The sequence below is a fragment of the Peromyscus californicus genome, unplaced genomic scaffold (assembly GCF_007827085.1).
Source record: "Peromyscus californicus insignis strain IS unplaced genomic scaffold, ASM782708v3 Scaffold_3__1_contigs__length_106647218, whole genome shotgun sequence".
In the NCBI taxonomy this organism is placed as follows: Eukaryota; Metazoa; Chordata; class Mammalia; order Rodentia; family Cricetidae; genus Peromyscus; species Peromyscus californicus.
In genome coordinates this window covers 65,805,230-65,949,408 of record NW_026294551.1, presented here as the reverse complement: position 1 = coordinate 65,949,408, position 144,179 = coordinate 65,805,230, and the positions used below count along the sequence as shown (strand labels likewise).

General features: G+C 45.8%; 2 protein-coding genes across 5 annotated transcripts; one reads left to right on the top strand and one right to left on the bottom strand.

Annotated features, from left to right (window-relative positions):
• Positions 1 to 89,060: 89,060 nt before the first annotated feature.
• On the bottom strand, positions 89,061 to 125,126 carry Fam114a2 (family with sequence similarity 114 member A2). Of its 4 annotated transcripts, none has more exons than XM_052757588.1 (14): positions 125,020 to 125,126; positions 120,584 to 120,822; positions 120,136 to 120,235; positions 119,743 to 119,835; positions 116,063 to 116,151; positions 114,560 to 114,694; positions 113,930 to 114,088; positions 112,495 to 112,618; positions 106,090 to 106,169; positions 100,264 to 100,383; positions 98,917 to 99,056; positions 96,458 to 96,530; positions 92,380 to 92,433; positions 89,061 to 90,227 (listed from the first exon to the last, which is right to left on the bottom strand). In XM_052757588.1, the coding sequence occupies exons 2-14, from the start codon at positions 120,803 to 120,805 to the stop codon at positions 90,093 to 90,095; spliced, it is 1,524 nt and encodes a 507-aa protein (XP_052613548.1). In that variant the 5' UTR covers positions 120,806 to 120,822; positions 125,020 to 125,126; the 3' UTR covers positions 89,061 to 90,092. The 4 variants fall into 4 exon arrangements, with proteins under 4 accessions (XP_052613548.1, XP_052613549.1, XP_052613547.1 ...); XM_052757589.1 differs by having other exon boundaries at positions 120,584 to 120,819; positions 125,020 to 125,125; XM_052757587.1 differs by lacking the exon at positions 125,020 to 125,126 and adding an exon at positions 124,575 to 124,933.
• Positions 125,096 to 143,452, top strand: Mfap3 (microfibril associated protein 3). The gene is made up of 3 exons (XM_052757591.1): positions 125,096 to 125,190; positions 136,111 to 136,551; positions 139,238 to 143,452. Exons 2-3 carry the CDS (start codon positions 136,278 to 136,280, stop codon positions 140,005 to 140,007), a joined length of 1,044 nt encoding a protein of 347 aa, XP_052613551.1. The 5' UTR covers positions 125,096 to 125,190; positions 136,111 to 136,277; the 3' UTR covers positions 140,008 to 143,452.
• The last annotated feature ends 727 nt before the right edge of the window (positions 143,453 to 144,179 follow it).

Below are 144,179 nucleotides of genomic sequence, written 5' to 3'. Positions count from 1 at the left end.
CAACAGGTTTTCCTTGTCATTTCTCCCACATGTTGTAAACACCTGGCTTACGGTATTTTATTATCTGTCTGCTGCTCTTATCTATCTGCTGCTTGGTGTTTGTTCCTCTATTTTTTCTTGTTATATACTTACCAAATTCACCCATTCTAAGCCAAAGCACAGCTGTCATGGTTCATTTCCCATACAGAACATACTGGGGAAACAGCCATGATTAATAAACAATAATTTCCAGAAGATGGAGAGATGACTCAGTGGTTAAAAGCACTGACTGCTCTTCCAGAGGACCCAGGTCCAGTTCCCAGCATCCACATGTGTAGCACAAATCTTAAAAGTTCTTATTAATAAAAACAAACCTGGAGCCAGGTATTGGGGTGAATGCTGGAAGATCAGAGAAGCAGAATAAGCCACAGTTTCCTCACCTTACCAGTTCCTCAGCTGATTCTGTTTCCTCAGACTGGAAGCTTCCATTCATCCAGAATGAATCTCAGTTGAACTGCTAAAAGCCAAAAAGCTTAACCAAGCTAGTTCCTGGTTTTCACGCCTTTTATACCTTTCTGCTTCCTGCCATCACTTCCTGGGATTAAAGGCTCCTGTTACCATGCCTGGCTGATTCCAGTGTGACCTTGAACTCACAGAGATCCAGACAGATCTCTGCCTCTGGAATGCTAGGATTAAAGGCGTGTGTGCCACCATTTTCTGGCCTCTATATCTAGTGGCTGTTCTGTTCTCTGACCCCAGATAAGTTTATTAGGGTGCACAATATTTTGGGAAACACAATATCACCACACACATGTGGCTCACATCTGTAACTTCAGTTCCAGGGGATCTGATACCCTCTTCTGGCTTTTTTGGATACTGCATGCATATGATGCACATACAGGCAAACACTCTTACATATGAACCAAAACAATAAAATAGTTATAATTTTTTTTAAAAAGTTTCCATGTGCAGCCTCAGTTTCTTTTCCCGTTTCTCTGTGAACATACCCTGACAAAAGCTACTTGAATGGGAAAGGTTCTGTTTTGTCTCACAATTACAGGTTAGAGGGCATTGTGATAGGGAAGCCTCCACGACAGCTGCTTGAGGCAGCTGGACACATTACATCCATATCAGAAACAGAGAGCAATGCATTCTAGTGCTCAGCTCATTTTCTTCACTTATACAGTGCAAGATGCCCTGTCCAGGGAATGGTCTCACCCACAGCAAAGATGGCTCTTCCCACACGAATCAATGTAATCAAGGTAATCCTCCCCAGACACACCTGGTGGCTGTCAGAGATTCTAGATTCTGTCAAGTTTCAACTAATGCACCACCACACATCCTGATTAAAGAATGAGCCTATTACTTGGTGGGTGCCAATGAGGTGTAAAGCAAAGATTGCTGAAGTCTACTAGCAAAGGTATTCCATGGTTCACAGTTTATGTGGAAAGAGATACTCTATCTGGTCCTGTGTGTGTGTGTGTGAGAGAGAGAGAGAAAGAGAGAGAGAGAGAGAGAGAGAGAGAGAGAGAGAGAGAGAGAGAGAGAATATGGCACCTGTTGTCCCTTGAGTCATATTTCTTTATCAATTGAACACGAGACAAAACTTGGATGGAGGTGACCCTAAAATTCTGTAGTTGGTGATGTGCATTAATCTATCTCTTCATTTCAACTCTGGGTTTGATTTGGTTATTTTATTACTCACTGCTAACTCTCTCTTCCAATACAATAGGATCCTGAGTATAAGAGACATATTTAGCTCAGAGAAAAATACTGGAAGATAATATATTTAACAAGAAAAGCCTTGTTTCATTTTGATGGAAGGCTTATTTTCCCCAGTAGTTTTCCTAATTGTTATAACACAACCTTTGTAATCAGAAATGTATATTTAAAAAATAATAGAGGGAGTTATTTTTAAGCATCTCATTTTAAGAGAGAATTGAGAACCAGTAAAACCACAGATAATAACACAGTGGTATGGGACCCTGGACAGATGGTAAACCAAGGAAGCAGGAACACAGAGTGCTCAGAATCGGTAGCAATGAGGTGTTAAGCAGACAATTAACACTTAGGTTCTAAATAGCAGCTGAATATAAATGAGAGCAGATGGGGCTCAATAGCTATGAAAAGACCTAGGGCAGGACAGAGATGAAAGAAAGATAAACAAGCAAACGTTTAGAGAACTGAGACTTACCCCCTGGGAGCACTGGTTCAGCTGACAGCTTTTATTTCCTGTGACCCTTGTCCCAACTTATTTATTCCAGGATGCAAAGGTGCTCCATTCATTCCTGGGATGGGACACTTTGTTAATACCCAACACATACTACATGATTCCTGTGCATCAAACACTGAATGCATATTTACACATACAGTATGTCTATTTTAAAATTTATTTGATTTTTATTTTATATGTATGTCTGTGTGTTTACAGAAGTGTGCATGTGCGTGCAGTACCCACAGAGGCCAGAAGAGGGTGTCAGATCCCCTAGAGCTGAAGTTACAGGCTGTTTTAAGCAGCCTGATATGAGTGCTAAGAACTGAACTCAGGTCCTCTGAAAGAGCAGCAAACTCTCTCATCCGCTGAGCCATCTCTCCAGCTCCTGAACGTATTTTTAAATTGTATTTACCTATGTACATGTGTGGGTGTTGATGTATGTACAGGTGCACCTATGTGTGCAAATGCACGTGCATATGTATGTGTATCCAGGTGGAGACCAGAGCTCAACTTTGAGGTCATTCCTCATGAATCATGAACATTTTTTTGTTTGTTTGCTTGCTTGCTTGTTCGCTTGCTTGTTTGGGGGGACAGTCTCTCACTGTAACCTGAGACTCACCCCACTAGTCTAGGCTCGCTGTCCACCAAGCCCCATGTCTCCACCTCTGAGCTCTGGGATTATACTCAGGTTGTAAGCATGCACTATCACGTCAGCTTTTTTTTTTTTTTTTTTCCTTAATGCCTGAGTTCTGGGGATTGAACTCAGGCCTTCATTTTTGTAAGGCAAACACTTCCCCAACTCAGCTATGCCCCAGCCCATCCAATGCTAACTTTTTCTTCCTTCAGTTAATTTCCTGCAGTGCAGGTTCCATGACTACCCTGATTACATGGATTAGATGGTAAGAATCTAAGACTTATACCTGACTCCAATTTATGTAAGTGGGAAATGGAGAAACTGTAAGTTGAATGCTTCTCACCGCGGAACCTGCCAGCCTTCCTCTAGACACCACAGCAGCCGATCATGTTTGTAGAATTTATAAAATTGTCATCTTGCACACTGCCCAAGTTTCTGTGTTGCTGTCAAAATAAAGATTTCAGAACCTTCTCCTTCTTTGTTGTCCATGAAGTCTGAGCACTCTTGATCAGAGATAAATGCAATTGTTGAACAAGCCTCCCTGATGAAAGGCAATTCAGAGCCTCTCAGAGGATGAGGGAGAATAAGAAAACCTGGGGCTCAGAGCTCTGGGTGGATAATCAGTTTGATAAATATGTTCTCAGGGCTCAGAGTCAGTGTGCACTAGGAGGGATTGCCCATCACTTAGTGGACATGATGAAAATTGGCCAGACGGGACTTAAAGAAGCCCAGCCTGCACCTCCAGTCCTGATTACTGATGGGAATGACTTAATGATGAAATTGAACCAGACCAAATGGCGCTGGGGAAAACCAGCATGAGACAACCAGGAGGGCGGAGTCACAAGAAACAGAAAGGACCAATGAGGTAGACATACCACAGACTTATTCTGGGCATAGTGGGCTACTCCTGGACTCTGGCACTCAAGAAGCCGAGGCAGGAGGATCACTGCATGGCAAGACCCTGCTAAAACTTAAATTAAATTAAAATGAAACTATCCTCTCAGTTGCTCCCACCAGTTGTCCCTTTCCAAGGGGAAAAGTTTTGAATGTGTTAGGAAGGGGCACAAACCCTCTAGAGAAAGCCACAGTGAAGCATCATGGTGACCATGTGTTCTGACTAGTTTTATGTGAACTTGACACAGGCTAGAGTCATTTTGGAAGAGGGAATCTCAGTTGGAAAAAAAAATGCATCCACAAGATTGTCCCATGATGAATTTTCTTGGTTGATGATTGATGTGGGAGGGCCCAGCTCCCTGTGGGTGATGCTACTCGTGAGCTGGTTATCCTGGGTTCTATATGAAAGCAGACTGAGCAAGTCATAAAGAGCAAGCCAGTAAGCAGCACTCCTCTGTGGCCTCTGCATCAGCTCCTGCCTCCAGGTTCCTGCCTCAACTTCCCACCCTGACTTGACTCCCTGGAAGATTGACTTACAACACTCTCCTCCCCACATTGCTTTTGGTCCTGATGTTTTATCACAGCCATAGAAACCCTCACTAAGACACCACCCCAAGCCTGGAAGGATCTGAGGCATCCGACACCACTTCTTTGTTTCTAATGAGATTGGGCTGTTCCATTCAAACGGATGCCAACCTGGAAAACAGTACCAGGGCAGCAAGCCTGGCCAGACACAATCAGATGAGTCCCGGCACCACCAGGTCCCTGCTCCAGACAGGTGGGAACGGGGCACCCCATCTGCTGTCATTGCGGCTGAAAGCTACTTGTAGACAGAGCCTGCTGTTGGCTGAGCTCTGCTGAGAAGGAGCTGTGCCGAGAAGAACTGCATTGGGAAGTGAAGAAGTGGATAAGGACTGGGTGCCAGCTGGCTTTTACACAATTGAGCTCACTTGGGTAAACAAAAGTTATAACTTAGTGTGCCTCCTACCAGCATAGTCCTAGCTGGGGTTCTGACTTTCCATTTCGCGCTCCATTTGGCTCCTAGGAGCCTTAACATCTGATGACATCTTGCACCATTAGGAGGTCTGATGACCAAGAACTCTCTAGAGGGGCTAGGTAAGATGGCTCAATGCATAAGGTGTTGGATTTACAAGCACAAGGGCCTGAATTCAAGCCCTAGGGCCACTAAAGAATCTAGGAGGGTAGTATGTGTTTGTAATCTTAGCATGGTTGGGGGACAGAGATAGCTGGACCCCTGGGGCTCACTGGCTAGCCACCTAACCTAGTTGTCAAGTCTCAGGTCCCAGCAAGAGACCCTGTCTTTAAAAAATTAAAAGTTCAATGGATTCTGAGGTAAAGCATACAAGATTGTCCTCTGGCCCCCACATGTATACACAAACAAGCATGCACACCTGCAAACACTTACACATACACACACACAAAGGCCCTTCTAGAATTACAAAAGAAGAAATGGATAATATCTTCTACCCTACTTGATTATAAACTCAAATGTACAGACACTGGGTGTCTTCATCAGGGGCCTGATAGGGCGCTCCTCAGTGATGAACAAACAAACCCGTAACTTCTAGAAATGAATTAAAATCTCAGGTAAAACAGAACCTGAGGAATTGCCTTCCCAATGCACCCTATGCCAACCAGACATTAGAATAGACAAAACATTGCAGTCTATCTCCATGCTTCTGCCTTGCTTTGACCCCAGACCCAGAATTCCCTGCTCCATTGTTAACATTTGTCATGGCTCCAACTTCCCCAGCTATCCAATTCCCAACATTCTTCAGTCCAACATGTGGCCTAAGGAATAATGGTCTCCAAGTGTTACCAACCATGTAGAATGGAGCAGGAATAAAACTGATCCCTGCTGGATAGTCCAGTGACATGACTTCAGCCCCAAACCAGACATGCACTTAATCAGCCACAGGGACTCATAGCAAGCATCTGTGGATTATTCACTAAACTCTGAAGCATCAGATCTTCTTGAGCAAACACTAACTGGGTGACTGCTGCAAACAGACACCATTCTGGGTGGTGACTGCAGAGATGTGAATAGACAATGGGAAGTCATTGGAGGGGGTTAATACGAGCTGAAGAAGGAGCATAAGCCAGGCACGACAGCTCAACTGAAATTTTGACACTCGGGAGGCAGAGACAGGAGAATGAAAATGATTCAAAGTCAGGCAAGGATACAAAGTAAGATCCTGTCTCAACACACCTTCCCCAGAAAAAAAGAAAGAATAAGAATGGGGTGGCACGTGCCTGTAATCCCAGAACTTGGGACTGTGAAACAGGTAACGCATGATTTCTCCAGTCATCTGCACACTGTTGAGAGGTTTTGAACTCTTAGGAGGTGGGGCCTAGTGAAGGAAGCTGGATCATTAAGAGAATGCCACTAGAGGGCTATTGGAACTTGGAAATGCTTCATATTGTCAACTTGACAGGAACTAGAATCACCATGGAGACAAACCTCTAAATGTGTCTATGAGGAAGTTTCTAGGTTAGTTATGGAGGTAGGAAGACGTACCCGTAAATGTGGGTAGTACCATCCCATAGACTGATGCTACCCATCAGCATTCATCTCCCTCTGCTTCTGGGTAGCAGACACAGTGTGACTTCCCCAAGCTCCCGCCACCATGCCTTCCCCTCCAATATGAACCGTAAACACTCAAACTGTGAAGCCCTTCCTGCATCAAACGACTTTTGTCCCGTATCCTGTTACGGTAATGGGAAAAATCACCTGATAGAAAACTTTAGCCCTTAGTCTTTCGTTTCTTGTCCACATGACATGAATTGGACTTCTCTACCACGGGGTTCCCTGTTCTTTGTATCTATCTGCTTGAGAGGGCGAGACTAAACAAGACTGCTGAAATGTAGTCTATGTCTGTCTGGGGCAAGAGAGGCCCAGCAGAGCAGCAACAGACCATCTAGAGTGGGGGATGACAGGAGCCGTGTCCTTCCAGGTGCTGTTTCTGAAAGGCTGGGCTTTCCAGGCTTTGGAGAAGGCCATGATCAGAAAAACAGTCCTCTTCACCTTGCAATGATTGGTTGGGGGGCTGGGAACAATTATAACAAATGTTTCGTTCCTTTGAAGTTTGATTTTGATGTAGTCTTGTTTCTGGAAGAGGTGTTCACCAGTTTGGGCACTGAGGGTGGAAATCTTCAACCTCTACCAGAAAGGAGGGGCACGCATGAGACTTCAAGGCACCATCAGGCATTGACAACAAGAGCATCAGGTTGTCAAAAACAGATAGGGTGTGATGGTTCATGCATGAGCTCCAGGAGGCAGGGGCAGGGGGATGACTGCAAGTTCCAGGTGAAGCTAGTCTGTATGGTGAGTCCGGAGCTGGCCAGGACTACCTCGATAGACTAGTTTCAAAATGACAAAACGAAACAAGCAGAAAACAACGGCCGCTCTGTGCAGACTTCTCTACACCTTCACACTCAATTATTCAATGAACAAGCCCTGTTAAAATCCCATTACACAGGCTAGGTGAGTGAGACCCTATTTAAGTGATTTACCCAGGGTCATGAAGCTGGTAAGGGAAGGAGGACCAGTCCTTGTCTACCTCTGAATGGGGCCTCTCACTGACCTGTGCCCACAGACCTCTCATACCATCTGACAACGCATTTAAATGCACAGGCCTGGGTGGAGCTGAGCATCCTCCAGTTCTAAGATGTTCTGAGATGGCAGCCGAGAGAATCCTGGAGCCTGCGATGATGAAAGGAAGGATGACGACACCAACCACTAAGACACATGATCTTAGAGAAAAGATGGAGTCCTCTGCCATGGAGACCCGAGATCTTAAAGGCAGTAACCTCCTGCATACCTTAGCCCTGAGAGGCTCTGTGACCTTGTTCTCCAACCCTGACACATTTCTTCTTAGAAGAGACCAGAAGTTGGCAATACATAAGGAAAAAAAAAACCACACAATTAAGCCCCAAAGAAAAACCTCCATAGCGGTCCATTACAATTGGAATCCACAGCTGTTGGAAATGGGCAAATGTGGAGCCTTGATACTGAGGAAGCACCAGTTCTCAACTGTGATAGAAGGCTTCATTTAGCAGGGTGCAAAGCAAGCATGAACTTAACTGAGCAAGAGAGAGCAATCACCTCCCAAGCAGCGAGGAATAATCAAACAGCACCAAGTAACACAATGCCTGGGATGGTGAGAAATTGGCCCTGGGCTGCAAAGACCCTCCTTTGACCTGTAGATACCCCAGCACCAGAGGAGGGAGAGGGGAGGTCACCAGGTTCCAGCCCCTGTGGGGATCCACTTTGGACCGGGGCTCTCAGAATCAAGAAGCGCAATGCAGTTAGTGAGAACTTTTACATCAATGGCATACATACCACATATAAATATAAGTGTACACAGCTCAAATATTGATTTCAAGCCTCACTAATGGTCTCTGACCCACGCTACTCTAGTGTACCTGGATCAAATAACCAACCAGGCTCTTGTCCTAATAGATTGGAGAGACGAATATTAGACAAGGATACTTGGTGTTCTAGACACGGGTGGATGAGGAAGAGGAAAAGCGAGGTTCTGATGAGCAGTTGTGATGAGGCAAGGCCTGGGATGAGTCAAAGCCCCTCTGGAAGGGACTTTGGATATTGGACCAAAGGTTCTACAGTGGGAAGCTACACAAAGAGTAGCTGCAACCTTATGCTGGAGAGGCCACATGGGAACAGAGCCCCTGCCCAAACCAGAGTCATCAAGTTTCACCACCTGTCAGACTCCAAGTGCTCCACAGTGCTGCTAGAGCTGATGGGACTTGAAGACCTAGTTTGAAGCCCAAATCTACTTCTTATGAGCTGTGTTATGTGGGGCAGGTTGGTTCAATGTTTCTTATCAGTAGCGAACGGATTGTTCGGGGTGCCTGCTTCATCTAGTTGTGCTAGGATTAAATGAGGGTGGAGGGACCTAGAGCAAGTAAACATAAATTCAAATTAAATAACCGAAGAAAAGGACCGGGGTCAACATCTTCAGCATGTTTCACCCAAGCGCCTCCTACCCAAGGGCTGCCTGAGCAGAACCCACCTGTGCCCCATGACTAAGCTGACATCCAAAATGACTTGCTATGTTTGTTCATTGTGGTAACCTAACCGGAGCAGAGCAGGACCAAGAGCATACGCTCTCCACTCTGCAAACAAAGGAAACCAAGAGGGAGACAGGGAAGTGTCCCCTCCCTGGCCCTAGCTGCCATCTCAGCACGCATTTGCTCCCATCCTGATAAATTTTCCAGTTCAGATCCAAGGATACAGTAGGCTTCCTCAGGCAATGCTAACTATGGGGTTATATTGTGTGGATGCAGAAGCCCTTGGGTGGGCACTATGAGCAGCCTAATGAGATTAAAAAGTGTTCCAGCTTTCAAGGGGCATCAACAAATCCAACACCAGGTTCAAGACAGATTGAGAATTAATAGTAAATTATTGTGTTGGGCTGAAAGTCATCTCCAGTATGACATTTTTACAAGGTGGTTCTCTAAAGATGACCTTGATTGACTCTGGGAAGGCATCTATCATAAACCCACAGAATCAGAGATAGAAAAGCAATTATACACTGAGCCTAATTCCCCAGTGTAGTAGAGACAGGGGACCTTGGCCGGGCATTCAAAAACATCTGCTGCTAAGAAGAAATGTTAAAGGTGGACAGGCCTGAGAGCAGAGGGTTACCACCACAGCTATCTTCTCAGATGGTCCTCTCAGTGGTTCTGCAAGGTGAGCAAGATCACCAGCCCCATTGTATGGATTAGGAAACTGAGGCTTAGAGGACTGTGGTGGCTAGAATCAAAAAACTGTACCTAGAAGGGATGAATACTCATAAATCAGGGAAAGAGCGGGAAAGCCGGAGTAAGTGGGGGACAGGATAACAGCATGCCTGCCAGAGCAGCAGAAATACAGGGTGGCACTGAAGAGCACAGCTCTTGGTCTTGGTCTTAGACGCTTCTTGTTCCAGAGGGTAGAGGTTAATACAGAGACTCCCAGAACAAGTAAGTTGCATGCTAAGCCATGGATGGGACATCTACACCGACCTGCTCCATTTTCACCAAGGAACATGGTAGAAATGGAAGCAGAAAAAAAAATGTAAGAACCAGAGGATGGGGAGGGGAGCTGTGAACTGCTGTCTTCTGCACATGACACACATGTGAAGCCACAGTGTCTGTGGCAATCTGTACAAGACCTATATAACATACATATATTATAGATATGTATTATCTATATTGCTGTGGGAGGTTCTCTATACTATGAACGTGATTGGTTAATAAATAAAGTGCTGATTGGCCAGTAGCCAGGCAGGAAGTATAGGCAAGACAAAGAGAGAGGAGAATTCTGGGAACAGGAAGGCTGAGTCAGGAGATGCTGCCAGTTGCTGCCATGAGTACCAACATGTAAGATACTGGTAAGCCACAAGCCATGTGGCAAGGTATAGATTAATAGATATGGGTTAATTTAAGATAGAAGAACTAGATAGCAAGAAGCCTGAGCCATTAGGCCAAACAGTTTAAATAATGTAAGAGTCTGTGTGTTTATTTTATAAGTGGGCTGCAGGACTGCCAGGGCTTGGCTGGAGCTGGAGAGAAACTCTCTAGCTACACTATATATTCTGCCAGTCAAAAATTCTAACGAGTGGGAGATGGATTACTAAGGCCCACTCTTAACTGAGGCACTGTTAGCCATTGGTGGCTTCTAGAGGAGGGAGACTCTCTTTTCTTTGGAGGTGAGGCCACCAGTGGGTTGCCCATGATCCTGTAGACAGCCCCATGCCCATGTGCTATATGGGGAGTACTAACTGGACACAGAAAAAGACATGAAGTTGGAAGGGGTGCATGTTGGAGAGATGGCTGGGGAGTGGGGATGTATGATCAAGATACATTAAATCATGGATAAAAGTTTCAAAGGATAAATTTAAATATTTTTAATAAGATGTGTTTGTGACCACTCTTAACAAGTCCCTAGAAAAGAAGCTGTTGTTGGAACTATACTCACTCCTGTCTACCCCTAGAAGATGCTCAGGATGCTGTTACACTGTTGCCCTGAAAATGCCATCAGCCAACAGTTTACTGTGGGCTGGGGACTTGTCCACACACTTTCTTTTTTTTTTTTTTTTTTTTTTTTTTTTTTTTGGTTTTTTGAGACAGGGTTTCTCTGTGTAGCTTTGCGCCTTTCCTGGAACTCACTTGGTAGCCCAGGCTGGCCTCGAACTCACAGAGATCCGCCTGGCTCTGCCTCCCGAGTGCTGGGATTAAAGGCGTGCGCCACCACCGCCCGGCGACCACACACTTTCTAGAAATAGAAATCTTAACATTTCATCCTTGCAGCCACCTCGGAGGATGGGAGCTGCAGCTTCACAGCCGAGAAACCCTCATCCAGAGAGCTAGGATGGTGCAGACACTCACATGGCTAGCAAGTCTGGGTCTGCTTGTCACACCAACCCCCTCACACTGCAGTATGACAACTCCACAGCTACCCTGTGGGAAGGGGTGAGCATCCATCGGATCAAACCATGGTGTCTTGGCTTCATTTCTGCTGCCAAGAGCTCAAGATAGTTATATCACATCCACAGTCAAGAGCAGAGAGAGACGAAAGCATGCATACTCACTTGCCCCATTTCTCCACTCTTAGGCATTTCAGGAGCCCCTGACTTGGGAATGGTGCTACCCACAATGAGCTCAGTCTTCCTACATCAATGAATAAAGAAAATCCCCACAAACATTCCGACTGGCCAAAAAATGTAAACAATCCCTCATTGTGACTCTATTGTGTTGAGTTGGCTTTTAAAACTATTACATAGAAGAGCTTAGAGAATTCATGTCAACCAGGGATTAAACCTTGCCTAGCAGGCCATCTTATCTAGGGCCCATCCGTGGGCCTACAGCTCCTCTACCCACTTGAAAATTCACTGAGCACCAGCTCTGTGTCAGCTGCCATGCCGGCCCTGGGACTGTAGTAACATTCCTCACGCTGCTGAAAGTTTCCATCAGTGCACATAAAAAATGAAACAGAACAAGTAACGTAAATGTTATAGCGGCTGGCAGTCAGTGTTAGGAGAATAAAACGAGCAGGGAAGGGAACCGTGGTTTAATGAACGGTCAGGGAAGAGCTGGAGCCGAAAGGTGACCTGTGAGTGACATCCTGAAGCAGGTGCTGCTTCAAGCCAAAGAGACACCTAGGGAGTAAACCCTCAGGTAAGAGTGGCTGCACGGGCCCTGTTGGGGGGAACAATTAATTGAGGGGGGCATGGATGGGATGGAGAAGGTAGGAGATTGTATCAGAGGCCACAGAGCCTGGTGACAGGGGCCCTGTCAGCCGTTAGCAGCAAATGTGGGATTCAAGTGTGAAGGAAACCACTGGGAATTCAGCAAAGTGACAACACCTGATGGGATTCGGTGACAGGACATCTTGTCTGCAGTTTAGACAACTGACTCGTGGGCAGGGGAGAAGCAGGAGGCCGGCTGGGTGGTGAGAGACTGTTCCACCCTGAGATTCTTCACTCTGTGCCTGTGCCTGCCCTCACATGTTCTCAATTAATCTCAACTGAGAGAAAGAAATCGAGGAAATGGCTCAATGGATAAAGTGCCTGTTGCTTCCTAAGCTTGAGGACTTGAGTTTGGATCCCCAGCACTCACATTAAAAAGCAGATGTGGTATCACACACCTCTAACCCCAGAACTGGAGGGAGGGTACAGACAGATCCCTAGATCTCACTGGTCGGTGAGCTCCAGGCTGTTTCATTTTTTTAAATGATTTAGAGTGATTTAGAAAGACATCTTGATATCAGCCTCTGGCCTCCTCACTCACCTGCATGGGTGAGTGCGCACACATACACATACCCATATATACACACACATGCACATACACATGAATCTCAGGATATATAACCTACCACAGGGGCTTGCCATGTAATTTGCTTCAAATCTCCCAATGAGTCAGGTACTAAATTTCATCTTGAGTCTAATGTGCTTTCATTTCACACCCAGCAATCAAATAAGTTCTCCTGGCCTCCACATCTGCCCAGTTGCTTTCCTCTGGTGGCTGCAGGCTCAGATAAACAGCCTCTGGGCCACCACAGTGGCAGGCTTGGATATAAATACCCTTGTGTGTCGGTTCCCAGCAGACAGATGGCACATCCCACACACCATGGGGAAGAGCATCAGAAAGAAAAAGTCCTGGAGCTTGGTCCTCACAGGACTCTAAGCCTCTGGAACCATGCATCATGGGAAGAGAAGGCAGAGGTCTCAGAATAGAATTAATTATTTATCCAGCTCTTCTTGATGCCCAGCACAATATCAAATGCCATTTTGGAAAAAGGAAGAAATAAAAGTTACTGTTGTCAAGAAGATCAGAGCCCAGGGGGAAAGATACTCACCTGTGGGTAGAAAAGACAACAAGCAATCAGAAGGTGAGGTAGTCCCACACAGGCAATGTCAGGGGTTCAGAGCTCAGGTAACTCAGAAAAGGATGAGAAGATTAAAGATGTCTTCAGGGAAGGAAAGGAGGAGATCAAGAAAGGAACTCGGATGCTTTCTAAGAGTGGTCACCAAATTCCCCGATTGTCTATGCATTTGTACCTGTGATGATTTGAATGAGAGGCGCCCACCATAGACACACGAGTCTGAACACTTGGTCCCCAGTTAGTAGCACTGTTTGAGGAGATTATGGAACATTTAGGATATGGAATCTTGCTGGAGGAAGTGTGTCATTGGGGGCGGGCTTTGAGGATTTATAACCTGGACTTCCTGTCCCCCTTCTCTGCTTCCTGTGTGTGGATGAAAATGTGACCAGCCAGATTCTGGTTTCTGTCGCTGTGCCATGCCTTCCCCACTGCGATAGAGTCCATCACTCTGGAACCATGAGCCGAAGTACAATTTTTCTCCGTGAGTTCCTTTGGTCGTGGTATTGTACCCCAGCCACAGAAAAGTAGCAACGCAGTACCTGTCTCAGCAAACCCAGCACTGCCGGTACCCTGTTGGTGTGCCACAGCCCCCGTTACTTTTCCGTGATTGTCTGTCTCTTTCTCCCCACATTTCATACTAGAGGGGTATTTTTGCCCTCAAGACTAAGAAATCCAAGTAAGGCTCCTGCTCAGCTTCTTCTGTTGTGATTAAACACTTTGACCAAAAGCACCTTAGGGGAGGAAAGGGTTTATTTCAGCTTATGCTTCCAGTTCATCATTGAGGGAAGTCAGGGAAGGAACCTGAGGGCAGGCCTGCTTGCTATTATTTCAGGTAGCGTTACCTCTAACCAGGGAACTCGATCCCAGCCCAGAAGGACAGCAAGAACCATGGAAAGACACATCTTGATGGCTCATTCTTGAGCTCATGCTCAGCTACCTGTCTTATACAGCCCAGGACCACCTGCCTAGGGAATGGTGCTGCCCACAGTAGGAATAGACCTCTTACGTCAATTAACAATCAAAGACAATCTCCCACAGACATACCCGTAGGACAGTCTGTGCTAGGCAATTTCTCAGTGGAGGCTTTTTCTCTCATAAGACTCTTAAGTTACGTTAAGTGGGCAATTCAGGCTAGCCAGGACAGGTCTTTAAGAGAGTTAAGCTGTGTAAGTGATGAACCTTCCAAACCAGGGATATGTGTGTTGTAGCCCCCAAGTCAGGCTCTTGGGGGTTTTTTGCAAATAAAATTTTGATGACATATAACTGTGCCCTTGTAGCAACTATGATTCTTTCATGCTACTACAATAGACTTGAGGCTTCACAGCTGAGACTATCATTCTTTACTGAGCCCCAAAGCATTTACTCTCTGGCCCTTTAGACCACATTTGCTGATACCTGTTCAAGTCCAATTTCTTCATTCTAGAGATGGGGAAACAGGCCAGGGCACTGAGGAAATCAGGCAAGGTTTTCAGAGAAATTTGGGTAGAACTTCTGGAGTCTGAAACAGAGAGGTCATGGGAAAGGGTTCACTCTTCAGTCTGAAGGAAGCTCACTCTTCACAAGCCTCACTCCACGTGTATGAGTCTGTCACCACTATCTACTGGGCCTCGGGTAAGAATAGTAAAGCTGTGATAGACATGAAACTCCTACCTTCGGAGACAGAGGGGAATCTGAGACATGCTCTTCCTGAGGATCCAGTTCAATTCCCAGCACCTACATGGTGGCTCATAACCATCTGTAACTCCAATTCCAGGTGATCAGATGCCCTCTTCTGGCTTCTTCAAGTATCAGACAATGCACAAAGATGTAATCAAAACACTTTTATAAAATAATATTTTTTTATTTTAAAGTGGAGAGGACCTAGAAAGATTGCTCTGTAGTTAAGAGCGTTTGCTGATAGTTCAGAGGACCTGAGTTCTCTCCCCACATCTCACAACTGAGCTCCAAGGGATCTGACACCCTCATCTGGTCTCAGAGGATGCAGAGAGTGCACATGCACACACACATACACATACACACATACACACACACACACATACACACACACATACACACACACACACACACACACACACACACACACAAACACAGAGAGAGTTGAAAACAGTAAAAACAAATCTTTTTATAAAACCACAAGTGAAGAAACATGTAGGGTGTAGCAGCATGGCCTGGAGTCCCAGCACTCAGGAGGCTGAGGCAGGAGGATCCCAGAAAGAACACTACTTCTGCATTCAGAAACCTGTGATGAGTGCTGGTGCTTCAACTCACTTTCTCCTTTACATTCAGTCCATGGTTTAAAGAAGGGAAAAAAGTGAGGGCCATTGAGATACCCCAGCAGCTAAAGGCACTTGCCGCCAAGTTTAATGACCTGAGTTTGATCCCCAGGATGCACATGGTGAAAGGAGAGAACCATTGCCAGAAAGTTGTCCTCTGACTGCCACATGACAGCCATGACACCTGAGTGCACAAGCATGTGCACACACACAAATAAATAAACAAGTGTAATTTAAATTTTAAAAGAAGCTTATCTCTGTAGGGTTCCTGGCATGTGCCCAATCGTCTAGAGGATCTTACTGGTGGAAAACAGGAAGACAGAGCTTAAGGCATGGATGGTCCCGTGTGCCAAGGACATAGTCAGTGCTCTGGAGCTGTCCAATGTCTAGATAGAGAAACTGAATTTCAGAGAAGTCCAGTGGCCAATGTCACCCAACAATCAAAGAGAATATAACCACAGAGGTGAGACCTTCAGCACCCATGCAGCCTCAGCTCCACTTTGACCCTTCACCTCCAAGTGTGTGTCAGAACACTTCAGAACAGGGGAGCAGGGGGCAGGCCACGGGTGGGGAATGAAAGGAGATCTTTGAACATCCCTGCAGAGTTCATGTCAGAGGAGTCCCTAGGAAGCACCTTGATTGGAAAAAAAAAAAAAAAAAAAAAAGCGGTCCCTGCTGTGTCCTGAAAGGGTTAACAGGGATCCTGGAACAGATGCAAATCCTGGACCAGCTTGACTAGAGAGATGGGAGGCTGCAAAAGAACTGCTCAGGATGTTGAGGAAGGCACCAGAGAAAAAGTGTAACCAGGGTTGACTCTTGAAAGGAAGTGGGAAATCAGAGGAGTTTGGCCTAGCTGAACTAATAAGGCCAGAGACAAACTGAAAGACAGGAAAAGTGGATTCAGCTCCTAGAGGGTCCCAGACCCCTGAGCCGAGGAGTTTGAACTTGAGGTGATCAAAGACAGCAATGAAAAAGGGAGTGACCTGATCCAGAAACAGAACGGCCAACTCCGCGCCGGCACACCAAGTCCAGGCAAGGAACAGCAGAGGCCCATCTTTAGCGGTCTTTTTGTTATTGTTGTTACTATAACAAGATACTTGAGGCTGGGCTGTTTATTTTAGAAAGATTGTTTTACCTCACCCCCTCTGTTGGAACAAGGACTCAGCTGAAAAGGCTGAGACAGAAGCCGAAGAGCAGTCTGGTTTTGTCAACATAAAAACACAGCTCTTACCCAGACAGGAATAAGGGATAGTTTATTCCGGAGACAAATGGGAGTGACTATGCTCAGGGAACACAGACTCGGTTGCCCCAAATGCCATGTTCTAGCATGGTGACAGTTTAATGACGGTTTTACGGTAACGGAACAAAGAAAGTCATAAATCAAGACACTTTTCGGATGCACTGGAGGGAATCATCGGGTGGGTGGGTTACAGCAAAGCAGAGAAGTCTCAGCTACAGCTGATGGCATCCTTAGCCTTTTGTTGGTGGGAGCTAGCGATCTGTTAGGAGATCCCAAAGGATTTCCCTAGAGGCCACAAAGTTGTTAGCTTACACACAGAGGTCAGCAAAAAGTAGCTATTTGGGGGCGAGGGGGCACCCTAAGATAATTTGACTATGGACTTGCAGCATTCCAACCTCTACACATCATTGAAGGCTCTAGTCAGCTACTCATCATGCTGGGTTTCCGCCGGGACAGCTGCCCACACACAACCAGCCAGAGCCTGGCCTGCGTCACCATTCCTCCCCCAACCCACAGCCTTTCTACTTCCCTGTACTGGACTATTCTAAGCAGCCTCTGAGGTCCCGCAGGACTGAACCCAGTGTTATCTCCTACACACAGTGGCTGCCTTGTTAAAAAGCAATCAGAGAAGCTGACGTTAATAAATGTTAACACCCTCGATGTGGAGTCAGGCAATTAAAATCCCTCCTCAGGACCTCTGAGACAGGCGTATGGAAAACCCACCCGCTGCCTTAATAAGCTCAGGTCATCACAGGACACACAGGAAAGAGGGAGAAGGAGCAGACGTTAAAACTATGAACCAGGAGGGAGGCAACCAGGAAAGACTTGTTTCTTCCCCGCCTGCCCCCACACACACACACATGTCATTCCTTCTCTGAGGATCCCACCCAACCAAGAAGCAAGGTTGCCAGGCCAGACTGCGGGACCTGAGAAGTCCTCCCGAGCTGTGGTGTTCAGTGCAGGGTCAGGGACACTCGGGGAGGGCTGGCTGTGGGCTCCACCCCCAGGTGTCTCTACTCAGTGGTCTGGAGTGGGCCTAGGAGCGTGGGTGGTCGGCAAGTATGCAGAAGCTGCAGAGGCCTCTGGGAGTTCATCACGCTGCCTCAGTCACACCTTCCCTTCAGCTTTCCTTCTGTACATTTACTGATCCGGTGCATGTGCACACACGCCACGGTATACGTGTGGAGGTCAGAAGGAAATTTCCAAAGGCAGTTCTCTCCTTCCACCCACCATGTGGGCTCTGGGCATTGAACTCGGGCCATCAGGCTTGGTGGCAAGTAACTGAAGCCACTAAGCCGTCTTGATGACCCCTTTTCTTTCTTCCTTCCTTCCTATTTTTTTTTTCTGGTAAAATACTATGTAACCCAGACTAGCCTCAACCTAGCTATCCTCCTGCCTCAATTTTCATTGTCCTGACGGCCGTAGTAGAGGCAGAACCCTTAAATATCACCTACTCTAATCCTTCCACAGAGACTCAAGGAAGGCCACGAGGTCTGCCCAGTGTCACAGAGCCAGCCCAGTGGCAGAGGACTGACTTGCTTGTCAGTGAATACAGGGTCCCACCACACAGGCCCTGTCTCCTGAACCTAAGTGAGGCCAGCTGCTGGGGACCCAGCATTCAGACCACCCTCGGTGGTACTTCCTTGCCACACACATGACATAAATAGATAAATGCATGTAAAAAAAATTGATTCATCTTTCTGGTCACGACAGAAGCTGGGGTCCAGCCTCCAATGCCACCTCTTAACTGCTGTGGTATCTTCAAATTGCAAGGAGGCTTGGCTAGCGACTATGCTCACCTTTCAGGGCGCTGGCGGTCACGTTACAAGGCTTGATGCCAGGATGCCGGAAGAACCCTGGGACACTGCCTTACATATAGTGAGCCCCATGACCACACGGTGTGAGGGCTCCTGTGGCATGGACTGGACTATCGCAAAAGTCAAGAGGACGTCCTTGTCACCTTCCCTGTCAGTTCTGGGGAAAACCAAGAGGTCATTTCTCCACAGTATAACTCAGCTGGAAGCATCAGGTTCACCAGGGAAGCCTGTTAATGAGGTGGCCCCCATCTATCCACATACACACACACACACACACACACACACACACACACACACACACACACACCCCTTCTGAGGCAGAGCATCAGGAGAAAGTACTGCATCTGCCTTCCCCGCTGACTGTAAGTGACTTTGATGTGTAATTAATAAGGACACCAATGAGAATTAGACAATCCTCTGATTCGAAGGCAAAGAAACTGACAGCTGAAGACAGGAAAGGATTCAACTTGAAACTGCACAGGAAGAATTACCTGGCATGTTAGATTCTGCTGCTCTGTAACAAATTGCCACCAGCCAGCTAACCGGCCCACAACACAGACGTTAATTCCGACCTAATTCTGTCGGGCAGAAGTCTGGGTGTACGTGGGCTCTCCGATCAGGGTGTCACGGGCAGAACCCTGTGTTGTCTTAGCCCCCTTACAAGCTCGAGTGCTTAGCAGAATCTGGTTCCTTCCACTTGGAGGACTCTGTTTTTCTTGTCGTTGTGAGGAAATACCAGACCAAGGCAGCTTAAGCGGGGAAAGGTCTCCTTGGGCTTAGAGGTGAAAGGCCACGTCTCTCACGGAGGGGTGGGAACATACGGTAGCGAGAGCACGAGGCAGCTATCACATTGTGTCCATGGTCAGGAAGCAGAGAGATAACAAGGCTGGTGCCCAGCTCCCCTTCTCATTTTCATTCACCCCAGGACTCCAGTCCATGGGATGCCTCCACCCACATTTAAGAGAGGTCTCCCTAACTCAGTTAAACCTTTCTGGAAATGCCCTCACAGACATGGCCAGAGATGTATCTCCTAGGTGGTTCTGAATCCAACCAACTTGACCACGCAGATTAAGCGCCACAGGGGCAGCGAACACTGAGGCCACTTTGAAAAGTAAAATATGGAAACTTAACTATTGTAGAAGCTTCCTAAAGTACATACATACACATATCTGAAAATACTTCAAATGGAGTTGTCTTATATCTGAAGGACATGCTCCAACTGGACACCAAATAGCAAATAAAATCTCTTCAGTTCCAGGAATGGGTTACCCCTTTTTCAGTTGTTTGCTGGTGAGGTCCCACAGACCCCCCCCCAGACATAATAGATTACTCTTCAAAACTTGATGTAAGATCCTATTGTTGAAGACACCCCACACTTGACTTATACTTGAGGCTCAGGGGTATTCTTGGAAGAGGGAACAGAAAGATTGTAAGAATCAGATCCCTCAGCTCCTAATTCTACTCTGTCCCTCAAATCCAAATAAAATAAGAAAATCCTTTGTGTGTATTGTAGCTTAGATGATGAGGTCTAAGCATGCCAGCTGTAAATTCCTTGATCAGACACTCTGTGTGGAAAAACTGACCATCTAGCTCACAGGCAGCCCTGGTTTACCAGCAAATATTCTTTATCCGTGACTTTTCTTCTTACTGTGGAAAAAAAAAAAAACCTGACCAAAGCAACTTATGGAAACGTTTATTTCAGCTCACAGTTTGAAGGGACACAGTCCATCACAAGAGGGATGTACCTCAGGGGGAATGTGTGGCAACTGGCCACCCTGCACACACACTCAGAAAGCAGACACACACACACACACACACACACACACACACACACACACACACACACACAGACTGGTGTTCAGCTTTCTCTTTTTCCTTTTTGTCCAGCCCACAAGAGCCATCCCATAGTAGGGTGGTGGTCTTTCCTTTTCAGTTAACTCTCTCTGGAAATGCCTTCATAGACACCCCCAGAAACATATCTCCTAAATCCAGTCTACAATGAAGAGTAAACATCATAACATCACACAAACAGGCAATAGATTTTTTTTTTTTTTTTTTTTTTTTTTTTTGGTTTTTCGAGACAGGGTTTCTCTGTGTAGTTTTGGTGCCTTTCTTGGAACTCACTCTGTAGCCCAGGCTGGCCTTGAAATCACAGAGATTTGCCTGCCTCTGCCTCCTGAGTGCTGGGATTAAAGGTGTGCACCACCACCTCCTGGCATATGCAGTATATCTTAAACTGACCATTTGATACAACAATTCACAAAGCCAAATACCCCAACAGGTTTAGGCGGGAGGAGAAGCCTCTCTCAGAACCACCAAGCTCCTGCCCCAGGCTGTCTGTGGACATTATTCCACTTACAAAGCAAAACCACCACATGCAATAGTAGGCATTATTCTCACTTTATAGAAAAAGAATTTGGATTCTGTAATTTGATTTGCTTTTTTTATTTTTATTTTTTAATGACCAGTAGCTCAGGGCAGCTCCAGGCATCAAACATAGGTCGATCTAATTCCAAACCACGTGTTCTGTTCATAGACCTAATGCCAATCAATGGGAGCGATTTTCTCTGTGGCTCTAGAACCTTAGAATAAAACACTGGGCCAACGAGAGGATGCAGTGGGCAAAGGCTCTTGGTCCCATGCCTGACACCCTGAGTTCGGTTCTCAGAACCTACAAGGTGGAAGGAGAGAACCAACTTCTTTGAGTTGTCTTACTCCCACACCCTAGCTGTGTGACACGCCTGAGTGTGTGCACAGGGTGGGACAAGGGAGTAGAGTGGGAGGGAAAGAGAAAGGGGAACGCAGAAGAAAAGGGAAAAGAAAACAAAACTAAGCAGGGCATTGTCCCCTGTGCACTCTTAAAAAATAACAAGTACTGCATTTTGTTCTTGCCCTAAGTAGAATTAAATCTCTCCAACAGTGTCAGATGGATTGCTAATTACACAATTGCATCATGTGGCCATGCTGGTAATAAAATTCTTGGAGTGCTTTCAGCAAACCCAAGTTTGGAGAAAATAACGGCTTGCTTTAAAATTATTTACTAAATTAGGCGATTCTTTACTCAACATTGTTTTTAATAATTCAAGTACAGGATGTTTTATTATGAACATTTTTAAAAACAAGTTTAAAAAAAAAAAAACCTCCCATTCTTGCTGGTATGTACATAGTGCTCCTGGAAGGCTTTAAATAGAATAAAAACACTTAATATTCCTCCATGCTGGATAGTGGAGGGGTTCTCAACCACTTTGTGAGGCTTCCTGCTGATGTCCCTCTCCCCTTGGTCAAGGCTGGGGAGAGAAGACCTCAGTTCCATTTACCTCCTACAAATCACCACAAACAATTTCAAACCTCCGGGAGGAACGACATAAAAGATGCCCCATGGGAAGTGCCTCCCCTCCCCACAAACAACTAGAATATATTTCATCCTCATGCTCCTTGGCCATGTGATGCTGTCTCTTCTCTCCTCCTGAAGCATCAAGAAGTGGTGTCTACTTGATGTCCTGTGGGTCAAGGTCAAGGTCCATAGACTGTAACAGATGAGAAGCTCTGGTCCGTGCTCAGCCCTCCACTGGTCCAGCAGCTTCTGCTTCCTTCTTATTGGTTGGGTCAGTCTCTCTTGAGATGCTCTATGCAAGAACTTAGTCAGCATGCTGTAAAGCAAATGTAGCAACAATATGAATCGAGCAACCATTGGCAAGCATGCTGGTCTGCCATCCTTCACTGCAAGGTTCCGGCAACTGCCATCTTGGATGCTCACCCATCGAGGCTTCAGATGCCTGCAGCCTGGTCACCATCTAACTACAACCCTGGGAGGGGTCCCCAGTGAGAGCCACCTAGCCGAATTGTCTCCCTAGGGAACCATGACAAGTGATAAATTGTTGTCATTGAGTCCCTGAGTTTTGGAGAAGTTTGTTAAACACCAGTAACCAGATAGCCCTCTTCTGATTAGTCATCTCTGAGAACTGAGGCCACCAAATAAGTCTGTGTGTCTATGAAGGAGCCAGCCAGAGTATCCTGTTCTTTAGGGGTCTCCATTTCCCATGTGTGAGACACAGTCATCAGGCTAGATAAGGGTCTCAACCTAGAGACCAGACCAGCATGGGAAAGAAGTCACAACTCAGAGACAGTATATATCTGTTGATATTTGTGTATATGTGTGTGTATGTGTGTGTGTGTACATAATATATATATATATATCATGAAGCCCAGGCTGGCACTAATTTAAACCGGCCTTAAACTTACTGTGTAGTCGAGGGTTTAAATTCCTGATTCCACCCCACCCCCATCACTGGCATTATAGGCGTGCACATGTCCAACTCAGATATAGTATTTCTAAACCCCTGATGGAAGGTTTGAGGTGAAGCCACCCTCCTACTTTGCTAAAAGAAAAATGTCCTTGTTTGGAGCTGGAATTCCATCACCTTAGAGCATCAACCTGTTCCCTTCTGCCAGTCAAGCTGTTTGATTGACAGGCACATATGGCCTTGACAGCTCACAACAAAATAAAGAACTAAATGTTGCTTAATTCATGAGGCTTGCTGAGCACAGGAAAAAAAATTTAAATGTGAGCACAGCTGAAAAAAAAGAGTCCTCAGAATAAAAGTGGAAACATGGCCTGTAATAATGTCACAAGATGGCCCATGCTGACCACTTTCTGTGGACCAGGATAGTCACTGCACCAAGTGTGTTCTGAGCGTTTGCTCATCTGATGTTTCAAACAATCCAAGAATTCTCCACTTGACAGAGGAAAAGCTGAAAGACAGAGAAGCAGCTGCCCTGCTGGAAGCCACTCAAACGGTGCACAGCAGAAAGAAGACTCCAATCCTCCAGGTGTAGCACGAATCCTAATTGGTCTTAATAATAAAAACCCAGAGCCAGACATCGAGTAAATACTGAAAGATTAGTAAAGGAGCCAGCCACTAGAGAGTTCTTACCTCTCAGACTCCTCAGCCTGAAAGGGACTGAGTTCTTGTCTCCTCCCACCTTATATTCCTCTCTCCACCCAGCCATATCACTTCCTGTCTCCACCTCCCTAGTGCTGGGATTAAAGGCATGAGATCCCAAGATCTGAGATCAAAGGCGTGTGCCACCACTGCCTGGCTCTGTTTCTCTTTTAGACTGGATCAATCTTGTTTAGCCCAGGGTGGCCTTGAACTCACAGAGATCCGTCTGTTTCTGCCTCTGGAGTGCTGGGATTAAAGGTGTGTGCCACCACTGCCTGGCCTCTATGGCTAACTAGTGGTTTAGCTCCTCACTCTGATCTTCATGCAAGGTTCATTTGTTAGATCACAAACAAAATATCACCACATTCTGGTCACAATGTCTGCACGGTATTGGCACCAAAATCTATAACTGTACGAAAGTCAGATGTCCCCGGACATTTCCATTCACCTCTCCTTCTCTTAGTGTGGGCTAGGAAGACTCGGGGTGTCTAATCAGAAACTCAGGACCGGTGTAGCATGAAGAAGTAGAACTGAGTGACCCACAGGAATGGACCAGCATCACACAGGAATGAGCTATTAATGGGAACAAATGCTTGTCAACCTTCAGAAGACAGATCTCGGAATTTGGTAACAATGCAGATGTGACCATGCCGACTCCATTCCTGGGCCTATGTCTGTGTCCTGGGTGAGCACTAAGCGCCATGTGTGACAAGGATGCCTTTACAGCATGGGGCCTTAATCAGGGTGTATTACTTAGGGTAAAAACTCAAGCAGAGCCGGGCGGTGGTGGCGCACGCCTTTAATCCCAGCACTTGGGAGGCAGAGACAGGCGGATCTCTGTGAGTTCGAGGCCAGCCTGGTCTCCAAAGCGAGTTCCAGGAAAGGTGCAAAGCTACACAGAGAAACCCTGTCTCGAAAAAAACCAACAACAACAACAAAAAAAAACTCAAGCAGAGGGAAAGAAAAGGAAAACAGGGGAAGAAAACTGGGGGGAGTGACGATGTGCATTAAAGGAATTAGCGTCGGTTGGCTTGTTTTTGTGGAACTGGAGACCTGAGCTAGGACTGGTTCTCATGCTCAGCAAGTGTCAGCCACTGAGCTGTGTCCTCACCCCAGTGAAGGGGTTTCAGCTAGAATTCAAGCTGGATAAACAACAGAAACAAAAGGGAAGGTAGAAAGGAGGCAGACACTGGAGAGATGGCTCAGCGGCAAAGACGGCTTGCTGCTCCTGCAGAGGACCCACGTGTGGTTTCCAGCACCCACATGGGGTAGCCCACAACTGCCTGCAACTCCAACCCCAAGAGATCCAACTCTCTTCCGCTGTTACCTGTAGTCGTGTACGCACATACATGCCCTGCAGCCTGCAAATAAAAAAGAAAACACATCTTTAAATAAAGGAAGAAGTCCAGTTGGAAATAATGATTGCATTTCTATGAACTACACTAAAGATGCATTCTGCACATGGCTTATGCTTAAACGTGTATTAGGAGATACAAAGCGCTATGGGAATATTAGGAGTTAAATCACGATGATCATTCGCTCAGAAAATGGGGGGAAATGAGGAAAGGCCACACACAGAAGGGGCTTCTTTTAAAAAAAACATATCGCTTATCTGTGTGTGTCAGATGTGTGTCTGTGTGTGGGTGTGCACATGCTACCTTGCCCTTGACGAGGTCAGAGGACAACTTAGGTGAGCAGTTTTCTCCTACCATGTGGGTCCGAGGAGTCAACAGGACATCAGTCCTGGTGGCAGGCACCTTTATCTGCTGAGCCATCCCCCGGCCACAAGGCTTGTATTTCATCTTCACTACTTTATTGCCCAAACTTGATGGCAAATCCATGAGCATTCATTGTAGTATCAATTCTTTGTTGTTTGTGGGTTTAGGGTTTTTGTTTTTGTTTTTGTTGTGTTTGTTTAGTTTTTTGAGATAGAACCTTGTTCTGTCGCCCAGGCTGTCCAGGAACTCACTATGTAGCCCAGACTGGCCTAATACTTACAGTGGTCCTCCTGCCTTGGTCTCCCAAATGCTGGAATTACAGACCTGAGCTGCCATGCCTGGTTTCCATCAACTTAGTTTTTTTTTTTTTTTTTTTTTTTTCCGTTTTTTTTTCGAGACAGGGTTTCTCTGTGTAGCTTTGCGCCTTTCCTGGGACTCACTTGGTAGCCCAGGCTGGCCTCGAACTCACAGAGATCCACCTGGCTCTGCCTCCCGAGTGCTGGGATTAAAGGCGTGCACCACCACCGCCCGGCATCAACTTAGTTTTGATTCACAGGAGAGTTCATCCATTTCTAATTGCTCAAAGACCCAACCTGCATGCCATTCCCCCCCCCCCCCCGTTTCCAGCCTTGATAGTCCTCTGTGGCCTGTCCCTACTCCCTTCTCCCTCTCTACAGACTTCCTTCCCTCAAACTTGTCATTCTTCCCTAGAAAAACCTGTCATTTACTCAGTGCTGAGACTGCAAAGAGCCCTGGGATCATTAGCATTTGAAAAGAGGATCCTGGTGGAAAGGACTCTCAAGGCCTAAAGAAGTGAAGCTCTCCTAGTGGGAAGATTCTCACATGGTCTGGCAGGCACCCAGGCTTCTAGTACTGCTGATTAGTCGCTGGGATGGTTGGACCTGTCTACTGGACAAGGTTTAGAATCACCTAAGAGACAAAGCAGTGGATGTGTCTACAAGGTTGGGCATTTTAACTGGGGAAGGCAGATCCACTCTAAATGTGGGCAGACCATCCAACGGTCTGGGGTCCCACACTAAATTTAAAACAGAGAAAATGAGCTCAGCAGCAGCATTCTTATCTTCCTGCCTCTGACTGTGGATGAGACGTGACCAGCTGCCTGCTTCTGCAGCCACGATGGATGGGGAGCCAACTACATCCTTGCTTCCTTCCATTGCCCTGGTCAGGGGCAATCGTCACAGCCCTGAGACATATAACTAATGCACCTACTAAGTGTTCGGGGTTCTGGGGTGTCAGCCCTAGCTGTGCCTTGCAGGCCTGAGCCCTAAGTTCTGTTCACAGGGGTGATCACTCCCAACGGAACAGGGAACAGTTAAGACAGATGATGTGCCCTGCTGTCTAGTGGGGGAACATAATGTTAGAACTCAGTCTTGGCTCAGACCACAGTATCTGCAGCAGCCCCCGCTCACAGACACCCTGCTGAGGCACTCTGAGTCCTTCGCTTCACAGACATCCTGGGGACAGAAGCTCCCAGCTGGAAAGTAAGTTAGCATCCGGAGAGGGAGCTTTGGTGACCACACACCCTGCTGCCCAGCGGTCAAGCCTCCTACTTAGGATTCAGAAACCCTGGCTGCGGCTTTGAGTTATCAAACCTTCTCCACCCCTGTGGGCGACCTTGCTTGGAAAGTACCAAATCAGTGAGCATCTCAAGAAAAAAGTTGATGACATCTGGGATAGCCAGTTTTCATGGTCAGCTTGACGCAACCTAGAGTCAAGAGAGTCTTGGTGAAAGACCGTCCGCACAGGGTTGCCTGTGGGCATGTCTGGAGCCATGGGTTGTCTTAATTCACTGGTGTAGGAGGATCCAGTCCATTGCACCATTCCTTAGGCAGGGCGTCCTGAGCTGTGTAAAGGTAGAGTAATTGAGCTGAGCACAAGCAAGCAAAGAGCATGCGAACACTCATTCTCTCTGCTTTTGACCATGGAAGTCATGTGACCAGCAGTTTGAAGTTCCTGCCTTGACCTCCTCTGGCAGTGATGGGCTATAATCTGAAACTCAGATAAACCCTTCTCTTCCCTAAGAAATGAAACTAGAACAGCCTCTGAGGAAGGGCAACCAAGGTTGACCTCTGACCTCCACACACACCTGTGCCTGTGACACACACACACACACACACACACACACACACACACACACACACACACACGGGAACATGCACACACATGTACACACAGAAGATGGCAGGCCCTCGGTGTCTCTCTCATCTCGGAGAACAAGCTTCTGCAACAGTGGAGCTGAGAGAAATCAAGCAGGTCCCACAGCATCTGGCCAGCTCTAGCCTCAGCCCATCCCTGGACTCCCAATGTGTGTCTTTGTTATTTGGACGTTTCCAGAGTCCTGAATGAGGCCCTGAACCTGTGTGAAAAGTCACCGAACACCTTCAGGAACAGGAATGACTCTGCCTCTGGTATTTCTCCCAAGCTTAGTGTGTCCTTGCCTCTCTGCGCCCCTGCAAGGGAGGGAGGCACCAAGGGGCCTTCGCAAGCGAGAAGGGAGGCGATGTGACAGATGTGGAGAGTGGGGCCGTCCACAGCTTCGGGGCCAGCTGCGGTTTATGGGAAGCGTTAAATCACTGAAGTCTTCCGGGTTCTTTAATAGGAGATATTGATTTGCTTGCGCTTCCCTGAGGGAAGCGGGATTTGACTAACAGCCAATGCTCCCCTGAGAACAAGCGCCAGAGGGTCTGACTAAACACAGACGAGTGAGAAGCTGAGAGGGAAAAAAAAAAAAGAAAAAGGGAAGAATGATGGCCTGTGAAATTGGAAAATAATATGTACTTCACAGGGGCTGACATGGCCCAGAACAAGCAGGCAAAGGAAGGAAAATTAATCTACCGTCTCTCTGCACTTCTGAAAGTGTCTGTAACCCTTCCCTGCTTTGCCGCTTCTCTCCCCCAGGGGGCGCCATCCTGGCACCTCTAGTCAGAGCCCTTCCAAGAGCTACTCATAGATTCAGCCCTTAGGCAATAGCCACGTTCTTGCTCATCTGTCTGAGAAGGGCAGGTTAGCTGTGTGTCCTCTGTCAGGATAAGCTTTGTTCCAGTGCTGTTTTGTTGTGTAGGACAGAATTTGAAATTATAATTAAGTTTGTAATTATAATTTAAACTGCTAACCCTTAGGGTTTCTGTGAATATCATGTCTTTGGTCCTCACAGACTCCACACGTGATGATGGCATGAGAGACTGTTCTTTAGGACACTGGAGAGAACCAAGATGTCCACAGGGTCCCAGTGCATAGCCCAGGGGCCAGCAAGGAGCATGTACTCCGGTCTGAATTTGCTTTTTCCAAGACAGGGTTTCTCTGTGTAGTTTTGGTGCCTGTCCTGGATCTCATTCTGTAGTGCAGGCTGGCCTTGAACTCACAGATATCTGCCTGGCTCTGCCTCCTGAGTGCTGGGATTAAAGGCCTGCACCACCACCGCCCAGCCCGGTCTGATCAAATCAGCTCTATGAGCGTGCTTGTCACAGTGTGGGCAATGGTCTGGAGCAGAAGGAAGCTGTCTCAGGGATTGGAACGCTTGTTCCTCAGTACGCCTCCCCTGCCCCCACTACACTCTACACACCACCGGCCAGGTGCCAGCACTGTTGCCTGCCCATCTTCAGCAACAGAGTCTAAACATGTCCAACCCAGCCAAGCCCAGGCTCCCAGCCCCTCTGTCCTCCCATCCAGGCTGGAAGCAGCATGGCCTTTGGGAGACAAGCATCAGCATTTATGCCAAAACTGCCTGCTGTGAACAATGTGGCAAAGAGTTAACATGGGGGGGCGGAGGGGGGGGTATGATGAGAACTTGCTGCTGGACCCCTGAGCACCTTGGACCTCCAGATCTGATTTTCCAAATGGCGCTGTCCCTGGAGCCGTAACAAGTCAGGTTCAGCCACCTGTCCTCAGTAGGCCAACTAAATAAGTAGTAGTACAAAGCAAGGAACAGAGATTTATTAAATGTGGCCACACAGGAAGAAGAACAAAGAGGTTCAGTGACCCCTCCAAGTCCATCTTTGATGCCTTGACATGAAGTTTGGGTTTAAGTAGAAAGCAAGGAGTGCTCATAGCTAAGCAGTCCTGGTCAAGGAGTGCTCCCCATCCATCATCATCTTCTCAGCTCCCATCTCCCATGCAAGGTGGTCTGTTAAGCTGTCAGAACTGTGAGAAATTTCTTCCTGGAAGACAGTTCCCCCCTGTGGCTGACACCAGACTTGGGCCTTTTCCTTCTCCCGACATGAGACTCCTGAGGACATCCTAATTCCTTGACCGATGTCTCAACAGTCGATACCTACATAGCAAGTCCAAGGCCAGCCTGAGCTACACAAGGCCCTGTCTCAAGAAAACCAAAGAAGCTGGGACTGTGTCTTAATAGTGGAGTGTGAGTGTTGCCTGCCATGTGCAAGACTCTGAGCTCAATTTCCTGTACAGAAGGAGGAGGGAGGGGAGGAGAGGAGGAGGGAGAGAAGAGGAGGAGGGAATTTGCTATAAGATGGATGTAATGAGTCATGCCTGTAGTAACTGCCCTTGGGAGGGAGAGGCAGAAGAATCAGGAATTCGAAGTCAACCTCAGCTACATAGTGAGTTCAAAGCCAGCCCAGGCTACAAGAGACCCTGTCCTTTCTAAAAATAAACAAATAAAATCTAGTAGCTCTTTTGTTGAGAGTCCACAGTATCAGGAATTTAACTAGGTGTTCATATGTTGATCTATGAACCTGAGAGAGAGAGAGAGAGAGAGAGAGGAGGGAGGGAGGGAGGGAGGGAGGAAGGAAGGAAGGAAGGAAGGAAGGAAGGAAGGAAGGAAGGAAACCTGGAAGCCAGAGTTCAGGTTATCCACAGAGGAAGAAACTGAAGCAGAGCAATTAAGTGGCCTTTTCAATGTCATAATGGCAATGTCCAAAACCTTCACAGCCCAGCTTGGTTCCAAACATCCTCTCTCAGAGATGTTGCTCGTGTCCCACCAACAGCAGAAAGGTCTTTAAAAGCCTCAGTTCACTAGCTCTGCTTACGAAGTTTGCAAGCAGATGACACCTTTGTTAGGACCATGAGCTCCCAGGAGGTTCAGCTTAGTCCTAACAAGAGGGAAAAGGAGTGTGTGTGTGTGTGTGTGTGTGTGTGTGTGTGTGTGTGTGCGTGTGCGTGTGTGTGTGTGTGCGCGCGCGTGTGTGTGTGTGCGTGTGCATGCTGATATTGATCAGTGGAGGGTGCTGTTTTTAATTCCACCTCCTGTGTGATGTCACTGCCCTAGTCTGTCAGCCGTCCGACAGTGGGTGGCTCCCCCTCTCTCAGGATGACCACTGGTAGACCTCAAAGTCCCAGTGCAGGGCAGGAATGGAGACAGGCCCTGAAGGTGGTAGCTGCTGCGGCAGAGCCATGGTGAGACAGATGCTGTGCAGACACGCAGCTCTGGAAGGGCAAGGGAAAAGTTTACTTTAAGCTGTGGGGGCAATCCCAGCACTCCAGAGGCTGAAGAGGAGGAGGGTGAATCCACAGCAAGACAGTTGTGTGAGACAGTTCTCACACAATAATCCTACTTCAAAGATAAGTTCCCCAGGCTCTCCTGACTTTGAAATCTTCATGAACACAGTCCTCTCTCTCTCTCTCTCTCTCTCTCTCTCTCTCTCTCTCTCTCTCTCTCTCTCTCTCTCTCTCTCTCTCTCTCCCCTCTCTCTCTCTCTGTTTACACAGCTTCTCTCAAGTCCAGATAACTCCAGTCCCTACTATAAAACCCTTCCTGTCTGGGCATGGTGGCACATGTCTGTAATCTCAGCTCTGGAGATATGGAGGCTTAAGGATCGGGAGTTTGAGGTTGGCCTTGGCTACACAGTAAAGTTGAGGATAGCCTGGGCTACATGAGATCCTGTTTTTAAATGAATAAAAATAAATAAGTAAGGCCTTCCAGAATCTTCCAATTTCCACAGGTTGGCTCTTAATTCATTCTGGTTCTCCTGTGGGACAGTATCCCACAAAATGCTTGGTTCTGGCCAGCCCAGCCATTGCAGAGTTCCTGGCTGACCTCCCGTTCTGCATCCACGGCACTGGCTGGATAGAACACAATCAGTTCTACCTCATGAGACTTTTCCGTTTGTTGGGTAGTGACTGTCAGGAAGGCATGATGCTGAAAAGGATTAGGAAACCAACCCTAAAACCAGAATGCAGGGCTGTTGAGACTGGCCGGTGACATATGCCACGGGCATCAGAGGGATGAGACAGATAGGAGCGTCTGCTCTCTGTCCCCCCCCCCTCGTGGCACACTCAGCCAAGGTGGACCCAAACTCCTCCACCAGAGCAATGGTGCAGTGGAGGAGCATTAACTCTCACGCCCCAAGAGTCGGAGGGAACGGAAGGTGGAGGAGAGCAGAGTGGAGTGGGAGGAGGCTCTGGGATTCCCAGCTCAGTCCCTAGGAAACCAGCTGGCACCCCTTTCCTTCTTTCACCCCCACCCTGTGGCAGTCCACCGGACTCCTTACAACTAAGATGGGGCCACCTGCTCACGCCTGCGACCAGATTTACTCTATTCTTCCCAGGAGCCTTTGACGGGCACCACTCACCGCAGACTCTCGGGTCCCAGACATTCGATAAAGGACCAAACTTAATTTCATTTGGTCCCCACAATGACCCTGTGAGGCAGGCATCCTTGCTCCCACACCACATGTGGGGAAACTGAGTTTCCACAAGGTTATGTCCTGTGCTCAAGCTCACTGGTACCAGGACCAGACATCACTACAAACCCTGTGTCCCCTTAACTCAACATTCACAGCACAGCTTCCAAATTACATCCCAATTCACTTTGATCTTTTGAATGATTATTTGAGTATTTATTTTGTGTGTGAGAGTACAGGTGGATGAACACCTGCCATGAGTGTGGAGGACAGCTCAGTTGCGTTCTTCCACCTTGCTGAGGTAGGGGCTCTCTTGTTCTGCCGCTGTGCAGCTTGCTCGGGGACTAGCTGGCCCATGAGCTTCTCCGATGGTTGTCTGTGTCTACCTCCCATCTCACCACAGGAGTGCTGTGATTGCAGATGCGTGACACCACAACTGGTTTTTTATGTGTGTTCTGGGGATTGAACTTGGATCTCCAGACTTGCCGGGCTAATGCCCTTACCAACTGAGCCGTCTTCCTGGCTCTCATTTGAATCTTCGAAGGAGATGGGGCATCTGAGACAAGCTATTGCCACAGGGTATGTGTGGTATCCTGTGACCTCAGATGCCTCCCAAGCGCAGCCCCAAAGCCTCAAAGGAAGTGCTTTGCCAATTTGAGAAGCAGAAAGTCCACTACTTCTTGAAAAGACAGGGGAAGTTATCCTGCCATCTCCCAGGAAGCATTTTGTAGTACGTTCCAAAACTGACAGCTCCCTATGTCTCTGGCCTTTGACAGCCACTTGGCCTCAGTGGCCTGCGCCTGACTGTACCCACTGTGGAAGCCACCTCCTAGCTGGCATCCTCTTTTCAAACTCTCCCCCTCCAAAACGCTTTCATCATGTGGAAACGTGGCAATCAAATGTGTCCTGTGAGCTTCGGGGAGATTTAGTACTGTTCGTACTTAATCTCTTGCCCAATTTTTAAATCAAAGCTGATTTTAAAACACTAGGTTGGCCAGCTGGGCAAAAATAACATTCCTGAAAGTAAAGAGGTGGTTCACCATCGACAGGAGGCTTTAAATTAATCTGGAGCCACGGGGTGGCAGGGAGGGGTCAAGATCATGATGGGAAAACCTACAGAAACAGCTGACTGACCGGACCGAGTGGGAGCTCACGGACTCTGAATGAACCTGCAGGGGACCAAACCAGGCCCTCTGAATGTGGGTGACTGTTGTGTGGCTTGGTCTGCTCATGGGGCTCCTGGCAGTGGGACTTGGATATATCCCTGGTGCTTGCTTTTTGGAGCCCACTCCCTATGGTGGGATGCCTTGCTCAGCCTTGATGCAGGGGCGGGGGCTTGGGCCTGCCTCAACTTAATGTGCCAGAGTTACTTTGTTGGCCGCCCCCCCCCATGAGAGGCTTTACCCTCTCTGAGGAGCAGATGGGGGGGGTGGGATAGGAACTAGGTGGGGGGGAGGGAAGGAAAGGGGAACTATGGGTGGTATGTAAAATGAAAATTTTTTAAATAAAATAATATATATAAAAAAATTAACCTGGAGCTATTTCCAACACAGACCCTACCTCCTAACACACTTATCGATTTTTGGACTCATGCACCTGGCTGTGAAAGAGATTCATACTTGTAAATTCTAAGCTCTCACAGACTGGTATTTCAAATTATTTGAACAAGAGAAGGAAGAGAAGGAGGAGGAGGCCCATAGGTCTTTAATTGGCCTGAAATTTGCCAATTAGACTAGACTGGCTGGTCACCAAGCCACAGGGATCCATGGGTCTCTGCCTCCCCAGAGCCAGGGTTACAAAAACACCACCTGGTTGGATATGGCACCTTTAATCCCAGCACTCAGGAAGGAGGCAAGGACAAAAGGATTCTCTGGGTTCTAGGCCAGCCTGGTCTACATAGCGAGTTCCACCAGGACTACACAGTGAGACTCTGTCTCAGGAAGGAAGGAAGGGAGGGGAAAGGAAGAGAGAGGAAAGGAAGGGAGGGAGGGAGGGAGGGAGGGAGGGAGGGAGGGAGGGGGAAGGGGGAGCATGCCACTGTGCCTGGACTATTTTACATAGGACTAGAACTTGGGCCCTCCTCTCACAAGGCAAGCACTTTACTGACTGAGACATCTTCCCGGTCCCCTAAAGAGATACTTTAATGGTTATTTTTAAATTAACCCTTCAAGGTAAAAGTAAATTTTTTAACTATTTTAATTATTTAATTAGTGGATTTTTCAAAAGATAAAAAAAAATAATTCTACAGAGAGAGCATTTTGGAAACAGCCATTAGAAGTATTTTCTCATTGCATAATGCCTAAGCCAGGTCCTGAATAAAAACTCCATCCCAGTCATACATTAGAAAATCTTCCGACTGAAGCATTCCAGTGGGTTTAACCTAGTTTTAAATTAAAAGGAAAAAAAAAAAAGCACAAGTTGGCAACCAGTGAGAAAGAAATTCACTTGCTAAATCTTAACCAAAATCCTTACAGAAAGAGTCAGGGGCATTTAAAGTGATCACTATAATTTACACAGCCCACCTGGTTAGGCTTGCTTCCTCTTCAGAGGGATCAGTGTGTCCTGGTTTATGTATGTTTCTGATGTTGGCAGTCATTAAAAAGGAAGTATCAAAATAAACTGAGCCTGGATAAGAATTCATAAATCTCAAAGTCTTAAGATTTCAAAACAAACAATGGGGTCTGGAGAGATTGCCCAGCAGTTGGCTAGCAGCCGGCTCCTGCTGCCCTCGTGGATGACCTGATATCAGGCAGCTCCCCAGAACGTGTAACTCCAGCTCCCGAGGACCCAACACCTTCTTCTGGCGTCAGTGAGAACTGCACGCAAAGGCACAAACCCACAGAGGGACACACATAAACACATAACTGAAAATTAAACTCTTTTGAAAAATAAAAAGCAGCAAGCTACAGTTTAATCCCACTGGCATCCTATGACATTTTAAATGCTTTTATCTTAAAATATCTAATTTTGGTTCTTTGCTTTTATATTTTCTAGCTGCCCTGTGTTTTTAATGTACCAAATTTCAAGTCGAGCAGAACGCAAACATAATTTTAAAATGTGTAAAATTTGAGATGCATGCTCAAATATATCGACTGAGAGGGGATCTGGTCAAGGAAGCTTAGTGGCCTGTGGTCTGAAGGCTCACAGCAGGGGTACTAGAAACCACTCCCAGCCTGCCAGACTTGGAACAGCTCAGCCTCAGATGCCAAGTTCTGGTCATGGTAGCAGGCAGATAAGAACCACTAAGCTGTGTGTTTTCCCTGAGGGTCACCCTGAAGCCGTATCTCCAGCCAAGCAGGCCACCAGTTCATTGAAAGCTTCACAGAGTTTGGAACTGTGTGCCAACCTGGAACCAACTTTCTCCTCTCTCCTCACATGAGGCTTTATTTTAATCGTTTGCGCAAACGGACCCCCCTACACTCTCTCCTCTCTCCCTCTCTCCTCCCTCTCCTCCCTCTCCTCCCTCTCCTCCCTCTCTCCTCCCTCTCTCCTCCCTCTCTCCTCCCTCTCTCCCTCTCTCCCTCTCTCCCTCTCTCCTCTTAAAAAGAGAGAAGAGGGCCGGGCGGTGGTGGCGCACGCCTTTAATCCCAGCACTTGGGAGGCAGAGCCAGGCGGATCTCTGTGAGTTCGAGGCCAGCCTGGACTACCAAGTGAGTTCCAGGAAAGGCGCAAAGCTACACAGAGAAACCCTGTCTCGAAAAACCAAAAAAAAAAAAAAGAGAGAGAGAGAGAAGAGGAGGAGGCTGGGAGACAGAACCAGGTGGATCTTTGTGAGTTCGAGGCCAGCCTGGTCTACAGAGCGAGATCCAGGAAAGGCGCAAAGCTACACAGAAAAACCCTGTCTCGAAAAAAAAATCACACCTGCAAGGTCATTTGCTGCTGTGTTCTCCCTGAGTCAGAAAGCAGCCACTTTAACTCTCTTCCCTGCTTAATAAAGGATCTCTCTGAAAACAGTGTTTGAGTGCTGTTTATGCCTAATCCAGTTTGGGGAGCCCCCTCTGTGCAGAGGGTTTTCTTCTGTATATATGAGAGCTTCACTCCTTGGGAGGTGCCAACTTTATGATTTCTGGTCTTCAGTTATAAAATCAAACTACATAAAACCTGTAACAGACAGGAAGTAGAAGCTCAGTATAAACCTACTGGATAAATGGACAAAAGGGTAAAGAAGAGACTGAGACTTGGAATCTATACAGCTGTACCTCTAAGCATAGAGTGGAGTGTGCCAGGAGCCACTGATAAAATTCACTGGTTTCTTTGGAGTCTTTTTCTCAGATACCCAAGTGAGGTAGGGATGCTGCAGCAGCCCAGTTCCTGGAGACAAGTGCTGCCATAGCCCTGCTGAGCTTTCTTGAACACTACAGTGGTCGACAATTTTCCCACCAAGCCTTCCTCCCCTCTCCCATTCACCAGGAGCCGGATTTACAGTCTAATAGCTCTCCCACTCCAATTTTTCTTTCTCTCTTCCTCTAATACAAAGCTTTACATTTATTTCTTGGAGCATCCAGACTAATACAGAAGACGCTGAGCTAGCAAAGCCTCTTGCCACGACGGCTTTACGTACTTCTTCCCAATGCAAGCATTAAGCCACATGGAAGCCAGAGGACAGACACAATAGCTGCTACTAAAGCAAAGGGCATGTGAAGGAGAAATTGAGGGAAGATCCTGGAAAAGCCTTTCCTAGTTCTTCCTATTTCTTACCATATAGGACCATCTCATAGCCCTAGTTTAAAGCCCCTGGATATCTATTTTGGTGCCTCTAGAAGTTGGGTTTTTCATAGCTATCATTTCCATAATTTAGTCTTTGGTCATGCAGCAATTCCTCATATCCTCTGAGCTAGAATTGTATGGAAGAGGAAATAGTGCTATGGATTGTAAAATATTTCTGCAGTGAGTGCACCCAAATGTACACACACACACACACAAACACACACACACACACACACACACACACACACACACACACACACAAATATGTAAATTAGAAAGGGTTTTGTGCATCCCAGGCTGGCCTGGAACTCTTTGTGTAACTGAGAATTGCTGTGGGAAGGTCTGTATGGCAAATGTGTTGCTGATTGGTCAATAAATAAAACACTGATTAGCCATTGGCTAGGCAGGAAGTATAGGCGGGACAAGGAGGAGAATAAAGCTGGGAAGTGGAAGGCTGAGTCAGAGAGACACTGCCAGCCGCCACGATGACAAACAGCATGTGAAGATGCCGGTAAGCCACGAGCCATGTGGCAAGGTATAGATTTATAAAAATGGATTAATTTAAGATATAAGAACAGTTAACAAGAAGCCTGCCATGGCCATACAGTTTGTAACCAATATAAGTCTCTGTGTTTACTTGGTCGGGTCTGAGCAGCTGTGGGACTGGCAGGTGAGAGAGATTTGCCCTGACCGTGGGCCAGGCAGGAAAACTCTAGCTATAAATGGCGTCCAACGTGGTGGCAAGAGTTTCCACCTAAAAACTAAGAAAAAAAGATTCTAAAACGGAGCTAAAAACAGTTCCTAATTGTCTCTCTCAAATGAGCGGTAGCTGCCGGTTTGAGCTACTGGTGGGTTCCTAGCGTGCGTGCTCCACCTGCCGCCGTATGGCGGGAATGAGGCCCCTGCAAGTGACACATTAAGCTGCGTGGTGGATTTGGCCTTTGCTAGTACAAAATAAAAAAAGAGGTTTTTGGGCTACACGCTGCTTGGATAAAAGCATAGACCCACGATAGCTCCCAGAGCTGGTGGTAAACGTACCGCCATGTTGGGAAGCTGAGGTGGGCAGAGCCAGCAGCCACAGCTGCTGCAGTTTAAAGCAATAGATTCACAATAAGACAGATTCAGATGTAATAGCTTACAATGTGTGTAAAATATACGTAGGCTTGAAAGAGACAAAAAAGGTGATATATACAGTTATATAAACAAATACATAGTTTTAAAAAATAAAGTCTTTAAAGAGACAGTAAAATTAATATAAAAAATAAGCCACGTAAAGATGAATATTACACAGAGAATCTGGATTGTGTTGTCTTTGGGATTTTTAACTGCAGAAAAACCATTTGATTGTAAAAACTGTTGAGTTATGCCAAAATGTATATTTTAAAGGTACCTTGACTTCAAAATTTGGATATAAGGATATGTTGCTTTGGAAAGGAGACTCTGCATTTGTTCCCACAGAAAGCCAGAGGCTATGGATTTGTTCCGGATTAAGATACATCAGGTTTGACCAGCCAAGACCCCCTGAAAGGTCTCCGATGACACCATGGCCCAGATGATCCAACATCCAGAATGGTTTGAAGGCAACTGGCTCAGACAATATGCCCTCATGGACTATTCCATAATTCTAAAATTTTCTTTGTGTCCCCATAAGATACAGCGCCCCCCTCCAGCAGGAAGTAGTAAGAGAAGCTACACCCAAATTCCCAAATTATATGTAATTTTACTTTGTTAAGGTTAAAACCTTCCTTTTTGAAAAAAAAAAAAGAAAAGGGGAAGTGCCGTGGGATGGTCTGTATGGCAAATGTGTTGCTGATTGGTCAATAAATAAAACACTGATTGGCCATTGGCTAGGCAGGAAGTATAGGCGGGACAAGGAGGAGAATAAAGCTGGGAAGTGGAAGGCTGAGTCCTGACCATGGGCCAGGCAGGAAAACTCTAGCTACAGAGAATGGCCTTGGACTTCTGCTCCTCCTGCCTCCACCTCCCAAGTACTGAGGTCATGGCCACACCCACTTTATGTAGTGCTGGGAACTGGACCCAGGCCCTACTTCATAGCAGGCGATCACTCTATTCATTGAGCCGTATCCTCAGTTCTCACAAATCCTTAATAAGAACTTATTCTACCATGTCCGTATAAATTAAATGGCGTGTGCTTTCCACATGAGAGAGTGGTCATGGATGAGCTTAATCAGTTCAAGAGTACAATCCATCATGGTCTGGAAGGCATGGTGGGAGAATCCTGAGACAGTTGATCATATCACATCCACAGTCAGGAAGCAGAGAGTGATGAATGATGGCCGTGTTAGTTAGGAGTACCATTGTGTGATGAAACAGCATGACCAAAAGCAACTGGGGAGGGAAAAGTTTAGCTTACACTTGCACATCACTGTCCATCATAGAATGAAGTCAGGGATCCTAGTAACCCAAATAGGGCAGGAACCTGGAGGCAGGAGCTAATGCAGAGGACATGAAGCAATGCTGCTTACTGGTTTGCTCCTTATGACTTTCTCAGCCTGCTTTCTTATACCACCCAGGACCACCAGCCCAGGGATGGCACCACTCACAATGGGCTGGGCCCTCCCACAACAAACCACTGACTAAGAAAATTGCCTACAAGCTTCCTACAACCCATTCTTATAGAGAAATTTTCTCAGTTTGGGTTCCCTTCTCTCCGATGACTCTAGCTTGTGCAAATTTGGTATAAAACTAGACAGTACACTGGGACTCAGCTTTCTCCTTTTTGTACTATGGGTGGAATGGTGCTACCCATAGCTAGCCTAATCAAGATAGCCCCCACTCTACCCCAAGCAACAGCCATGCCTGGAGGCCAATCTACCAAATGGTTCTAGATCTCATTGGGATTAATCATTACAAGTTGCTAAACTTGTAAACTGTACAACACAGTGCTAGGTAACCCCTGCCTGGGAATGAATGCTTGCAAGGAGATCCCATGGAGGCACACGAGAAACGCCATCCGAGCGACTGGACCCGGTTATGCCTGGTGCTGTTTTCTACACTTGGTGATATAAGAACTGATAGCTCCCTTGAAAACATTAGACAGCTCAGGGCTTTGGTCAGCTGTAAAGAGTTTGAAAACAAATGATATTATACAAATAGTGTTAGAATCCAAAGAAACTCAGAGAAGAAAAGGAAGTAACTACAATAATTGTTATTATTTAGGTCAAGAATTTCTTGAGGGACCAGGAATGCTGGCATACACCTATAATCCTAGCACTTGGGAGGCAGAGGCACCTCAGCTGCATATTCAGTCTGAGGCCAGCCTGAGCTACATGAGATCCTGTCTTAGAAAAACAAAAGGGACTTCACACAGGTTTATGAAAACCAAGGGTCTTGCCATTTTTCTAGCCCCACCCCCTTCTACCAAGGAGCAGAGAACAGAACTGAAAAAAAGAAAAAAGACTCAAATGCATTTTCCTTTCAACTTCAAAAAGTCAGTTGGATGATTGTCTCTGGGTGTGCTAAGAGTTACACCAGAAAGAAGAAAACACAGGGTCTCTGATTCTGTAAGCCATAGTCTATGGGGCGCTGGGCAGTGGAGGGGGGTTAATGCTAACGTAGAGACGAAAGGTAGGAATAGAGGCATCTCCAGGGAAAGGAAAGACAGATCAGTGCTCGAAACGCCAGAGTGGCCAAGTACATTTCATCCCTGTTCTCCGTCCCCCTCCATTTTTCTCCAGACCACTTATCATCAAGCACATAAGATACTTGTTTGTGTGTGTGTTTAATACCTGCCTCCCCGCAAGAATATGGGTTATGTGTAAATAGTGGTCATGTCTGTTTTCTTCATTATTGTGGCCCCAACTTCTAGAATCAGCTGGTGTATAATGGATGCTAATAAAGAGTAACTCCACGTTTCAGAGGTATTTGTGTTGTTATACTCAAAAATATATACCATCGTATTATACATAACCAGAACAGTTCAAGATTACAAAGTATCTACAGATTGCAATGTTCCACTTTTTTTGTTTTTAGGGTTTGTTTTGTTTTTCAAGACAGCGTATCTCTGTAGCTTTGGAACCTGCCCTGAAACTCACTCTGTAGACCAGGCTGGCCTCAAACTCGCAGAGATCTGCCTGCCTCTGCCTCCTGGGTGCTGGGATTAAAGGTGTGTGCCACCACCACCACCCCCCAGCTCAATGTTCCACTATTTAACTAGAGTTTTGTAGTTATACAAACAACAGAAATGTGTGCTACGAGCCATTTATTCATTTACCATGCTAACTGGAAGTGGATGACTGAATCACAAAACATGAAGGTCTCATCTTTGTAGATAAAAACCTCACTGGAAACAAATAGACACAGGGATATATGTATATGCTTCATACACTAACCACCAGCCACATGTGACCACTGAGCACTGAGAGGTGGAAAAACTGAAAGATAGACACACACAGGTGCAGAGGGGAGAAAAAGAAGGGAAGGAGACACACACACACACACACACACACACAGAGAGGGGTAGAGAGAATGGGGCATACATAGAGAGAGACATACTAGACTTCCATGTGTAATTGTATGGGTGTATGTGTATGCACTTGTGCATGGGAAGGCCAGAGCTGACATGAATTCCACTATTGTTCTCTATCTCTTTTTAGATAGGTTCTGTCAGTGAACCCAAAGCTCACAGATTGGCTGGACTAACTGTCTGGTACGCTCTGGGCACCTTCCTGTCTCCATCCCCTCAGCATTAGGGCTACAGATGTGTGCGGGCTACACTGTGGATCTGAACTTGTGTCTTCATGCTTGCACCTCAGGCTCTTTACCCACAGAGCTGTCTCCCCAGCCCAACTTCAGTCCTGGTACAAAAAAGAAAGAAAATATGATAGCATTAATATTTTTGCTTTGATTACATTTTTAAACTTCTGATATATTAGGTTAAATAAAATTAGTTTCAATTAATTTTTCCTGTCCTCTTTTCTGTTCTTGAACATAGGTAATTTTAAAACTGTAGCATGAGTTTTTCATTCACACCAGCTACTTCTATCGGACCAATCATGACAGAGTGCTGGATTTGCAAACTCCAGCCTGAAAGAAGAACCCTAGACACCTGTCATCCATTCTGGGCTCAGCCTGATCATCCCAAGAAATACCAAGAATCAATATTATAACCAAATCCACAGCGTTCTTCTCTTGAGCTGATTGCTTGGGTCCTTCACAAAATGATGCATTTTAAAATATATATATAATGCATTGTATTTCTTCTTTGAGAATTTCATAGACATATACAATGTGTTTCAATCATGTATACCCCTCCAACTCACACCGTCAACTCCTCCCAGATCTTCCCCCTATGTTTCTCCCTCACAACTTCATGTCCTCCGTTTTTTTTAACCCACTCAGGTCAGTTTGTGCAGCCCATATACACATGGGTGTGGATCCATCCACTGGGGCATGAGCAACCTATGGGGCCACACCACAAAAAAAAAAAAAAAAATTGACCCTCTCCCCCAAGAGCTGTCCATAGATCCTAACCTTGTACAGGTCTTGTGAATATTTTTTGCCAAGAATTTCCAGGCATGTGACTCCTGGCAAAGCAAGTACCACAAAGGACTCTGGCCACATGAATTTTCTGACTCATTCATTTTCATGCCACAGACAGGTGGACCTGTCTTTGCTTATAAAGCAGGAATATTAAATCAGTATCATTGGAAAGAATGAGCCTCCTGGATCCTGACTCCCCACCACTCGGGGTTCATAACATACTCCCTCCCGGGGACTTTTCTCTAGTTTTTTTCATCAATTTCAAATGTTTTCCCGTCTGATCACATTAACAGAGCTTCTTGAATTAGAACTTAATGACTTTTGGTGTCTATTTATTTCACTTTACATCACCCAGAGCAAGATCAAATCAGGTTTGCTCTCCCCTCCTCCCCACCCGAGCAACAGACCCTCTAATTCTTTGTTGCAATTTGAGCTCCCAGGAGACCGTAGTCAGAACGGATGGATGAGTCCACTGAGCCCCCAGAATATGACTACATCATTCAGCCAGTTTCCCAAAACAAACCACTCTGACTTCCCAATGGTGCTTTCCTGCCTTCCCGTGCCAAGTCCAATACAACTGGCTGGAAAGACTGTTTGCAGAAAGACTGTCAGATTGTGTCCCCAGACCTGGTCCTCAGGAATCACTTGGGGCTGTTGACAATGCCCATCTGGCCCCATATCACAGCCATGGATGGGAATCCCTTTGGGTGGGCCCCCAAAACCTTTATTTCATCAAGCTTGCTGTTTACACACATCCTGGAGTTTGAGAACCAGAGAGAATGAAACCAAATGTGTGGAAGGGGACACGTCTGGAGATGATGGGGAGGTCGATGGGAAGGCAAGTCTTTGGCTTTCCAGAAGATTCTGTCACTCTAATATTTGAGCAGGACCCCCACCTCCTCTTTCCTGTATGAATTTACCGCCTCTAATATTTTTCTTTAGGACACATGATACAACAGATATATAGGTGGCACTGTGTCCCCAAGTGTCTTCACCAGAGGCACTTAAGCACTGTGCCAGTATTTATGGACAATGGTTGAGGCAGGAGCTATGGGTTATTTGTTCAAAGGAATGGTCCAGGCTGGGGAGATGGCACAGATGGTAAAGTACTTACCTCAAAAGCATGAAGACCTGAGTTCGATTCCCCAGAACCCAAGCAAAAACCCAGACACAGTGGTGTGTGCATCCCAGCAAAGGCAAGATGAGAGTCAGAGACAGGCAGACCCTGGGAGCTAGGCCCAGCTAGCCTGGTCTACTTGGTACTGGTCTAGGCCACGAGAGATGCTGTCTCAGACAGAAAGTAGAAGGTGGACCTGATGGTCACACCTGAGTTAAAGACTCTACAGACTGGGGGCTGGAGAGATGGCTCAGAGGTTAAGAGCACTGACTGCTCTTCCAGAGGTCCTGAGTTCAATTCCCAGCAACCACATGGTGGCTCACAACCATCTGTAATGAGATCTGGTGCCCTCTTCTGGCCTGCAGTCACATATGCTGCATACATAATAAATAAATAAATAAATCTAAAAAAAAAAAAAAAAAAAGACTCTACAGACTGATTAAACCTCCCCAAATGATCCTTGTTCCCTTCATAGGCATTTCTCACTTACCTCCTTGTCTAAACCGACAGACACCCTTTCACTGCCAAGGAAGGTCTTTAGGATGCATTCATGAGCTACACTATTAGCAAATCATCAGCCTCCATCAACTCAGAAGCTAATGTCATCAGGTAAAAATCCCAAACCTAGAACAGAGACTTCTGGGTTTTGCTTTTCCTTGCCTATCTGATGTTCCCACCAATGTGTTTAAGACTGTGTTTCATTTTCTAAGTATCAAAGTTCATGGAGCCTTTTCCATGGTGGAATGTGTCATTTGGGGCAACCTGAATCTGTGCTCCCAGGCCATGGTCACTCATATTGGGCTCAGAATAAACTCTCCTGTGTTTCCTGTGCAGACGAAAGTAAACAGTGGCTGTGGCTAAGAATTGGGAAACATGGAAGTTTTAATTCTGAGCCACTGGTTACCTGTGCACTGTCTCCCTCTTAACGTTGCAGAGACAACAACCACACACCCTGTGAGATTATCCCTCTCTGAATGTGTCTCCAGTTACTGTGAAGAATGAAAAGCCAAAGTTTACAGCTTGAAAGATGGAGACTCAGGAGCTAATGGTACCATTCTTGTTCAAACCAAAGTGCTGAGAACCAGTAGAGATGACAACCTAGTCCAAACACCCACAGGCTCCAGACTACTGGCTTACTGTGTCACTTCCAGCCCCAGAGCAGAAGACTTCCTCCCTTCACGGAGCAGTCAGGTGGATGGGACTCCCTCGTCCCCACTCCAGCGAGCACATTGGTTCCAGCCAGCCTCTCACTCAGCAGCTGAACACTCACCTTGAGGAAGGTGAGTTTTACTGTCACAATTCAAATGTCGATTTACTGTGTAAAAGGATTCCCTGCCTCCAGACACTGGTCTAGAGATGAGAGGGAGAGCCTCACACTGAAGAAGGAGGTGTGAAGAGTGGAATAATGACCAAAAGTTGGACCAAAAACTTGACTGCCAGGTTATGGTGACGTGAGTAACTGCAGCTCTTGCCTTGCAAGTGTGAGGGCCTGCACTTGATTCACCAAACACAAGGGGTGGAAACACAGGGTCCCTGTGACTTGCTGGACAGGCAGCAGCAGCTAGTTCAGTGAGTTCCAGGCTAATGAGAGACATTTGTCCCAAAAGTCAATGTGCATGGTGACAGAGAAATGAAGCTGATGTTGAACTCTGGCCTTCACACGCACGTGCGCACACTCATGCACCTTTACACATTTGAACTCAGGCATACACAAACACACAAAGAACTGGACTCGATACAAAGAAAGAAAAAAGACAGCCTCAATCATGAGAGTTCAGGGGGAAAAAAACAAACAGCAATCCAGACAACCAAGGAAAAGCCTTTCTCCTTTGCAGCCTTAAATGTAAATGGGCCTCAACCCACCAGCAAAGAGACATGGAATAGGCTGTCTGGATTCAGAAATTAGATCCAATGGTCTGTTATCTCCAAGAAACATACTTCACCAAAAGTCAAAAACTTGGGGGGCGGGGGTGTTCTATCTAGTGAATGGAAGTCACAAACATGTTGCAGTACTTGCAGACTGCAAAGACAAAATAACCAGAGAAGTAAAGAAGGCCACTGCATATCAGTAAGAGCAACAGCTCATCAAAGGGACATGACAATTATAAATATATTTATACCATGCATTAGGGCTCCTAGTTTGATAAAACAACATATAGGCACTGGGAGTGGGCAGCAGGGGAGTCTGTAAATACCACAGCCAGTAGAGTGTCAATCACAAGAGATAAGAAGGCAGTTTGGTTCAACATGACTCAGTAGCTGGTGCCAGTTCAAACTTCAAGAGTCTGACCCCGAGTACTTTATTTTAGGCATATTTAAGAACAGTACAATTTGGTGAAAAAAAAATGTTTCCTGGCAATAATTAGCTCAACAAAGCTTAAGACATGTTTACATTGAAATTCTTTGTAAAGTACATGTGACATCTTCCACAAAAATAAGTTCTGTAGATCCACTGAGAAAAACAATCCCTATAATAAGGATCTAAGGGGGAATCTGGTGTGGTCCTGGCCACACAGATAGCGCAAATGTTACCAGGCTGTTAATCACCTCCACTCCCAGCCTCCTGGGTGGAAAACAGTTTATGAATATCTCCCTTTGAAGAGAAACCTTGCCATGTTTAACATGCCTGGTTTCCCTAGTGCTTATCTGTGGGCACAAAGGCTGCTGTGCCTCCAACAGGGCACAGAGTATAGACAGGTGATGTTACAATCATGTGGGTGATTCTAATACTCCACCCTCATCTTGAGATAGGTCACCCCAAGTACAAATCAACTAAAAACTTCAGTTAAACAATGCCAAAACTCAAATGGGCCTAACAGATATTTACAAAATATTCTGTCCAACAAAAACAGAATATGCACTCTTCTCAGTAGGCCACAGGACTGTCCTAAGCAGTCCACATTCTAGGTCACAAAGTGTGTCTTGATGAATAAAGAAGCAACTAAATTATGTCATTATTTTATTGGATTACGGTGGAATAAAATTAGAAATCAATAGCAAAAAAATCACAGAAACTAAGCCAGGCGGTGGTGGCGCACGCCTTTAATCCCAGCACTCGGGAGGCAGAGCCAGGCGGATCTCTGTGAGTTCGAGGCCAGCCTGGTCTCCAAAGCGAGTTCCAGGAAAGGCGCAAAGCTACACAGAGAAACCCTGTCTCGAAAAACCAAAAAAAAAAAAAACAAAACAAAAAAATCACAGAAACTACACAAATACTTAGGGATTAAACAATGAATTCTTGTTTGTTTGTTTGTTTGTTTGTTTGTTTGTGACAGGATCTCACTGTGTAGCTCTCACTGTCCTGGAACTCTCTATGTAGACCGAACTTACATCAAACTCACAGAGATCCACCTGCCTCTGCTGGGATTAAAGATGAGCTCCACCATGCTCAGCCTTGAACAATGAATTCTTGAATTACCAGGGTATCCTTGAAGAAACCATGGCAGTGACTAAAATCAAATGAAAATGAAAGCAGAACTTTCTAGAACCTCTGGGAGGCAGTGAAGGCAGTTCTGAGAGGACAGATTACAGCTGTGAGCGCTTACACTAAAACAATCTGTGTATTCAAATAATAACCAGTGAAGCAACCTCAAGTTTTAGAAAACGAGAAGCCAAACCTGAAAGCAGCAGAGAGCAGGAGGAGAACAGTAAAGAGCAGAGCAGAGGTGAGTTAGACTAACGGACACCACACAGAAACCAGGAAACAAAAGGTGAGTGCCTTGACAAGACACACAAGGGTGACAAAGCCCTGACTAAACCAGCCAAAAGGAAGGGAGGGAAGACACCACTTGATGAAATTAGGAACGAATGTATGAGTGTGACGACAAATCCCAGTGAAACCCAAATAATCTAAAACTCATAGTCAAAAATAACTCTGGAAGAAAGAGACCAATTCCTAGACAAGTATGACCTACCAAAGTTAAATTTTTTTAAACAATGAACAACTTCAACAGACCTATGAAAGGCAACACGCCTGAAAGGAAGGCCATGACTGGACAGACTCACGTTGAGCTTTTCCAGATCTTTAAGGGAGCTGACACCAGTACTCCTTGCAGTATCCCACAAATTATTCTGATGTCAAAACCAGATCAGGACACAGCAGCAACAAAACAATCAAAGTAAACTATGGATCAGTGTCTCCTGGATGAACCAAGACACACCACTCCTAATCAAATTCCTGCAAGTCATGTTCAGGAACACACTGAGATTAGGTGACAGAGGACCGAGTTAGTTTCATCACAGTGCAAGGTTGGTTCAACACACACAAACCAATAAATGAAACAAAACTCAGTCATTATATAGTCATCACAAGAGAAAAGGCCAGTGACGAAGTTCAACAGCTCTTTCCCATCAAAGCCCTGGAGAAACTAGGAAAAGAAGGGACTTGCAGATTAGAGGCATTTTTGTTTCATGGATCTCTAAGGCATAGTAATTAGAACTTAAAATGTAACCTTGGCTCTCACACAGCCCCCAGAATTCCAGGAGGTTATCTATCCTCGGGCAGGTAGGGCTTACAGGTTAGAGGCATTCTTGTTTTATAGTTCTCTTAAGCACAGTAATTTTAAACTTTTAAACATAATGTTCACCATCACAAACATACTCCTTTGCATGCTAGCACAGAGACAAATTTCAAAAAGAAACTCACTTATGAGTCAAAGAATGTTGCCAGGAATTCTTTCACTTTGGTCTTGAGGGTAGGATTACAGCTATGCATCGTATGTTTGGAGAAAACCCCGCTCTTAAATTAGCCAGAGTCAAGGGCACTGTCGAGCAGAGGTGGGGTCTCTTCTGGTGGTCCATGATCGCTCTGGTCTCAAGGCTAGGCGGGTGTGCACTTAAAAACAATTGCTCTTTATCTGTAAAAGTGATTGCCTAAAAGTTCCTGGCACCATTTGAGAAAAACCTTAAGGACAAAGAGAATGTAGTAATGCAAACTGCCTTGAACTTGGAGGGTTGGCTACTCTCTCCACAGGAGACTGAACCCTTGCTGCATGTCCCCCAGGGTTCTTGCCCTGTGGCTACAGGGATGTTCCCTTTAAACATGTAAGTAGCTTTTACAATCATGAAATCCCCCTGATACCAACCCCAGGAGAAGACTGAAAACCAAGATGAGCCCATCTGTTTCCTGATTATAGAAAGCACAGACGCCCAGGGAGGGCGTAAACAATGTCTCCCTCCTTCTCCAACTCTATTAGACTGATAAGCATCTATTAGTAATTCACTTTTTAAGACTTCAGCACAGAGTGTCTGAGGTCAAAGGCAGCTCCTATTTTGCTTTGCCTTAGCCAGGAACTCAGGGACTAAGAGGAGATGAAATTCCTCCTCCACTCTGGGGAGGACAAAAGGGTCTGTCCAGAGATGCAGAATCCGATGCATAATGCTGTGTCAGCATGGTCAGAGGCGCGTCTGCCACTAAGGCTGTCCTGTGCCTTCCTCTGCCTTCCTTGTCATCCTCAAGGACCAGAAGTCATTTTGTGTGGTGTTTACCTTTGGGGGAAGATATTTTCTTCATGTTAAAATAAGCTTGGTGGCTAGGCGGTGGTGACACATGCCTTTAATCCCAGCACTCGGGAGGCAGAGCCAGGCAGATCTCTGTGAGTTGGAGGCCAGCCTGGTCTACAGAGAGAGATCCAGGACAGGCTCCAAAGCTACACAGAAAAACCTTGTCTCAGAAAAACCAAAATAAATAAATAAATAAAATAAATAAATAAATAGGCTTGGTGATTCTAGCCCTCACTAATCTGAATGTCAAAATGCCAGTTTGAGAGGAAGGCTGGGACTGAGCCTCTGAAAAACAGCAGGGGAAGAGAATGATGGGATGTCTTCTTGTTTCAGAGGATGATTCCCCTCCCCCACACCCTATCACTCTCTTGGTTCCCAAAGTATACTGTCTCCCCAGCTCTCTGTAACCCATCCCTCCAGAATCGAATTTCTGAGTTGTATCAGGGACAAAATAGAGCAAGCCTGGTGCACTGTCTGTTTCAGAATTATGACAGCTAAGAATCTATTAGAGTTTATGTTTTTAAAAAAAACACACTCTTTTCAGGGTCAGAGTTAGGGTTCAGAAACAAGGATATTCTAAAGAGACACCCCTGCCCCTCTGGCTATTAGACTATGGAAACAGTAGACACCAAGGAACTGGATTTTCTCCCGGAATCTCACGCTGAGGAAAGGGAAAGGCTAGACCCTGGTGTAACCATGGGGGACTTGTTTCCTAGACAGAGCTTTCCCTCATGACCTCAGTCAAGCAGCTTTGCCTTCTTAAACACTTTTCCTCTGACGAGCTGGACAAGAGAGTAACCCACACATCAGATGCTGTGACCGAGGCTGCTGGGAAGGAAGGCGTCAAAGCCACAAGTGGGTGGGGCTCTCCTTGGGGATCAGAGGCCATCAACATCCTCAGGAAAAGTAGATTACCTCTTACTGTGTCGCATCAAATGCAACGCTTGGGATAATGCCATGCCAAGCCATGGGTGAGTCCCCAGACACGTTCTGAAACAGTTTCTCAGCTAAAGAAAACAGCAGTCCCCAAGCCTGCACTAACAGTAATGACTTTCTTCCCCTGAGACTCCTAAGTCCCATGTAGCTCTCTCCCTCCCCCCACACCTCCCTCCCACACACGTTACTGTGCTCCCCTCCCTCCCACACGCATACTGTGCTCCCCTCCCTCCCACACACATACTGTGCTCCCCACACCCTGCTCCCACTCCAGCACCAATCCTCCAGGAATCTGGAAGGGCAGGACCATCTGAGAGGGGGCCAGAGAAACTATGGGGCTCTTAAAAACAGGAATCACAAAAGGGCATCATGAAGGGCTCTGCAGCCCTCCAACCAGGCTTCACAGAACCCCTGTCTTTGAAACTCTTCCAGCGTGAGGCACCCCTAGTACACATCTGTGAGATGCTGTGAGAAGCCAAGATCGTCAAGGGGAGTAGAAGGAGGTATAAGGAAAGAGAGGCAGAGAAGCAGATAGAGTCGGTCCCAGCAGGCTGAGACTGCCTTATTGAAGAGTGAGGGGCCCCAACCTTTCCAAGAGATGAAGGGTGAGGACATTTAGAGAGGCTGGGAGATATATACACATACATAGGTAGCTACCAGGAAGTTATAGCTATTTCGATTGATTGATTGATGACTGATTGATTGATTGATTGACTTATTGGAAGCAGGGTGGGTGGTTTTTGAGACCAGGGCATACTGTTTCTACAGATGGAGCAGAATGATCAGGCTGAAGCTAAACTTCCTTAAGGCTAAGGGCTGTTGTTCAGTGTATCCTGACTCAATTCCTCATGACCTGAGACTATTGCTCAACACATGGTCTCCTCCTCTAGGGTCTAAGGGAAGGCAGAGTGCACCTCTAGTGATGTGTGCTACTGAGAACTGGACTGGGGAAGGGTGGGTATCATGGGTATTAATCTCTGTTTACCACCTAGGGAAATGCCTGGAACATGGAAGGTGCTCGATAAATGAACAATGGAACCTATGGAAATGTAGATTTGATTTGACTGGATTGGGGATATGGGGACACAATTGGAGCCAGGAAGCTAATTCTAGAAGATTCTGATAAGGTGTGAAAATCTTGATGAAGCTTATGGGAAACTTTTAGCCAAAGAAATCCTAGTTTTCTAGGATTCTAAAACTAGTTTTAGTTGATTCTAAAACTCTAGACACTGTTACTTATTTACCAGGTGCAAGAAAACACAAGGTAAAACGAATTCCACTATAAGTGTTTTTTATTAGGGACAAGAACAGGTGTAGGTAGGTAAGCCTATCGAAAAGAAAGGTGCGAGAGGAAGAGGAAGGGGGGAGGGAGGGAGAGAGAGAGAGAGATGCACTCTACCCCTGGTGAGAGGGGGAAAGAGCCAGGAGTGGCCAGAGCCTGCGTTTATAGGTGGCCTCCAGCATGCGTCTATGGGTTTATGTAGCTACGCTACTCATGCGCACAGATTCCATGACCACTCATGCGCACCGATGGCACAGGACGTAAGTCCCTGGAGTGACTAAGCATTTTGCCCGACTGCTGACAGTGCATGCATGGTCATGTGACTCCAGAAGTGGCTAGGAGTAATAACAGACACAGCCAAGGGAGGACATCACTGGTCAGCTGTTTGCTTTTTAGACAGAGATCACTGAAATGTTAAGTCTCCGTTCTAATTATTGCCTTTTTATTATCAACTAACTCCATGCCCCTCCTCCAGACACATGCTCCAAGGCAATAGAGGGATTTTTTTTTCTTTCTCTTTTTTTGGTTTTTTAAGACAAGGTTTTTTGCTGCGGGCCACAGAAATATATCATAAGAACTCAGCTGGTTATGGCAAAGTCACTACCTGGAGGAATCAGGGAATTCCTCCAGAGGAAGCCAAATCCCAAGGAGTTTTTGATGTTACTTGGCTTGTTATATATGAGCTGTATTCTATTATGAAAATCATGTGTGCCTTCATAGTTTTGCCAGTTGATTTTTCCCTAAGAAGGGCTAACAGTGTGGACTGATCACTCTCTGGACATACACATTCCAGGTATTTGGAGAACAGCCTCAGGAACTGCTTTCTCTGGAATCAGATTATCTCCCTTAGCCACTTTCAAGGACTACAGGAAACACTGCCCAGGTGGGTGCCCAACTTCCGAGGACTAACAGTGATAGCAGCCCACCTACAAGTCTCCTGACTTAAGGTAAATTCCACAAGGGGACACCACCTAGGTCAGGTAGACATTAAGTAATAGCTTTATACAATTTAGCTCGGACCCTCCTTTCTTACAGCCTTACTAACTTTAGACCTCTAACTCCTTACCTAACCACTTCTAGGAATATTTGGATAACCTCCTGCACTGACAGCTATGCTCAGGCAGAACCCCAGTTCAAGCCTCCCTGTAATTATCGTCATTGGCAGCATCCGGCCAGGTCCATCCCCAGATGGAGGAAAGTACCTTATCAGAAATACCTCTGTACTCTCTAAGAACAGACTTAAGCATCCAGGCTACCTGTTTGAGAAGGCCTGGCGGATGTACCAATTAAGCTTAACTTCCTCCTTTCCCAAACCTTACCTCCAGTTCCAGATCTCCCTTAACTATCACCAGAGGCATCTAGCTGTACACAGGTTGCCTAGCGACTGAGCACACTTTTCCCCAGCCTGCAGAAAAACGGCAGATAGCTTGGACAGACAGGAGCCACAGGAAAAAAGAAGACAGTTTTATTTTCTCCCATTGACCTAGCAACTTACAGATTTTTAACATCTTTTACCAAACACATTTAAGATTATAGTTGTGCACATAAGATTCCCTCTTCTTAGATATTACCCGTATTTAGCCTTTAATTAATTCATTAGTCACTTCCCCTTTGGGTCGAAAATGGTAATTAGCAACTATTGGCCCTCTTTGTGATTCTTGTCACCCCTCCATTTGATCCTGATAGCGGACAATCACTGCCTGAGGAAGTTTAGGCAGGGTGTCCTGGGTGGAGGGGAGGATTGTGATTTTGGGGGGATATATAACTGTAATGCAAGAGACCATGGAGAGAATTAAAGCGAATGGACCAAAGAATTTTGCGTGCGTAGATTGATTCGCCGACCTTAAGAATAGATTCTCAGCTGGTTGATAGATTCTTCCCCAGACCCTGGAAGGGAGACTATTAGGGGCTGGACCCCAATAGTCCCCGATAGTTTTTCTGTGTAACAGCCCTGACTATCCTGGAACTCACTCTGTAGAGCAGGCTGGCCTCAAACTCACAGAGATCCACCTGCTTCTGCCTCCTGAGTGCTGGGATTAAAGGCGTGCTCCACCACTGCCCAGTGGGAATTTTAGTTTTTATTCATTTACTTATTTACTTTTGTAGTGCTGGGCATTGAACCTTGGCATTGTGCATGCCAGACCAGGACCCCACTACCAAAATATACCTTCAACCCTTATTTAAGTTTCATTTGGTGGCACAGAATCTAGTTGCCTAGGCCTTGGATTTGAACTCCAGATCATCCCGCCTCAGCCTCCCAAGTAGCTGAGACTGCAGGCTATACCAGGGCACCCAGAAATAAGCTATAAAGTAGTGACCAACAGCTAATTTAGACGTGCCAAAATACAAGCCGGGAACATAGCCCAGTGGCTCCATGCTCGCCTCTCCTGTGTCAGAAGAACCAACATATCAGAGCCTCGAGAAAACACAACTAATGTGTTTCCACGACCTCAACCCTTCCCTTCCAGTTACAAATTAGTATTGAGGGTCAGACTGCCAGATAAACCCTGAACATAAGGTTATAATTTAAGACAAACTGGGTAAGCATGTCTTTTAAATTGAGACATATATAACCCCAGACACAGTGTTAACATCGGCAATCCACTGGGAAGAGAACAGTTATGGTAAACAGTGTCGAGGTCCGTGCCCCTAGGAAAAGTCACTGCTCATTCCAAAGCACATGAATGAAACTTGCTAAACTCTCTCCTGTGCCCCTTGGTGCTTTTCCTGGTGGCAGCACCTGGAGTAAGCGCCCTCTTTGGACCTGTGAGGTCTTTGGCCAATCGGAGCCTTAAAAAAAAAAAAAAAAAATAGGATAATGCAAGGGCTAAAGCTTGGGAGATCTGAGATGAACACAGCTCTTCCGCCAGGCCCAGGTCAGGCTGCTGGTAGGAACTGTGGACCCTGTTTGACATGCCACAAAGCTCCCCCGAGGTCCCCTTGACTCCTCAGTCCACCAGCTCCCAGTTCACACTTTAATCAGTGTGTCCTCGCCTGAGCCCCATCATCTGGCCCATTTCTGTGGGTAAGCTCACGGGAGGCCCTGATCCGGCCAGGTTAGCATCACTAATAAACTGGCTTTAATTTCAAGATCTATGATCTATCTACATGCCAGCATCCCTTTTTCTGTAGAAAACACATTGTCGAGGTAAATAAGAAATAATTAACAAAGGCAGACATTCAGAGAAGAGACAGAGAGGGACCAAAGTCACGTGGTCCTGCCTGGGGCTCAGCTTCGGCTCTGCCTGCGGTTTCCATGAAAACAAACCATGTCCTTCCAACAAGCTTCCCTCTTAGTCTAATTAAAGCCAGTTTCTGTGACTTAGATACAGCCCCAGCTATTATTACAAATAATTCCTTTTTTAACTTCCTTTGCCACACGACGGATTTCAGGTTCCCCTGAACAAAGGATGGAAGGCTGGAGAAAGGAGACAAATCAACTGATTTCCCAGAATGCACTCTGGGGCAGAGCAGCCAAAGCACCTATCCTTCCATGTTAATCCACCTAGTCATCTGAAATGTGTACGCAAGTGTCTGCTCTGCTCTGATGCTGAAGTGGACAGTTGGTAAGGTGAACAGGGGTGTCACCCTCTCAGAGCTTTGTATGTGTGCACACTCATACACATAGACACAAATGCACACACGGAGACACACTCATACACAGAGACATAAACACACAAATACACACATACATATACATAAACACACAGACACATACGCACACAGAGAGACATACACACAAACACATACACACATACACAAAACACACAAATACACATGCATATGCACATAGATAAAAAAAAAACATGCACACACACACACACAGAGAAATATACACTCGGGTATGAACTGCTCTCAGTGAACGTGAACAAAGCCTCTTCCCCACAGCTGGGCATCAGCCACAGAGACAAACTGATTGAAATCCAGCGCACAGCGAGTGAACCAAGAGCTGAACTGGGGTAATAGACAGAGTAGCAGCACCTGTGGACAGCTGCACTGCAGAAGACCGCGGGCATTTTCCTCTCCAAGCAACCCTTAACTGTCAATGCATGGGTAGGAGGCGGGGCCTGTGAGCCCCTCCCCCACTTCCATGGAGGAAAGTTAAGGGACCCAAGCTAGTGCAGATGTCCTGTGGGCAATCACAGCTGCCAGCAGCTCAGGAGGGCAACAGGTGAGTCACACCTAGAGGACACCATTCCACAGCACACATACATACACAGAAAGACACACACACATATATGCACACACATATATTCATACAAACACTTGTGAACAAGCATGCATAGGCATGTGCATATACAAGCACATGCATGTATACACATATACACAAGTGAACAAACTTGCATAGATATGTACACACACATACCAATGAGCATACACATACACATATGAACAAACTCCAAGAGATATGTGTACACACACATACATACAAGCACACACACCAAAAGCACACACAAGTATACACATACGCACACACATACACACCCACATATGCACAAAAGTCCACACATGTGTGCATACAGGCAAGCATGCACATACACATAAGTACACACATGTGCACACACATACACACAAGCACACACACAGATCCAGATAATGCTCAGAAATAGAGAAGACTTTTCAAATCCAAGATATGTCTCAAAGGAAGAAAGAGAATTACTGATGGATAAAACACATGGGGTGGAGGAAGACAGTGTGTGTGCCCTCTGGGAGTCAGGGAGGGCTGAAACATGACTTCCACTTGCCTGTATCACCTGAGCATTCCCTTTTCCCCCAGATCAGCCCGGCCCCTCCTTTCAGGCAAGTGTCCTCACTGTATCTCAGAAAGGTAGTTCAGAGTGTCTGCTGGGGTCTTCCAGCCTGAGCATCAGAGAAAATAGAGTATCGGTGAAGCTGTTTGTGCAACAGCAGTGTGTAGAGAGTGTCTAAAGGATAATCGTCTCGGTGTGCACACCCCAGGGGAACTGAACACACACATGAGATGCAGATGCATAACCAGAAGAAGAAATGCTGTAGCTCTCTGCAGCAGTCACACAAGCGTGACCTAAAAGAAGAAATGGTCACCGCCCCTCTCCACCCCATCAGAACAGCATGATGTGAAGGCACAGCAGCCTTCCCCAGGGACAGGGACAGCGCAGGGAGCACACTGTGAGAGATGAAAACAAGCGATCTGAACACCCCAAAGAGCAGATTAAGCATGGTTACCCTCAAACCCAGCAGTTCACCTCCCAGACACTTCCCTGTGGATAAGAGACAATGGCATGTGGTTATAACTACAGTGTATTCACAATGGGCATGCTCACAATAGAAAAATAAATACTAGAAAGATAAATAATAGAAAAAATAAATAATAGGAAAAAATTCGATGATAGATAGATAGATAGATAGATAGATAGATAGATAGACAGACAGACAGACAGACAGGTAGGCAGGCAGGCAGATAGATAGATAGATAGATAGATAGATAGATAGATAGATAGATAGACAGATAACATGGGGAAATGTCCATATGGCCATGAACACAAGAACTGATCATTGAAGCAAGTTGTGTGACAGAGTAAAACATTCACACAGTGAGAGTGATGAGGTGGGTCTGTTTCGTTCACTGGCATGGAAGGGACACTGACAGTCTAATACAGGAAACAAACAGTCCCAAACAGTGTGGAAACTGTGGCCCCATTTCCTCACTTTGGCCCATTTTTCCCGGGTGCAAGATTTGAAAGATCCTAAAAGAATATTCACCACAGTATCCGCAGGTTAGCTATGGAAAATCAGGTTAACCCTGAAACCTACTTTCTCTTATTTAAGATTGTGAGGGTGTGTGTGGAGGGGGGTCAGAGGACAGCCTCCCAGAGTGAGTTCTCCCTCACCTTGTTTAAGGCAGGGTCTCTCTTGTGTCTGTCAAGCTGCTTACTCCAGGCTAGCTGGTTAATGAGCCTCTGGATGATTCTCATGATTCTGCCTTCCATCTCGCCATGGGGTGCCGGCATTACAGATGTGCACCACGGAGAGCAGACTGTTTGGGTTTTAATAATGGGGTTTGGAGATCAAACACAGATCATGAATCCTGATGGCAAGAGTGTTTACCCACCGAGCTCTCTCCCCAAGCCCTACATTCTCTTTTAAAATGTATTTTCCAGAGCAGCGTAGGGCTGCAGTTCAGCTCCTTAGGTAAAGGGCTTGGCCTGCATGCATGAAGATCTGAGTTAAAGTCCCAACACACATTTTAAAAAGCTAGTCACATGGAGGATAAATCTGTAATCCCAGCGATAATGGGAGACAAGAGGATCCCTGGTACTGTCTAGCCAGTCAGCCTAACCAAATCAGTGAGCTCCAGGTTCAGTGAGAGACCCTGCCCCAAAAAAAGAAGAATGATAAAGGAAGGCATTCAGTGTTGACCCTCTGGCCTCTGCATGTACTCATGGACACACATACACACACATGCACTTGTACATAAAATAATATAAAACAAAATACATCTCTTTCTGATTTTTGTGTGCTTGTGTATGTATGTGTGACCATGTGTATGTGTTCATGCACGCATAGGCACAAGTGCACATGTGTGCATATGGAAACCAAAGGACAACTGTGGGTGACAATTCTCAGAAGACACCCACCTCATTTTTTTGAGACAAGCTCTCTCTCTCTCTCTCTCTCTCTCTCTCTCTCTCTCTCTCTCTCTCTCTCTCCCCCTCTTTCTCTCTCTCTCTGGAACCTGCTCATTAGCCTATGACGAGAGGCCACTGAGGCCCAAACATCTGCCTGTCTCCTGCTCCTCACAGCTGGGATTACAGACACAGCCTCTCATCTGGCTTCTGGAGGTGGGTCCTGGGAATCAAACTCAGGTCCTCACACCTGCTAGGCAAGCACTTTACTGAGCTATCTTCCTACCCACCTTCTTTCTGATTTTTCCAGAGAGATATCTCATAATCAGAAAAAAAAAAAGTAGCTAATAAAAATCATTATGTAAAAACTCACTTGATAGCAATTAAATACCATAATACTCTAATGGCCTAAAGATATGAGTGGGGGAAAAAAAACTCTCAGAAGGTTAACTTGTGTGTTTAAAATATTTAGATATTCAGCTTTATAAGCTGTCAAAGAAGTGGAGACTGAAATATACATTTCAATTTAGTAAAAGTTTCCTTTTCTAAGTCAGAGCACACAGTACATCGTTGCACAACGTTATCAAACACTGTCAGAAGACAGGTTAAATGGTGGCATCCTGTGCAAAACAATGCTGCAGTATTGTGCAGAAACCCCTTAATTCTTGGGGTAATTCCTATACTTCAGGGCAACATTTGTATTTTGCAGAGTGTTTTAAAGCCGCCCTAAGTACAGATGCACAGATAGACAAGTCCTGTGCACAGTAAATGGAAACTTAGAAACACGTAACTATCAGTGGGTGAGGATGGGTTAGTGTATCTCAGGAGAGAATGTCATGAGACACTAGATGTAGTATAGCGTTTATGAAAAGCCTATAACAAAAAGCACTCAGGAGGCAGAGCCAGGCGGATCTCTGTGAGTTCGAGGCCAGCCTGGACTACCAAGTGAGTTCCAGGAAAGGCGCAAAACTACACAGAGAAACCCTGTCTCGAAAAACCGAACGGAAAAAAAAAAAAGAAAAAGCACTCTCTTTAAAATATGTAATGCTGAGTATATAGGCATCTGTAAATTATGCAAATTATGCATATATATGTGAAGGCTAAATCAAAGAAAATAAATGAGGAAAAGGGAAACCATAACAAATTCTTTTGAATCTACTTTTATTTATTCTTTAAGAATTTGGCATTTGTATACATCGTATTTTGATTGTGTTGGCCCCCCAATTTCTTCCAGATCCCCCCATGTTCCCCTCCCAACTTCATACCCTCTACTTTTCTTTTCTTCTTTTTATAACCCATCCAACTTGTCCTGCTCACATACTCACGGGTATGAGGCCGTCCACTGGGACATGGGCAGCCTACCAGGGGCCACAACCCTGAGGAAAACTGACCATCTCTCTCTCCCCGCAACAGGCATCAGCTGCCAGTAGTCCCTCCGCTGGGGGTGGGTACTGGTGAGCCACTTCCCACTGGTTTGATCTTGTGACTGTCTTGTGCAGGCAACCACAGCTGCGCTCACTTTTAAAATATGTAAATTATGCATGTGTATGTAAAAACTTAGTCAAAGAAAATAAATGAGGAAAAGAAAAACTATAACAAATTCTTAAAAATATCTGTCAGTACTAGGGCTAGGAGTAATTTCTCTTTTTCGTGTGCTTTTCTCTATTTTCCAAATGTTAAGCCATGAATACAGAATTTTGTTGTAATTGAGCTTTTCTACCAACTTTCTTCCCTGGATGTGTTAGATTTTTCTACTCCATGAAGTTACAGCAATTAAATATCCCATTTGGACTACAGAGTCTTTCTGAATAGCTCATTTGTTCATATTATTCCCTTGTCAAAACCTCCCCCAGCTTCCCGTTGCCTAGGATATGAAGGTCAAAGGTTGTATTATCATGATGATCAAAAACCCAGTAAGCCGCTCTCAGTCTCCTGGTCAACCTCATTTCCTACTGCCGCTCCAGTGGTAGCTGTGTGCCCACCCTGACTAATAATTCAGTCCTAGTCTTGAGCCTTGCTCCAAGCTGTTCCCTTCCCTACACCAATGGCCACATGTGGTCACTTCTATCTCTCCAAGAAATACCTCTCCTTATGAGGTGAAGACAGACCCCACTGTTTCAGAAAGCCCTGCTCACCCCATCATAACTAGCCACCCTGACCTCACCCTTCCCTAATTCAGTCTATGCCCCTTGCTTTGACCCATCCCCACACTGTCTTCCCTGAGTGATGGACACAGCATTTTGCAGGTGGGCTGTGTATTGGCAAAACAAGACTCCACACATTGACACTCACTGTGTATTTCTGGATAGTCGCTAAAATAAATCAGAAAACATATGCCACAGCCAAGTGGCCATGCAGCGTGAAATCAAGGGAGCATCTTTCAGAGGTTCTTCAATCCCCTGGAGGTATCCTCCACTGCTGTGACCTTCCTACTCAAGGAATAGGATCTTCTCTGATCCAAAAGTCATTGAGTTTAGTGGTAGAAAAATCCCTCTATAGGAGAGCCCCACATCACACCCTGGGGGAATATGATTTACCTATGCATTTAATGTCCCCAGGTGAAAGATTATTTCCCAATGTTAGGCAGTCTTGGTCCTTGAAATAACCCCAGTGTCAGTGACGTCTTGTGTTCTGTGATGGAGAGTCTGCTCAAGATTTCCAAGGTGCATTGCTCTTTTGAGCACATCTGAGAGCCTGGTTCTTCCCTTGGCTCCTGGGTCATGGACAGACACAAGGCTTCACTCCAGCGAGACTGTAAGGATGAGGGACAGGGACCTCTTAGTCGCTAATTTCTGGCCATCAGTATTAGTTCACTATCACCTCCCCATAGGAAGCACCACCAGTTCTGAGCCCCTAAGTCACCCAGGATCACAGCACACAGTACCCAGGCCTCTGGATGGTGCTGAGGTTGGGGGTCGTCTCCTCTCTCAGCAACACGAGGTCTCTGGAACACTATCTCACCAGAGGTTGTGTACCTCAAAAATAGTGCCAGCAGATACACACACACTGTACCCCAGAGTCTGTTGCCAAGATGGCTCAATCCACTAAGTGCTTGCTGTAAAATGGAGGACTTGAGTTCCTTCCCAGCACCCACATAGAAAGCCAGGCACAGGGGACCAGAGACAGAGCTCAGCGGGGAAAGGCACTTACCACCAAGCCTGGATGACCTGAGTTGGAGCCCAAAGATCCACACAGTAGAAGGAGGAACCAAGTCTTGAAAGTTGCCCCCTGACCTCCACGTAGACACTGGCACATACACACACAGATTTTTTTGTTTTTTGTTTGTTTGTTTGTTGTTTGTTTTTAAAGACATCTATGCACAGTAATTCCAGCCCTGGAGAGGTAGAGGCAGGTGATTCCCTGGGCACACTACTACCAGCTTGACTTAATCTATCAACCCCAGGTCCCACTGAGAGAACATGTCTCAAAAACTAAGGTGGAAAGCTGAGGAAAGACATCTAACGCTGACTTCTGACCTCCAAATCTGTATGCAACAAACATACACACACACACACACACACACACACACACACACACACACACACACACACACACACCCCAAAGCCTTTCTACCCGCCAGGGGGGTTTCTATATATCTCCAGACCTCTCCGATGCCTTAAGGACCATTCCCAGCCTCCCTCCCATCTAATTCAATTCCTGCAGCCGCAGCTTCAAGTCTTCTTCTTGGAGGAACTGGTCCCTGGGCTTCGAAGCAATCATTCCTCTTCCAGATCTGTTAAATCGCCCCTTGGCCACCTTCCAGGATGAATCATCCCAGGTTTCCCCTGGGCTGGATTCCTTGCACCGTTTCTGTTTCCTCTCTCTGTGGCTCCCCAGCACGTACTCTCCATTATGAAAGGTGTTTATGAATCTCCAGAGTAGGCTCAGGGGAAATTTTTTAGAGTAAGTTGGGAGAGGTGTAATGGTTGGGGGGAGGGAGACTTCCCATTCATCTAAACACCTTGTTCCCCAGAGAAGAGAGATTTTGTGGAAACTCAGAGGGTGTGGACCAGGGAGGTAACTTAAGAGAGTGAGAACAGAACAGTTCAAATGAAGATGGATCACAGAAATGCATTAAACTTCCCTGGGGGACATGTGCAGCAGGAAACACACACAGATTTGATTTGTAGATTTGATTATTGGATTTGATTTGAAATGCAAAATGTCTTTTCTTAAAGTAAATAAATAAGTCAATAGGCCAGATGCTGGGTGCAGTCCCTCCCTCTAAGCAGGAGAACTAACCACCACCACACATACCCACCACACAGCTCGAGGAGAAGCCCATGTCTGCCTGAGCGTCCCATCCTAGGAACTAGTATTACATGGCAAGGTAGCTTCTAGAAGGCTGGAAATCAAAGGGCTTGGACCCCAGCTTGGCTCTCCTACCAAACCGAACAGCTTTGACCAGTATCTTTACCTCCCTCGGCTTCCATTTCCTCCAACATACATTTACACTTTTGCAGTGCTGTGGGTGGAGCCCAGGGCCTTGCCCATGTAGACAAGGGCTCAACCACCAACCTATGTCTCCAGCCCAGTGAACGAACCTCATCCTATGTGACCTAGAGCAGGGGGCCTCCTAGATCTCAGATTTTGTAGTTTTCCAGTGAATATCAAAATGATATCTACCAAAGGCAAGTCCTATCAGACGCTTGACAAAAATGGTATCATATTGTGTGAAATGTTGTACGTGTGACCTGCCCCCTGAGACAACTCTGTGATCAGTTGACATCAGTGGACACCAGGTCTGGTGGCTCATGTCTGTAATCCCAGCACTGGGAAGGCAGAGACAGGAAAATCAGTGGTTCAAAATCAGCCTATGTATAGTGAATTTAAGGCCACCTGGGCTACTTGAGACCCTGTCTCCAAAAATTAAAACAAAATAAAAGCTACCACTACCAACAAAAGACCTTATGACTCATTTTACTTAAGGTTCAAAATAGCTCAAATCAACACAATCCAACATGGCCTTAATTTACTCCACAGAACACTTTATTTTGCCATTGTTGTTGTTGTTGTGGTGGTGGTGGTGGTGGTGGTGGTGATGGTGGTGGTTTTAGTGATTATGGTGGTAGTGGTGGTGGTAGTGGTTTTGGTGGTGATGGTGGTGGTAGTTGTGATTGTGGTGGTGGTGGCGGTGGTGGTGGTGATAGTTTTGGTAATTGTGGTGGTAGTGGTGTTTGTAGTTGTTACTTCATGGAATGCGTTTTAGCACACACTGGTAGCAGAGTTAACATCTTTTTTCCTCGAGTTTTATCCACATTTTGTATCCCTCCCCAAGTCAGGTCAGGACCTAGAAATTCCAAAGCCAAGTTAGGTATTGCTGGGTGGTTTATCCTTTCCAGCTGTGATAGTTAGCTTTAACTGTCAATTTGACGCAACCTAGAAACACCTGGGAAGAGAGTTTCAGTGAATGATTTCTACATTGGGTTAATCTGTGGGCAAGTCTGTGGAAGACTGTCTTAATTAATTGAAGTAGGAAGACCCAGTCCACTCTGGATGTACCACCCCCCAGGCAGGGGTCCTGAACTCTGTTTGTTTGATAGTGGTAGTGGTGGGCTGTAGGTATGTCTGTGTGGAAACATCTTAGGTTAACTGATGCAGGAAGGTAGTCTAGTGTGGGCAGCACCATCCCCTAGGCTGGGAGTCCTATACTGTGTAAGAGAGAAGAAAGAGATCTAAGCACATGCAAACGAGCAAATGCACATGCCTGTGTCCATATGATGTGAGAAGCCGTTTAAAATTCCTGCCCTGACTTCCCCAGTGATGGACTAGAACCCGAAACTGTGAGCTGAAATAAGCCCTTTCTCCCATAAGTTGCTTTCTGTCAGGGTTTTATATCACAGCAACAGAAACAAAACCAGAGAGTGACTAACATCAGGTGACACCTGTGCCTGATCCCTGAGTATCACAATACAGAACCCACAGAGCCTCCTTTCAGACACTGGACACACGGAGGCAACGCTAAGGACACCAGGGGAACTCTCTTGATGGTTTTGGGAAGGTGTCACCTCACTGAGAAGCAGTCTGTCTTGGTCTACTCTGCTGCACAACAAAATGGGTTTTCTCCGTTCTGGAGATTAGAAGTTCAAGATCAAGGTCCCACAGAGGAGGCTTCAGTGGGGATCCTCTTCCTGGCTTGTAGAGAACTACATCCTCACATGCCCTTTCCTCTGCTGGACCACAGAGAAAGAGAAGAATCTAATGCCACACCCTCCCCTTGCGAAAACACTAACACCATTGGATGAGGCTCCTATGACCTCGTCTAATCTTAATGATCCCTGGAAAGACCCTATTTCCCCACGGCCACTCTGAGGGGTGGTGAGCTCAACAAGTTGACAGAGGATCAGTTTGATGCATAATGGTGATTCCTCGAGATCTTTCTTGAGAAGGAAGAAGTGGGGAGAGTTAGGGAGCTTAAGAAGCAGAAAGAAGAATTCAACACTGCTGGGGTGGAAGAGGGTGAGCAGTCCAGGCACCTACTGCCCCCCGACACTCGGTGCCCTGAGAAGAGAGAGGATGTGGAGAGGGTTGCCTTGTGACTTGAAAGGCCATCACCACGTACAGGCTCAACAGGCCAGCTTGGCTCAGAAGGTACAGAACCACTGCCTTCAAGGTCGAACTGACTTAGACACTCAGGCCAACTGCAGTGATTTGTGTCTGAGCTACCCAGCAAGCACACAGGAACCGAGGACATGGCCTCACGCTCTGGGACAAGGAAGAGCCTCAGGGCTGGTGGAGAGTGATTTTCTGCCACACAGAACAATGAAATCTTACAGCATATTAAATTTAGGAAACAAAAATAGCTGAGGCTCTCCATCATCCCTGGGTCTACACCCAAAGGAGCTAAGGCTAAGAAGAGACGCTCACCCATCCATGGTCCCTGCTTCTCTACTCACAAGAACTGAGAAATGGACCCAGCATAAATGTCCATCAGTAGACGACTAGATGAGGAAAATGTGGTACATAGACACAATGAAATTTTATTCAGCCATAAAAAAAAAAGAAAAAAATCACGACATTTGCAGGAAAATGGATAAAACTTGATATTTTTAATGTTGAGAATCTCAGACTCAGAAAGACAAATATGTTTTTCTCTCATGTACAGAATCCAGATTTCAACATATATATAATGTGAGAAGGATGAAAGAGAGGACACTAAAACCAGGGCGTTGGAATAGACAGAAGAGATCTTTTTTGCTTGGCTGGATTATTTTGTTTTTGTTTTTGAGACAAGGTTTCTCTGTGTAACAGTCCTGGCTGTCCTGGAACTCACTCTGTAGACCAGGCTGGCCTCGAACTCACATCTGCCTGCCTCTGGCCCGAGTGCAGGGATTAAAGGTGTGTATGAGCACACCAAGGACAGAAGGAGTACTCAGGGGAGTTAAGGAGGAGAACCCAGAAGAGGGTAATAGTGACTAAAAAACACGGGGTTACTGGAGAAGGAGGAGGTCAGCAGGAGAGAGCAGGGGAGGGGCAAAGAAGACCAACAAAACCAGAGCACACAGGGCTGGAGAGATGGCTCAGTGGCTAAGAATTTGATTCCTGAGCCAGGAGGTGGCGGTGCACACCTTTAATCTCAGCACTTGGGAGGCAGAGGCAGGTGGATCTCTGTGAGTTCGAGGCCAGCCTGGTCTACAGAGTGAGTTCCGGGACAGCCAGGGCTGCACAGAGAAACCCTGTCTTGAAAAATGAAAAAGATAAAAAAGAAAAAAGAAAGAAAGAAAGGGAGAAAGAAAGGGAGAAAGAAAAATGAATGAATTTGGTTCCCACCACCCACTTCAAGTGACTCACACCTTCCTGCAGTTTCAGTTCCAGGGGCTTCAACCCCCTGTTCTGGCCTCTGCAAGCACCTGCACTCACACAGCACACAGACACACATGCACACACAAATATGAGCTAATGTTTTTTAAAGTATATATAAAAATGTCATTATAAAACCCATTCCTTAGTAATGGTAGTCTTTAAAAACACTAATAAAAATATAGTGCGGGGTATAGCTCGGTGGCAGAGCACTTGCCTAGCTTAGGTGAGGTCCTGGGTTCTGTCTTTAGCCCTGCAGTAAATAAATATAACAGACAGAATCTGCATCTCTGGAAATTTCTCACCAGTCACTCTGATGCTACATGCTATGGGTTGAGGATAAATCCACACTGATCAGGAAGCGGATCAAAGCTAAGAGCAACACCCAGCTCCTGATGAAAAAGATCCATCACATTCCAAGTACATGCCGGTTGGAAGTCACTAAGAGCCTGTGTTCATGAGCAGTGTAGTCCATGAGTCAGGCCTGCCACCTTCAGAACAGCTGGTGCCTGCTAATTCACCCTGGTCCAGCTACAATCTGGGGTAATGGGTTCAAAATCAAGGCACCACACTTCCTAGGAGGCTCTGGGGGAAAGGTAGGCTGTTTCTCACAGCTTCTGAGGGCTACCAGCATTCCTTGGCTTGGGGCTGCATCATTGGAATCCCAGCCTTCTCTTCAGCCTGCCTGACTCAGAACTTCTCTGCCTTGCTCTTAGGACAGTTGTTCCCAACTTTCCTAGTGCTGTGACCCTTTAATACAGTGTTCCTCGTGTTGTGGTGACCCCCAACTGAAAAATTATTACTATAACTGTAATTTTGCTACTATTATGAATCATAATGTAAATATCTGCTATGAAGGATATCTGATATGCGACCCCTGTGGGGGTTGCAACCCACAGGTTGAGAACCACTCTCTTAGAAGGACCCACAAGTGCATATTCAGTAAACCAAGACAAACATCTCTCAGGAGCTTCAATCACATCTTTTACAAAATAAAGTAATATTCCCAGGTTCCGATCATTTGGCTTGGGTATCAGGTAGGAGCTATTTTCAGCCTGTTACAAGAGGGTGGGACTGTGAAAAGCTTGGGTAACAGTGACAAGAGTCCATGACTAGAACAATGTACCAGCAGAGCTCCTGGGAAGACACCGGGTAGAGTGGGCGCTTGGTAGTTGTTGAAGCACCATGGTATGAAAACCGCTGTGATGAACTTGCCCCTAATTGGGCCACTGTGGGAGACCTGCTCCCACTTTTTCCCCCATGATACTCTTGAGCAAGGAGAAGTAAGAAATATATAGACAGAAATATAGAGGAGAGAGACGGATAGAAACACAGGATAGCCTGGGTCAAAACCCACCAGCCCCTTCTGTCTCTTCTAAAGGGCTATTTATAGAAATGCCAAGGGGTGGAGCAAAAGACCTCCCCCTAGCACAGCCAAGTGCAGACCCTTCCAAACACCTGGTAACCACGCACGTGGTCAATCCATCCCCTTATGCAGCCCTGCTGTGTAAAGCAAGCTCAGACCTCAGTAGGAAACCTCCATGGGCTCCCACAGGCCCCAAAACACTCTGTCCTGGAGAGGGAGGTGCTCCTGAGGCCTCACCCAACCACGAGGATTTACAGACAGTTCATGGTTGCTGGGAAAGAGACATTTTCTTCAGTGGTGTGGCCATGGTGAGGTGTCTGGGCTCCTGTAAACAATCCTAATGAAACTCACTGGGTTAAGAGGTGGGAAACACAGAAGTAGAAGGAGACTAGTTGGGGAAAGGAAGGGGATTAGTAGGGGGGAACCGAAGGGGTCAACGGGGTGACATGTTCAAAATAACATCACACATGTATGAAAGTGCCATGCTGAGATCCATCCATGTGCACGATGCTGAGAGAACTGAAAATCTGCAGGCGGGGTTCACTCTGGCTCCCACAGACCCAAACTTTCTGAGCTGATGAAATTACACTGTTTCAGCTACTTTTCTGTTGCTGTGATAAAACATTCTGACAAAAAGCAAGTTAGAAGAGGGAAAGATTAGTTCTGGCTCAGGGTTCTAGAGAAACATGGTTCCTACTTCATCTGTCTAGTCTCTACTTCCTGAAGGTTCCATAACCTCCCCCAAGCAGCGCCATCAATGGGCGACCAAGTGTCCAAACACACGAACCTGTCGGAGACAGTCCTCATCCAAACCTCAACACACATGCAGAAGGCTTGGGAGATGGACAGACATGCCTAGGAAGACCTCAGCTGACAAGGCCCAACTTTTAAAATTGCCCAGTGAGGAGAGTGCAATAAAATACTACTCCTGGTCTTAAGCCTTTTCTAAGAGAGAGGGAGATTTTAGCTGCAGGAGGAATATTCCTTCTGAAGAGAAGCCAGCCCTGAGAATGAAAGTGAACTAGCCTTGCTGAACTTTCACCACCCCCCTCCCTGGTCCTCTTTCCTCTCACTTTGCCACAGATGGAGATCCCCTGACAGGCTTAGCACAGCGTGCGAGTAGCCGTTTGGATACAACCGTAAAGAAAGAGTATTGGAGCCGGGCAGTGGTGGTGCACGCCTTTAATCCCAGCCCTCGGGAGGCAGAGGCAGGTGGATCTCTGTGAGTTCCAGGCCAGCCTGGACTACAGAGCGAGATCCAGGACAGGCACCAAAACTACACAGAGAGACCCTGTCTCAAAAATAAAAAAAGAAAAGAAAAAAGATAAAGAGAAAAAAGAAAGAGAATTGGAAGGGGAAAACTACTTGTCTAGGAATAAGGGCATGAGCACCCAACTGGGAGAGACTCCCTCACCATGTAACCTGTGATGTCCACTGCAGCCCTGCAGAGTCCGCTGAGAGGCTGCGGGCAGAACCCCATTGGACCAGCGAGATCAGACCACTCCCATCACTCCTTTCTGCCTTCTTCCCATTCCATCACCCCTTATCTGCATCTCTGCCTCTCACACATGGCTGCTCCAACCATGATCCACATACACTATCCCAGAGGCCTTTGCTCCTTCAGGGTGTGCTCAGCTTTTCCTGTCAGCATCAGCACGTGAACCTGTAGGGTACCAAGACCGTCAGAGCCCTCCCTCCACACCGGGTAGCTACTGCAGGGTTGTGCAAGCAGCATCCGCTTCCTAAAGTGTTCCCATGTTCCTGCACACATCACCTGCTGCTCTGACTCTCCAGTGGCCGTTTTAGGTACATGATATTCCACCCTCATGCAGAAGATCGGGAAGCCGGGGCCCTCGGACACTGCACAGCTCGCTCAAGTCTATACAGCCCACAGGCATGGAAACAAGGACTTAAACTCAGGTCCTCTGACTCTAGGGTGACTCTCATCTCCACTCCACTATCCAAGTCTCCCCAGGGGATGTACTAATGCTAGACAAATGCCTGGTATCAGGTGCCTAGAGGTGTCATGGTCCGGTCTTGGTGGTAACACTGTACATCATATTAATTTTTTCTTGTCCATATGGTTCTGCAATGAACATGCAATACTTTCATAGTTAGAGGAAAATCAATTTCTAAAACCACACAGGAAGATCTGCCCCTGTATTACAACATGCTTCCAAATCCCAGACAGGCCCTGGGGGAGGGATGTCCTCTTGAAGCCAGCTCACTCCCAGCTGGGTCTTCACCAACACCCTGGCCATCCCTAGAAGGGATGCAGAAGAGGGAGCATCATAGCCAGAGCCTTGAGCATCCTGCTCTGTCTGCAGCAGGCTTTGAAGGGAACCCCTAGCAGAGTTCTTGTGAGTGCTCTTCTTTCCCCCACCCCACAATCACACCCAGAATCCTGGGGGCTGATGGGCTATGCAGAAATTTCTCTTTCAGGCCCAGGGCTGAGGGACAGCCCATCCTGGCCAGAACAACACATGCCAGACAGATGTCTGCACCACACACACACACACACACACACACACACACACACACACACACACACGCATACCAGAGCTAGGAAAAAAGCCTCCAATTCTGTGTATGAACTGTCTGGGGAGCTATTCCAAGAGAACACAGGACAACAATGTCCACTGCTCATAACAGGTAAGGGCAGTGCCCAGCGACTTCCCTTCTCTAAGGAGCCACATCGGCCTCGGGGCAGAGAAGCCTAGAGAATAATGACGATGTACCATGCACCCTTGACAACTCATCCTTCTGGCTCACAACCCCAGAAGCTTCTGCCTGTCCTAGCTGGGAAATCTTTTTAATGAATTCTAAAAGTTTTCTACTGCCCATGATGGTATCCACCTTGAGCAATCCATACCCAGAGTTCCAAGACCTAGGAAATCTTTCCCTGCCTCAGGGCCATTGCACATGCTGTGCCCTCTGCTTGGAACACTCTTCCTAGGACAGGCCTTTGGGACTCAGCCTAGAGTCACCTGATCTATGCTAAGGAGTCCAGGTCATAAAGCACAGCCTCCTCAGGCCCAGCGTCTCAGACTCAAATCAATGAAAATGACACAGTGTTAATGGTGGCCGGCCATTAGAACTAGTTCCTGGAATGTTAAGATAATGGGACAGTGAAGGGCACTGTATTAGACCAGGTGACGACCTGGTGATCTTGGAAAACAGCTCTCTGCGGGAGCTCCTTATGCTGGTATAGACTCCAGTGTTCATATCAACTTCCAGGAGCCCCTGAGTCCCCAGGTCCACCCCCTCTGCCTGTGCTTCCCTTCTGGACTCACATACTTCTCCCCAGGCCCAAGGCCAGGTCTCCCTCCTCTCCCAGCTGGCCTTCTGACTCTAGCCTTGTGGAGCCTTTCTGTGCAAAGGGCAATAGCGGTGGCTCCTCCTCTAAGCAACCAGGAGAGACCCAGGACTCCAGCAGGGGGTGAAAGCCTGTAGGTCCAATGAGCGCCTGTCACCAGCCACCAGCCCCACCACCACTCTCCTGTTGGTGAGCTCTTTCCACCACATCCTGTCCTCCCACCCACAATCTGGGCGCTGGCATGTGAGCCCGTGGTTTACTTGTTGCAAGCTGACAGGTGGGGCTGGCATGGTATCAGAGCAGGAGTCAGAGATGGGAGCTTCAACTACCCCTAGCTGGGTGGGCAGCACCTGACCATCTCTCTGGTTGGGCTAGGGGACGTAGGTGGAGTGTTCAGGCCCTCCATTGGCTCTGCCCAATCTCAGTTGAGACCACTTCAGCCTTTGGTCCTATAAAAGCCCTCGACAGGGAAAGTCAACAGTTCTTTCCTCTCTTGGGAACCACTCCCAGCTCTCTCATTTTCCCTCAAGGTCTTATTTTTCTATTATAATTGTTAAGAAAGCCCACTTCCACTTTGCATATACCCACAAAGTCCTCAATGAGCTCAGAGTCGCTGTCCCAGGTTGACCTTTGATGACTGTGAGTGCCCAATATCTTAGGTCTTTGGGTCAATATATATCACTAGGCCATGAGCACTATGTGCTCTTCACCACTATGCCATCTTTGCAGTCCCCTAACAATCTTTGAATTGAAATGATTAATGGGTTCAAACAAGTTGGTTCTATGAGCTAGGAATCATCCCTTCATAAAGTTAAAATTGTGTAAAAACTGCTTGCACATAGTAGGTCCTCAACAGATAGAAGTAGCTATCACCACCTCTCACAGACTTGTTGACAGGTTTATGAAGTGATAGTCCCAATAAAAATTCTTTATTGTACAAATATAGAAAAAAAATCATGTAAGACCAAAAAAAAAAATTAATCCCCTGGAAATACCACTTTATAACCCTGTTGAGAAATACGTATTTCTTGTACAATAAAAAGAGAATGAGAAAAATTCAATTCCATTAAAATATCACTGTAGAAATAGATGCCTTTGTTCTGGAGGTGGTTTAATTTTCTTCCTTTCGCTTACTCTCAGTTTTGTAGCAATGAACACACACCACTTGGGTAACACAGCAGAGGGCTGTTTTCGTAAGCAGCCTACTTTATACGCAACCTTGGGCTAGACGCGATGCACAAGAGCTTGTTCCCTGGGCTCTTTGCACATGGAATGAGGCGTAATGGGTCAAGAACCACTCTGGAAAGATGAAGAACAAGCCAAGAACAAATGTATTGCCCCTCGGGGCTAGAGGACCCCAAGGAGGAGGAGCCTGCTGGCTATGCCCTGCAGCAGCAAGACGAAGCAGAGGAGCCATACATCTCACAAATGGGAGCCGATCCCCATCTGTGCCCATCCCTCCTAAGGATAGTGTTGGAGGTGGAAGTCATGGACCCCAAAAGCAAACTATTCTAATTTATGTCTTTGGACAGAAGTCACAAGCATCCTTGGCCCTGCCCGGGCTGGAGGCCTGGAACGCCAGAAGGGAGCATGCTTGTTTGGTCTTGTTATCTCTTTCTTCTCCTAAGCGACCACCCCCTGCCTGGATGCGATACAGGAGGGGGTGACCCAAGTAGAGAGCAGACACCTGGATACTTTGAAGTGACCAGCTCCTCCTTTTCTTCATGCCTCACCCCCAGTATCTGCCATAAATCCTATTAAAAATATTTTTAGACACCTAGACTATTGGTTGGTTGGTGTCCCATGTACAGAGACCTCTGTCTCCTTTCCATGCATCTATAATAAAACTCCTTTCCAAACTCAGCATTTGTCCATGAAGTTCATTCTTCGAATCTGAAAGAGGAGAACCAACTCAGTGAAAGTTTTTGTGACTGAGCATCTAGTACCCTAACTCCCAAGTTAAAGCACTCCCCTGCCCAGCCGGTAAAGGAAGTCTCTGCATTACTCAAAGACACCCCACTGTCCCCTTATCACCAGGTGCCACGCTGTGTGGTGACTGAGTTCCCTGATGAAGGAGGAAGTCTCTGGACCCTGCAGAGTGCCAGGCTGGGCAGGGTTTGCACAGCCATGTCTGAGCTGAACACAGCACAGCACTTACCTGTGAGATACCAGGGTCCGGGGAGAGTAAGGAGCATCACTCCCTGCCCCACAGACCTGGTCCATTGCTGGAGAGGGCAAGTTAGAGAAGGCCTGGAGTTACAACCCCTAACCTGCTTCCCACTCTGCCACTCCCTCCTGAGTGAATCCCTCCCTTCTCTGGATGCCAGGTCCATAACTCCTAGGCTCCAGCTGGGCTCTGCCTCTTACCCTGCTCCTTAACATTGGCCAACCGCTTGAGTGCCTGTGGAACCCCCCAGTTTCCCCTTCTGAGCAAATGGGTAAGAGGACCGCACCTAACTTGGAAAGGTCCTATATTTAGGATTTGACAAAGCAATTCCCGAGAAGCTCCTAACAAGGCGCCCATCGCACATTTGGTTTGGGGAATGGGAACTCTAAGTGCAGCCTGCATCTGAATTTATCGCTCTACGGATCTGAAGTTATGAGACATCACCAGCCGAAAGAGAGGAGAAATGAGCAGCCCCGTGTGTAGACAAAAAGATTCCAGCCACAGCGTCTCCCTAGCTCATATACTAGAGACGGCACTGCCACCTGCTGGCAATAGCGAAGCTTTGCAAGAAGGAGCTTTCTCAGCTGGCCCGGATGAGAAATAAACCTCTAATCCTAGGAGACAGGACACAGGTGGGACCCCCAGAGATGGGGGTGTGACCAATGGAAAGGACTGAGGGGTGGTACTGAGATTCTAGAGCTATGAAACCCTGTTTCTTATTCCTGCTTTTAAACATAGCAGTTGCACGCTGATTAACTTCCCAGGCTGCCATTCTCTGGTGCGGGAAACTTCTACTGTAGTTTTGTTTCTGTTGTGATAAAATACTCAACAAAAAGCAACTTAGGGAGGAAAAACCTCATCTGGTTTAAGATTCCAGGTTACATTATTGAGGGGAAATCAAGGCGGAACTTCAAGCACCACATCCACCATCAAGAGCAGGAGAGAATAAACACACAGGTCTTGCTTGATTGCTCTCAGCTAGCTTTCTTCTCTCTTACACTGTTCATGGCCCCCAGCTTAGGGAATGGTGACGCCCACAATGGACTGTGTCTTCCTACATGAGTTAATAATCTAGACAACGCCCCCAGAGACATGCCCACAGGCCAACATCTACATTATCGCCTCATTAAGACTTTTTCCCAGGTGATTCCACTTTGTGTCAAGTTGACAGTTAAAAACCAGCAGGATCCACCTTTGTGGATCAGCTTGACACACAAACATGTCACTTTAAGCCATAACTTTCTATCTCTTTTCCCCAAAGTAACATGTTAAAATCATAATATAAGAACAATTCAACTCTAAAAAGCCCCCAAAGTTTTTAAAACTTCCAGCCCTTCAAAAGTCCAAAGTCTATTTAAATGCCTAAAGTCTTAGTTGTGGGTTCATATAAAACAAAAAACAAGGGGCTGGAGAGATGTTAAGAGCACGTTAAAGACTTAAGAGTGTTTACTGCTTTTGCAGAAGACCCTAGTTCAGATCCCAGCACCCACATCAGGCTGCTGTCAATCACATGTAAGTCCATCTGCAAGGAATCTGGTGCCCTCTTCTGGCCTCCACTAGTATTGCACTCAATGTGTGCATACCACCCATCAATACAAGTGCATTTACACAATTACAAATAAAACAAAATCTTTTTTAAAAAATCAAAAACAAATAATACTGCCTCATTTGGGGGTTAAAATGAATAGCAAATACCTGACTAAGCTGAGGGACCAGTGAAAGTGTCTCTCCCTTCACACCCACTAGAAATTCAAGGTAAACTGCAGTATAGAGTCCCCATGCTCTGGCTGTCATTACCCCGAGTGCTTGTCACAAAAGCAGGTGCTTAGGCCCCTCTGAATCTGCTCTCTGGGTGACAGCCTTAGTGTCTGCAACACTGTGGCAAATACCCCACTCCCATGTAATTCCTCATGCCCATCAGGATTCAAGAGTTCCCACAATGAACACATGAGAATCCATAGGATGTGTCAAGGTGTGCTCAGGGATCCAGAGGAGGTAGGAGGGTATTTTATTTTGAGATAGTGTTGCAGAGAGAGAGAGAGAGAGAGAGAGAGAGAGAGAGAGAGAGAGAGAGAGAGATCCTAATAGGATCGAGTTGGGAGGGACCCAAAGGGTCTCACACCCTGTCTTAGTTACTTTTATAGTGCTGTAATAAGACACCATGAGCAAGGGAACTTATGGAGGAGTTCATTGGGGGCTTACAGTTTCAGAGGGCGAGTCCATGAGCATTATGGCAGAGGGCATGGCAGCAGGCAGGCAGGTTTGGTTCTGGATCAGCAGCTGAGAACTTACATTTTGAGAGAGAACCACACCAGCTCTCATCCCTTCTCTTGCACATTTGTGAACATTCTCCAGCTCTGGGCAGCTCGGCTCTATTCTTGACTTCTTCAGGAAGCCCCCCACCCCAGCCCACACTACCCTGTATTGCTATCTGTTGTCAGCGCTGTGACCTATGAGCTCAGATGGTGTCTGCTCAAAGAAAGCTCCATCCTAGAGGAATGGACTTTGAGATGTGGTCACAGTGTCCAGTGTTAAGGCCCTGAGAAGCCCTGTTGGAAAGATCGTATCTCAGCCTAGCTATGGTGGACTAATTTTACCATGAACATGACCGTGTTAAGAAACACCTGGAGCCCGGGTGGTGGTGGCACATGCCTTTAACTCTGGCACTTGGGAGGCAGAGGCAGGCAGATCCCTGTGAATTCCAGGCCAGCCTGTTCTACAAAGCAAATTCCAGGGGCAGCTAGAACTGTTACACAGAGAAACCCTGTCTCAAAAAATCAAAAAAAGAAAAAGAAAAAAGAAATACCTTGAGCGTTAGTGACAGGCACCTTTGGACATATCTGTGAGGGAGTTTCCAGAGAGTTTGGCTTGGGGTAAGGGGAACCCACCCTTAAAGGAGGGGGCACTACTGCATGGACTGGTATGCCAAAGTCAATAAACAGCAAAGGAGGAAGCCAGCTGAGCACTCATTGGTCTCGTTCTGCTTCCCGATCCTTGCAGACGTGACCAAGAAGCTCACTGCTGTGGATGATTGATTGATAAATAAAACACTGACTGGCCAGTAGCCAGGCAGGAAGTAGAGGCGGGACTAGCAGAGAGGAGGAGACGCCAGCCTGCCATCCAGGGAGCATCATGTAAAGACAGCAGGTAAAGCCACAGAACACGTGGTGACATATAGATTAACAGAAATGGGCTGAGTATAAGAGTAAGAGCTAGACAATGGTAGGCCTGAGCTAATGGCTGAGCAGTTTAAATAATATAAGTGTCTGTATGTTTATTTTATAAGTGGTCTACGGGACTGCCGGGGTTTGGTGGGACCCAGAGAGAAAAACTCTAGCTACAGCTCACTTCTGCCACCAGAGTCACAAGTGGCTCCTGGCACCATGCCTTGCCCCCATGATGGAGTGAACCCTAAACGTGGGCCAGGCTAAGCCCTTCCTCCCTTGCGATGCTCCTCGTCAGGTGTGGCCGTGGTGGCAGGAACGGAGCTGCGCTGGGCCTCCCCACACTTACAAGAAATTTGGGGGACTTCTTATTGTTTTAGTAAAATCTATCTAACATCCCCAAAACTGGCATTCAGTGAGCCACCCTAAGGAAATGAGAGGAGCTGGCTGTCGGGTAGGTAGATATGAAAGTCAGGAGGCCATTCCTTCACTCACCCTCAGCTCCATGCCTGTCAAAATGCCTGCACTGTGTAGGAAGTGCAGCTAAGATAAAGGAATGGAGTTCCCCTGGTGGAACTTAAGACGGCAGCCAGTGCCTGGGATGGAAGGCATCTCAACCATCATTTACTAACGATGTGGGCATCTGTAAGCTCCTTTATTTCTCTGGGCCAGACTCCTGTCCTGTCAACAGTGTGAGGATGGATGAGTCACAAGTTAACAAGTGCTCAGGTCAGTTCCTGAAAGACTCACAGCCTCCAAATAGCTCTGTGTGAGTGTGTGTGTGTGTGTGTGTGTGTGTGTGTGTGTGTGTGTGTGTGTGTGTGCGCGCGCGCACGCGCGCGTGCACTATGTATGCAAGAACACATGCAGGTCTGTACGTATACATGTGGAACTCAACCTCAGGTGGTGTTCCAAATTGCATGAAAGAAACACTATTAGAACTAAAATCACAGATCTGCCACGCCACAGTGAGAGTGGAGGACTTCAATACTCCACTCTTACCAATAGATAAGATATAGCGGGGGGGGGGGGGGGGGGGGGGGGGAACTGAACAGAAAAACACTGGAGATAAATAATGTCATAAATCAAATGGAGCTAAGAGACACACAAAGCATTTCACTCAAACACAGAAGAGCCCACGTTCTTCTCGGAAGCCTATAGAACTTCCTCCATAATAGACCACATAATAAGATACAAAACAAGTCTCAACAACTATAATTAAAATAATACCCTATGTTCTATCTGACCACAGCAGGATAAAGCCGGATATCAACAATAATAGAAATTATATGAACTCATGGAAACAGCACACTGCTGAATGGTAATTGGGACAAGAAAGAAACTTTAGAGTTCCTAGAGTGAGTGAAAATGAAAATACAGCATACTAAAATCTACGCAACACGGTGAAGACAGTCCTAAGATTAGGAAAGTTTAAAACACGAAATGTCAACATCAAAAAAATCTTAAATCTCAGATTAATAACTGAGTGATGCAACTGGAAGAATAACAGCACCTAAGAGGAGCAGATGGGAAGGAGCTGGAGAGGAGGCTCAGCAGTTAAGAGCACTGGCCGCTCTTGCAGAGGACCCAGGTTTGGTTCCCAGAACCCACATGGTGTCTCCCAAGTCAAAAAAGCCCAGGGCCAGATGGATTCAGAGCAGAATTCTACTCAAAAGAACTTCAAAATGGAACTGACACTAATACACCTCAAATGATTCCATAAAAAAGAAAAGGGGGAGTATTTTCAAACTTTTTTTATGGGGCCACTATTACCCTGATACCAAAACCACACAAATACCAACAAAAAAAGATATTATAGGACAATATCCCTGATGAACATAGATGCAAAAACTCTGAATAAAATGCCTCCAAGCCAAATTCAAGAACACATTTTTAAAATGTTATCTGTTATCTACCATGATCAGGCTGGCTGCATCCCAGAGACACAGGGATGGTTCAATATAGGTAAATCAATAAACGTAATCTACCACATAAACAGAGTTAAGGACAAAAACTTCATTAGATGCAGAAAGGGCCTTGAACAAAATCAACATCCCTCCATGATAAAACGTCCTAGAGAAACTAAGAGATGGAGAGAGCGGGAATGCACCTCAACATGATAAAGGCAATTTACAGCAGGCCCACAGCCAATATCATGCTAAATGGAGGAAAAACGCAAAAGCATTTCATTAAAACCAGGAACAAGACAAGGGTGCCCACTCTCTGTGTTCCTCTTCAGCGTTGTAACTGGAGCCTCAACGAGAACTGTACGTGAAGGAGCTGAAGGGGATGCAGACAGGAAAGGAAGAATTTGAAGCATCCTTCCTTGAAGAGGATATGATTTTACACATAAAATATCCTAAAAACTCCTCCAGAAAACTCCTACAGCTGATAAACACATCTAGCAAAGTAGCAGGATACAAAACTAACACACAAAAATCAATAGCTTTCCTAGCTCCAACAAGTGTACCGAGAAAGAAATCAGGGACACACTCCCACTCACAACACCCTTAAAAACAATAAAGCAGCTTACAATAAATTTAAGCAAGGAAGTGCAAGTCTCATACAAGAAAACACTGGCTACTTACATGTGGGTTTGGGGATCGAACACAGGCCCCTATGCTTGCCTGAATGGCACCTTACCAGCTGAGCCATCTCCCCAGCACCAGCCTCTATATTTAACAGCTTTTATTATCTCAAATTAATTTAGCAGTTTCCTGTTCCCCTCATAGGAAACTTAATGGGCTCATAACCTAGTAAAGGAGGCCTTGATGTGACATAAATCTGGAACACTAGTCCTGAGAAGTTTGGCAAGGAAGGATTCCTGTACTGCAGGTCACCCAGGAAGGCTTCACAGCAGAATGGAAAGGTGAGCTGGACCCAGCATGAACAGCATGGACACCCGGAGCCCTAGGAAGACACTAGCATCCGTCAGCAAAGGCCTCAGGGAACCAACAGTCTGAGCTCCCTGTGGGCAGGTCGTTCGCTTCAAGGAGACCACACCAACCACTGGGAGTTTGGCAGCCTTGTGGATGGTTTGTAGAGGATAGAGTCATCAACTGGTCCTGGAGGAAACCCAGAGTGACAGCCAGTCTGTTGAGCAGAACACGGCGGCGGCAGCATTTGCCACATCTTGCAACATGTGCTTTCCCTGAAGAACTGAGAGCTCCCTCCCCGAAGCCGCCACCAAGCCTGGGAGAGCGACTTTGAGAGTGACAAACTGTGTCCTGTGGTTGCTGGAAAGACTTGGGGCCTCTCAGAGACAGCGAGGCAGGAGGGGCGGGTGAACCATGGAACTGGAAAAATACTCGGTGCTGGGGCAGCGGATGCCCCAGCACCGCCTCCCATCTCCTCCTCAGTCCTTCCCTCCCCAGTGTTTGGTGTCACTTGCTTTTGTTTGAAGTTCCTTTTTTGGTTTTGGTTTTGTCATTTTTAGATGGAGCCTCACACCATAGCCTAGTCTGGCCTCAAACTCCTGGTGATCCTCCGGGGATCTGGAGCCGCCGGTGTGAGCCTTCATGCCTTGACCGTTTTCTTGAACAGCCCTTCTGACTGGATTAAGATGGAGTCTCAATGTAAGTTTGATTTGCATTTCCCTAGCGGCTAAACATGTTAGCCATTATTTTCAAGCCTTTATCTGCATTACTTTTGTTCTTTTTGTTTTGTATTGTTTTGAAGACCTGGTTCTCAAAGTAACCCAGGCTAGACTTAAACTGGGTGTGCAGCTGGGGATAACCTTAGACTCTTGATCTTCCTGCTTCTACCTCTTGAGTGCTGGGGCTGCAGGTGATACCACACATGCAGCTTGAATTTCTTCTGTTGAGGACGATCTGACCCGTGCACCCATTTGCTGACTGGATGGATGGTGTGGGCTAATTTTCCTAGTTCTCGGGACAGCAAATCCCATGTTAGACGGAAAGTCAACAAAGGTTCTTCTCATTTTCTGCTGTCCCTTCACCGAGTATTTCCACGGCTCCATGACCCTTCACTCCGCCACAGCCCATTTGTCTATTCTTGCCGCCATTGCTGTTGGAGCCTTTCAGAAAAGCCCCACCTGTGCCCGTGGATTGAAGATCCCTCCTTCAGTCACCTGAAGTTTTAGTTCTTATGTTGAAGTGTTTGATCCACTTTGAGCTGATTTGGGTAGAGCATGAGACAGGGATCCAGTTCCGTCTTCTACTTGGGCATGACCAAGGTGTCTTTTCTCCAGTGTGTGTTCTGGCGTCTTTGTCAGAAGTCAGGTGACTGCAGCTTTGGGAGTTATTTCTGGATGCTCTTCTGCTTGTCTATGTGTCCGTCTTTGTGCCAGCACCAGGCTGTTTTGTGGCTGTGAGAGTCGTGTAGCTCGAGTTTCCCATGTTGTCACCTCTCCGGCCTTGCTCTTTACTTGAGACTGTTCTGGCTATGCAGGGTGCTGGCGCTTCCCTGTGGGGTTTTAGGATTGGTTTTCCTAGCTCCATAAACAAGGTCATTGGACTTTTTGTGGGATCTGCATTGAATCTATATGTCGCTTTTAGTAATACATCCATTTTCACAATGTTAATTCTGCCAATCCATGAACATGGGAAATGTCTCCATCTTCTACCATCATCCCCCTTCCTCGCGCTGCTGCTTTCTGAATCACCTTCCAGCTCCCCACACACCTCTCTGCTCTGAGGCTCCATCGAACCCGTGCTAACTGGACAGCAGTTAGCGCCTAGTGTTCTGAGTGACTTGGGAAAAAACACAGACATGGAAATTGAATACTTTGGCAGAAGGCTCTCTAACTCTTAGAGCACTTCACATCCAACCACCCATTCATCCTTCTCAGCCATCTCACAGAGCTGATTGGCCCAGGGAAACCGAGGCTCAGAGAGGCTGAAACGGAAGAGGACCAGCGCTGTAGACAAATGCACGGCCGTCCTCCTTTCTCCCTCCATGTTCCATTCCTCCAGGAATGCTCTGGCCTGGAGAGAAGAAAGAACACCCCACCAAGTCAGACTGGGGCTAGGAGCGGAAGGAGGTGGTTGTCATGGTAACAAGTGGACAGAGCACTGCGGGTATTAATTGCTTTGGGGAGAAATAGGGGTCAGCCAGGACAAAAGGTCTGGAGACGGCGGAGGAAGCAGGTAAGGGGTGAACTGTAGATTTAGTGTTGGAAAACTATACCTGCACGTGCGACCTGGAGAGAGTCCCTGCCTTTGCGTGGGCCTCTGTGACCCCCAGAAACATCAGGCCCTGTGATCCCCAGCACTCTACGGTCCTGACTCTTAGGACTTCTCTATCGTGAATCAAGCTGAGAGCTTGCAGAAGGCTGAAAATAGCACCAATGTGACCTAGAGATGACAGCAACTCTCTGGACTCTCGGAACAACTGTGACGTGTCCAGCCCTCCCCCAGGGCCCACAGAAGACAGAAATTTCCTAGCAATCTTAGCCTTCCTAAATACTTAGTGGTGGCATTATTGCAAAAAGGTACAGTGACCAAAACTGACCAGCAGATGGAGCCAAGCACCCTGGAATCCTAAGCAGATTTCTAGCTGGGTTTTTTGGGGGCGAGGGGAGGGGCAGAGGTTGTTTTTATGTGTTTATTTCTTTACTCGTTTGTTTGGCTGTTTGCTCGCTTGTTTCTTTGCTTGTTTTTGCAAGGGCCACACACGCGCCACCGGGTTTGTGTGGCGGTCAGAGGACGACTTTCTGGAGTTGGTTCTTCATGTAGATCCCATAGATTGAACTCAGGACTTGGCATCAAGCACCTTTAACTGCTGGGTCATCCCACTGGCTCCTATTTCCAGTTTTTTTATTTCCAAAGCTCTGGGGGGCAGAAACAAAGTCCCTATAGGAAACATGTTTGAGGTTTCCCACCAGCTAGCTGTCACAGCTAGACAGAAGACTCTAGGCCAGTGGCTCTCTGTTTGCCCTACTCTGCACAGCCTGCAGGACTCTGTTCAAGCAGAATATATTCCAAGGTACCCTGATTTAATTACAGTTTGCTTGTGATAGATGAATAAGGAAGGGGGTCACCAGTCAGAGAGATTCAGGTTAACAAATCAGAGCACACAGGTTTGCATATACACAAAGCACATGTCAAAAAAGAATGATTCAGGTGAACGTGAAGACTTAGTAAGTATATGTGGACTGTTTGATGTACAGCCCTTCCCCGCTACTGCTGCCCTTCCCCTGGGTTCTCACACCTGTGCAATCCTTTTCCCTTACCCCCTTCCGTCCTCACCCCCTCCCTGGGCTGTGAACACATGTCTGTCAGCTGGGGCCTGAGGCTAGGCCCTTTTTCTCTGTTTCTTGGGCATCACTTCCTGATTCTGTGTGATAAGCAATCGGACATTACCAAGATGATGAGGCAGAGGGAAGTGGTGGAGGCTGGATGGCCAAGGCATGAGAGAGCAGGGGTCATAGGAGTCCCACGCCTTCCCATCCATCGGCTGCTCCACAGTCTAACCTTCTTAGAACTGTGTCCACTGCCTCGGGCTAGCTCCATCCCCTCACCTCTTGTGTCTCCAACCTCCTTCTACAGAATCTGGAGCCAGTCTGTTGCCAGCTGTGAACAATCCCGTCTCCCAGCAGCCCATGCTAATTCCTCCCTCCCCAACAAGACCCTTTGATTTCCAGCTACAGGTGTTTCTCTAGCGAGGTTTTCTGGAGGCAGAACATCCTGTCTCAAGGTCAGGACCCACACTGTTTGGGACAGTGAGAGGGCCACCTGTTCTAGTTTGATACCTACTTCTGTGAAAAATATCTCTAAACAAAGACAACTGAGAGAAAGAAGCAGTTTATTTCACCTTATACTTCCAGGTCACTGTCCATCACAGAGGGAAGTCAGGTCAGGAGCTCAGGAACCATGGAGGAGGATGCTTATTGGCTCTCCACAAGCTATGCTTACCTGGCCTTCTTATACAGCTCACAACCACTTTGCCCAGGGAATGGTACCACCCACAGTGGACTAGGAAGCCCCTCCTAAGTCAAATAACAATCAAGACACTCCCCCACAGACATGCCCACAAACCAACCTGATAAAGACAATTACTCCCAGGTGATTCTGGGTTACTAGGACAAGTACTGTAGAGTCCACAAATTCGGTTCAAGTCCGAGCCTGCTCTGATGCCCTGTAAGACACAGGACACTCCTTCCAACTAGAGGTCCCATATTTCCTATTCAGTTCACTCTTCCCTAGGATATGACCGAACCAACTCTGACTCCATCAGACCTTGGCCAAGACTTGGTGTGCCTGAGTGCCTTCCTGGTGGTGATCCACGGATGAGACCTCTCACGGGCATGCCACGGGCTCTCTGCTGCTGCTACTCTGCCCTCCAGCCAGGCCTGTGAGGTGAGACAGGCAACCCCACAGCCTCTAGAGCCCTTACAGTACTGGAGACTGGCCAACCTTTAGTCTCAGCTGGCTATGAAATATATATACAGAAATCAGACCAGAAGCCAGGACCTATGACTGTATTGTCATTTTAACGCTACACAAATAGAGTTGTGCAGCATGTAGCCTTTAGGGCTTTTTTTTTTCCTATCCACATAATTAATGCCCCTGGGATTGACCCAAGCTCTTGCAAAGAGTTTGGATTCATTGCTTTAATTGCTGAGCAAGCCACGTAGTATGGCTGTATCAGAGTCTGGGACTTTCCAGTTTTGGGAGGTGTTACAAGTGTAGCTGCCAGGCATACTGCTTTCTCCTTTCCAACTACTAATTAGCACAGATGCCCCTACCTCACTGAGGACTTTATTCCCGCTGTGGCAAGCATGTTCTGTGGCCACATTGTCCTTTCTGTGCCAAGTCCTAGTGGCTCTGGCAACCCCTGACCAGATGTTTCCTAACAGGTTTTATCATCAGATAGGCGTCTCAGTGCTGGTTCCCTTCAGGAAATAACAGAACGATCAGGAGGTTAAAACCACACACCAGACTCATATACACAAAGCACATGTCAAAAAAGAATGATTCAGGTGAACGTGAAGACTTAGTAAGTATATGTGGACTGTTTGATGTACAGCCCTTCCCCGCTACTGCTGCCCTTCCCCTGGGTTCTCACACCTGTGCAATCCTTTTCCCTTACCCCCTTCCGTCCTCACCCCCTCCCTGGGCTGTGAACACATGTCTGTCAGCTGGGGCCTGAGGCTAGGCCCTTTTTCTCTGTTTCTTGGGCATCACTTCCTGGCATAATACAGTGTTTTACATCTCAAAGCCAAGCCTCTCAGTCCATTTCATGGTCATCACTGTAACAGCTGAGAATTACCATTTCCTTCCTGATGGCTCATGGTGATGGTGTCATGTCATGGTGAGTGGGAACTCTGGAGCTCTGGGTTTGAGCCCCCATCACTGACACCTTTGTGACCTTAGACAAATGAACTCTCCCATGCCTCAGTTTCTTCATCTATAAATGGGCATGTTAACAGCAGGGTGGTTGTGGGGATTAAATGGTGTAAGCAGTACACGATACATATTCGGGACAGTGTCTGGGACACTGTCCCATGACAAGCTTTCTGTAGATGCTTTACACCAATTAATCTACCAACCACTGATCCTCGGTGTCACAAAACTGATTTTACAGATAGAATTGAAGATTTGATCTCTTGTTCACTGTCATAGAGCTGGAAAGTGAGGGAGCAGAGATTCACGTATGAGTCTGTCTACACTAGTCTTGCAGCCCCAAAACTGAGGATGCCATTACCCTGGCCCCCAAGTCACTGTGAGAATTAAAGTGCACTCCACAGTACTTCCTATTCAAAGTGCTCCCCATGTGAGCTTCCTTTTTGCTGTTGGTAGGTGATAATTCTGCAGTTCCAGATTCTGGAGATGTCAGCTCCTTGCATCACATACCAGCCAAGGTAGCAACAAGGGTGTGATGAGTGCATCTATAAATATCAGCAATGTTAACCTGACCGGAGACAAGTCCATCCAACCCAGCCATGGTTCATTACGAACCGCTGCCCTCTCTTCTCTGAGGCCTCTGCAGCCGCAACACGGAGAAGGTTCAGCCAGAGCCACCAGCATAAACTAACCTAGAATAGAACCCACACAGTCTATATTCTGTTTCCTCAACACTTATTCCAGTAACTCTCTACACATGCTGAAGTCAGGTGGAATCTACTGTTGGAGAGGCACAAACAGATTAGAAGCCCTGGGTACAGGGCCTAGCTAAGTCTCCGGACACTGCCTCTTAGGAGGCCTCAGCGTCCCTGGCTGGGAAGTCACACAGTTCAACCACACACACTCCGGACGCCTGCAGTTCCTATTGCGTACCGACAGGAAGCTCTAGACTAGTCGTTTCTATGTATTGCTTGGCTTCCTTCCCCTCTCTGTCTCCTTTCCTTTCCCTCTCTTTCAGCCAACAAGTGTTTCCAGTCTTACCTCTGACCCCGCAACAGAACACCAAAGTGAGCTGGAGAGTTGTTATGACGGCTGTTCTTGGTTGTCAACTTGACTACATCTGGAATCAACTATATTCCAAAACTGGAGGGCACACCTGTAAGGGAGTTTTGCTTAATTTGAAGTAGGAAGATCCACTTCTAATCCAGGTCTTTGAGATACAAAGACACACCTTTAATCCAGATCTTCTGAGCTGGGAGAAGACATGCCTTAATCTGGATCTTGAAGTGGGAAGACACACCTTTAATTTAGGCCACCATCTTCTGCAAGAAACCTATGCAAGGACATGTGGCGCAGCCATATCTGATGGGAACGACAAAAGTCATAAAGCCAAGCACAGCTGCTTGACGAAAGATCCAGCAAAGCTGAGTTTCACGATGGCCGCCATGCCACCTTTGGTTTTGAACTCCACATGTTGCATGCTTGAAGGGTTTTTAATATTTGTACAGTTTGGGGATATTGGATTGATGGGAAATTTCTTATAAATCAATTATGAATCCTTGATGCCTTCTCTCAGGAGTATTGCTTCTAAGCTTCCCCCAGGAAAGTCCTGAACATACTACCCCTCACACTTTTAGAGAGATATCCTTATCTGCTTGAAAGTCTTCCTTATGCCTTGCAGGTTGTGACACACATAAAGAAGCCAGAGGTCTCTTTTTGAGACTCTGAGATATTCTTGAAACATCTGTCCCTGTACTTACTCAGGAACAAGGCAGCCAAAACAAAATAAACTTAAAAAGGTCAACATGATTCAGAGGGCTAGAAGAGTTGGCTGAAAAATCAGATTACAAGCCTCTTCCCACTCTACACTCAGGTGGCATATACAGCAACAAAGTTGGATTAGCTGAAGTTACCTCTGCCCTACACAGGGACTTATATTGATGGGTAAAGAATGGTGTGGAAAGATGATAAAAGAATGAGGTGTCGCCAGGTGGTGGTGGCACACACCTTTAATCCCAGCACTCAGGAGGCAAGGCAGGTGGATCTCTGTGAGTTCAAGGCCAACCTGGGCTAGAGTGAGTTCCAGGAAAGGCGCAAAGCTACACAGAGAAACCCTGTCTCAAAAAACAAAAACAAAACAAAACAAAAAAAAATGAGGTGTCAGTACCTCCCTTTCTTAGAAAAGTTAATTCATACAGAGCCACCATGATACCTTATGACCAAGGAACAACAGAATGCCAGGATTTGACATATAAGTAATTCTATAAAGATACATAAATTCTATAAAGATATAAAATGTAAAACACTGTATTATGCCAGAATTTAAATAACTGTAGCAGCTTTGGCCTAGAGATTTTTCTTGGGCACTCAGACCATTAACAGTTAATAATACATTGCTGGGGACATGGCAATCTGCCTGGGCTGGCTTGGAGATTTTCTTTGTTATCTGGTATCCTTGAAGACACAAGAGCTGCCAGCCTGAGAACGGGCTGTTGTATATCTCTAGATTCTTAAAAATTGGGTTATGGAGTTGACGAGTAAAAATGATTATAAAAGATAATTCTGTTTATCAATAATGACTAAACTTGAGAAAAAAATGATTGTAAAAGTTAATTGTTCACAGTTCATCAATGATGACTAAACTTTTGACCCCAGATGTGCAAGAGAAAAAGTTAAACACATGTCCAGAAACAAAAATGATAGGATCTACATTTTGGAACATTAATCTATCTCTGCTTACTGAACTCCGTATAAATAAAAAAGCACTCTGACTGCGAGTCAGTCGGGCCACAAGAGTCTCACCACCACCATGGCCTGGCTCACTTCTTCCTCACCTACTCCTCTCTTCCTCTCTGGAACCTGTCAACTGCCAAGGCCCACCCACAGCACACATGAAAAAAGGAAGCTTTTGCTCCTTTGCCTGCTCACCCTTGCCTTCCTGAGTCCATTCATTTACTGGCCTTAGAGCCTAACGTCTTTGGGATTCCAGCATATACTGAAGACCAGCTGAGACATCCAGCCTCATGGACTGAGCATCACCTGGATTCTTGAACTTTGCATTCCTAGCCAGCCATTGTTGGATTAGCTGGCCCACAGCCTGTACGTCATCCTAATAAACCCCCTTTCTATATAGAGCGATTCATTCTATAAGTTCTATTATTCTTCTTAGTAAGTTCTAGAACCCTCACTAATACAGTTGTGCTAGGTACACAAGCACATCCTGGTTTACTGAAGACAATATGCTCATGTTCAACTTCTGAAACTTCTCCTTCAACAAACAGCTGAGCTATGCAGCCAGAATTATTCAGTGCCACATGAGAGGTAAAAGAGGCTTCAGTTGCATGAAAAACTTAAGCCCCTTGGGTTTAAAATCTTGGTTGAAATTCCCACAGTCACTGTAAGTTATTCAGATGAAACTGCCCATTCCTGCTCATAAATGTGCTTTCAAAAGTTATGCAAGCTAGATATGTCTTTAATCCCAGCACTTGGGAGGCAGAAGCAGGTGGATCTCTGTGAGTTCAAGGCCAGCCTGGTCTATATAGCAAGGTCCAGACTAGCCAGAGATATACAGTGAGACTCTGTTTAAAAATAAATAAATAAATAAATAAATAAATAAATAAATAAATAAATAAATAAAAAACTAAGCATGTCTAGGTCAATGTACAGAAAATAAGTGATAGTGGAATGTTTGGCCAAATGTGACATGTGTATCACACCCCATCCCCACAAGGCTCAAAGGACAAAGAGCATGTAAGCGTAGACAGGCTGTGAGAGTGGAGCTTGTGGAGGACTGTTGTGAAGGTGTTTTTCAGACATGGCAGGAACACTACACTCATGAGCTCACAGCAGCTGTGGATGCCTGCACACAACCTGAAAAGGATCAAGCCCAGTCAGCAGTCTGCAGTGGATGGCCAGGGGTTCAGGATGGCTGCTGAGGAAGGGATGAGTCCGTTTTCCTCGGGGTGAGGTCCCTGGTCGATTGCTCATGCTTCAGTGGATGGTCCCACACATATGCACATGTAGGCAGCGTTAATGGGGCACAGTGGTTTTTTTTTTTTTTTAATCTTTTTAAAAGACATGAAGTTGTGAGAGGATGTTGTGGCGGTGGTCTAGGAGGATTAGAAATGGGGTGGGGAGTACATAGAATGTAAGTAACCGTTGCCACTCTGGGCTTGGGCACCTTGAGCTGTTTAGGACATCTCTGACGGCTGGAGCTGCCATGAGACAGCTCAGCCCTGGAAGGGCAGGTATTCTGACTGCTCGGGAGAGTCAGGCCTGGAGCTGCTGGGACAGCTCAGCAGGGAAGGGTATCCTGTTTGGGCATCAGGCTATATACCTGGTGTGGTGGAGGATGGTCTCCCTGCAGGATATAGCAATCCTGCTCCTCTCCTGGAGAGACACTACAGCTGAGCTTTGCTCAGCCCCCACTTAAGGGGACTTCCTAGCAGAGCTCTGCTGCTTCTCTGGCCCAAGATGTTGCTTCTTTTGCTTTACTCTGCAAAAGGGAAAACCCCAGCAGAAATGTAGCAATCTCCTCCAGCTCCGGAGCAAAGTGTTACTTTTCCAGCTCTCCTTTGCCCTGTCCACTGAGGAACATCTCAGCAAGGGGCAGGGATAGCCCTGATTTAGAGCCAAACGGTGTTTCTTTCACTGGCCTTTCTTGGCTTTTTGATACTAATTCTAAGGCCAGGGCATATTTCTTCACTGACTCTGATTCTAAGGACCAAGAGTGTTTCTTTGGTACTGGTTTCAGAGTCAGGGCATGTTTCCTTGGTTCTGGGTTTGGTGATAAAGTGTTTATTTCTCTGGTTCAGGTCCCAGATCTAGGCTGTGTTTCTTTCCCTGGTTCTGGGCTGCAGGGTCACGGTGCTACTTTCCTGCTCTGTGATTGGTTGGTTTCACAGGTCAGTTGGCCAGGGGCAGAGAGGGCTCTGATCTGAGTTTCTTTAGGCAGCCCCCTTTTCCCTACATAGAATACCAATGTGTTGTTCACATGTATGAAATTCTCAAACAATAACAAAAATACTTTATGAATACCAATGCATGCATAGTCACTTTAGAACCAGTTGGAGGACACAGCAGCAATGTGTACAGAAAACACACATGTGGGGCCCACTGCACCTTCCTTCTGCTCAAGTCTTCACACAAGCTCAGGCCACTCAGAAAATGTACTGCCTGGCAAGTGCAGCACTGAACGTGAATGAAACTTTCATCACTTTTCCATACCTTTAACTCAAGTGCTGAGAGAGCATCTGGATGTCCCTTTAACTCCCTGGGAAAGTGACAGACACAAAACACTTAGGGATATGAGATTTCTCCAGACGATACAATAACCAGCAAGACTTAGGAGCAGACTGGTGTCTGAGAAATGGACTGCAGTTGGCATCATACCAGTGCGTGGATTTTCAAAGTTCCCCTCACAGATTCAATAAGAGCCTTAACAAAATGTTACCTTAAGACTATCTCAGAATATCCTTGTTTCTCAAATGCTTCATTTCTAAACCTTTTATGAAAAAGGACAACATTAAAGTAAAATATTTTAATTTTTTTTAAATATCACACGTAGAAGTAAGTATAATTATATTTTATTGTAAAGGTGTTCAAAGATGAAGGGCAGGGCTCTCAAGTTACCAGAGCCACTAAAAACCACATAGTTAACAAACATTTTTTAAAAGCCTGGATATCAAAATAGACTTTAACTGTTGAAAACTGCAAAAGAGCCTTAAGAGTATAGGATGGCCACTGAACTTTCTTCAAAGTGCACTAACTAATATATTAAAACAAAGGAAGAATGAGGGGGAAATGTATTATGTCTGAGGCTAGATCTTGTTATAAAGTACACATTTTCACAGGACACAAAAACCCCATCACCACAAGAGCCTCCTCCCCTCTGGAGCAGGCAGCTGAGGAATGCACCCTGCATGAATGCAGCCTCAGGCAGCATGTGCACGATGCAGCCTGAAGAGACTCAGAGCATCTGTGGACATGCAACTGCATGGTCTTGAATGAGCTGAGCAGGGGTTTCGCTGGGAATCATTTGAAGCCAAAGGGCACTTTGCTGTGGTTCATACATGTAGCTACGAGTTTCTCCACTATGCCAAACATCTACTGAAATGAAAGGGCAGAGGACACTGCCAGACCATCTCACTTGAGGCTTATGTAGTCTCAGTTCTGTAAAAGCCACAGACTATTCCGGTAAAGAGAAAGTCCACAGTGAAAAGAATGGCATAAATCCCAGGATACCAAGTTGACGTTTTGCTCTTTCCTGCTTAACAACCCACTGGCTGCAAATTACATTCATGGCAAACTTGTTAGTGTTTTCTGATATTTCTAAAGGAAGTCCAGCGTTTTTGCCATCATGTCCCACTGACTTTCCTGAAAGAATGTCTTTTCAAATAATTTATTACTTCTAAGACTCGGAAGAGCAGTGTAGAGACCTGAGTGCCTCAGCCACATAGAGAAGCAAGCACCCCTGTGAGCCTGCGCCCCGCCTGGGTTTTCACACACGCAGTAATGTGTCGCTCACTCTGGCTGCAGGGCTTCCCTGAGGAAAGTTGGGTTTCTCAGCCTTCATGATCTCAGGTAGACTCTTCTCTGTTCTTCAGTGCTCTGTCAGAGGGCTCTGGGCTGGCGGCTCACCCCTGGGTGACTCTGTCTTGCTCTCGATGAGAGAGATCTGCAGCACAGGCAGGAGAAGCTGGAAGGCATCTTGAATGTAGGAGGCACTGTTTGAAGCCTGGCAGGATTGAAAAGTCATCAAAAAGAAAAGGTTACAATCGCCTGGGAGACAACAAAGGACAGACCTGTGTCTGCAACCCAACAGAGGCCACAGCTTGTGAAGTAAGAAAGGACGGTTTGACTCCTGCACTCAAGTTTGAGACAGGACGAGGCAGACCTAGGAGACAATACAGCAACACCAAAAAGAATGCCAGCACCCCAACTTGCCCATCAGACATGGCAGCTTTGACTGCTGCTCAACTGGACATTCGAGGATCATCTAGCACTGGAGTCAGGCACTGACATGCTCTCAGGAGGCTCTGAAACCTCATGGCTCCTCCCACAGATTCAGCGCCATGACAGAAGCACTGCACTCAGGTAAGGAGAGTCCAGACAGCTCTGCCTGGTTAGTGGACAGGAGATGAGAGCCTTGGAGAGTCATTTCGCCCCAGGGTGCAGATCTGATCTGTATCTGACAAGCTCTCCCCTGCCAGAACAACAACAGATAGTTCATTACACTAAAGATGAGACATTTTCAAGGACAAGAGTGTTTCAGATCTGTATGTACCAACAGCCCGTTCAAAATGGTAACAAGGAGCTTACACCAAGACAGCCTGCCTTTTGTCACTTATCAGTGGCTGGCACTCCTATCAGGACTTCAGTGGGACACTTGATAACACAGTGTCCAGCAACAGAGACCTTACAAGTCATCTAGTTACAGCTCCGTGCACTTAAAACAAGAATGCCAGGAAGGGCACCTCCAAGCCAGGACTACAGAGCACTTGAGGGAGGCCCAGGGAGGCCTCCTGGCTGCAAAGTCTTTCAACTCTGCCAACTACTAAACCACAGACTCAAGTTGAAAAAGAGCTTAACTGGCCAGGCGGTGGTGGTGCACACGTTTAGTCCCAGCACTTGGGAGGCAGAGCCAGGCGGCTCTCTGTAAGTTCCAGGCCAGCCTGGTCTACAGAGCAAAATCCAGGACAGGCACCAAAACTACACAGAGAAACCCTATCTCGAAAAAACAAAAAAACAAAACAAAACAAAAAAATAGCTTAACTGATCACAAGAGTGCTGAGCTACTCAAAGCTGTGTAGCTGGAGGGTTAGGACCATTCCCTTAACAGTAACTTAATTTTAAACTCAACAGTCTAGTTGGTTCTTAGTCACTTGTGTGTGCACATGTAGGAGTATGCGTACTATAAAGCACATGTGGAGATCAGAAAACAACTTTAGTGAGTCCATTCTCTTCTTCCATCATGGAGATCACACTCATGTTGTCAAGCTTGGTAACAAGCACCCTTACCTGCTGAGCCATCTCACTGACCCTCAATTCATACTTCAAACCTAGCCAATTATCAACATACTTCTCTCACTAGCTTTATGTAAGTGTGTTCTAAACAGGCCATCACATGTCTCAGTTGTCAGAGTTCGGAAAGCATGGACTCCAGAAACCACCCCACCCTGGTGGCACTTCGATCAACTATGGCATCCTCTCACACCTTCTCTGGAGACATTTCTGTTATGTGCATTGGTGTTTGCCTTCATGTATGTCTGTGTGAGGGTGTCAGATCCATGGAACTCAAGTTACAGACAGTTGTGAGCTGCCATGCAGGTGCTGGGAATTACACCCTAGGGCCTCTGAAGAGTAGCCAGTGCTCGTAACTGCTGGGCCAAATCTCCAGGCCCCCCTTCTGGAGACTTAACCCTACGGTCCTGATGCTCACAGACTGACAAGGAATGCATGCTCTAGTGGGACTCTGTCAAAACAGAGGACTTCTTCCTCGGAAATGGCCACATGCTTTGTCTTCTAACACCTCTGCACAAGGCCCAGCCCTTCAGGAAGCAATGCTTGTCTGAGTGAGTGTCAGTCCTTGGTGCTCAGCAGCTGGTCTCCAGAAGGTGTTTCATTACTGAAAATTGTGCATTAAGCTGTCAAGGGGTAGGGACTGAGTAATGATAGCCTATGGCCTCTTCCATCCAAGTTTACCCTGCAGCTTTGTTACACCTTCCAAATACTGAGCAGGGAAGGTACATCAAATAAACAGCAATTAGTCATATCTGTCCCTGCAGGGCTAAACTGCAATCTGATTTGTAAAAAACAAAAACGAAGGAGGTAATAAATTAATGCAGGAAGTCTTAGGAGTCAGAGATGTAAAAACCATTACTACTCACCTCTAGAAACACTGCGGTGATTAATGGATTAAGAACATCCGCCTTTTCTCTGACCTGGAATAAAGGAGACAGTTTTGTCACAGTACACCTTAAGAAAACAACAAGCAGAACAGATTCCCACCTTGAAACACACATCGATAAACAAAGGCACAGAACATCTCAACCAAGGAAGGGCAAAGTGTCATCTCTGGAAAGAAACTTTAAGTGCTGTAAACTTCTTTTCTCTACCTTTCTACACTACCAAATTGAGAACGTACTGCTTTGCAGTTTTGAGGGGATTGCTGCTGTTAATGTTCCTTGGTGTGCGAGTGTGTGTGTGTGTGTGTGTGTGTGTGTGTGTGTACATATGTTCATGCATGTGCCTGCTCTCGAGGTCCACACGAGGCACAGCATGAGTGTGGAGGGCAGAGGACAGTGTTCAGGAGTCAGTTCCCTCCTTCCGCCTTGGTCCTGGACCCTGAACTCAGGTCATCGGGTTTGCTGAGTCAATGCCTTCGCCCCGAGCTACCTCACCAACGCTGTGGTCTTTCATCAGCTTTTCAAAAACCTTCATTCTGAATGGTGTAAACACAAAATGAGAATGGTGTAAACACAAAATGAATTGTATTCGGGCAAAATAAGAAATGAGTGTCCTTAGCAGGAGAGGTGATGCTCTCTAGAACATCCTCACGTTGAGTACAAGAGGTGGAATCCAGAGTGACATCATATCTCTGCGTGTGGAGAACAGAATGGGAGGGAGGGCAGTATGCAGGACTATTTAGGAGACAGGTGATCATCCAGCACTAGGAGGGACAAGAGAGAAAAATGGGGGTGAGTTTGTACACATGAGGGTTAGTGCTGTCACCCTGACAGACTCCAGAATCCGCCGGGAGATGGGCCTCTGGGCATGCCTGCGAGGGGTTATCTAGACTGGGTTAAGAGACTGCTGGGGGGGCCACTCCCTAAGCTGAAGTGGAGTGCAGGCTGCACACCAGCTAAGCTGAAGTGGAGGAGTGCAGCCTGCACACCAGCGCACACGCATCTGCTCTCTCCTCCTGACCGCGGACAATGTGACCAGCAGCTTCAAGCCCTGCTGCTTGACCTCCCCACCAGGGTGGACGTCATCCCGTAACTTTCCCTTTGACTGTGTTGGTCACAATAGTCTATCACAGCAGCAGGGAAAGAAACCCAAGACAGTGCACTCAAAGAAATTAAAACAATGAAATACACACAGAGATAACCCAGAAGAAGAAAGGCATCTGCATCTTAGAAGGACAGCTGGACCCTGACTAAAAACTTCAGAACAATTTTAAAGCAAGCACAGTCAACCACCTCAACTGTTTGGAAGAGAGGCCTCTTGTGACTCTCATTTCATGCAAATGAATTTCAACCAAACACATCAGCAGCACTTTGTTGTGGGGTGTTCTGTATGGCAAATGTGTTGCTCTGATTGGTCAATAAATAAAACACTGATTGGCCAGTGGCCAGGCAGGAAGTATAGGTGGGACAAGGAGGAGAATAAAGCTGGGAAGTGGAAGGCTGAGTCAGAGAGACACTGCCAGCCGCCACGATGACAAACAGCATGTGAAGATGCCGGTAAGCCACGAGCCACGTGGCAAGGTATAGATTGATGGAAATGGATTAATTTAAGCTGTAAGAACAGTTAGCAAGAAGCCTGCCATGGCCATACAGTTTGTAAGCAATATAAGTCTCTGTGTTTACTTGGTTGGGTCTGGGTGGCTGTGGGACTGGCAGGTGAGAGAGATTTGTCCTGACTGTGGGCCAGGCAGGAAAACTCTAGCTACAGCACTTTGTCGCTGACTAGCTATCTCAAAGTGCCTTCACAGAACACAAAGTGACTCCATTAAACTAGCTACAGAAAACCCAGCAGCTCCTTTAAAGAAAACACTAGGAGGGAAGAGAAGCTACAATCTAGAATATTCCAAAGAGAAAAAGTCCAAACTCCAGCTTTAGGATTCATTTGGGCCACGCTTTTGCTAAATTTCGGGCCCCATAGCAACTCTGCCAGCATGACATGATGTGAAGAACACTGTGGAGTTATTTTCTCCACTTTCGTGCTCTTGGTCTCTCACTCCGTGATCATTGGTTTCCTGATCACCTTCCACATCACTCATCAACCTTAGTAATCTTAGACCACGAAGGTGGAGCAGATAGAGTAGCAGACAGCCAGAGCAGGAGAATGGCTGAAACACTGTCAGCCACACAAAGGAAAGAGAAAGTGAACAGCAAGACTACAAATTCTATAAGCCCACCTCCAGTGACATACTTCCTCCAGCAAGGCTCAACATCCTATAAATTCCATGACCTTCCCAACAGCACTGGGACCAAACAGTCAAACATATGAGTCTATGGCGGGCATTCCTCACGCAAACCACCAGAGCACAATACATGGCACTCAAATAAAGACTAAGAAACAAAACTGTGTGTCTAGGGTCTCATGACCTCTGGCAAGGGGACAAAGACTTCAGTGGGAGGAGGGGATAATTTTTAAAATGGTGCATGAGACAGAAGAATGCAAACCAATGAAGCTGCACCCTGCCCCTCACACCACACACACAGATTAACTCAACATTCATCACAGACATAAGAGCTCAACGCTCATCAAAGAAAACTCAAAGTTGATCTTGGGTTAGTTGATGCTTTCTCAGTTAAAACACCAAACTGTATGTGCTGATGAAGACCACTGAATATAGACTTCTGTTGAAATTTTTAAACTATGCATAAGACACTATCAAGAAAATAAAACAGGAACCCAGATATGGTGGCGCACACCTGTAATTCTAACAGGAAGCAAAGGTAAGAGGACACCAAGTTCAAGGCCAGCCTGGGATACACAGATCCTGTGTCAAAAACCCAAAAGATAGGCCTGTAACTCAGTGGTAGAGTATTTGCCATGCATGTGTAAGTCCCTGGATTTGATCCCGAGCACTGCAAAAGTAAACAAGCAAAAAATAAAAACAACCCACATACTGAGGGAGAGTCTGTGTCTATCACATACCTGACAAGAAACTGACATCTGTAAGACACAAAAAGTTCCAACATGTCAGTAATAAAACCAAACAACCCAATTAGTTACTGCATCAGACATCTCCCTAAAACCACACAAGGGGCCGAGAAGTGTGGGGAAAGACCCTCAGTGTCATTAGACACTAGAGAAATGCAAATCTAGTCAGCAGTGAGGCATGACTTCACACTCACCAACACACTGAAAACCACAAAGAAACCACAGCTAACACTGGTGAAGCTGCAGGAAGACTGGCATGCCATACATCGCTGGTAAGAATGTAAAATTATGGAGCCACTTTGGAAGCAATTTGACATTTACTATCTCACCTAGAAAGCCCAGCAATTCTGCATCTAGTATTCTACCCAAGAGAAGTGAAACCATGTTCACACAACAGCTCACACCATGTTCATGACAACTCATTCACAATAATCACAAATAGGAATAGTCTAAACGTCTATCAACTGAAAAAGATAAAACGTGGTATACTCAGCCATAAAATAAAGCATTAATAAGCCGGGCGGTGGTGGCGCACGCCTTTAATCCCAGCACTCGGGAGGCAGAGCCAGGCGGATCTCTGTGAGTTCGAGGCCAGCCTGGGCTACCAAGTGAGTTTCAGGAGAGGCGCAAAGCTACACAGAGAAACCCTGTCTCGGAAAAAAAAAAAAAAAAAAACCAAAAACAAAAACAAAAAAAAGCATTAATAAAAAAACAGGAAGTACTAACACATGCTAAAACAAGACCAACTTCAAAACTACCATGCTAATCTAACAAAACATACATGTGTGATCTCATTGACACAAGATGTCCAACATAGGAAAGTTTTATGGAAAAAGAAATGCAGCATCATTGCCTAGGGTTAGGGAATGTGGAGAAGGAAATGGGGCGTGCTACTGTGTGGAACACTTAGGGGTAGTGATGAAAGGTCCTAAAATCCAATTCTTTAACAACTATACATCTCTGTAAATACATGTACTAACAACCATCAACTTGTGTCCTGAAACATGCGAACTTTATGGTGTGTAAATTATATCAACCATTCAGCCATTAGCCCCATGAGGCAGGAACTCTTACCCCAGCAGTGGTGAGGCAGGTGGTGAACTCTTTAGACAGAGAGCCCAGGTCTTTACACAGCACGACTGTCACCCTGGAGAGAAGAACATGTCAGAGAGTCCTGCTCTTCTTCTTTCTCTTTCTACTCCTTTAATAAACGAAACAGGTCACTCCTAAGAACAATGGAGAAAGAAGCCTTTAAGGGGTAAACACCCCTTTCTCTCCTAGTGTTTCAGTATGAAATACACAATCCTAAAGTGACACACTTAAAGAGACAGAGTGACGCTGCCGCTTGTTCTGGACTCCATCTTGGGTTCCAGTGACCATCAGCATACTTGGAGGGTATTAAGTGCTAATCAGTGCCCATTTCTTCCTGCTACAGACAGACTCTTACCTGCCTTTTCCTACAAGGGATGCTTCTTGGGAGAATGAGCTCTCTGATTCTGCACTGGAAGCCATGCTGTTCTTGCTCATCATGACCTGTGAACCGACCTTCCTCTCCCAGGTTCCAGTCCATGAAGGGCAGCCCCTCTATTTTCTAGCTCCCTTCCTTCCTGCCCAAGTCCCTCCAGCCTGAGTTGTGAAAACAGCTCCCTGCCCTTGCTCATCTCCCCCCTGCATTTGTTTTCTCGGCTCTTCCACACCTAGTGTGATAATGCCCCAATGCTCAAACACTGGCATAGTCTCCTTATGTGTTGACTCCTTTACTCTCTCAACACCACTCTAAGCTAGACAGGCACTGACATTATTGGCTTGGGTTTTTTTGTTTTTTATTTTGTTCTGTTTTTGAGATAAGGTCTCTCTATGTAACTCTGGATGTCCTGGAACTATGGACACCAGGCTGGTCTCAAACTCAGAGATCCATCTGCCTCTGCCCCCAAAATGCTGGGAAAACAATGAAACTAAAGAAGTGAAGCAACCTGGCCACTGTCACTCAGCATACAAGTAACAGTCAACTTCAAAAGATGAGTTACAAGACGTCCTAGAACTAAAAGTCTGCTTAGAACCCTCACATTTTGGGTGTCTATTGGCCTTATCCTAAGTGACTGTTCACAGGGTATCCCTTTTTGCTTTCAGGGGCATCTTTCAGTAGGTAAATACAACCATCTCCTCCTAAATAAGGCCACACTGATTAAGAGAGCTTTCCCTAAGAAGCCTGTCTACTTCCCCATGAGAAAAGGTAGCAGTCAGTGCTGCTGAGGTTAGCACCAAAACACCAACCTTAACTCCCACCAGAAGAAAAGAAATATAGCTCAGCATGCACTCACTCAGAAAATACCTATGGAAAATCCTCTGTGGGCCACAACAGTGAGGAGGAGAGCTCCAGCTCTCACAGGTTTCAACCTACTGGCCAATCAAGAGTGAGATTACACACAAATACACACACACACACACACACACCCACGCATGCACCCACGCACACACGCACATATGCACAAAATTCGTATATGGAAACATAAACACATTACAGAAGGTGAGATGAGCTACAGTAAAGCTGAACAGAGGATTAGAGAACGGTGAGAGAAGCTGTTTTAGACTGTGAGGTGAGGGGATGCCTGAGGTGGCAAGAAGTAGATGGTTAAGGTATGAGGCGGGCATAAAAGGGCATTCCAAGCTGCAGGAATAGCCACTCTTCCACACAATTGGGTCTGTGTCCTTCATCCTCAAGGATGCTCCAGACAACACTAGGAACCCTGTAAGGCAGCAAGGATGCTGCAGCTGGGGAGAGCTGGAGAATCACACTAGACTCTCAGACGGCCATCTAACTTCTTTACGTCAAGTGAATGGCCAGGTGTCTAATTTCAGCACTCAGAAAGTAGGGGATTGTGAAACTGAGGCTGGCTTAGGCTACATACCAAGACACACACTGTGTGTGTGTGTGTGTGTGTGTGTGTGTGTGTCTTACACACACATACAAAAGAATGTCTATTTAGATCTAGAAACTACTAGGCTTAAGTTTATCTTTCCTACTGGAATTATCCACATTTTACTACTTTGAAATATGTCTGTTCAAAATCAGCAAAAAGAAAAAAAAAATATGTGTCAGGCTTGGGCAGCCTCCCTTAACTGCCCGGGGTCCACAGAACCTCTATTTGCAAAGTTGTGCTGCTGTAAAAATCAGAACTAACACACATTAATCCCTTAGCATGGCGCCTGGCGTACAGTGCACACTGGTAACTAACAACTGTAATTAAGAGCTAGAGTGCTGAGGACTACTTTCTGTTGTTACTTGTGCCAAGTTCCCCTCCTACTGAGACTAACAATCTGCAAAGAAACAGTTTTCAGAGGACAGATCCGTTAATGAAATGGGCAGGTTCATATGTAGACTTGTGCTTGCTCAATATGTTTTGATCCTAAACATATACCCATGTGCAATGGGAACAGAACCTTGTTAAAAAGCAAGTTTCTAAAAGCTAGAAGGAGCAAGAAAAGCCTCTCAGCAGTTTCCCTGTGAGAGATGCAGACTGCATTGTACTTACTGGGAGAGTGTCTGGCTCCTCTCCAAGGCTGTCACCTCCTGCTTCTGGCCATGCAGAACCAAGGCCGCTGTTTTGTGGAACAGTTCAATGGAGCAGGCAGTCAATTCTGCTAAGCTCCGGATTGCAAACGCATGGATATCCTAAAAATCAAACAAAGAAACAGTATTATTATTGCTGTTTGTCACTCTAAGTGGAGATGACAGCACCTTGCCTCTCACACCGAAGAACTTGGGACTTTCCAAGCAGAAAAGACGAATGGCCACCGTTGAACAGACCTGCTCTTCTTCCACAGTACAGCCCCTTTCACAGCCGGGCTGCTCCTAACCACAGCAGGCTCCTGCACAGCTGGCTGGGGCCATGTAACTAAGTCTGGCCAAAGGACTGAGATAAGTGTCTGGCAGCCTACTCTGAGTTACAGCCAAGTTCCCTCCCTCCCTCCTACCCTCCCTCCCTTCCTCCCTCCTTCACTTCCCTATTTTTCATCATTCCTCTCCTACAGTCTGGAACTAAAATGATACCATCCTGAATCCTAATGTTGAAATTATTGATCCCAGCATAACAAAATAAACTGCAATGTCGACTTCTATCTTAGTGGGGAGGGGGGCTATGCACTCACCTGTGTGTGCGTGGGGGGGGGGGGGCCAGAGGCCCACGGCCAATGCCTTCCTCTGTCACTCTCCACTTTATTTTGGTGACAGAATCTATCACTGAACTTGGAGATTAATGCTACAGGTAGACTGGCCGGCCAATGAGATCCAGGAGAATCTCCCTGCCCTGCTGTGGGATGTTCTGTATGGCAAATGTGTTGCTGATTAGTCAATAAATAAAACACTGTTTGGCCATTGGCTAGGCAGGAAGTGTAGGCGGGACAAGGAGGAGAATAAAGCTGGGAAGTGGAAAGCTGAGTCAGAGAGACACTGCCAGCCGCCACGATGACAAACAGCATGTGAAGATGCTGGTAAGCCACGAGCCACATGGCAAGGTATAGATTAATAGAAATGGATTAATTTAAGCTGTAAGAACAGTTAGCAAGAAGCCTGCCACGGCCATACAGTTTGTAACCAATATAAGTCTCTGTGTTCACTTGGTTGGGTCTGAGTGGCTGTGGGACTGGCAGGTGACAGAGATTTGTCCTGACTGTGGGCCAGGCAGGAAAACTCCAGCTACACTGCCCTCACACTCCCCACCCTCCAGTGCTACAACTGTGACAGCACACCCAGCCTTGTATGTGGACGCTGGGAACCCATGTTCAGGTCCCAGTGCTTGGGCAGCAAGCACTTTACTGCTGAGCCATCCGCTAGCCCGAAATTTTATCTTTGTTTAAAAGAGCTTAGTTGCTTTGCTTACCTCTATTGAAGTTTGTTTGGCTTCCTCAGTATTTTCTGTCTCCAACTGATTTTCCCCTTCTTTCTCTGCTACTGGGTTAGCCAGAGATGTCCTGATCCATTCGTATGCTGTATTTCTTGCCTAAGTAAGGAAGATAATCCAACAGTTCAATGCAGTTCTTACCAGGACTACATCAGCACCCTGAGGACCAGCTCTTCTCACCAGAGCAGACCATATGACTTTTAAGTCCTTGTCTTACTAGATACAAACTCGTACACTGAACCCTGTCCAGTGGCTCCCTGGGAACTCCCTAGTTCTATGGCTTCTCTAAAACGGAGGTTTATGTTAGGCACAGCATATGCATCTGAAGCAGAGAGGAGACGTGTCCACAGGTCTGTGCTTCTAAAGCTGGAAGCCAGGTCAAGTTGCAAAGCACTGCCCCCCAAGCCCAGAGAGTCCTCCACATCCCTTACTCAATACTGCTTACACCAAAGACTTCTGCTCATCATCTACAACCTCAACCATTCTTAAAATTCATAAAATCGGCTCTACATTCATTCTCATTTGTACCTACATGTTTAAAGCACAGCCAATGTCAGACACGCCCAGCTGCATGTAATAATTCACTGACTTATTATGTGAAGATTGTCACTTGTAGCTAGAGTTTTCCTGCTTGGTCCACAGTCAGGGCAAATCTCTCTCACCTGCCAGTCCCACAGCCGCTCAGACCCGACCAAGTAAACACAGAGACTTATATATTGGTTACAAACTATATGGCCGTGGCAGGCTTCTTGCTAACTTTTCTTACAGCTTAAATTAATCCATTTCTATAAATCTATACCTTGCCATGTGGCTCGTGGCTTACCGGCATCTTCACATGCTGTTTGTCATCGTGGCGGCTGGCAGTGTCTCTCTCTGCCTTCCTGTTCTTTCTTTTCTCCTCTCTGTTAGTCCCACCTATACTTCCTGCCTAGCCACTGGCCAATCAGTGTTTTATTTATTGACCAATCAGAGCAACACATTTGCCATACAGAACATCCCACAGCACTTTCCCCTTTTTTTTCCAAAAAGGAAGGTTTTAACCTTAACAAAGTAAAATTACATATAATTTGGGAATTTGGGCGTAGCTTCTCTTACTACTTCCTGCTGGAGGGGGGCGCTGTATCTTATGGGGACACCAAGAAAAATTTAGGATTATGGAATAGTCCATGAGACTGTATTGTCTGAGCCAGTTGCCTTCAAACCATTCTGGATGTTGGATCATCTGGGCCATGGTGTCATCGGAGACCTTTCAGGGGGTCTTGACTGGTCAAACCTGATGTATCTTAATCTTGAACAAATCCATCTTTTATCAGGTTTTAGGTGGAAACTCTTGCCCCACGTTGGGCACCAGTCACTCGATACAAATTCCACAATTTTCCTTTCTCCTGACAATGAACTTTTCTCGAGTTTTTCTGTTTTTGTTTTGTTTGTTTGTTTTAACATGATCTTCTAGTTTTTCACCCACCCTCACAGTCACTGTCTCTCAGTCTACAAGATCAATGTAATACTGATCTTGCTGGCCTGCCTATACTCTACAGATCTCACCCCACTCACCCTACTACTGCTTCTGCCTAGATCATTATTTCCAATCTTAACTTCTTCCTCTGGAAAATCAAAGCACCCTAAATGCTTGTTAGACACTTACTGAAGTTCTGCAACTACTCCACATACAGCATGTAAAGGAAATGTAATAGTTTTATTTTCCTATCCCTAATCGATCCTTTCATTAGCCAAACTTTAGAGGTACCAATCTATACTAAGGACTCAAGCAAAAGTATGCGAGTCAACTAGGATTTTTCTGATGGTCTGATTTTGCACAAGATTCTTCTCCAATGTGCCCCCACCTTCCTCCTCTGTTACCATCATTAGCACTCAGCGCCACATCATGACTAGTCTATTGCTTCCGATGCAGCTCATCTTCAATTTATTCTCACTGTCAGAATGCTGTCAGTGATCTGCCTACCATACAGAGCCAACCATTTCCCTTGTGATGGCTTGAATGAGAACAGACCCTATAGGCACATGTGTTTGAATACTTAGTCAGCAGTCAGCGGAACTGCTTGGGAAGGATTAGGAGATATGGCCCTGTAGGAGGAGGTATGTCACTGGGGGCGGGGGGGGGGGGTGTTCAAAAGCCCACACCAGGTCCATGGGGTGTGTGTGTGTGTGTGTGTGTGTGTGTGTGTGTGTGTGTGTGTGTATGTGTCCAGGTACCATACCTGCCTGCCTGCCACCATGCTCCCTGCCATGATGGTCATGGACTCTCTGAAACTGTGAGTAAGTGAGCCCCTAATTAAATGCTATCTTTTAACAGTTGCCTTGGTCACAGTGTTTGGTCACAGCACTAGAATAGTAACTAATACACCTCTTTTGGTGTGTGGTCCCCCATCAACTAGATCACATTCCTTCACATGATCTAACTACTTTTCAATCTCACTTCTCACTGTGTGGTCCAGTAAGATGACCTGTAACTACATCTGTTTTCTCCCAGCCCTTCACCCAAACATCACCTCCTCCACATAATTTCCAAAGACCTTCCAGGAGACAAGGCACCCAAGCAACCTTTCTCTGAATTTCCACATTCCCAGAATACCACTTAAATTCAGTGCTTACCTTCTGGTCTTCTGACACTGAAACCAACTATCTTAGTCTCCTAACTAGAATGCACACTAAAGGTCAGTGGTAGTACGTCTATTTGGTTTGCAAACCTAGTTCTGGCATCTGTGTTCCTAACCCTCTACCTCCCTTCTTTTTGTAGCATACTGCTTTGGGTTCTAGATTCTTCTCGGTTTATGTATTCTGGATGACTCTTGCCTACTTCTTCAAGCACCAACAGTTAGCAAATGATTCCAATTAGCTACAAGAACCATCAATCCCTATGTCCCCTCAATGATTGGTTTGTGGACAAGAAAGTGATCCAGTGGGGTCAATGGACTCACACAGTATCAGTAAAGTTACTAGGAAAGCTAAGCCACCAGCCCAAAGCTGTCAGTGGTTCCTTAACACCATGTACAAAAGTGTCCTTCAACAAAGCCAAGGAAAAACAGCAGAGCCCAAGGGACAGACTCCTCACAGTGCCACACCTGAAGCAATACTGCTCCTCGATGTTCTAGCTTCGTTGGCTACTGTGTCCTCTCTTTATACCACTTCATTTGGGTTTTTATCATTTGTAGAGGAAGCACTTTGATGCCTGTGCTGGTTAGGTTTGGTCAACTTGACACAAACCTAGACATATCTGGGAAGAGGGAATCTTAATTGAGAAAATGCCCCATAAGACTGGCCTGTAGGTAGCCTGAGGGGTTGTCCTGATTAATAATTGATGCGGGAGAGCCCAACTTACTGTGGGTGGTGTCACCCCCTGGGCCAGTGGCCCCAGGCTGTATAGTCAGGCAGGCTGAGCAGGCTAGCGGGACTAAGTCAGGAAACACCATTCCTCCACGGAGTCTGAAGTCAGTTCCTGCCTCCAGGTTCCTGCCATGACTTCCTTCGGTGATGGAATGTATCACCCTTTCCTTCCTGAGTTGCTTTTGGTCATGGTGTTTATCACAGTGACAGAAAAGCAACTTCCCTTGAATGAAGGCACCCACTTAATTAATTTTATACAGATACAAAAAAATGCACTGAAAGCTGAGTCAAACAAGAGAGACCACAAATGACCTTGGCCATGTCACTGGACTTGAGCCTCTAAGGGACTCAGGTGGTACCACAACCAGTTGAAGAGAACCTGATATCCATCCATTTGTTTCAGGGTTCTTTCCTTCCTCTTTAAAAGAGGACTACTCCCAAAGAACCTGCAGGAACAATCCAATCTAGTTCTAAATAAACCCGCCCTTACCATTACTTAAATAGTAACCTCTCTGTCTCCCCCGACCCAAAAAAATGGGAGGGGGGGGCACACGCTAGGGAGCTGATTAAGCTTTAAGTTGGCAAAAGCCAGACACAGCAATCCATGCCTGTAATCCAGCACTGGTGAGCCAGAGACTAGAGGATCCCTGGCCCAGTCTCTGTCTGCTGCCTTTGGATCAGGACGTAGCTCTCAGCTACTGCTCCAGCACCATGTGTGGCACCATGCCCCCTACCATGACAATAATGGCCTCTGAGATGATAAGCAGGCCCCCAATTAAAGGATTTCTTTTGTAAGAGTTGCCATGGTCATGGTGTCTCTTCACAGCAATAGGACAGTGACTAAGACAGTCAGCTGACACATATGGAGAACGATGAACTCCAAGTCTGCTGTTGATGTTAAATATGCTGAAGTGACAACTGTACTATGGTTATGCAAAGGGACAGTCACATCTTCCCTACCTATCCTCCAACTGCTATGAGAACAAGGGGCATCTGAATACAGAGAAAGTACATGTGCAAGAGAAGTAGTGTGTCAACACTAGTGAGTGCACAGGAATGTTTTGTACTGGTTTTTTTTCCACCCTTTTTCTCGGTTTGATGTTGTTTCTAATATGCTATCAGCAATGTCATGCTTTGAATCTGAAATGTCCCCTAAGGGCTCATATTTGGAACCCAGTTCACAGCTGGTGGAACTATGCTGGAGGGCCGTGAAGGTTTTCAGAGGTGGGGCCTAGAAGGTCCCTAGGGGCAGGACTCTGACGGGTATGGCCCAGGCCACTCTCTGCTGCCATAAGAACAGCCACCACCTCACACTCCTGGTCAGGACTGAACTGCCGAGCCTTCCGCACTGAGATCCTAAGATCCTCTGAAAACATCAGCTAAGGTAAGCCTTTCCTCCCTTGGGCCGTTGATGTCGGGCATCTCAGCGGTGGTGATGTAAGAACTGCCGGGAGGCTGAGTGTTAGAAGTGACTGCTGAGCACACACCACAGGGAACGCACCATCTTCCCCAGGCCAGCACACTGCGACACAACACAAAGACTCTCACTCTCTACCTGCTGGGAGGGGAGAAAAGACGGCTGTGCTGCCTCCACACAGCCAGCAGCTCTACAGCCAAGCAACACCACATGCCTGTTGCTGCCTGCTGCTGAGATTGCTCAGGGTTGGGAGAGGTGGATGCAGAGGCAGGAGCAGCACATGATAACAAGCAGTATCTCATAAACTGACAGTGGAGTACATGGGAGCACCCACTCTGAGCTCTGACAAGACTGTCCCAAACCCATGGGGACAGTTCAGAGTCACCACCCAAGACCAGGCTCAGTCATGGGACTTCCTCATTCCCACGTTCTAAATGGTCACTAGCAGAGTCACTGTCAGTCACTGTCTGGCCACAGCAATGCTGAGCTCCAGGTCCAACGGGCAGGGCCCACACCTCATCATCTCTGATCAGAGACCTCATCCAATGGACACTTGACATCTGGTTCCATGAAGTCTGGTCAGCACTGTCAACTTTAAATGGCCAGCCGTACAGGCTTGATAAAGCATTCAAACAAATGAAGTATCCCATATAAACAGGTCAGGATGGGACACGTGCTGGGGAAGCAGATATGGGTTCTACACACTAACCTGGAGAGTAGGAGGCAGGGAAAATGTGTAGAATCCTTTTCTAGAACTATCAAGAATAAATCCTCCATGCTGGCAATCTCACTGGCTAGGAAATTACATCTTATTTTCATTATCTATTATACTATATGTGTTGTGGCGGGGGGGGGGGGGGGGGGGGGGGGTAATTTGAAACAAGGTCTTGATAAGTATAAGTAGCCCAAGTTGGCTATGAACTTGCAATCCGCCTGCCTCAGCCTCCCAAGTGGTGGGATCACAGGCATGTGCCACCACACCTGTCTACCCATTAAAATCTTACAAACAAAATAATGAAAATCCCCAAAATGGAATAACTTACCCTGGCAAGTTTCTCTGGTCTGGAAGAGACATGAAGCTGAGCAAATAGCTCTGTTATCTCCTTGGTAAAATCTTCATCCCCTAAAAACCAAGACCCACATAAAACATTTGAGAAAGACTGCCAAGGAGACTGTGCTGTCCAGATTTAAGTTAACTTGATACAAGCTGAGTCGTCTGAGAGGAGAGACCCTCGACTGAGAAAATGTCCCTCTGAGATGGGACTGTAGACAAGCCTGTGGAGCACTGTCGTTATCAGTGACTGTTCCGGGAGCCCAGCTGATTGTGGGCAGTATCACACCTGGGCTGGTGGTCCTGGGTTCTATAAGAAAACAAGCTGAGCAAGCCATGAAGAGCAAGCTAGTAGGCAGCTTCCCTCCATGACCTCTGCATCAGCTGCTGCCTCCAGGTTTCTTCCCTGTTTGAGTTCTTTCTCTGACTTCTACCAGCAATGAACTGTTACCTGAAAGTGTAAGCAAAATGAACCCTTTCCTTCCCAAGTTGCTTCTGGTCATGGTGTTTATCACAGCAATAAAGACCCTCACTAGGATAAGGAGACACAAACAAGCAAGCAAACAGGGGTCATGATCACAGCACACAAGAGACATCTGAAAAAACAGTAATGTCCTCCTCTCTTTCTCGTCTAAATCCTATCCATTGGCCCCTGCTGAGGCCCAGCCCATGCACTGCAGAACAGAACTCTTAAAACACAGAAATCTTTGAGCACAAACATATGTAAGAGTATTTCCTAATCCTAAGTCCATGATGCGTAAGAGCAAATTAGTTCTCCTTTATACCTATTTCCCCAAAAGCATCCCAAAAAAAATTCCAATGGGGCCATCTTGGTTCTTTTCCTTCAACTGTACTTTTGCCCTCTCTCTTGATAGCTAAGGCAGAGAATAAAAATGATTTACTGATCCCCAGTATGACAGGCTTTGGGAAAAGCTATTTACTGATACAGTCCTCACTCACATAACTCCTAGTCACAACCTACCATGAAAGACTACAAAACCTGACTTCCATAGTCATTTGCTTTTCCCAACTAAGCTCTAAGTATGACTCATGTAAGGGAGGACTCTGAATCCACCTGGAACACACACGGTCCAAGGAGTTTATAATTGCATTGAAGAAAAGAACAGGAATCTATGTTTACCTCACATAACAATACTACCCTGAGGTATATTTTAGATTGTTCGTAACAGAACACTATGGCAATGAATATATTAAATTTATAAGCATTCAAATATATTATCTGAGTGATCAAAAGGCTATTACTATCAAAAGCAGTGATGAAAAAAGTATGTGGTAATTGCTGTCAAAAACTGAGTATACAAACAGTTGCTGCATTAGAACAGAGGTAGTTGTTGGGCTGGGTGTGTGGCTCAATGGCCCAAGTGTTTGTTTAGATGCATGGATGGAAAGGAAGCTGGGCACTGCTGCTTAAGAGGGCTGTGGGTAGCCGGGCGGTGGTGGCGCACGCCTTTAATCCCAGCACTCGGGAGGCAGAGGCCGGCGGATCTCTGTGAGTTCGAGGCCAGCCTGGGCTACCAAGTGAGTCCCAGGAAAGGCGCAAAGCTACACAGAGAAACCCTGTCTCGAAAAACCAAAAAAAAAAAAAAAAAAAAAAAAAAAAAAAAAAAAAAAAGAGGGCTGTGGGTAGAGGCCGTAGTTGTCCGTAAGGGAAGATTCTGAAATGAGGTCTAGAAAACACAGGGGCTCATAGGAACGAAAACAACCAACATCCAGAGCTGGGCTCTGCACTGTCTCCTCCTGTTATACCCACATTTTTGTCTTAGCAGTAACAGTGACATACAACTAACTACCTAGTCACTGAGCATTTTCCACCAAAACCAGAGAACCAGGACAGGGCAGGCAGGGGGATCACAGAGGAGAGCTGAGGCAGGAGGATCACAGAGGAGAGCTGAGGCAGGGCGGGCAGGAGGACTGTGCTGGAAGCCACTGCTGTGTTTTCAAAGTCTTCACTCCTAGCAAAGGTAAGAAGAAATATCACAGACTGTTCCATCTGTTCAGAAAACTTGGGACCCTCTGAACAGTAAAGAAAAACGAAGATTTCTAATACTGTGCAAACCCAAGTGTTGAATAAATTAAAAAAAAAATACTGTTAATGTTTCCGTGTACAAATAACCTAAATTAGGTTGACAAATAAATACGAAATGGCATGCCTTGGTCTGGTTAGGAACAATGGAACAACTTAAACCAAAACTGCTTTACTGGTTTCCTGTTAAGGCTTTTAAAATGCAGATTCTTTTTACCTATTTACTTACGTTTTCTAAATAATGAAAATAATAGTGAATGTTTGTTAGTTACCTATTATGTGCCTGACTATAAATATACTTAATTTATTCCTCATAACACCATGAGAGGAATTCGGTCATCTTCTAACCAAGATGAAACAAAGGCTCTGTGCTGAGACACTTGTAGAAGTTACATGGCTTTGCGAGAGGCAGGTCTTCATTTGGAAGCCAAGTCTAACTTCAAATTGTATCACTTGGGGTTCTAAACTGGCATCTTAAGATCGCCAGACCATTTCTAAGACATACATTCAAATACCAGTTCTAATCAAGAGCTGAACTTTTACACAAGCTGTCACTTAGTGAGATGTTACATACACAGCCATCTTGACTTCTCAGTCCACAAAGAGAACAGAAAACATCCCTGTCTTAGGTAAAAGTCACACTCAGCTCTGTTCTTCTCTCACAGAAAAGGCCCTAAGATCTGTCTCAGGGGAGCTTTGCCTTGCTCTCAGTAGACTGAGGAAGTTATTTGATTTCCCACTCATAGTAGATTGGAAATGAGAAAAATTAAGTGAGACCGAGAGCTGTCCAACGCAAGCTTCCCATACTCCACAGAAGTAAAAGATAAACTCACAGAAGGACAGGGACACACAGCTCTAAAGAGCAATCGCAGAGGGTTTTTAAAGTGCTGCAGTTTAGCATAATTAACCCAGAAATTCTCAAACATTAAAACCCTGTGGCCTCCCAGGAGCTTTTATTTTAAATGCAAATTATATAATTTAAGTGAATTAAAAATTAAAACAAATGTCTAAAGTATTTATTCATTAAAAATAATAAACATTATAATCAGGACATATTGTATGAGAAAAGGATCTATTTTCAATAAATGAAAAAATGCAAACTATTCATAATAATAATGAACTAAGGGTGGGAAGATGGCTCCATGGGCAAAGGGCCTGCTGTGCAAGGACGGTGACTTGCATCTAGATCTGCAGCACGCACATGAAAAGCCAGGCATGACAGCTCGCGTCTGCAATAGCAATGCTGGAAGGCAGGGCAGAGGACACTGGGAGCTCACTGGCCAGCCAGCCAGCCTAGCAGAAACTGGAGCTCCAGACTCATTGAGGGACCATCTCTAAAAATATATAGAGGAAGGCACCTAACATCATCCTCTGGCCTCAACAAGAACATGTACACATGGTCATAAGCACCCCCTGCACCCCCCACCCCAACCCACCCCCACACACAAATGGTACTAGCCCCACTACTTGTTAATAAAATGAACTTCTTTTTGAAACAGGGCCTAAGTAGGGCCTAACTTGAACAGAAGCTCTTGCCTCCACTCCCAAGTGCAGAGATTACAGGTATGGGCCACATGTCCTGTTTTATGTGGTTGTGGGACTGAACCCAAAGTATGTGGACAATACCCAACCTTACAGAGAGAGATGCACTGTGCAAAGGAAAGATGCATGCTAACGACTTTTCAGATAACAGTAACAATTACCCTTGAATAATCTTGTGTGTGTGCATGCCAGAAAGGGAGAAGGAGTGGGAGAAGTGGAGAGAAAAGAGAGAGAAGACGAGAGGGAGAGGGGCCAGGGACAACCTTAGGTGTGAGTCCTCGCCTTTCTCTTTAAGACGGGGTCTCTGCAGTTCACTGCACTGTCCTCCAGGCTAACTGGCCTGCAGGCTTCCAGGGATTCCCCAGTCTCTACCTGGCACCTCCCTGTAAGAACGCTAAGGTTACAGCTCTCTACCATGCCCAGTTTCCACATGAGATCTGGAGATTCAAACTCAGTTCCAACACTTGCATGGCAAGCATTTTACCCACCAAGCCATCTCTCTAACCCCCACCGAATAATACTACAGAAAAACTCAACAGGTGCTTATTTCTTAAAGGTTAGTTGCAATAGTCTATATGACAACGAACTGAAGACTCACTACCCAGTTTTGTACACTATGTCTTCAACTAGAGCCCACTAGGCCATCTCTTGCTCAGGTGTAATTATATACATCACACACCAGTCAGCGAAAAAAGTTCATTTCTATTATGAGATATCCAAACTGCTGACACATTTCACTATAAAACATACAAAAGTGAATGTTACTGTTACTATCACCACAGGATTCCTCAGAAGAGTGTGCAAACAGCACTGGAAACTGCAAGTTCATCAAAATGATAAACATGTCCCACAAAATTCTAACTTCCACTTATTCTGAATTTTTATCATCAGTGACTTAAACAAGTCAAGGGTCACTTCATTTACCTTGTTGTTGCTTTTTAAAAATTAATTTTATTTTAATTATATTTGTGTTGGGGGGGTATGTATGGTAGTTTGAATAAGAATGGCCCCCACATATCTGAATGATTAGGGAGTGGCACTATTTGAAAGGATTAGGGGTATGGCCTTGGTGGAGTGGGTGTGGCCTTGTTGGGGTAGGTGTGGCTTTTTTGGAGGAACTGTGTCAATGCAGGTGAGCTTTGAGGTTTCAAAAGCCCAGGTTCCATGGCGTTCTTTCTTCCTGCTGCCTGAGGATATGGATGTAGAACTGTCAACTACCTCTCCAACACGTCTGCCTACATGCTGCCATGCTCCCTGCTATGATGAAAATGGACTAAACCTCTGAAATTGTAAGCAAGCCCCAATTAAATGCTTTCTCTCATAGGAGTTGCACATAAGTGCACATAAGACACATAAGTGGTCATGGTGTCTCTTCACAGTAACAGAATATTAAGATGGGGTATGTGCATAGAGGTCAAAAGAGGACATTGGACTCCCTGGAGATGTCATTATAGGCAGTTGTAGGCCACCTGATATGAATGCTGGGAACTGAACCTGGGTCCTGTGCAAGAGCAGCTCTTCACCACTGGGCCATCTCTCCTGCCCTGATATTATTTTGTTTTTTGATTGTTTGATTTTTGGTTTTTTGAGACAGTCTCACTATGTAGCCCAGGCTGGCCTGGAACTTAATTCACTCCTCTTGCCTTTGCTGGGGTTATAGGCATGTTCCACCAACTACTCCCTTCTGAATGGCCTATGCAGCTGTTCATACTTCCAAGTGAAAACAGTCTTCTGTGTCAGAAGAGAGTTCAGCTCAAACTCAAACACAACATGCTCTTCCTGAGACAACGATCATCCTCAGTGTCTGCTGCACAGAATAAGGGAGTGCACTTTAGAGTCGAGATCTGATAACACTAATAACTGATACCGTTTCCCCCACTCCAAGGGTCAATGAAATGCACCCTCTTCTTGGAACTGAGTGTGCGGCAGTAAAGACAGCACAGCAGTGAGCCACTGCGGCCACGCTGACAGAGCCATACTGTGGCAGCAATGGTTCCACAGCTGCTGTTCTTCATCATCCAGGTGTTCAAACAGTAAAAGCTAAACTAAAACTCCTCAGGGGAAGTTCTATTCCGTTTTGACAGTGCTGCGCAGGTCTGACTCGGACATAGGCTCTCCACACCACACTTCATAAACTACCAGCTTAACCTGCCACACAGGCAGCAGGCTCTGTGTGCCAGGACGATCCCTAAAGTTACCTTTACATTCAACTTCAATGTTTCTAACTGCTTGCTTCATCAAAAAAAAAAAAAAAAGGCAAAAATTGTCATTAAACTCTACTTTCTTAATCTTGGAAATATTTTCAACTGAAATATCCAAATAAAAACCACTCTCCTGATCAGAGCTTAAGACGCACTTGCCCAGGAACTACACTATAAATAAACCGTATTTCCTAATAATTTTGCGTTTCAACACTTACATTCCCTAACACACACAGATATTGAATTGTAAACATGAGAAAGGACAAAGGATCACTGCAGTCTGGGTAACAACTGCCTTGCATGCTTCAGGATGGGGTCAGGGGCTGGAGAAGCGGGAAGGGAAGACACGGATGAGATGTCTAAGTAGACACCAAGGGTCACACAGAAAGGATCCTGACAGGAGCAACTCTCAAGCAGAAGCGCAGGCAGAGCTGTGCAGATCAGACTCAGGGAAGTGGCAGGGTCCTGCAGCAGAGGGTGTGGGCAAGCCCTGGGGAGGGGAAAGCATGGAGGATCTATAAGAAAAGTGCCATCGGGCCAGTAACTGACTCCAGGGAATCACTGCAGCCAACAAGGGAGCCACCCACTTGGGTACAGAAGCCTGCGTTACCTTGTCTCTCCTCCTCCTCTTCCTCACAGAACTCTGCTAGGGAAAACGCTTCTTTGAGCTGTTCTAGCTCAAGTCTTGTGGTCTGTAATTCTTCTCCACTCAGAGAACTAAGGATAGATTTCACCTAAATAGATATGAGACAATGAAAATTTGTAGGAAAATTAAGAGAATCTCAAATAGAGATGAGTCCACGGGTCAACTGAAATCTGAATTATAAACTAACCAGTCAGCACAAGCTGCTCTGGAGAGGAAGGGGAGCAGTATCTCACCAGGGAGCCCAGACTAGTCCTCAACTCTCAAATCTCCTGCCTCAGCCTTCTGAGAATGGGGACTATAGGCTGGTGTCACCATGGCCAACTCCTATTCCTTAGAAATTTTAACTCAGAGCTGGAGAGATGGCTCAGTGGTTAAGCACCAGCTGTTCTTCCAGAGGACCCAGATTCAATTTCCAGCATTCACATGGCAGCTCAACTGTCTATAACTCTGATCCCAGGGGATCTGACACCCTCACACAGACACACATGCAGGCAAAACATCAAAGCACATAAAATAAGAATGAATAAATCATTTTTTTAAAAAACAAAACAAAAACTGTAACTCAAGAAGCTAATTCCTACAGAAAGGTAGGTTGAGGCAGTCTGTACTTTCCAAAGTACCACGGGCTTAAAAGCAGCTTAGAAACAAAGGGAAATGAAACAGTCTTCAATTGGGCTGGAGATGGCTCAGCAGCTAAGAGTGTGTGCTTCTCCTCTAGTGGACCTGAGTTTAGATCTCAACACCCACACCATGCTACTCACTACCACCCATAATCCCTGCTCCAGGGATCTGGTATCCTCTCCTGGCATCCACAGTACGTGCCGCACATGGCATACACATACACAAATTAAAAAGTAAACTTGATCCAAGTATGATGTCCACCTTTCATCCTAACACTCAGGAAACACAATCAGATCTCAGTGAGTTTGAGGCCAGCCTAGTCTACACAGTAAATTCAGGCTGGTCAGGACTACACAGTGAGGTCCTGTTTATACACACACACACACACACACACACACACACACACACACAGAGCCTGGAACCAACTAAAAGCCAACAGTTAACTGTATGCAAACTGGCAGCTTAAGTCAGTAAGTTTTTTGGCAGCTAAAGCCAAAGAGACTGCAGAAAATAGACAAATACGAACAGACAGATGATGGGAAATGTACATGTGTTAAGAACTCTTTTTTAATCCTTCCCTTTCTGTGTAATAAGGACAATCACCTGATTCTTTCTGGCACTTAGTTCCTACATGGTTTCTGCTTGCTGTGTAGGGAGGGCACTTCCAAAGTCCCAAGCCTCCACAAAACCACCTCACCTTCCGAATGCACAGCAGAAGAGTGTCTGCAGCACCCCTTTGTGTGAAGACTTTCAGGAGGGGTTCGGGGTTGGGAATTACCTTTATTTCACTTTCTCGGGAGAGCATCTCCAGAGCTTCTAGATGTGAAAGGCCTTGAAACTCATCAAAGAGTAGCCCATAATGAGTTTTCTTGTCTGTTTCCATGGTTACCTCGCTGGAGGGCCGCTGCTCTTCTTTGTCCTTCACCTCTCGTAAAACCTAAAAAGAGATGGAAGTGTCGTACTGCACCAAGTAATGAGTGCTCCAGAGTGAGATCACAGAGCACACGGGAGCACAGCTGCTCGGGCTCCATCCAGAGCACGGCCCCTTCAATCTGGGCTCCACATTCAAACCCAAGGAGCTGGGGGACAGCAGGAACCACGTTATCACACAGAATCTCACACTAGACAGTAACACCGGAGACACCAGGTGCTGGTCTGTGGGGGTTTAAAAGCTAATCTAACAGCTCTGACAGGGTTTAACATCCCACTCTGCTGACGGGAAGCTACTGAGGAAGGGAAACAGAGGGACAAACAGCTGGAACTCCTCTATGCACTGGAGCTCTCACTGCTCACCCCATAACCCCAAAGGATTCAAAAGAAACAAACACCAACAAGGTTCCCAAGTCAACGTCGGAAAAAATCCAATCAAAACACAAGCAGGAATTGCACAGGTCTTCACCTTCAGTACCTGTGACAGTGTAGAATTCCGGTTCATCAAGCCCTTGGTTCTTTTAAATCCAGGATCCCCTTCTGCAATGACATCCATTGTCTTCTTCCCAATGAATTCCAAGGCATCCAAGCCCCCGCTGATAACGCTCTTGCCCTAGGAAAGCCATGAAACTCCATTACAACACTGAGGGTGTTTACAAATTGACTCTTGAGTAAAGGCTGACCAGAGTGGGGCTGGTATGCAGGCCTGCAGTCCCAGCTATGAGGAGGATGCAGGAGGAGAATGTTCAGGTACAGCAAAGGAACATCCAGTAAACTCTGGCCAGTCTGGGCAAATGATGAGAACCCTCCTCAGAATCAAAAGTTAAAGGCAGCTAGGGATGTATTGCTAAATTTAGTGGTGGAGTATTTGTTTGCCATGTGTAAGGAGGCTCCAGGCTCAATCCCAGTACGGGGGGGGGGGGGGCCAACACTACCAAGCGCTGGCAGCCTGAGAAGCAGCTGAAGTGAAGCAATCATACACCACTCACACAAATGCACACAGGTAGAACCATTTTGGGAAACTGGGGGTCAGCAGCAACCCACTCACAGTTACATACCCAAGAGCAATGTGTGCAGAGATGTACTAGAAGACATGTATAAGAGTGTGTGCGATGTAACACTCTGTAACAGTTTACATTGGAGCCTGGCATGGTGGTTACCAACTGTAAGAGCAATAATGTATGACCAAGTCCCACTAGGAATACAGCAAAGCTGCAACCTGGGTATTACAGACACAGTGAGTGTGTGAGAACACCGGATGCATACCTAGGCCTCCATTTGGCAGAAGAGCAGGTCAAAACTAACTCACAACAGCAGAAGTCCTGGCAGTGGCCATCTGAGTTGGGGGAAGAACACATGCCTCAAGAAAGAAAGGCAATGGACTTATAGGATTCTTACTACGGTTGAAAGTAGTCTGCTATGAAAATTCAAACTGAACACGTATGAAGTCATAGTCTATATACTGCCATATTTCAAAAGCTAAAATGGGGTTAAGCATGGTAAAGCATGCCTGCAATCCCTACACTTGGGATCAGAGGCAGGATGACTGCATATTGGAGACTGTCTGGGCTATAAAGCAAGACCCTGTCTCAAAAAGAGTTTAAAGCAAAGAAACAAAATAAAAAATACTAGCCACCTACCCTCATGTAGGAAAGACATTAAGAGCCCTATGTGATCCTTTTTTAAACATTCTCATCATCTATAGTTTAGCAAGTGTCCGTTAAAAAGGTCAAATGTCCCTTCTGATTATTAGAGAAATATCTCTGGAAAGCAAAAACACTCCCTAAGGACACCAAACCACGACTTGACAGTCTCTAAAATAATCAGCTCTCACTCCACTTCCCTGGCTCTTACTCTAGTGAGTGACCCTCGGGGATCTGGCCTCTCTCAGGAGCAATAGTACTCACGCATCCCGAGAAAGGGAGGTGGGCACACAGCCCATCAGAACGACACAGGCCAGGCTCCTGCACTTTTTGCTCACCGTGCTCTGCACAGCTGTTGAGATGGTCGAGAGCATCCCAAAAGGCCCAGGCATTGGTGAGCTTTCGTTCTCACTGGCATTTGTTTCTCCTGAAACAAAGGTTTGGAAACATGAAAGAAAGGGTCATTAATTGCTTCAATAGCAAATATGTGGTTTTTTAAAAACCAGACCCTGTTTCTCCACACAAAGCCCCAGGCCTTTCTGTATTTATTTTAAAACATCTGCCTATGTTAAAATGAAAGTTAAAGTGGGCAGATTTTTTTCTCATTTATTTCATTTAAAAAATAAAATCAAGTCTTGAACAAACTAAAGATTGATATGCAATCAGACTATATATTGAATGATCTCAGAGACACAAACTTCTGGACAAGGGAAAACTATTCAGCACTCGGAAACAGACAAGTGATTGCCCAGGGGTAAGAGTTACATGGGTCTTTTCATTAATAACATACTCTTACATTCCAAGTATAAGATCCAGGGAAGTGCCTATCAGTGTTCTATTGGTTACGTAATATAAACATAACTACCTCTCCAAACATCCAAACATAACACTATACAGCTAAAAGTAAACTATAACTCACGTTGTCATCAAACAGACCAGCATTACAAGGTGATCGTGTCTCAAAACAGTCTGTTCCATTTTATACTTTAAAAAGCCTGTAAGAGCTCAGCTTTGGAGGGTAAGGGGGTGTGATTAGGTGTTCAAGTGTGTGGAGTACACGTTTGTGTGCATATATGTAGAGACCAGAGGTTAACCCTGGATGATCCGTGGAAAAGCATTTTTTCTGAGACAGTCTCTCACTGGGACCTGGGGCTCACTGATAAAGCTAGCTGGTCATCAAGCCCCAGACAGCTTCCTATCTCTGCCTTCCCAACAGTGTATTACAGCTTATTTCACATGGGTTCTGGGGTGGAACTCAGGTCCTCCTGCTATAGCAAACAGGTTACAGACTGAGCTACTAAATGATCTGAGGCTTCTGCTTCCAGTTACAATGTATTAACTGCTGGACTTGCCCTCCTACCACGGCAGCCAGAAAACCTCATAACAGATTGGAAACAATGTTCAGAGTCAGACAAGAGGAGACTTTGGACCAACAGAAGAGAGAGAAAGTGACTGCTGTGACTGAACTGGCTTGCTGTCCAGAAGAACTTTCCAACTACCACACAGAGAGGGAAAGGCAGAGACAAGAGACAGCAAGAGTTGAGGGGAATCTGCAGACTGGAGAATATGGAGGCATCCCAGAACTCTAAGCCTCTACACACATATGCTGGGTGCCTCTCCATGAACACTGCACTGCTCAGTATTCAGTATACAGGCACAAGGAGACTCCCCAAGGCTGGAAAAAGAGCCTGCCTTGGAGCAGGAAGCTAAACAATCCCCACAACTCACACTAGGCTGAGAAACTTGACTTCCAACCCACCAAGCAGACTCACTAAGCACCTGGGAAGTGGATAGAGCCCCCAGAAGAGCCGTACCTGAACCAAACCCTTCAAGTAAAAGCTACTCCAGGCTCAGTCTAAGCAAGCACACCAACCTTTTTGGTTTTGTTTTGAGATAGGGTCTGGCTATGCAGTCCAGGCTGGTCTCAGATTCTCTATCCTCCTGCCTCCACTTCCTGACTGCTAAAATAACTGCTGTGTGCCACCATACCCAGCTCAGAAACATTAAACAGATCCATTTAAGCCACACATACCATAACTACTTGGAAAAAAAAAAAAAAGCAGAGAAAAACATGGCCCTTTAAAGCAACACATATTCCTAAAGAATGACCAAACAACTTGCTTTGTAGCATCAGCCTTTCTTAAAGTTCTGAAAAGACTCATCATGATGACAATATCCTTGGTAGTGGAATTAACACACACAGTGGAAAGGACGTCTTATCAAAAAGCAGTCTATTCTAATTCGGAAAATTCTATTATTCTTTACTTCTTTTTTAAATTTTTATTTCTGGGCTAATTTTATTTCTAGGGTTTCTCTGTATAGCCCTGGCTATCCCGGAACTCACTTTGTAGACCAGGCTGGCCTCAAACTTGGAGATCTACCTGCCTCTGCCTCCCGAGTGCTAGGATTAAAGGCGTGCACCACCACCGCCTGGCTATTATTCTTATTAAACTACAATCCAAGCCCACGTAATTTCCACTGAGTAGAACTGCTCTCATCCCTTGAGCCACAAATACTAAGCCTGAGCCCTGTTCTCCGTTCTCATATTCAGAGACATAAAGAGAACCAGTAAACGGGGCTGGAGAGATAGCCCAGTGGTTAAGAGCACTGACTGCTCTTCCAGGACCCAGGTTCAATTCCCAGCACCCACATGGCAGCTCACAACTGTCTGTAACTCCAGTTCCAGGGGACCCAACACCTATGGCAAAACACCAATGCACATAAAATAAAAATAAAATTAAAAAATAAAAAAGAACCATCTCTCTCTCTCCCCCTTTCCCCCTTCCCCCCCCCCCCCCTTCTTTCTCTCTCTCTCTGGTCATTACATTTTCATATCTACTATGACACTTCCACTTGTAAGACATTAACTCTATAGCTATTCCACCATGGAGCTCACTGTGAAGGACTTTAGTGTTTCAGTGTTTTTTTTTTTGACGAGAGAGAGAGAGAGAGACTGACAGACAGACTGACAGACAGACAGACACAGACAGACCATAAGGAAAGCCAGGTATAGGCTCAGGCCTGTGATCCCAGGACTTGAGGGCTGAGATAGGAGACTCTGCAAGTTCAAGGCCAACCAGGGTAAGAAGGAAAGAGGAAAGGGGGTGAGGAGAGAGAGAGAAGAGAATGGGGAAGAAGAAAGAGAGAATGGGGAATGGAAAAGAGGAGATGGATGGGCACGGGAGGGGAGGAGAGTCACTATGAACAGCGCCTCAAATTCACAGGCAGAACCTGTGGGGTCATGTTTGTGTAACATGAGCTTGTCTTCTGACCATAACTGCAGTCAAGTGACCTAATTTTAATACCAATCTAATTCTTAGGCCAAGGACTCCCTAAAGGGAATAACTGGAGCCAGCTAGTTTCTGATGCTCATGCATGCTACAATTCTATAAAGGTGGAGCTGGAGGAAACAAAAGACAGTCAGGTGACTTCAAGGGAAAATGACAGAAATAAGGAAAGAAAAGCAATGATGAGAAACAATAAGGTCCCTGAGAGGCAGAAGAAGTAAGCCTGGTCTTAAAACTGTTCAGGTCCCTGACCCTCCTGCTCCCTAGTGATAACTGTGTCCTTTGGGAGAGTGACTGCAGGTTTCCCTTAATCCAGACAAACCAGAACAAAGCTTCACCTTCATAAAAAAAAAAATCCAAGTGAAAACAAAAACACTAACACACTAAAATCTTTTTGTCTTGCCACGACTTACTCAAACTCAGCTAATTCTTACTGATGATAAAGCTAATTATGGCAAGCAAAACATGGAGCCCTTCTCACATTCTGTGATCATGGCCTTACTGTTCAATGTTCACCAATCCTCTGAATCACTTCATCCATGCAAAAGCGCAGTAAAGAGACACATGAACGGTTTCAGGAGACACAGCTAGCCCTCAAGATTCCAAACCCTCTTCCTCATAGTCTCAATATGCCTGAGTGTCAGGTACTGAGTTAGTACTTTTACTAAGTGCTAGTGCTGACATGAACTGAACTGCCCATTTCCACCAAAACCCCGAGCACACGCACGGACCTGCTGCTTGCTTGACTTCAGCTGAAATTTCAGTGGGGCTAGGGATTCCAAGCGAAGTCTCTGCCTTCTCGATGACATTTGAAATACCTTGTCCTAATGAGAAAAACAATTAACATTTGTGTGCTCTGTGTTGTTACTGAAACTGAAGAATCAATCAATCAAACAAACAAAAGCCCAAATCTGCAATATTTCTAAAATCATAGTCCCAAAGGCACATTATTTTAATGACATATGTATTCTGGTCATTATCTCCTTCCCAAAAAACAAAAATCCCACTGACTTAACATCACTAAAACGTAGGCTTAAACGAATCCCTAGACTTCAACTTCCTAATAGAACATGGGCATGAGCACCAGTGTACACAAAAAATAAGGAAATGACCAACGTTCTTACCTACTGTCGCTACTGTAGCCGAGGCTGAGGAGAGCAGGGACTTGCCCCAGCTACCCCAATAACCCCATCCGGTCTGGGGTGCATCTTTAGAAACAGTCTCCTATTTTTTCCAGAGAGAAAACAAGACAAAAGAAAACAGGAAAATTAGTGGAGACTCGGACGAGCACAGACAGGTATCTAATCATTAGACAAGCACAGGTGGGCAGATCTGTGACTTGGGTGAACACTGCCTGACCAACAGACGAATGCCATCAGCACAGAAATACCCTGCAGCAAATGCAATTACTGATAAAGGCATTTCCAGAACTCAGAAAGTTGTTACTCTATGGCTGTAAGAAGGAAGTGCCACTGAAAATTAGTAAGAACTGCTACCACGTCCCTTTTAAGCCTTATAGTTTTAAATCCCAAAATGTTAACAGACTGTCACTTTGGCTACAGCCTGTGGCACCTGAGCAGGAAGTTGGGAAGCCTCAACGTCACTGGAAGGATTGATCTCTGGTCTTTTCCGAGTAGATGCCACAGGCTGAGATTTATTCTCTGGCTTCTCGGCCGGCTCACAGTTGCCATCTTTGAGGATTGGGGCCACTTCAGTTACCGCTGGGGCCGCTTCGGTTACTGCTGGGGCCGCTTCGGTTACCGCTGGGGTCTCTGCAGCATCCTCATCTGACATGACTGGAATAGCTCCTGCTAAAACAAAAGCCCAGCAAGAATCTACTGATACTGGCTTCTTTAGCATAAACTATCTGCTTCATGTTTTTGAGACTTTCAGATTCATATACTAGTACAATAACACAAAGAGCTCCTATCTACCTCCACCCACCTCCCCCACCAGAAGTTGACAATTGTTACACTGTTACAATTCACCAGTGTCCTTCCAATTTTACAGTTCTGACATGTACCCATACATGTGTACATTAGTTACATCAAACGTTACCACATACACAGCTGTCCCCTGATATCTGCAGTGGTCACATCCCTTCTATAAAATGGACAGTATCTGCATGTAGCCAAAGCACATCTTTGCAGTCTGTCACCTCTACTCCATCTGTGATGTCTAACACCATATGTAATGCTACATAAATGACCTTAAACTGTCTTAAGAACAATGACAGGTCTGCACAGGTTTAGTGCAGATGAAACTTTTCCCAACTGTTTTCCACGGATGATTGGTTAAGTCTATGAATGCCGAGTGGACCAACTGCCTAACTCTCCAGGCAAGGCACAATTCAATCCTAAGGATCCCTGTGCCATCCTTTCTGGAGGCAGACACTTTCCACATTTCTTTCAACCTATAGCAACCAACTACTGCTCTGTTCTCTGACACGGACATTTTCAAGGCATGTACATTGAAGCATACAGATTACCACTGCAGTGACTTTTTTCACTCAGTCTAAGTCCCTACACTCCACTATGGTTACATCAAAAGTCCCTTTCAATTTCTCAGTACATCAGTGTGTGTGTGTGTTAATCTGCAGTTTACAACATTAGGCTTTTGCACAACTAAAACTATTTTCAAAGTTCACGTACAGGTTTTTACGTGAACCTAAGCTTTTTCTCTGGAATAAACGACAAATACTTTATTAATAATATGGGTCATATGGTAAGTCAACACTTAGTTTTATATGAACCATGGGTTATATAATAAGACCACGCTTCATTTTGTATGTAGCTGCCATCTTTTCCAGAGTAGTACAAATAACCAAAACTTTCTGCATTCGGACCAGCTCTTTCCCTTATGTTGAGCCACTTTTATAGGTACGTGGTGGTGGCTCGCTGTAGCTTCTAGGCTGCATTACCAGTGACTAGACAGTAAACACCTTTTTGGGGGTTTGTGTGCCACCTGAAGACTCTCTTCAGAGAAACATCTATCTTTAGCACATTTCTTTAGTTAGACTGCTTTGTCGTTTTCTGTAGAGTTTTGAAGCACTTAGTATCTAGGTTCAATTCATCCTCGTCTAAAGCTTATTTTCACTGTCTTATTTTGTTTTGCCTTCTGAGACAGGATCTCCCTCTTTGTTGGCCACTAGCTTATGGCAATCCTCCTGCCTCAAACTCCCAAGTGCTAGAATTACAGACATGAGACACCACACCTGTTTTTTTCATTATCTTCATGGGGTCTTGCACCAAGAAATTTTTTCATTTTGATGAAGACCATTATCCGTCTGTCCTTTTACTAGCTTGTCCTTCAAAAATTTTATCATTAAGCATTCATTCCTCAGTTTTTTCAGAGACTGTTCAAACCATCAAGTAACACTGTGTCAAATCAGCTTTCTATTTTTTAATATTCTTTGTAAATATTCCAAACACTGTTTGGTAGTTAGACCATCTGATGTAACCAAAGCATAATTGAATTCCACTTTTTATTTCATTTCTTCTGTTGTGCTTGTATCAAACCCGGGACCTCATGCATGCATGCTAAGGAAGAGCTCTACCACCTAAATACATCCCCTGGCCCCTCGGGTCAGCTTTGGAATAGCAATCTTACCCAATTCAGTTCCTTCTGAAAGTACAGCTCTTTAGCAATTAAAGCCAACATGTCACTGGTACCTCCACTAAGAGAAATACCAGTTCCTAGAATAAGCAGTTATCACCAAGGAACACACTCACACAACACACATACACCAGGTATGCTAACAAACATTTTATTCAGGCATGCACTAAGTGCAAGATAAATCCAACTCATGCTATCATGCTTCTAATGCACTAAAGAAGAAATTAACGAGGAAGGCGCATGGGCTACAGCACAATAATTGAAGCATATAAGAAAAAAAATCTCAGTGGTGCATGTCTTTAATCCAAGTACTTAGGAGACAAAAGCAGGCAGACCTCTGAGAATTCAAGGCCAGCCTAGTCTACATAGTGACTTTTAGGATGGACAGAAATAAATAAAGAGACCCTGTCTCAAACACACACACACAACAAAACTTAAAAAACAGAGACGACATCATAAGCATCAGGAAACGATTCATACAGTGCACCTAAAATAAGCCTAGAGTTGTGGTCACAAACTGGAAATGTGTTAGCTAACTACAGCCTATAGATGTTTTTAACTGGTCTACACTGTTTAAACATTTTTTTTAAAATTAGTTACTACCATTTAAAGTTTCATCTTCCGTAGGGAAAAAAAAAATAGAAGTTTCCATTTCCCCTTGTAAAAGTGAGACATAAGGCAACAGGGGCCATGTGACTAGGCAATAACTATCTGGTGCCGAGGGCTGTTGAGCCCTTTTGGATGAGAATGGTATCCTCTCATACTCTACTATCTCCAAATTTATATTACTCATTTATAGTAATCTGATTAGACCCTGTACACATTTGTGTTCACAACATCCGCCTTCAGGATGCTTAAGATACTGACAAATGAAAATGCCAATGAAAGAACTCAAGGGTGTCATGGTCAATCTCAATGGTCAAATTGATAAGCTTTAGAACCATTCAAGAGTCCTCTGGGCACATCTGTGGGGTTATCTTGGTGAGGTTAACACTGGGGGTGATACAATTTCACAGGCTGGGGTCCTAACTGTGTAAAAAGGAGAAAGAGCGCTGATCACAAGCATTCACTGCTCTCCACTTCTTGACCGTGGATGCAATATGACCAGCTTCCTATGTGACCTTCTTGTCACTATGGCCAAGAGAACTGTGACTCAGGGTAAGACCGCCCTTTCTTGTTTTTGTCTGGGAATTTTATCACACTAACAGGAAAACAACTAAAACAAAGGGTATGGAAACAACACAGGAGAACGGTCAGTGATCCATGCTATGGTCACCTCGAGTAATGACTATGTTAGGGAAGAAGCAAAAGGAGGCACAAGGCTAGAAAGGTGGATTAAGACAACAACACACTGTGTCACCTACACTTTGTGGGCACATGGTATGCATATATTCCACAATCCCAAAATTCACGGAGAAAAAGAATCCATATAAAAGTAACAATTGCCGTGCAAACCAACTCAGAAAAAAAAAAAAAAAACTCGTTTAGTCATTCATGGCAAACATCTTTTGCATTTCCACTATTGTTAGCCAGCTCTGGAGACAGAGAAGAAATGCAAGGCAATTTCTGCCTCACTCGGTCCAAAGGCTGATCTAATAAGAAGACACTGACATGCCTGCACAAAGTTCAAAAGGTGTTCTTGCAGCTGTATTTAAAAAAAAAAAAATGTATCTTTTAAAACTACTACTCTTCTTTCTCCAGGTTTCACATATGGTAATAGTCCATAGATGTGCTATATGTAAGCAAATGCATATGTTGTAAAAATTCACTTAATTTGAAACTAGGGCATTCCAAATGAGTAAACTCTGGTTGCCCCTATTCTTTCACTTGCACAACAAAGATTTTAATAAGCGTCAAGCCAGGCGTTTAGGCTGGGGCCGGACGACAAGATTTCGTGTGTAAGTTTTGACCGCCTCCACCGTCCCTGTAAACAGAATTAAACACATACCAGACATACGCAATTGTACTATTTAATGTTTTCCGGGTAGTCTGTGGTCCGTGTGTTTTCCAGGTTGGAAGAGAAAGACCCAGATGCCTGGAGAGGTCGAAGGAGGCGCCTCGCAGGCGAGACGTAAACACACTCACGGCACACGCGTCCCCACCGCATTACCCAGGGGCGGCGTGGCTGGCACCTCGGACTAGCGGGGAGCCGGGCCCGGGGGCAGCGCTGCAGCCGGTCCGCGCCACGAGGAGTCCGGGCAGCGGGCAGCTGCGGCTCCCGGGCTAACGAGGCCAGTCTCCGGTCTCCGCACGGCCGCACGCAGGTCCCACCCCACTCCCAGGCTTGAGGTAAACAAGCTCCTCACCCCTCAGGCTGACGAAAACCCCAAACACAGCCGGAAGCGCAGCAGCCGTGCTGCGACCCCAGCCACCCCAGCCCTCGCCGCCCTCACCCGGAAAAGCCGCAGTGCCGACAACCGCCTCTCACCGCGGCTACCGCCGCCCCGCTCGCCGCTCCGACGATCACGGAAATATTCCCGATCTCCGCACGGAGGCGGGCTCACCTTCGAGGAGTGCTTCCGGGTCAAGCCTCCGCTGGGGCGGAAGGAGCTGAGTCCGGTGAGGTGAGTGAACACTCTGCTCAGGTAGCTAGCTCCCTGAGAGGTGGAGATGCTTGGGGCTGGGCGCGGAGGGTTGCAGGGGTGTCCGCCCTCCGTGAAGGCCTGGTGAGGGTGTGGGGGTTCCGCCATGGAGTATTTACAGAGTACTGGAGAGGGCCAGCGACGCCCCGGGTCACACCGGGAACCGGTGAAGACCCGGCTCCCGCCTCTCTGCCGAGGTGGTGGGGAAGGGAGACCCCAAAACGTCAAAACAACGGTGTCTGAGATGGTAGTTACGTGCTTCCTCGAAGTTTAAATGAGGTGGTAGACTGGAACCGAGTGGGAAGTGAAAAGGAGGAAGCCTCCTGCCGACCTGGAGTAGGAGTAGAGCTTTGCAAGAGGAGAGACTGGCCAAGGGCGACAGCGCGCACGGAGGGAGGGAGGGAGGGAGGATAGAAGCCTGGGCACCGAGTCGGTGTCGGCTCAGTGGCGAGGAGTCTGACTTTTCATTCGGAACTCGGTGGGAAGTGTGTAAAGGTTTCTAAGCAGGAGGGTGACGTGCTCTTGATTTATAATTGTAGGGTTTATAATGCGTCGCTTCATTTGCCCCTGAGCAGTTTGAATGCACAAAACGCTGACTGACAGAACCAGGAAGGCATTAAACGCATTTTTGTAAAAATGGGGACACCTGAAGCCCAGGGAGGCAAAGACTTGATTTCAAGTGTCCAGATCTGGTGCTGCTGTGTAGCTCACCTATCGTGTGCGAGGCCCTGGGTTTGATCCCTAGCATCTGAAAACAAACAAAGGTTCCAGTTTCCTCCTTCTCGTCAATCCCTTACATCAGTGTCCAGATGTAATTACCACTTCCTAAAACCTTTCAACGATTTTTATTTTCGATGAGAATTCTTTAAATTTTGGTACATTGATGTTACTTGGGACCTTACTAAATGCCTATTCCTTTGAAGTAGGATTGCAAGTTAAGGCTAGCCTTGGCTACGTTGTGAATTCTAAGCCAGCCAGAGCTAAATAACCACATCCTATCTCAAACAGAAGTGCCTGGTCAACAGATAAACTAAAAGTATAAAATAGATTTCTTCTGGTTTTCTTTTGTGAAGGAAAATGTATAGAATAGGGGTATATCTTGGTCAGCTGGTAACTGTCTTTATCTCTTACACATTGCCATTACTAATATAGCAACAATTGTGACATTTTTGGGGTCTTGGTAGCCCATTGCACTTAAACTTATGAAGAATTTCAAAAGGTTTTGTTTATGTACATTACAACTACCAGTAGTCTCCATATAAGAAATTAAAGTCACTCTCAAAAAAATAACTTATTTTAAAATAGTAAGCTCATTAAGTGATAACTGACATTTCCTTAAAGAATATTTTCCAGTGGGAAATGCTGGCAATGTGTCTGTAATCCCAGTACTTGGGAAATGGAACTACAGGCAGGAGGAGGACTTTAAGTTTATCTTGGGGTACAAATTTGAGGCCAGTCTGGACTATGTGAGACCTTTTCTCAAAAACAACAAAAAGACAATTTCTCTAATGCTTGGCTTCCTAGAATACAGCTAGGTTCGGTTTCTCCTATGTTCTCTTGAAGTATGAATATCATTGTGTAACCTTCAGAAAAATTTCATCACGTGTGAGCAGAGACATGAAACTGTTTCAGGGATACCCAGGACTCCCTGTTCCATATGTGGGAATTGCTGAATTACAGTATTGTCATGACAGTTAACAGAAATGTAAGCTTGATTTGTAAATCAGCACAGCTATAATGTTCATCCGAGAGAGGCCAGAACTCTACATCTTTAACAAGCACCGCAGATTAATCTGGTATTTTCTCAAAGTTGAGTTTGCAAAGCCATTTATAGTTCATATTCCCTGGAGTGTTGTTCCTGAAGAAAAAAAGCCAACAACAACAAAAGGCTGTTTCCCTCTCTTAAGATCTCTTTATAAACAGTTTTCAGAGCCTGAGAATGGAAACTAGTTGCAAGTTTTTGAATGGACACCTTTCCTCCTCCCAGATTGATGCTCATCTGAACTCCAAATATTGCACCCTTCCCCAGGAAGTGGCCTTCTGTCAAAGGCTGAGGTTTTTCAGATGGGCTTCTGTGAGATAACTTAAGGGAAACTGATCAGTCTTGCTGAAGTTTAACTTTCAGGGTGCTAGAACCTTGAGCAAGCAAAGAAACCCCAAATAAGTGGGCTGTGGTGGTACAAACCTTTAATCCCAGCATTCGGGAGGCAGAGCCAGGCGGATCTCTGTGAGTTCAAGGCCAGCCTGGTCTACAGAGTGAGTTCCAGGAAAGGCGCAAAGCTACACAGGGAAAACCTGTCTCGAAGAAAAAAGAAACCCCAAATAAAGAGGGCAGGGGAGAGTTTGGGTAAGTAGGTCTCCTGACTAACAGGAGATGAGAATTGCAAGTAGAATCTTCATGGAGAGATGTTGCTGGGGAAGGGAGTTGATAAACAAAAGAGCAACTAGAAGCCAAACATGAAGTTGAAAACTACGTAGAGGCAGTAGAGAGTAAGACAGACACAGTTGAAGCTTGTCGGTGGGAACACTGTACGACTTTAGGCAAAGAAAGGGTTGATGGTGTGATCAGCCTCCAGATACAGGAACTAAGCATCCTAGAACACATCTGAGCAAGTAACAGAGGAGCAGGTAAAGATGGTACCAAGTTATAAGCATGCGTACTTCAAGCAACTGGTGCATGTGTGCCCTGCTGCCTACATACTCCATTCCTGGAGAGGTAGAGCTGCTAGCTGGAGTGTGAAGCTTAGCTCTAGGATAGTGAAAAGTCCCCTAATAGATTTTGTCTTTCTTTGAAAGACAGTATTTGGGTATAGCACAAGGAGTTAGATTGGGCTGAGAGTGTGGTACCCAGATGAGATAAGAGGACTGTGATTTGGATAGATACAATTGACCTAACTGGAAAATATCTAAAACGTATAATAACTACAGCATGTATTGCGGTGGATATGTTCTGTATGCTGTGAATGTGTTGCTCTGATTGGTTGATAAATAAAATGTTGATTGGCCAGTAGCCAGGCAGGAAGTATAGGTGGGACAAAGAGAGAGGAGAATTCTGGGAAGTGGAAGGCTGAGTCAGAAGATGCTGCCAGCCGCCACCACTGTGAGAAGTAAGATGTAAAGTACCAATAAGCCACAAGCCACATGGCAACTTATAGATTAATAGAAATGGGTTAATTTAAGATATAAGAACTAGATAGCAAGAAGCCTGAGTCATTAGGCCAAACAGTTTAAATAATATAAGCATCTGTGTGTTTATTTGGGTCTGAGTGGCTGCAGGACGAGCAGGTGAGAGAGGTTTGTCTTGACCACGGGCCAGGCAGGACTGGAGATTACTCCAGCTGCAATGTATTTATAATGTTCCCACAGTCATGCTTCTAGACATTCCAAGATCATTACTGTTAATAACCTCATTCAATAGATGTGAAAACAGAGGCTTTTCCAGCCTGGGCTTCACCCAGAGCAAGGAAGGACTGAGTACTTGTAACTCCAGAACCCATTTTTCTAGCCTCTAAACTACATAATCCTCGAATTTTGATATTACAAAACTGGAAGGATTATATGGATACCCTCTAAGCTGTGTGTATGTTGGACAAGTAGGTCTGGGATTACCGTGAGGGGTTGTATCTACTAAGTTAAAGATACGGTGAGGTCGGCTGGGCAGCGGTGGCCCATGCCTTTAATCCCAGCACTTGGAAGGCAGAGCCAGGCAGATCTCTGTGAGTTCGAGGCCAGCCTGGTCTACAGAGTGAGTTCCAGGACAGGCACCAAAACTACAGAGAAACCCTGTCTCAAAAAAAAAAAAAAAAGATACAGTGAGATCTTTCTCAGTTTCAGACTACAGAGGGAAGAAAATGGGGTGGAGAGGTCCTAAATCTAAGCCTGCCATCCACTGGCAGTCACTGTTACGGCAAAAAGGATAAAAGTTAGAATGATGCTGGTATTTAAACAAAGCTCCAAAAAGGATGAATACAGAAGATGTTTTCATTATGCCAGGAAATATGTTGACGTTTAAGTTGAAATTGCCCCATGTCTGGAGGTAGGGTGGTGTACTCCAGGATATGACTGAAAATATAGACTAGAAACGTTTAAGTAAATGGGCCCTCAAAATGATGACCTCTGTTCAAATAATTGTAACTTTAAATATGTGTGTGTATGTGTGCATATGTAGATGTATAGATAGAGTTAGTGTGTGTGTGTGTGTGTATGGGAACAGGCAGTGTGTGCGCCATGGTACATGTGTAGACATATAGACGGAGTTAGTGTGTGTGTGTGTATGGGAACAGGCAGTGTGTGTGCCATGGTACATGTGTAGAGGTCAGATGACAACTGTGTAGAGTCAGTTCTCCCCTTCTATCTTTCTGTGGGTCCTGGGGTAGAACTCACTTCTTCAGACTTACTTAACGGGTGTCTTTCCCCACTGGGCCATCTCTTTGGCCCCAGAACTAACGTTGAATGTCACAGATCCCCACGGCAACACCGGCAGTAAGCAGCACAACTGTGTTTGCTCTCTGCGGTGGATGGAGGGTACGTGCAAGCTGCTCTCCATTTGCTTTTCTCCTTGCCAGCGCAGAATGCCACTTTGTCAACTGTGTGGTAGTTTGTGGGAGCGCCTCCACTTTGCACACGTGACTGAAGGCAGAGCAGAGCGGATACACTGTAAATACAGCAAGGAGCAGTTAATTATGGAGAATGAGACATTAGTATCCTGCTGTAATTGGAGTGAAAAACATTGCCATCTGGGCATCAGTGTTCTCCCCCTTGACTTATCCCAGAATGATTTCTGCAAACGGCGCTTTGCTCAGCCAACTTAATACTGAGCCCCGGAACGGAAGTCAGCCACATTGCTTCCTTGTTTGCTTCTGTTGCGAGTCGGAGCCGAATGGAAATATTTCTTCACTCAAAGTTGGCAGGAACAGCAGCCGAGCAGTCTGCTATGACAGTGAAGGCTCTTCTCTTCCCGACTTTTAAAATAATAGTCAATATTCAGAATGGTTGTCTAGGGAAAAATCATCTACATTTCTGCTGCTTCATGATCCTAACATGTCAGCTGCTACACTGAGAATACCAGGCATGGTGTTGGAAGTGCCAGATTTAAAAGTGGGTCACACTCCTGAAATTCATGATCCCTCTTTTTTTTTTTTCTGGCATTCACAGCACAGTTGCACTTCCCTTAAGCACTGCTCATGCCATATTGTATGTGTGTGTGTATGTGTGTGTGTGTGTGTGTGTGTGTGTGTGTGTGTGTGTGTGTGTGTGTATGTGTAGTTAGCTGTTTCTATCCCCAGCTTCTAAACTAGTTCGTAACTTCCTGAGTGTATGGGACAGAGTGACTCACCTGAGGAGCACTTGAAGCGTTGGCTACTTCACTTTCTGAGGGATGGGTTCCTGATTTAATTGATGTAGAGTCAGGCTACGAGTTGAGCAGTGACAGTTGCTAACCTCTGTCATCACTGCTGATGAAAAGGGAATGGCCACTGGACGAAGTTCTGGTTTCAGGTAGCAGAAACCACCGAAGCTAACGTAAGCTTTCATGTGAGGAGTAAGCCATGAGTATGTGAACCCTCCCTCCCCTTCTGCTGTCACCTTGGACTTTTGCCACTGTTGTCCACAACTGCTCAACATCTCCCACCTGCAGGGGGGTGCTGTTTCTTCACGGCTGATATCAGAAGGCCTTTGTGTTCAGGCTGCCTATGACTGGTCTGAAGTGGCTGGTGCTGACTGGACACTCAAGACTGTTTCAGATCTGGTTTTCTCCTGGCGTGAAGTCAGGTTCAGGCTGCTGTGCTCCCTTTGGCATAGGTGGCTTCAGGGTGGCTGCTGTGTCTCTCTAGACCCTGTTTTTTTTTTGGGGGGGGGGTTGTGAACCCCCAGCCCACACAATCGCTGTGTCAGTATACAGCAAAGACTGCAGAGGTGAGCCACAGGGCACTTTGCTCAAAACACCCCCAGTGCAGTGGTTCTCAACCCTCCTGATACTTTGACCTTTGATACAACTCCTCATGATGTGGTGACCCCCAACCATAAAACTGTTTTTGTTGCCCTTCATAACTGTAATTTTGCTACTGTTATGAATTATAATATAACTATCTGATATGCAGGATGTCTGATATGCAACCCCTGTGAAAGGGACATTTGACCCCCAAAGGGGTGGAGACCCACCAGCTGAGAAGTGCTGCCATAGTATAAAGAGAATAATTGGAGATAGATGTTAACAGAGATCACCTGATGACCACAGCTGTGCTTCTGTTCATTTTACAAGGCTTACTCTTTCTCCTACCTAACCCTTTCCCCATTTGCTTCCTTGTTTGCAAGGTACGCCTTAATGATTTGTGGTTTCAATTTTGAGTAAAATCAAATAAAGATGTTTATTTCTTTAAGGAAGAAAAAAAAAAGTCATTGGTACCAAGCAGTTCTTTAGGTGCCAAAGCAGCATGTGTGAGCCTCTTTCTCCACCTCCTCCTTCATCTCCTCATGGCTCTCTCTCCTCTTCATCCCTCTTGTCCTGTCCCCAGTTTTCCTTTGTAGGTAGGCTGAACCAAACTGTCTCAACCCCCCGAATACCTGCCCTTCTCAAATGGCCCTAAATGTCTCCATCTAAATCCCAAGAACAGAGGTTTCAGTTAGCTTACTTAACTAAAGGATTGACCCAGGCAAACACAGGCAGGGCTTGAAAAGGGACCCACAGGGTACGTGGATCATAGGGAAGCTTGACTGCCACAAGTGCAGGGCCCAGGTAATGTGACATGTACTGCCTGCGTTTGACTCACGTTACTGCAGATTACTGATTTGTGGTGAGACCATAAGTAAGTGATGTTTTGAACTGAAAGTTGAAATTTCAACGGTGCCTCCCCACCCCAGATTATTATATAGTTGTGGGATATTCTGAGTAAAAGTGTCTAATGGTGTAACTGTCAGATAGTGTGCGTGTACGCACCTCTAAAGAACCATCAGCAGCAGTCACTAAGTGTATTTAGTGAGTGTTGCTGCCAGGCTGTGTTTTACGTGAATTACTCTAGTTGTCACTCTCCTGTAAGAATAGGTACTATTGTTTTTCCTACTTTAAAGATGAGAGGACAAGACACAGATTTAAGTCCTTTGTAAAAACTACAGGGCTGGTTAGAATCCAGACCTGAATGCCTGGATACCCATCAGGAAATCAGGCTCAAGTCTGCACTCTGCACCTCTGCCACCCTGGCTTTACCAGATTGCAGGCATCAGTTGTACCAGTGCAGAAGAAGCCACAGATGGACTGTGACAGCTCAGCTGTGCGGTAGGAAGTGTTCCAGCAGTCTAGAGCACCATTAGCAGGACTGTCAGAGAGGAAGGGAGCCGTTGGTGCTGCCTGATGGCAGTCTTGGGACCCTTGCCTCAGAATTACCCGGCAGGTTAACCTAAGCCCAAATCAGATCTGTATTTTAACAGCTCTCTTGAGTGATGATAATACCTAGATGGGCTTGAATTCTTGAATTTGGTGATTTTTTTTTTACTTCCACATTTTTCCTCTAGTACCAGGTAATGAAGAAGTTGCAAGTCCCTTTGAAAAATGCCTCTACACTTAAAACTAAAAACAACAGTGCAGCTGGGTGCTGGTGGCACACGTCTTTAATCCCAGCACTCAGGAGGCAGAAGCAGGTGGATCTCTGTGAGTTCGAGGCCAGCCTGGTCTACAGAGCAAGTTCTGGAACAGCCAATGCTGTTACACGGAGAAACCCAGTCTCAGAAAAAAAAAAAAAAAAAAAACACAGTGTTACTCACTCTAGAGGTACTGCCACCTGCTTCAAGCTCAGAGATAGACACCCACCATGTTTATAGGGAAAACAAAATCCAAACCAAGAAGCTTTTCACGCTCTAGTCTGTACCAGTTCTGCTTCACCTCCTACCCTGGCACCTCCTTCTTCTCTACCTTTACCAGCACTGAGCTTCAGCATGGAGACCCACATTCTCATCTATTCACATTTCTACTGAGCATATACTAGGTGCCAGCCTGTCAGAGGATATACATTGTGCTTGATGCTTCCCCAAGGGGGGAAATGCAGGAGGACCCAGAATGTGGGGTACGCTCACTGCAAAAAGCCTCCCCAAGAGCATAACCAATGCAGTAGATCTGAGGGATGGGAAGATCAAGAATGGAACTTCTGGGGCTGGAGAGATGGCTCAGAGGTTAAGAGCACCGCTTGCTCTTTCTTCCAGGGGTCCTGAGTTCAATTCCCAGCAACCATATGGTGGCTCACAACCATCTGTAATGAGATCTGGTGCCCTCTTCTGGCCTGCAGGGATATGTGCACTGTATACATAATAAATAAAAAAAATAAATGAAAAAATAAAAGAATGGAACTTCTCAGGTAGAAGGCTAGGGCACAGGCAAAGAGCAGAGGGTTACTGGTCAAGAGGTGTCCAGGAAAGAGCCACAAGCTATAATGACAGGTATATCTCACGACCAAACTCAGGATGCAGAGAATGCTGGATCCTGATTCTGGAGGGAAGGAGACTGGGTTAGATTTTTGGTTCTGTCATGAAATCAGGGATAGACTCGGGGATTGTAATGACTGGGGTAAGTAAAAGGGATCCTTGTTCAACAACAGGAATCAAAGAGTCAAAGAATGGAGTAGTCAAGAGACATGGCTCACTTGTGGAATGGGCATTGACTGCAGGGTGAGGACAGCCAGAGAACACAGCATGGGAACAGACCTTCCTGTGACACACAGCAGCAGTGGGCAATGACTGGCCTCGTGAGGACTGCTGAGCCAGCAGTCCTCATAGCACAAGGCTACAAAGATAGGGGGTATCCATCTCTGAGCCTGAAGCAGGTGGCAGTAACTCTGGAGTGAGTCATTTTTATACTCACCATGCAGGCGATTTTATCCACAGAAGTGGTGTACAGTTTCCCTTTAAAATAAATATACAAGGGGCTGGAGAGATGGCTCAGAGGTTAAGAGCACTGGCTGTTCTTCCAGAGGTCCTGAGTTCAATTCCCAGCAACTACATGGTGGCTCACAACCATCTGAAATGAGATTTGGCGCCCTCTTCTGGCCTGCAAGCATGCATGTAGGCAGAACACTGTATACATAATAAATAAATAAATCTTTTAAAAAAAAAGAAATCTTTAAATAATAAAAATAAAAAAATAAATAAATATACAAAAAGAAAGTGAGTGGATTTAAAAGCTTTGCTCTAGTAAATAGTAAAAAGTATGGCAGTGGAGTAAATGACATTTCACAGTTTGATTTAGATAAAACTGGGGAAACGCTTAGAACTCTCACCATGAGAACTGCTAGTAAGAAGAAGGACAAAGTCTTGCCTGGCAGCCGTTGCTCATCTTCAGTGTCTAAGAGCTTGCAGCTTATACTAGCACAGCCTGGCTCCTGGTCCTCCTCAGTAAGTGTTTGTGCCTGTCACCTCCGTTATTGGATCAGACTCCCATGAACTTCTGGCATCACTGTGAAGTCTAGTAATTAAGCTAAATCATTTATTAAATGCCCACGGCTGTTTCCTTCAATATCATTTTAGTAGGTTTATAGGAGGAAATGGAAGTAAACACATTTAATCTATCCTGTAGAGCCAAAGTCAGAAGTTTTTGTTGTATTCTAAATAGCCTGTCCTTAAATGTTAAAGATTGAGATTTTTTTGTTATTGTCATTATTCATCCAGTCCTTCAAGAGCCTAATGAAAATTAAATGACATTTTAAAACTTGTAATTCAGACTTTAAGGGTTTAATGGCAAAATACAATGACCCATTGGTTTTTATGTTCTGTGATCAAGCAGCCTTGCTGTGAGTATAAAAGTAGATAAACGTCATCTCCAAAGCTAATTACCTTGGACTTTGACAAGAAATAAAGCAGAGCCTCGCCACATATTTATAGGAGTGTAAATTGACATTTTCCTTGCAAGCTGGTGATTTTAAATGGGGAATCAAATTAGCAAGAAGAAAATCATAAACACCTGGGCTCAGGCTAGACTTTTATTTTGCTTTAGTTATAGTTTATTCTTCTCCAAACCTAATAGCCTTTCCTTGTAGTTGTATATTGTTTCTACCAGCTACACATTTAAGATGTCAATTTTGTTAGACTTCAGTCTAAAAATTTGTTAATTGTACATACCATTAAATATACTGTTGTATCTCTTAATTGTAAAAAATATGCTAAATTTTTGTATAACATTCTGAGAGGGAGATGTATAGACTTAGAAGTCAGTATCTCTGTTCATGTAGGTCACACAGGGTTTTTTGTTTGTTTGTTTGTTTGTTTGTTTGTTTGGTTTGGTTTGGTTTGGTTTTGGTTTTTCGAGACAGGGTTTCTCTGTGTAGTTTTGGTGCCTGTCCTGGATCTCGCTCTGACACAGGTTTTTGTTTCTGTTTTTTCCTAACAAAACCAGATTCTACCTCATATGTCCCTGAAGTATTTGTTTAATCTGCATATGTAGTTGAATTACCCAGCTTCTGATCTCCATGGTAAAGAGCAAGACATATCAGTTGCTTTACATACTGATACAGCATATGGTTGTGGTGCAGGTTGAAATAAAAGATGTTAAACTGTATTTCAGCTCTCCATTGGCTCCCAGTTGCATAGAAATTGTCCAAGTTAAATGGAAGCTCAGCATTTAGATCCAGAAGCATCCTTAGAGCGTCTCTCATCCTTCCCTTCAGTGGGCAGATGAGGAAATGGAAGCCCAGAGAGAGAAAGCTGCTGCTTGCCAAGATGGGGGAGCTGGCCGTGAGGTTTGGCTGGAGTCTAAGTCTGCTGACTCCAGCTCAGCCCTCTTCTCCGTCTCTGAGGTGCTGCTCTCATCATCCCTGATGTCAGTGCCAGTTGCCTCATTGGTTTCGTGTCTCTTCATTTCTGGGGTATGCAGCTTTACCCCATGATGAGACTCGGTTGGGTAAACACTCTATGGCTTTCTTCTAGGCTGGTCTCCACACTCCTCGTCCTTTGAATAGTGAGAGCCTCGGAACACTGTTGGACCACTCCTGTGGAAAACTCTTCTACCAACAGCAAGTCATCCACTGCGATCCTGTTGAGCATAGCCACGTTTGAGTTTTCCAAGTCTAAAGAAGACTGTCTTTGCTTTTCCCATGAAGCTGAATCATTGTCTGTCCATCTTAGTGGTGGTCACTCTTGTGCCAGCTGCTCTGCTTTTGGAAGATGTGGCCCCACTGGGAGCAAATCAGAGTTCTTACAATGTATCATTTCTCCCAAGCTTTGAACTCTCAGCAGGTTCCTATTCTGGTGATGATGTCATCATAGCCAAAGAGGGAACAAATGTTTCCCTGGAGTGTCTTCTCACGATGGATCAGTATGGAGATGTCCACTGGTACAACTCGAAAGGACGGCAGCTACATGGCAGAGGTAATCCTATAAAAGTGTGGTCAGCCAGGTGACTCAACCTAGCTTTAGGGGGTTATGATATACTGAGCAAGAATTCTCCAATATATATGTCAAGGGGACTGGCTTCAAAGGGGGTTAAGGATACAGTGGTTAAGCACTTTCCTAAAATGCACAAAGCCCTGGGTTTGATCCCTAGCATGGAGGGTAGGGGTAGAGGTGGGATGGTTAGGGACTGAAGTATTATACATATCAAAAAGAACAAAATAATTATAATTATTTAACAAAAAGAGGATAGGTATAAATTTAAAAGATAATCATGTGACAGTAAGCTACTTTCCTTCCTATTGAGTTTTCTTTTACTTATTTCTTTGTTTGTTTGCTTTGTGTTGGGCAAAGTATTATAGTTCAGGTTCACCAGGAACTCTGTAGCCATGAATGACTTTGAACTCCATATCATCCTGCCTCCAATTCCCAAGTGCTGGGATTATTGGCATGTACCACCATGCCCAACTTCAGCTTTTTTTGTTTATTTGTTTGTTTTTCTTAATTTGGTTGAAAACAAAGTTTCTCTTATCTTTATTTCTGTCATAAGAATTACACAGCAATGTGTCATCAAGATAGCTCAGTAAGTAAAAGCACTTGCCATCAAGCCTGGCAACTTTGTACCCACATGGTAGAGATAGCAGCCGACTTCCACAAGTTGTCTTCTGGTGTCCACACATACACTGGTGTGTAGACCCATACATACACATACACACACACACACACACACACACACACACACACAATTTAAAAAAGAATTGTACCCTGATAATTCAGTCCAAGTTTACTTTTTATTGGACTTTTATTTTATTCTTCTTTGTGTGATTTGTTTGATGTACATCTTAATTTAAACTAGTTCTTTGCTAGTGTTCTGTTAGATCTTTGAGGGAGGTGCCTCAATGGTTAAGAGCATTAGCTGCTCTTCCAGAGGACCCAAGCATCCATTTGGCAGCTCACAACTTTCCGTAACTCCAGTTTAAGGGAACCAGATGCCCTTTGGCCTCTACAGGCATTAGGCATGCAAGTGGTACAGAGACATATATGCAGGCAAAACATGTTTGTACATAAAATAAAAATAAATCATTAAAAAAAAAAAAAGAACGATCAAGCCGGGTGGTAGTGGAACATGCCCTTAATCCCAGCACTCAGGAGGCAGAGGCAGGCAGATCTCTTGAGTTCAAGGCCAGTCTTGTCTACAGAGTGAGTTCCAGGACAGCCAGGGTTACACAGAAACCCTGTCTCAAAAAAACAAAAAGGAAGATCTTTGTGATAAATACTTGAGTTACAAAGTACCTCAAAGAGAAGTGACCATGAAAGCCAAAATGATGAAGAAGTTCTAGGATCCCCATAAGCTAACCTTTCAGGAAATACTCTTAAACATAAAAGGTATTCGTTCTTCAGTTGAGTTAAAGCAGAAGAGACAGGTGCTTTTCCCTTCTCAAGGACCTATTCCCTAAGCAGTGGAGTGTGTCTCAGTGCTAAATCCTTTCCTAGCAAACAGGTTGGATCTCCAACACCACACACTAAAAGTCTAGTTGCCTTAATCTCTTTCCAGTTGCTGTAGTAGAATACCCTGACAAAGGGCACTTAGGAAGAAGGGTTTGTTACAGCTCAACATTCCAGGTTACAGTCTGTCATTGCAGGGAAGCCAGTGGAGTAACTCAAAACAGCTGGTTGTCTTACATCCATAGTCAAGAGGCAGAGGGCAGCAAAAGCATACTGCTGCTGAGCTTTAGGTCATCAGGCTTGGTGAGGAGTACCTTTACCCACTGAATTCTCTCTCCAGCCCCACGCTAGTTGCTTTTCTAAAAATAACTTCAGGACCTTGTCATATGAGTTCATGATGAAAGTAAGCAACATTTCAATAAAGATAAAAGTACATAGCCCATCACCCCATAAATAAACATATCTATGCTTCTGAGATATGTCCATCTCATGTATGAAAAGGTATAGGTAGCAGCATGGTGTAGACTCAAACACATGGATGAGGATGTCTTTGAAAGAATCGTCTTTTGGATCTATGTGGATGCTTGTTGTCTGGCTGTGAGAAGGAAATGCTGGCCCTAGATGGTCAGGAAGTTCAATTTTCATTGCTTGTTTTATGCTGATAGAATCCTAATCACACATGGAAGTCTGCTTTTCTTTCTTCCTTTCTTTCTAGTTTTTAGCATGATCGAAACAGTAGTGCCCATCTAGTCGGAAGTTTTCCTGTGTCCCGCCCAGTCCTGCAGCTCAGTCCCAAGTAAACACACAGAGGTTTATGTTAATTACAAACTGTATGGCCCATGGCTCAGGCTTCTTGCTAACTAGCTTTTACATCTTAACTCACCCCATTCCTATTAATCTGTTTTGCCACATGGCTTCACGGCGTTACCAGTTCTCTCACATCTTGCTTCTCCTGGCCGCGACTTGCAGCATCTCCTGACTCTGTCTTTCTCCTCTCTCTGTCCCTCTTGGATCTCCCGCCTGACTCCATTCTGAACTGCCTTGGCCAGTGCAGCTTTATTTATTAGACAATGGGAGCAGCACATATTCACAGCATATGGAAAGACATCCCACAACAAGCCTAACAGACAAGTTACAATAGTTTTATGAAAAGGCGAATATTGACAAGACAGTTGGTCTTTTCTGTAAATTTTTTTCCCATTTCTGTTGGATTTATTAGGTGGAAAATGGTTAGTTTCCGATAACTTCCTAAATATCACCAATGTCGCCTTTGATGACCGAGGGCTCTATACGTGTATCGTCACCTCTCCAACTCGTGCCTCCTACTCAGTCACCCTCCGTGTGATCTTCACCTCTGGAGACATGAGTGTCTACTATATGGTTGTGTGCCTGATCGCCTTCACAATCACACTCATCCTGAATGTCACTCGGCTATGCCTGATGAGCACCCATCTCCGAAAGACTGAGAAGGCCATCAATGAGTTCTTCAGGACTGAGGGGGCTGAAAAGCTCCAGAAGGCCTTTGAGATAGCAAAGCGCATCCCCATCATCACCTCAGCCAAAACCCTGGAGCTTGCCAAGGTCACCCAGTTTAAGACCATGGAGTTTGCCCGCTACATTGAAGAACTAGCCAGAAGTGTCCCTCTCCCGCCCCTTATTCTCAACTGCCGGGCCTTTGTTGAGGAAATGTTTGAGGCTGTGCGAGTGGATGACCCTGATGACATGGGAGAGAGAATCAAGGAGAGACCTGCCTTGGATGCTCAAGGTGGCATCTATGTGATTAACCCAGAGCTGGGACGAAGTAACTCACCTGGTGGAGATTCGGATGACGGTTCTCTCAGTGAGCAAGGCCAGGAGATAGCAGTGCAGGTGTCTGTCCACCTTCAGTCAGAGACCAAAAGTATTGGGACAGCCTCTCAAGACAGCAGTCACTTCAGCACTTGTGATGACCCGGCACCTGCCGAGGGCAGCACTCACCCCAGAGAATGAGCATGTGACCACTGACAGCTTGCCCAGTGCTCAGGAAAAGAGCTTGCTATGAGGACATAGCATTATTACAAGATGACCAGGGTCTTCCCCTTAACCTCAAGCACACCAGACCATGAATTGCCAAAGTCCTTTTGAAAAGACATTTTTCTGATAAAGGTTGCTGAAGCGACATGTGCTAAAAGTGAAAGGCTGTTAACACAGTGAGACTTCTTTTCTGGTCACAGTTTTTCTTTGGCTCACATGTGACACATTGAAGCCCGGGTTTCCCCATCAGTGAAATAAGGGATTTATTCTCTCTCAGTGAGTGGTGTCTGGCCCAACAGTTACCTGTAGCCCTTAAGCCAGCCTTTCACTAGACCTTTGGTTCCTCTTTTGGAACTTTCTTCTGCACTCTAGTTGTCTACACCAATGCCACACACGGAGATGCTCTGCCCTGGGGCATGAGCAGTCACGTGTGCCCGGACAGATCTTTTCAGTGAGGCACCGCTGTGTTCCACAGATGCGGAGAGTAAGTTGCCATTAAAAAACCATTCTCACTGGGTGTGGTAGCACAGGCCTTTAATCCTAGCACTCGGAGGCAGAGGCAAGCAGATCCCTGAGTTCAAGGCCAATCTGGTCTATGGAGCAAGTTCCAGGACAGCGAGGGCTACACAGAGAAACCTTGTCTTGAAAAACCGAAGGAAAAAGAGAAAAAAACACTCTCCACAAGAAATGTATCCTTCTTGGGAGTACATTCTGTCTTTTTAGCTTACCAAGACCATTGAGGCTGGCCTCGATGTCCTCAAGGAAGAATGTTTTCAGTGTTTTGTGAACAAGAGTAATGTCAAGTCATCTCTGGCAAATCATAAATTTTGATACTTTTTAATAATGTCTCAGGCTTCCTCTTCTTACAAGTACTGAATTCCCAAGTGGGCTCTGTTTGGGTCCAGAAGTGCAGAATCCACTTTCGAGCGAGCCCAGCAACACTCTTGCCAGCCCTCTGTGGTCCTCAACGTGGTGCTAAAGGTGATACACCTCTTCTTGTCTTGTTGAGACTCATCATTGCTGGTATGTTTGTTCTTCTGATACATCCTTTTGAGTAAGGGCTGCATTTGTATCCTTTCCAGAAGCACTTAGCTGAAATCAGATGAGATCATCGTGTTCAGTGAGTTATTAGAACAGATAATCCAGACCTGCCTGGCCAAGATTGACATGATAGATTATAAATAATCTTCACATCATCTCACCTGCAGGAAGCGCTTAGAGAATGTTAACATCATGGCTGTGGAGCTCAGTGCGATGCTTCACTTCATCTGGCTTCTAGTTTTGGAAGCATTGCTTGAACTAGAAGGTCCTGAGGGAAATGTGCAGAGGAGGTGTTCATCAGAATTTAATTTGAAGTGTCAAACAAACAGGACGACAGGAAAGTCATAGTGTAACCAGTGAACTCAGTGCCTGCCTTTGTCCAGGCTTATCAGATATGACGCCTCTGCTCTGGGCAGCATGAACAAATCCGTGTGCAGTTTTATCAGGTGGCATATGGATAATATGGTAATACTGCCTTTTCTATCTCTCAGGCTGTTTCCATGGAAACCTCTAGAGCCAAACAAAAGCTAACAATCATTTAACCAAAAAGCTTGCCTTGGCTCAGAGATGTGTGTTTCTTTAAGGAAAGCTGTTTTTGTACATTTGGCTGTAGAACAAGGGCTTTTGAACATTTCCTAAATTAAGAACGTTTTCCCTTCTTACACTGTTCCCTGGACGTATTAAAATTTTTAAGAATCTCTTCTGTGGGGTCAGTCTCCTGAATGTCCCTCAGATCTGCAGTCCCTCACCTGATAAAGCAAGGTTGGGGTCACTTCTTACAATGAAGTCTGTTGCCTTAAATAATGGTTTTACACCACATGTTCCTAAAAGGGACATTAATGTCTTGAACTTTAAGGTAGACACATTTAATGACAAGAGTTTTAGAAAATGATACTTTGCAAAAATGGAAAATACCAAAACAGTTGGGTAAGCTCACATAATTCATACAGGCCACTCCACTGTAGCCTGGGCCAGTCACAGAAACATAAAACAGGCATGGGGTATGGTGGAACACACCTGTAATGCCAGCACCTGGGAGGCAGGGGCAGGAGGACTGCAAGTTCTGAGCCAGCCTGAGCTATCTAACAAGACCCTGTCTCTGTAAACGAACCACTGGGCATGTAGTTGGGGGAACGGACTTGATCCCACCCCCGGTGGTGTCCCACCTGGTGGCCAAAGAGTTCCATCAGCACAGGGTAGGTGAGACTCAGGAGGAGTGGCGGACTTACAAAGCTGGTTTTCAAAGTGAAGGGACAGTTCTGTGTCTAATCAAACCAAATGGACTGAACAGGCTCGGCTGTTGGTAAGCCCTTCACCTCAGCTGTTGTTACCAGCTGGTGTCGTAATCTTTCTGTCTGGCTGAATTTTCTAGGTTAGTCTTTTGTTTTGTTAATGCTTTTAAGCAGCAAAATGTGTCTCAAATAGGTCTGTCACCATATTGTGAATTTTGTGTTGTCATTTAATGAACTTGAACGTCCTTACAGAATTAAATAGTGGCTTTGTAAAATAAATCTACCCAAAGTTGTGATTTCAGCATCTTCCTGTACTCTTCCACACATGCACTGTTTGAGCTGATGCCCTGTTGTGTTTAAAGCAGTTTGATAGCCCCAGTCCTCAAAATTATGTCTATTATGCTTTAAATATTTTTAATAAACATTTATAAATAGGTCTTGCCATATTGTCCAACCTGGCTTCAAATTTATGATCCTGCAGTCTCAGCCTCCTGAATACTAGGATTACAGCATGACTGCCTTGCTGGCCTTCATCTGCCTTTGTCTCAGTATGTAGCCTAGGCTGGCCTTGAACTTGGAGCAATTCTTTTGTTGCTGCCTTCCAAATGCTGAGGTTACAAGTATGTGCCACTGTGCCTGACTTTTAGGCTTGATTCTTGTCAGGACCGGTGAGTTTGTCCATTTCCTGTCCACTACACATTGATAAAAACACGGAACAATTTCGAGAAAGCCCTTCTGCTACTTTGCCTCCTTCCACAAGCTTAAGGTCAGATCCCCACCTGCATGCACTTCTTCAGTCCCCCAACCTCAGGAGCCCTTGGGCCAGCGCTTTGTGTGTGCCCTGCATGTGGTTTCCCTACAGCAGATCAGCTGGGTCCCTGACTACCCCAGGAGGCTGCATGCTTGCTGTCTAGAACTCAGCGCAGCACACTAACCCCAACCCTCATCCCCACGCCAGTGATTGTAACTCTAGTGTGTCCTATTTCCCAGCCACAGTCTTCTCACCTGGACAGGAACATGACAACACTCAGCCTCATGAACACTTCTGGGTGCTTATGGTCCTGTCCTGTCTCACAAAAGGAAGTGAGTGTTCTTCGATAGTACTGTGTCTCAACTTATTTTAATAAAAACTTGAATTAAAAAAGTCAGAGTTGAATGTTGTACATTAAATGGAGTGTTTACTTGAGTCCACAGAGTAGGTTTCTTCTCATATATGATCCAGTTTGGTCTCTTTTCAGATTTATTTTGTGTAGGGGTGTTTACACCCTCATATGTCTGCAGCACAGGCATGCCTGGTGCCTGAGAAGGTCAGAAGAGATTGTTAGATCCCCTGGAACTGGAGCTATGGACGGTTGTGAGCCACTATGTAGGTGGCTGGGAACTGAGCCTAGGTCCTCTCTAAGAGCAGCAAGTGCTCTAAACTTATTAGCCATCTCTCCAGCATCTGAAGTCTGATCTTGATGATTGTAAATAAGAGTGTGTTTAAATGCAGTGTGATTGTTTCGGCACAACATTCTCCTAATCTGTGTGGTACCATGCGCCACACTTTGGTGGGTACCTTCTGCATAGCAAACCAACAGGTAACTGTCACTCTGGACCCAAACAGCACAGCTTCCCACTTCTGAAATGAAGCTCTCCATGACTAGGACACAGATCCAACAGCGGGTCAGCGGACTGGTGTGTGTTCCTGCTGTATCATGTACATGCGCTTCAGCAGCCGGAGGCATTGGCTCTGGGATCAGTGTGCTGTTAGCACTAGTGACAGAACCCAGTAGAGAAAGGAAAAGGGCAAAGACGGAACATACAGCTGGTGACCGAAGTGCCACAGGCTCCGTGCAGTGAAGATTCAGCCCTGACTTTCAGTGACAAAAAACC

Coding starts and splice junctions, on each gene's coding strand:
- Fam114a2 (XM_052757587.1), bottom strand. Junction 119,836..120,135: donor GGCTACAGTAGCGACAGTAG/GTAAGAACGTTG, acceptor TTTTCTCATTAG/GACAAGGTATTTCAAATGTC. Junction 114,089..114,559: donor GGAATTCTACACTGTCACAG/GTACTGAAGGTG, acceptor ATCTCTTTTTAG/GTTTTACGAGAGGTGAAGGA.
- Mfap3 (XM_052757591.1), top strand. CDS start 136,278: ATGAAGCTGAATCATTGTCTGTCCATCTTAGTGGTGGTCACTCTTGTG. Junction 136,552..139,237: donor ACGGCAGCTACATGGCAGAG/GTAATCCTATAA, acceptor TGGATTTATTAG/GTGGAAAATGGTTAGTTTCC.